Source organism: Argiope bruennichi, chromosome X1 (genome assembly GCF_947563725.1).
Source record: "Argiope bruennichi chromosome X1, qqArgBrue1.1, whole genome shotgun sequence".
NCBI classification, from domain to species: domain Eukaryota; kingdom Metazoa; phylum Arthropoda; class Arachnida; order Araneae; family Araneidae; genus Argiope; species Argiope bruennichi.
The window spans coordinates 109,292,048-109,436,226 of record NC_079162.1 but is presented as its reverse complement, the minus strand read 5'-3'; the positions used below and the strand labels follow the sequence as shown (position 1 = coordinate 109,436,226).

The following is a 144,179-nucleotide window of genomic DNA, read 5'->3' as shown; positions in this document are numbered from 1 at the left end:
ATACTGGAACAGCTGCTTTGAATATTATGGAGAATTAATACTTACAAAATAATACAAAAAATTATATGCAGCACCATCTACTAGTTCTAAAATCTCCTCACCCAGTAAATTTAATTTGTAAGTATTGTAACTTTGCCATAATTCTCAAACATGAAAGAGATGTTCATGAGTATTAATCCTAAAATATTTAAGAATCAAAATGTTACAATGATCAATGATGCAAGCCTTCTTAAGAGAATTGTGTTTTAAATGTGTTCAAAATCATTTCATAGTTTTACAACAAAACTTTTATGCCTAGAAAGAATTTAAAAACAATATTTGGTTTTTAAAGTACATGGAGCCACAGCACATTTAATGCAAGCTATCATCTTTAATAATTAAGTAAAATTTAATTTATTACTTACCACTGCTTAACATTCAAAATGCATCGAAAATTCTTTGAGCAAAATTCCAAAAGCAACACCTGATACAAAAATATATATTTAATTTCATTAGCATCAAGAAACAAAACAATAATGAGAAATATCAAAAGGCCTCCCCAACAGTTATAAATATACAGTATTCTACACAGAGTTAAACAGAATTCCAGTTGATATAAAACTTTCATGCACACAGTATACTTGATGTGCATATAGTTTTCAAGTTATAAAGATTTTTAATGGTGTAAAATGAATTTAAAAAATTAGTAAAGAAAGTCATGGAATGAGTATTATGATGCAATGATAAAAAGAGAAATTAGAATGAAAGCAATCCTTTCACATTCAAAATTTTGGAAATTTTTAAAATGTCTACACAAATCTAATTAAAACAATTTCCACAAAGTAGGCAAATAATACGATGAGACTGGCTATTCAGTTTAAATACACACATTACACTGTGCATTTTCAGGAAGAGGAAACTTCCTGTCGAATGAGTAGCAAAGTCATGACAGTTTTATCATGATAAGACTATTCTTCACAGACCCCACATGGAATCAAATGATCAGTTACAACATCAATTTCTAATATTTTTCCACACATTTTTTCTGACTTATCTAACCTGATGAGAATTTTCCCTCAGACATAAAATCTTTAAAGAGGATACAATCTTCAACCAGTGAAATATAATTAATGAGAAATATCAGTAATAAGCCAGTGAAAGGTTAAACAAAATAAGGCCTGTAATCCTAATTTACACCTTCCTACGGATAATTAATTATACAATGTATTTATTTTCTTTTTTGAAATAAACACCAGATAAAAAAGTTCAATCGGAATTGATTCACTCACTAATACCAGAACTCTTTAAAAACCATATGGAGATTAGAATTAAGTTGCAATATTTTAATTTTCATCTAATAAAGATATATTTTAAACCGTTAAAACACACTAAGTGGATGTTAAATTTAAAAAAGGAAACCATAAGAAATTTTACAATTTAAATATTGTGAGATAGAATAAAATTCAACAATATCGTTTCAATTGAGTGCAAGTAAAATAATTTACATGTTGTATACATAAAATGAGGGAATGAAGAACAATACTTAAGAATTATTAGAAAACGTGGTTAAAATATATTAAGTGTAGTATACACAAAATATGGAGAAATTGAGCACAATAATTTATCAGTATTAGAAAAGAGAAAAAATATGTCTAAAATAACGTAATTAAAAGATAAGAATGATTCAAAAGCAAACTAAAACTTTATATTACATAAACAGAATTGAAAATATATCATTAAGAGAAAAGAAAATTTCCAAATAATCCAAAAGAAATGCTCCAAATAATAAAATTAGTAAACACAACAGTAAAACCTCAGTACTAACTTAAAATTTTAGAACTGATTTCAATTCCTAGCGAAACAAGATTTTCATTATCAACAAAAATGATTTACAAGCTAATAAAAGGAAAGTAACAATATATTGATCAATCCTTGAGAAAATTAAAGAGAATATGCTTTTTCTTAATTTCAAATCGCTTCCTATATAATTTATTTTCAATTTAAGTAGAGAAACACTTAACATTCTTTAATAAAAATTACAGAATTTGAATATAGTTTTAAACATAAAATTATTATTTCACTCTTTTCAATCCATTGTTTTTACTACAGTCCATTTTACTTCTATCCATTGTTTTTACTTGGACTGGTAGCCAAGTCCAAGATAACTTATACAACCAAATAAATCAATTTCAATAAACTGGAAAAATAATAATAATAATATATATCATCAATTTCAGGAAAACTAAATTATGAATTTTACATCCAGAGACACCAGAAGGTGGAATGCACAAGGCTAAATTCATGTTCTAACAGTATCTGTACAGTGAATTTAATTACAAATTGGAATTAGTGTCTTTGAATATTACATGAAAGCATCTATTATTAACCAATAATGAATATATCCAATGATAAATTTGCACAATTATTTTAATTCTGATACCATTCATTCTCAAATTTAAAAAATAATGAAGTTTATAAATATTAGCTCAAATTCAAAGCTGAATTTGAGAATGAGCACTGATGGAAATTTTTTTAAAAGAGAACTCTATTTAAATGTGAAAAGTAGAAATACAATTGCATTCACAAAATATATTAATTGTGTCCAAAAATATTTCATAATATAGCAAAAAGATACATCTAGTAAGATTGTATATTCTATTAATTGGCTTTAAAAGAATAGGAAGGCACAGTACATTTAATAAAAACAACCATTTTTTAAATTTCAAGTAAAATTTATCACTAACCGCTCTTCAATGTTCTAAACATGTCTGAATTTTCTCAAGTCAAATCCAAAAGCACCATCTGAAATAGAAAGATATTATAATATATACAATTACATCAACATGAAATGGCAAAATTATTATGAGAAACATCAAGAGCTACCTTAACAGCTAATGAATAAATTACATTATGATACTTTTATGCAAAGTAAAATAAAACTTTAGCTATTACAATTACATGCACATTGTGTATTTAACATACATATGGAATGTCAGATTATCAAGATTTTCAATGATGTAATAAGAATCCAAACAACTATTAAATAGCCATTCAATGCAAGTTTAATTCAGGTAAAATATAATACGCACAGCACAAAAATATACCTTGCAACTCCAGACAGGGAAAACTTCCTATAAGATGAGCAGCAAAATCAAGACAGTGCAATCACAATAAACCTCTAGTTCACAGGCCCCTTTTGGACAGAAATTATTTGTTAAAATGACACACTTCAGTACTTCCTCAAACTATTTATTTCACTCATCTAAAACTGATCAGATATTTTCTCAGATGAAGAATGTTTAAAAAGAATGCAATTCTCAAATTTCATGACAAATCAGATACTAATTTACTAAAGTGGTGACAAAAGAAGCCTTGTAATAACCATTTACATCTTTATACATTTATTCCACAGCGTATTTATTTATTTTGAAAGCAATACCAGATAAAGTTCAAATTGCATTCAGTCTCATTAAAATAAATACCAGATCTTATATGGCGATCCCAATAAAGAAGCAATATTTTAAGTCGCATCTTCTAAAAATACATTTAAAAGACATTATTGTTATTAGAGTAAAAAAATTATAAATACTACATGCATACGAAATAAGAAAAAAAAAAAAAAAAACTATTCGAGGTAAAAACTAAGGTAAAATATACTTAATGCAATTTACTTGCAAGAATCATTCAAAGGAAAAATAAACTTTATATTATTACCTACACAATACACAAGATATTTGATTAAAAGGGTCAAAGATCTTCAAATCATGCAAAAGAATTATTAGAAATTTATTGAATGACGTTGTTGCACGTTTCTAGCACAATGATATTTATTGTACAAGTATTTTAAAAATTCTGAACTAATTCAAGAAATATTATACTATAAATCAATGAATAGGAGAATAAGATTTTCATTATTATGAAAATATGATTTTACATACTAATGAAAGAAAAATACAGAAAATATATCTTTCTGAACATGGTAAAAAACACTTTGTCATACTTTTTACTCTCTGCCTATAAAAATTTACCTTTCTCTAGAGAAACACATCTAGCATTCTCAATTAAAAAATACTACTTTTTGAAAAAATTTTACGCATGAAATATTGATTTAAATACATATTTTGCATTATGATGATTTACACAATAAATTTTAATTCATGTGGGAATCATTGTTTTTAAACATTACCCAAAAGTATCTATTAATTATCAATAAAGAATATAATATCCAGCAGCATGCAGTAAAAATCTTCTGATGGAAATTATTACAAGCCAGCACTCAGTATTCAAAGTATATCAGCAATTCTTCAAGTACAAAAGCACCACTAGAAATAGAAATATATTTAGTTGCATCAACATCTAAGGACAATAATCACCATAGCAGCTATTAAATGACATTCCAACACTTTTATGCAGGATGGAATAAACCTCTAGCTATTACAATATTTTCATGCACATGATGTGCATATGGCTTTTCAAATTTAAAAATTCCAACAATATAATATATATTATACTAATTTGTAATGAGCCAAATAATTAGTACAATAGAAAATACAATAATTAAAAGCAGGTACAGAATGAAAACAATTGTACAACATTCAAAATTACTCTATATAAGTAAATAAGACTTCTGCTACATAGCAAGTAAATAGTATGGCGCAGCTGTTTAGTCAGGATACATTTCAAATATATGCACCTTGTAATCCCAGGTAGTCAATCTTCTTGCTCCAAGAGCAGGAAAATTGTGGATATCCCATTGTGTGTGTTGTTCATAAAACACATAACATTCTGTGACCTGGTTGATAAATTATGAACTCTTTCTCAATAAAAATCTTTTTTTTTTATATATATAATAAATATTCTGTGCCTCTGCTTCATGAATTTATTGTAAGACGAGATTTCATTTAAAAGTCACTTATGAATCCCATTTTATGTATTGTTTTGTTCTTGAATCTTTTAAAAGCACACTAATACTGCTGTTGTGATCTATAAGCAAAAAGGATATTGCTAGATCCATATTATGCTAATTTTTGTCCCACTTTCCAACAGATTATCCTGTAGTTTAAGCTAGGAGCCCTGTTAAAGATTTCCCCAATACAAGAAAAAGTCTTGATTTTTGAATAACCTAATCAATTTTATTTAAGATTAAAAAGTTATGGCAAATAAAAGTTTAACATAAAGATTCTAAGAAGTATTTTTTTTTTTTTTTTTTTTTTACTAACAGAACACAGATCTTTTGAAATCTCAACATTTCAATTGTGGATGATAAATCAAATATATATAAAAAAAACCAAGCTCTTTTGTTAACTGATATCTATCTGATTTGATTTGTAAAACTGTTGAGAGAGCATACTGATGAAGTGTTTAAATTGCACACTGAAAGTTTAATAAAATGTAATCTGAATCAGGAAATCTTTATTAAATTAATAATCATCTGTATATAACCACTTGTTAAGTGATTTCTAGGATTGTATTTAATTAAAATTTAAAGTAAGAATTTGTCACGGATAATTGTTTAAGCCTAGTATCAACATAAAGATTAAAAGGTTTCTTTATTTTTCCTTTTATGTTAACTTTCAAACCATCCCAAACAAATACTCATCCCAATGATATAACTGAATTATTGGCTATTCAGATAATGTTATACGAATATGACGATAACATAGAATGATGTGGTTTTATTAAATAATGTCTTCTTGCCATATAAATGCTTATTAATATTATTTAAATTCAGGCTATGTTATTCCTTCTTCAAAGCATGAGTGGATGAGGTTACCTGTTATAAGAATTTTAGATGAATTTAAAATGACTTAAGCATACTCAAATGAACACAACGAAATGTACTGAAAATTTTATTAGACAATATTGAATTGCTTGGTAAATATAAAGTTTAATTCCTGATACTTATTCTCACTAAACTAGATCATAGTCTCGTCTGAGAATCAAATTAGTTGTCTAATGCTATAGTCCAATATTTCCTCAATCAATTTATTTCTGTGATATAATCTATTTCTCAGAGAAGAATTTTTAAAAGGGATACAAATTTTAGCAGAAATTAAAACAGTTAAAAATCAGATATTAAGATATTGAAAGATAGAGTGATAGAAGGTTTTATATATTAGATTGAAAGCCATTTTACATTCAAATCATTCCTAAGACATACTCTTCAGTGAAAAAAAATTTTGCATTAAAATAAAGGTGGCCAAATGTTTCAGCAAAAACTAAATACAACCTTCACAAAATGACCACAAATGCCTTGGTCAGATATAAACAGACACTAGATTTGAAATTAAATAAAAGTATCATATGCAAAAGATTTTTTTGCACGGTCTGATAAAACCAGCAGAAAAATAAATATAAAATATACATAAATCTAATTTTAGTATCACATAATAAATAAGACACAATAGCAAGTGTTTCACATTGCAACAAACATTTTACTTATATGAAAAATTGTATAAAATGAACATTAAAAACAAACAGAAAAGTAAAATACTGGTAGACTTAATGCCTTTATATTATATTAAAAATAGAATAAAGGTTTCTATTAGTCATATTTATCATAGATTCGAAGCCTTTTCCTTCTAAAAGAACTCTCAAATTAAGAAGAATTTATTAAAAGGGAAATATAAACAGAATTATAACACAAAATAGCAATCTAAAAGAAAATTATTCAAAGCCCATTTCAAAATATAGAATATGAATAATGAAAACAGAAATGACATGCCAAAACAGGCATTTTTTTAATTTTAAATTTATGCAAATTATTTATCTTGCTTGACTAAAGAGCAAATTTAAAAACTAACTTATCAAAAATATCTTTAAAACTACCAAGGGATACAATATATGGACCTTATTAATGTGATAAAATTATATTTATATATGTATAGTAACATAAATATTCTTGATGTCTATACAGAGTAAGGAAACAAAATGTATATAGTTTTTATCTAGTTTTACTCTTGTGTGTAAATAGTCATTAAGAAATTAATTCAAATATTATAAATATACAGATATATGCAAAATCCAATACCAAAGTCAAAATTTTCTAGTTCCAGGTTTAAAAGAAACCACTTCAGTGAATAAAAAATTTTAATAAAAGACTGAAAATATACCTACATACCATCCAACAGCTACAAAATTTCTGTACTTGCTATGGAAATTGGGAGAAAACTACAAAGTTATGGATATATAATAAAAAATTACAAAGAACTATAAAAGAGTGTTGTAAATATCCAAATCTTCGTTCACAGCAATGCTAATAATGGAAGTAATTTTAGAATAGTTACGTGGGAAAAAAAGGGGTCGGGGGGATTTTGATATGGCATTAACGCAAAATCTTTGCAGACACTGCGCGTAATAAAAATGTATATGGGTCTTTCTTTTGATGTTAAACTGAGCAATAATTATAAAATGCAGAAGTGTTTGCTTTGTAATAGAAAATTTTTTTTAAAAATGTCCAACAAACAGTGTTAATTAGCTTAATGAACAAAATTGTGCTGTGTGATAAAATTATTTCACTTTTATATTTAATCAATAATAAATGTAAGTTAAATAATTTTGTATAGTGCTTGAAAATATTTCTTTCAATTAATAATTAATCTTTGGAAATACCTATTCTCTAACAATTTATTGATACTATGTTATTTGCAATATATTGGTAGGAAGTGCTGCCGATGACAGCACAACTATATTGGAGGGTATGCATATATGTAAAATGCTGTTCTGAAGTCAAAATTTTCTAAATTCAGATGAATTTTTTTTCTGTGCATCAGAGTGGGAAAAGATTTATATTGCATGAACATACAAATGGAAAAGAGATTCACAATAATAAAAATTCATGTGTAATAACATTTTTACTGCATGTTTAGACTCCACATTAAAAGGTTTTTATTAGAAATTGTTTTTGGAGGGTCACAACCAAGAAATTTTTTTTTCACCATGGAACAAAATAAATTTTTAAAAAGTAAATAATGAAAATGAAAGTCAGAATGAACTTAAATATCATATAGAAAATCTTAAAAGAAAAGAAAGTTTTAGAACTTTTTTTTATTTTAGTTAGAAAGTTTAAGTAAATACAGCAAATTGATGGGAACAGTGAGAGAAATATATATATGTATATATATTTCAGGGTAGTAAATAAAATAACAACTCAGTGAATAAAAAAATTTTAAGTTGAACATGGTATTAAATTAAATGTATACAAGATTGTATTTGCATCATTTTCTAAAAAGTTCAATGGTATATGAAATTAAACAGAATTAATTAAAAAGACAGAATGTGCTGAAAAGTGAAGCATAGCTGGGGGAAAAGGGATGGGGGTATGTCCAACTCACCTCCATGAAATAAACTCAAGCCTGATATGACTGGAGAAACAGAAGTAAAATTTAAAAATCAATTAGCAGTGTTACTCCTAGTTGGTATAAAATCAAATGAAAATAAAAACTTATCGAATGAAACATCGTTAATTTCTTAAAAATTGATCAGTCTTTTCGCAAAAATGTCCGTTCTTTTCACTTGTGTTAATATTTCAGTTCACTTCGCTACTACGAAATCTAATACGTGTCGGTTTCACCACTACATATTTATTCGTTAATTTTTACATATGTAAAAAATACACTCATTATATTTTGTTTCTCTTCTATATAAAAAAAAATTGAATGACTTTGAATAAATATTTTGAAACGACATTTAATATGGGATCATTTATTACAATCAAAATTTCTTGTTTGTTCGAAGTTTCAGCATTTCTGAAAATTAACTGGAAACCTCACTGTAAATTGTTAGTGATTGCAAAGAAACGAATAATCTAGAAATGCAAGATGAAAAATCATTCAAAATGTTCTACAAAGCAGATTGTTGAAACTAGAGCTATTATATGTGAAATATAATTACTTCTTTAGTAGCAAGTGCTTATACAGGAAAGATTTCTCAAAATTTTAATTATACTTTTAATTGCAAATCAATCGAAATGTTTATGTTTTTGTTTTGTTTTCTCAATATTTGAGTAGTATATCAATGTCCTTTTTACTTTACCTTTCAATTCAGAAAAATTAATTCTTCAGTGATATCAATTTTATTTTGATATAATTATTTTTTCATTTTGGCATATTTATATAAATATTTTTAATTATATTTTACTATACAATTTTTAAATATTTTATCAGCTGTATTCATATATTTGCGCGTAGCGACAGTTCGATTCGTTGTTTCCATACACGTTATCACTGCTGCATAATTCAGAATAAATTTTAAACAGAAAATAAAGATTAGCGAAGTAAGCCGAAATGCTGTGATGCTTCAAATTTGAGGTTCCAAACTTTCAATTTTTGAGATGATGATGTTTTTCTATAACCGACTTATTTTTTACTTAATTCCTGAACTTAATACAATCATTTTGCGTTTTCACATATCCGGAGTGGTCCATTCCCGTTTTATTCCAATAATTGTAATTCTATTATATTATTATCTATTCTAAAGAGTTTTAATTTAGTGAGCATCAGATGGAGCCCCTATCTAAGTATTTACTTCTCTCTGTAAATATTATAAGCATTGAAAATAATAATAGATCAGAATTTTATAAATGGCAAATAAAATTTTAATTATAATGCAGAATAATTTTTCTTTCAGTCACAGAACCGTTTCATTTACTTCAAGTATTACCAATAAGTTCATTTCGGATTTTCCTTTGTGAAAATTTTTTTCACAATTTCATAAAATTGAAATCGACTGACTCCTTCGATGTCTTTTTGGTACATACACCTAAGAATGATCGATCGTGTATAAATTGTTAAGCATTATGAATAAAATATTTTTTTCAATACATTTTTCAGCATTTCAAGGTAGAAACATCAATACTGAGGAAACTTGAAATTCATTTTGCTTGAATTTGTAATTGCAGTTTTTGATAATTCTATCTTATTTCTGCTATTTTTGATAACGAAGCATTGTTAGTGTTTATCATAAGGTTTCATGGTACATTAATCTGATAATGATTAATTTAATAATAATAAAGTGAAAAGAAAATTTATTTCTTTAATTTGATTATTTTCCACATATTATACAACAAAGAGATCTTATATTCTTTTTTGTTAAATATATTTTGAAAAAAATGTTGCCGTGTAAATATTTCACATACAAAATGGATGTGATTTCATAGATCTTTGTAAATGAAACCATTCATTTCTTCTATATAATTAGAAAGAATCATTAGATGAATGGATTATTCTAAGCATAACTAATTTTATATTCCTTTTATAGGCTTTTGTTATTCTTTAAAAAGTATTTTGAAAAAATATAATTTTTTTTTAAAAAATGTCTGTTTTAAATCTAATTTTTAAAGATCGATGACGTAATATATTTATGCATTGATCTGAAATACGATTCTTTTAAAATTGAATTTCTCCATTTCCTGCCTTGCTTAACATTTACTACTTTTAAGTATCACAAATTAAGCAAAGATAGTGCTTTCCCCTTCAGCAGATTTTCCACCCAGTTAGAATGTTAATTAATTCCCCGCCATCCGGAAGTAGTGTCAAGACACCTGTTGCTTATCGCGTCGTATTTTGTATTTCTTGTTCTGCTACTAAAATATTTGTATCTGCTTTTGAGTGTGTGTGTGTGTGTGTACGTGCGTTTTAAAGAATAAGTAGTACTGATTTGATTTCATAGTGCCAAAAAAATAGTATTATTAGAATATTTTATAACCATTAATGAATTAAATTCTTCATAAATTACTGTACATTTTTATTAATTTTTATTATACCATATTTCTTCATAGCGTTCATTAAAATTTGGCAAATACTACGTTTGCCTCATGTAACCTCCAGAAAAATACGATTTTTACTGTATTAAAATTTTTCATTTTTTTTTTTCCATTAATAGTCTTATTCTACTGCACTATTCTGTAAGTTTGCCATAGAAGGACTTAGGGTTTGAACTTTTTCACAATTTTTCTATGGATAAAAATTACTATTACATTGCCATTAAATGAATGTATAAATTCTTTTGGGTTCATAAAAATTAAGAATAGATTAATTTGATTTTGCAATAAAAAATAACTAAATAAGAATCTTTTATGATGTGCAATTGCATTAAAATCAAATTATAACAAACTTTCCACTATTCACATATTTATTTGCTTTCCTTGCACTTACTTCTTCTATATACAAGAAAAAGTAAAACACATTTACTTCCACGTCGTACAATTTTTATATTTAATTCTTTCTGTGGTTTTAAGAGCCCCCAACTACAATTAATTACTGATGGAAAGATTTCAGGTAAATAATAATTTTAACCTCAAATTTGGAGCAAACATAAAATGATTGCTTGAAACTAACATACAATTGGCCGTTTATGAAATATTTAGTTTCTCGGTTAATAATGGTTTTTAAGAGCTTAAATTTGAGAGTCAACTGGTTACATTAAAATTTTAAGAATGCTAAAATATGAAACAAAAGCTTGCCAAACAGTTAAAAAATATGCAATAATTTAAAAAGATGCTGTTTAATATAAATTACTAGATTAGCCGTCTATAATAACCAGCTGATTCGTCGGGATTAATATTCGGTAATAAAATTTTTAAAAATAATAAAGATTTTTTCTGTTAAATATTTTGTGTAACTTGATTTCTTAATAGCTTCTGCAGCAAAATATTTTTAAACACCAAAAATTAATGTTATTCTGCTCATGTTATCACAAGATCCTTGGATTGTTTCGTTACTGCATTGCGTATCTCCCTAATACTCTGTCAGTTCCCGTAAAATCTGAATTTCTAATTAAAGTGGAAGCAATTAAACTTCAATGAAAACAAAACGTTTTTGCTGAAATCAAGTGTTTTTTTTTTTTTTTTTTCTTTTTAAATAAGAGTATAGGAATCAGAATTGGAATTTCTTAAAGACATTATCATCTCTAGAGGAACGCGAAAAAAATAGAGGCAGAGGAACGCGGAAAAATAGAGGCAGAACAAGCGCGTGAAAAGGAAAGATAGTTTGAATTAGAAAAATTAACTTTAACTAACTAACTTTAGCTAATGAAGAAAGTATGAGAAACGTTCAAGCGACCGGAGTAAATAGTCCTAACGGACCTCCTCCAGAAAATCATGCGGTGTCCATCGAGGAAATAATTAAAAATATCCGCACATTGACAATGCCAATACCAACTAAATCAGAAAATTTCAATTTGTTTTTCAATATTTTTGAACGCGCTTTCAAAACAATACGCGAACGAAAGCGAAATAAAAGATTATGACGAATCAAAAAAATAATGTTAAGAGAATTCCAACCATCTGCTAAAGAATGTTGGGATAACTTTCAAGCCGCCAAAAGATTTAGAGGAGAAAATCACGTGCAATTCGTTTCCAAGATTAAATTTAGAATATTATTTAGCGAATTTAGAATATTATTTAGAACTAAGAAAAGTGAAAGATTTTGCGACTCTGTGAATTAATTACAACTGATAAATTAACCAGCACTCTTGATAAGTACACATCCGAGCACATTTTGATCAAACAAGGCTCAGACTGGTTAAAATCACTGACGTTAGGAAAAGAAATAGACATTTATTTCCGCGCAAGAAACAAAAGTTTGTTTGGGGAAGAGAACAGAAATACACATGACTACAGCTCAAGGTCGCGTGTCAATAATTCCCTTATGTAAACGATGGAAATATTGATAGGAAAACTTGTTTTAAATGTAATTCTACATCGCATTTAATAAAATTCTGTCCTCAAAATGTTTATGCTAGACAACATAACAATCAGGGAAGATCCTATAACTCAAATCCTTTAAAGTCCATGTTTAAATCAAATGAAATTCCACAAGAGTTAATAATCGCTGAGTTGGAATACGCAGATATTATTGTAAACGACGTTCCTATTAAAGCTTTGGTTGATAGTGGAAGCGTATTAATGATTATTAATCCTAATTATGTAAAGAAATTAAATTATGTAGGCCGTAGCACAAAAATTAAATTAGAGAACAGTTCAATTGTCAGTCTTCCGTTAGAAGCAATAGGTATTAGTCATGTTGATAAAAAATCAGAAGGGAAAAGAGTTTTAGCAGCTGAAGATACAAATATTTCTTTTGAATGTATTATACCATCTAATAGCTATTTAGATCTTAAAAATTCTTTTTCCAATAAAAATTCTACAACTGAATGCGTTTCAGAAAATAAATCTGAGCGTGAATCATCAAGTGAAAAAGAATACCAAAGATGCATAATTCCTTCTGTTGATACCGGAAACGAATCGAATAAATTGAAAGAATAAAAAAAACAAAAAACGCATATTTCTTCTCATTCTGCTTGTTGTATAAAAAACGATAATAATTCACCTTCTCTTCTAAAGAAAAATAAAGGCATTATTACTTGTTCGAAAAGGAATGCTGACTCTGAATTTTATTTACAGACTGATGATATATCTTTGAATAAAGATAAATTGGTTGATGTTAATTTAATAAATGATACTTGTTTCGAAAAGAGTTTTTCTGATGTAAATTCTGAATGGTTAGTGAAGGAAGCATGCACAAATGTTTTAAATGTTTATTCTGAAAATGATCTTGATATAGTGTATTTATCTAATAAAAATATGAATACTCTCCAAATAAAATCCGTATTACAGATTTGCAAATGTCTATTATTTTAACTGATGATATCTCTGTGACCTCACCGGTTCGTAGACTTGCTCCCATAGAAAAACAACAAGTTACAAAACAAATTGAGGAATGGCTTGCTCGGAATAATTCTCTAATAATTAAATTAAATAAACACAAAAAATGCGATGAAAAAGTGTTAAAAGCTGTAAATAAAATCAATTTGCGAACGAAAGTCGGATAAAGATGGCATAATCAAATCTTTCAAAATCTATCTGTTGAGTTTTTCCAAAGTGCTGGATCTTTTAAATCAATCTATCTGTTCAGTCATTGGTTCGCTTTAATCTTACTCCGAAACACTCCTAAAATTTCAAACCTCTTCCCTATTCGGATGCAGAGTTATAAAAAAGTGAGAAGCGTCTAAATCAGAGCATGATACCTACAAATTGTAATTGTTTTTCTTGGAAAGAAAAAACTACAACATTCAATTACTTTGATCTCGTCAAAGTAACGAAAATAATAATAATAATATTTTTCCCAATATTGACATTTTGCAGAATAAAAAAGTTTAATTAAACGCAGTACGATCTAATTGAGATTTAAGTATTAAAAAATTATGATCATTAGTAAAAATATTTCATCATTTTAACTAATCTCTTTTAACAGCAAAGCACATTATTCTTCTATTGTTGATAGTCAAGTGTGAAGATCTAGCATTTTTCTGTTTTTTCTAGTTTCGCAGAATTGCAAAGAGTAAACAATGATGAGAATTTTTTATATTTCTAAACACTACTGTTCTTTTCTGTAATATAATTTGTTGTACAAAAATATATTATTACTCTTCAGTCTTGAGAATTTGTGTTAATATTTACTTGTGATTTTAATTTAGAATAGCATTTTCTTATTGCAGAAAAAATAAATTTTCCAGTAAAACAATAAATAACAATTCTATAAGATTTTACAAAAAATTTGAAAAACTATGAAACAAATAATTCTGAAGCCAGAGAAAAAATTTATTATTCTTGTATATTTTACTAGCACGTTTTCATTGGGTTAGTTAAGTTTACTAGTTTTCCGTTCCAGATTAAAGCTCGATTTTTAGGTTTTATGACAGAGAGAAAATTGGACAGCTGATAACACAATGAGCAGAACAGCTGTAAGGGTTCTAAGTACATGACTACCAATATTTCTAATTTAAAAATGCTCTTGTTAGGCAACCATTAAAATAAAACACAATTTACTCTGCAATGCCACTGAGAAATAAAAATTTGATCTGGGATCATATCCCACAAATATTCTTATGATTGCAGTTCTAGTACTAAATTCAGTAGCAGATTTCCAACAAGGTAAGCTAAGCCGATGCCTAGAGCCACCAGGATGAGATAAGGCCACAAATCGGTCAAATTAAAAAAAACTTCATTTTCTAGTTGCATAATTGATAAGTTTGTAAAAAGTACCAATTCTAAAAATTACAAGATGCTAGATAAGTAACACTTTATCATATATCAGTCAGTTTCTTATATGTTTCATTATGTTCACTTATTTAATAGAATGTTTATTGACACTGAAAGTTAGTCTCAATACTGTTGTGCAGAAATGTGAAAGCCAGGAAATCTAGAGTCATAATAAATCAATAAAAAGAAATACATTTCTATTAAGTTAATGAAATAAAAAAAAGTTTAACCTAAACAAAATAAATTGCGTTGAAGTATGAAATTAAATTGACCACTTTATCAGAGAAAACGGTCTCATTCTGTGCACTGCCTTATGCAATTTCCTATGACTGCGAAATACCTAAATCCGCTACTTATTAAAAATCGAGATGGACTAGCTCCCCGTTCTGGTGGAATGATCGAGTTAGCACTGAGAGAGGAATATTATGAAAACAAAATAGTAAAGAGTTTATTTCATATTTTAAAGCAAATTATTTTAATGGAACAAATGATGACTATGTCTCAGGTACCATTTATTCTTTTGTATATTAGTCCACTTGATAATTTTAAATAAAAATGAACATTTTTTTGCAGAAAACTTAACAGTAAACCTTCATTTCCTCTTTCTTTTGTCTACGCATTTCCAGTTTTAATATATAAATATTTGCTTTAAGTAATCTTTCTGGTGTGTTATAAAGCATTTGAAAATATTTGGAAAAGCATTCAATCGGAAATTCTAGAATATATGCAATGGCATTATACGATAAGCGACAAATTTAATAATAGCATTAATAAGTGTCCATTCAAATGTCATTTAAACACATTTTTTTTAAAATGCTTCATTAACTTTCTTTTTTGCATAAAATCTTATAGTCTCCTGGGATCTTACATTTTAGCTTTATTATTATTTTTTTACATTAAGTCATCTAAATTATATTATACGAACATTTTCAATTTAAATGTACAATAATCACAATCAAGATCAATGAATCAAATATATCCGCAAATGGTTTTTAAAAGAGATTCTTAAAAAATTATCAATTTAAGATAAGGCGAACAATAAAATAAAATTATTCTGATTACAATTTTTTATTTAAAACAAAAACTTGAAAAGATGTAAAAAGCCAAAGACAAAATAAAACTGCAAATATCAGAAAGAGTGGTGTGGAAAAAAACATATTCAAGTCTCCACATGTGTTTAGTAATTGCTTATTTAAACGAAAAATATTGATCTTCTTTTTCAGATAGTTGAGTCATAAATGGTAGTAAAGGGCCGAGTGAACTCAGGGAAAGGACGAATAAAGGACGGACCTCCCAAATTCAAAACGTCTGCTCATTTTCTGTAAACCTTTTATCCACGCTCCGATTTCAATCAGCAGGCATTTTGAAACGTTGCGTTGTTTCATATTTAACACACTTCGAAAAAAAAAAAAAAAGAGTGGAAAGTATCCGAAAGAAATTTTATTCGAAATAATACTTTTCTACTCCTTTCACATTTTAAATCTTCAGATCTTAATGAAAAATTGACGATTTGAAGGAAATTTATTTAAAAGAGTTTTTTTTCCCCCCTATATAATTTAAGAAGGCATCAATTCACCAAAAATGAAATTCATTTAATTTAAAAAATAATTTCAGCTTTTCTCCAAAACAATCTTACGTGTAAACAATAATTTAGTGAGGAAATGTTAGTACATATAAGAAAGCTAAGAATTACACACACACACACATATATATATGTTATGATATTTTAAACTCTAATTTCAATTTAATTAATTTCCAAGGTTTTATCTTAATTTAGCCCATAGCAACTTCATTCTAAAATGTTCTCTTATTTCCTGATCCGATTTCACTGTCTCTACTTAATTAATTCAAGAGAAGCTTTGTAAAATTACTGCATTGGCTAAACGCAGACACATTCACACGCTCCGTGCAAAGGCTTAGAAAAACGTCCAATAAGCACATTCTTTTTTAAAAGGTCACTGTGTTTCCCTTACTTGGGATTGACATGCGTCAGAAATCCCTATCAGAATCTTAATAATATATCTAATATATAAAAATCTCGTGTCACGGTGTTTGTGTTTGTACTCCTCCGAAACGGCTCGACCGATTTTTATGAAATTTTTTATGTGTATTTGGTAGGTATGAGAATAGGTCGTAAAGTATATTTCATAACGCTAGGTAATTAGGGTGTCCCTATCCAGAAATTTATTTCTATTTTTTTTGACAATTTTTTTTTATTATTATTTTTTTATTTGACATCAAAAAATACCTATAACCCCAAATTTTCACCCTCCTACCCCCACCCACCCATTTTTTAATCGCGATTTTAGTATTTTTGTATGAACTATATCCAAATAATAAACCCTCGTTAATAAAGCTCAATGTGTTTGTGTGTGTGTTGGCGTTCTACCGACCATACCGTTTTACCTACATCTGCCAAATTTGGCATGTTTATACTTGGAGGCAGGATATGTGCACCTCGGAGCAATTTTTTTAAATTTTTAATGAAAATTTTAATTAATTAAATATCAATCGAAATTTCGGCGTTTTTTTGCTATAAGTTCCGAAAATATTACAGCATAAAATTGATTTTTGCATCAAGTTAAAGTTCAAGAAATTATCTTTTTAATGATACCAATGCTTTAACCTATAAATTAAGTTCTTACTTTTTAACGAATTTTTAAAGATATATTTTAACCATATTTTTCAACACTATATTTCAACACTATAAAATTTAACTTGTAGAGCACGTTACGCGTGCATAGGAAAAATTATCTAATTATTAGCTTTTAGCAACATGTTGCCATCATATTGACAAAAGCTTAAATTAAAAAAAATAAATTGTTATTACAAATTAAACATACAAAAATGTAATTTCCGGCATGTGTCTGTATGAAATGAAATAAATATGAAATAGGATATTTTATAAAAAGAAAATGCAAAATAAAGATTTCTATGACCTTTTACAATACCTACATTATTGATTCCATAAATCAGTTCTACTTAAGGTAAACATGGTTTAATATATATCCTTTCAATTCAATGCCCAACGGCTAATTTGCAAAACCTTTAATAATAGAAATGTATGTAGTAAAATTGTCTAAATGAAGTAAACAATTATATTTTATATAAGTTGAATCTATAAATACTCTAATAAATGACGAATGTTTATCTAGATCCTCTGCTCTGCGAATCATATTTAACAAAATATTCTTGAGATACCAATATTTATAATAAAAGCAGTGGCTTTCCAATCAACTAAATTAGTCTCTAAAACTGGCTTATTTATGAATATTTAAATATCACTATTTAATAAAAATGGGTGATTTTAGACCACTTCATCGACCGTCTCAAAGATGATATCTCAATCAGCGCCCAGGGTTTCTCAAGACTTAACGGCCTAGGATTATGAAAATGTTGATTGTTCTAAACTATTCTATTCAAAAGTTCATAAATTTATCATATCTGACAGCAAGAGATAAATCATTTACTTATTTAAAAGTTGCAGTGTCAAGAATATTTCGAGAATATGATCCCTCAGAATCAAAGGACTGTATAAAATTTAGATTTCATAACTTTTTAAAATATATTTATAGATAAAAACAAAATAAAAAACATATATTTAACGTCATTTAAATCTTTTTGAAAATAAAACTAAAAACTGAATTTTATGATGAATCTTTGTAGAATAATTCTTAAGATACTATATAAATTATGAAAATTATTCTGTAGTGCACGTATGACTTAAATATTGAACGATTCTGCTTTCAGTACTCATACTTAAAAAAAAAATGCGTGGTTTCAGTAAAAAAAATGTTTTTTTTATATTGATTGTAGTTTAATCATTGCTACTTTAATTTTACGGGCGCTGATTGAAAATTAGAGAGAGAGATAGTATATTATGCCTTAAGGTCGTTTTAAAAGTATGAGTGAACTATATGACTATCAAAATTTTAAGCTTAAAATATTTTGACGAAGAAGCAATTGAAAACACATAAAATATTTGTATGTAACTTGAAATTGTAAGGAGCATTAAGAGAGGCGAACCGACTAGTCGCCAAAGGCGGCTAGTTAGAACTATAAAAAAATATTTTTCCTATCAATATCTCATGTTATATATATAAGACGAGGGATAATTTATTTCTCACTTCTTCCCCACTTCTGCTTTTGTGCCGCGCAGTGAGCGGACGTGCCTTGTCCGCGCCTTCTTGTAAATAAATTACTTCTTCCTGGGATGGATTAAAGCGAATTTTAAAATATTAAAGTGTCTTCAATGCTTGTCGCCCCTGCATTCTGCTTCACATAAAATAATGCTTGCATATATACACTTTTTTGATATTTGAGAAAACTTTGAAATTTTTGCACTAAATCACTGAACTTTCTCCAATTGCTCTCAATCAATAACAAATTCTCAGAATGAAATAGCTTTAGCTATAATAGTTAAAGAATTGATTATAGTTAAAGTCTCTAGAATCTATAATGGTTAAAGACTATTGACTTTGGACCAAACAAAATCTATTACCTTTGCTTTATTTTTAGAGTATCCATTATTACTAATCTCATGTTGAGAACATATTAGTCAATTTTTGGGCGAATTTTTTTCCCCTTCCCTTTTTTTAGAAACGCAATTCTCAATAAAAAAAAAAAAAAAAAAATATTCAGAAAATTTAATGTTTGACTCAGTAATTATGTTTCAAGCCTACAGTTTTTTTAATCGGTACGAAATTGTCTTATTTAAAATCATTACATTATAAATTTTATTTTCGGTATGAAATATTTTTAACATTTTTATCGGCTATAAGTTTAGAATATAACATTTCAAAGCATTCCATTTGCACAAAATAATCTCCAAATGTCTTATGAATCTAACTTATCATAAAAAAATTTCCAAGCCATTTTTTTGTTTTTAATCTTTCAAAATTTTTATAAATTAATATGCAAAATCCTAATGCAACTTTTTCCCCGTGCATTATTGTATAAAAGAAATTTCATTTTTTTTTTTTTTTTTTTCATTTCGGATTTTTTACAAACGGTAGGAAGTAATAGAAATAATTCATATGCTTGAAAATTCACATCTCTATTTAAATTTATAAGCGAAACCGAAAATGATAGAACGCGTAAATTTTATTGCAACAACAGTACCTTTACTCATATCACTGGTCCGAGGAAATTTTAGGCTTTCAACAGATGTTCTCTGTAGAATTCTATTAGTCCTTTTATCAGTCATTGATATACTGTTTCATACACTAATTCTGTCGGAACTCAGAAGGATCGAACTCGTTGGAAAACGTTCAATCGATCAGATTTGCCAATAAATAAATAACTCATTATTTTGTACTTTTTATGATAGTTATTAGGAATGATTTAATTTATTTTTTACTTAAGATATAAAAAGATTTTTAGCTTTTTGTAGTAAAAAAAATGGAAAAAAAATCTTTTTTTCCTATTAAATTTTATTATTAATCATTTATTGACCCTGACTAAATCGGATATTTGAGGGGTAGGAATATTTTAGATGATACTCTTTTTTGTTGGTAAGTTAAACTAAATTAAATTATTGATTGATTTATTATTTTTGTTTCAATAGTTTTCAATTTTTTGTAATCCGCACAGGAATAACAAATAGTATAGACAATATTAACGAAATTTAACTCTTCGGATTTTTTAAGTATAAGTCTTTTTAGTATAGTTTACGTGTGTTTCTTTTATTAAAACTTTCTCTGAAAAATATAAAATACAATTTCAATAAAAATAATATGTAGATAATACAATCTAGAATATACATAACTGATAATCGAAAGGCTGGTTGCAACTCTTTTTCAGCGATTTATCTTCTTTTACTTTCAGAAACTGCGATTCGATTTTTTTTTAATCTTTAGTTTAAACTGATTGAGACTCATTACTGGCATTTTCCTGAATTTTTTTTTTTTTTTTTTTTTTTTTTTTTTTTGCAAATTTATGAGATTTTATTTTCGAGTACAATGATTTCAGTTCTTTTTTTATATATTTCTAGAACACTTTGTAGAAGGTGGGGGAAAAGCAGAAGAAATTTTATGTTAAATTGGTAATTTATTTAACTTCATTTAAATAAAAAATATTCTAAAAAAATCAGTTTATTGCAAAAATAAATAAATAAATATTTTTAATGCGAACATTATAATTTTTTCCTTTAAATTCTACAATCCACGAAATTTTAATAAACAAAGCATTTTTTCTTTACCACATTGCCAACCATAATATTGATGATATGTAAACAAAAGTATAGATATATGCCTGATGCCAGCATTTAGATTTTCTGTTATGCATTAAAAAAAATATTTACATTTATATGAATTTCTGTGCATCATCCAACAGGTTTTTTTAATAATTCTTGAAGAGAAATTTATCATTAGCAATTTATTTAAAATATCACTTATTTTTTTAAAAAAAATGGAAAATAAGCCATAAATTTGTTTTTAAAAAAATTCGGCAGTCATGGAAAATAACAAAATAAAAAATAAGCCATAAATCTGTTTTTAAAAAATTGGACAGTCATTCAGAGCAGCGAAATTCTCATGCTAACCAGGCACAGAAAATTTAATTATCAAATTAATATCAAATCGTTTCAATCATGGGAAAATAGTAATTATGGTGTTTATATCCATTTAAGGATATCACATATGAAATTTGTTTGGAGCATTGAATATCTGCAAAAAATTGTTTAAAAAAACAAATAAACATTTTTCTGTGGAGACCTGAGTGCGAAAGAAATCTTGTTTTTCGTACAATAAGAAAGCCGCGCATTACTTCTCGCGATGGTTATTATCTTGCGAACTCTCAGCATGTCATAAATAGATTCGAATTTGGTAGGTTTAACGGAGCACCCGCCTTGCGCAGCAAGGCTATCTCCACGATCCTTGTAATGAAGGCCTGGCGGTGTGGTATGCCCTTAACTTGAATGGTAAATTGAGAGCTGTAGCAGGTAGCTGGTCGGGTAGTTGTTTGCATGGGTCTGGATCGGAGAGTGAGCAGGAGATCTCGGTTGATGTTGTACCCTAGATCGAAAAACAGGGGAGTAGGAGCGGGAGTGGGCCTGGTCAGCCAGTAGGAGATCGTTGTTCCAGCAGGGGGCGGAGTCAGTCTAGTGCGTGGTGAAAAGACCCAGAGAGATGTTATAAGCAGTTGAGTTGTACGTTTTCGAGGCTAGGCTACTGTTCCCGGGTGGCGAATAGGAAACGTTTCTTTGCTGGGTGGGCTGGGTGTGTCATGGGTACTATGTTCAGTAATGTGGGGCTATTGCAGGAGTAGCACATTTCGGGGTCTTTTAATTTTAATATCTGGGGTGTATTTGGTAATCTGGGCTATTGCTTCATTTTCATTAATATCCATACTATTGTAAAATTTAGTTGAAAGTTGTTTGATGGTTTCAGTAAAGGTGGGGTAATTTAGTGCATTGCAGACATCGACGGTTCTCATGAATCGCCTGGCTTTGCAAATTGTTCTTATTACTTGGTTGTGTTGCTGTTGGATTATTTTTAGGTTGGATTTTGCGGCATAACCCCAAACGGGGCATGCATATGTGAGTACTGGACGCAAATAGGCTGTAAAGATAAGCATTTTTGTATCCCTATGCATTTTTGAGTTCCGGCCTATTAAAGGGAAAAATTTACGCGACTGAGCTCGGAACTTGTCCCTGACATAATTAAAGTGTTTTTTCCAGGTTAATTTCCTGTCAAGTATTACTCCTAGATATTTAGCTTCCTGAGACCACGGGACGGGGTTATTTTTAATGGTCAGCTTGGGGAAATCCGGTTGTTTTTGGGATTTGTGAAACATAACCGCCTCCGTTTTGGAGGCATTGATTTCAATTTTCCATTTCTGGAACCAATCCTCCAACTTGTGTAGGTGTCTATTGAGTGCAATGTGCACGTATTTAGGATTTTTGTTCTTGGCCAGTATGGCTGTGTCATCTGCGTACAAGCACAACATCGTGTTGAATTGCTTGGGCATATCGTTAATATAGATTGAGAATAACACAGGTCCCAGTTTTGAGCCCTGCGGTACTCCTGCACTTATGGGTTTTGTATCCGATAGTTCTTGTTTTACTCTGACTTTAAAGGAACGATCGGTGAGGTATGATTCTAATATACGAATCAGATAGCCTGGAATCTGATTCTCAATTAGCTTAAAAATAAGACCATTGATCCACACACGATCGAACGCTTTCTGGATGTCTAGGAAGACAGCTCCTGATTTCTGTTTGTTAGCAAATCCTTCAGTGATGTATTCGGATACTCTGGCGAGTGTCATAAATAGATTCTACTGCCGCTACACTATTTGTGGGAGGTCTGTTCCAGGTACGTCATCAATGTGTAAGGGACTTTCCCTGTGCATGATTGGATTCTTGTTTAAGGAGTGTTTCCATTGGACAGATCGTATCGATTGTTGCTTTCTATCGTGATCCAAGACCTGTAATCGAAATATCACCAGAATGATCAATGATCATGTCAAGGATTTGATTGTGAGTTTTGATGTTGGTTACGTAATAACCGCTCGTAAAATATTCGTCATCCCTAGTACATCAAGGGCCTTTTTACTTTACCTTTCAATTCAGAAAAATTAATTCTTCAGTGATATCAATTTTATTTTCATATAATTATTCTTTAATTTTGGCATATTTATATAAATATTTTGAATTATATTTTATGTTACAATTTTTAATTATTTTATCAGCTGTATTCATATATTGCGCGTAAAAATACATCATTATATTTTGTTTCTCTTCTATATAGAAAAAAAAATGAATGAAGGAGAATAAATATTTTGAAACGACGTTTAATATGGGATCATTTATTACAATCAAAATTTCTTGTTTGTTTGAAGTTTCAGCATTTCTGAAAATTAACTGGAAACCTCACCGTAAATTGTTAGTAGTTGCAAAGAAACGAATAATCCAGAAATGCAAGATGAAAAATCACTCAAAATGTTCTACAAAGCAGATTGTTGAAACTAGAGCTATTATATTTGAAATATAATTACTTCTTTGGTAGCAAGTGCTTATACAGAAAAGATTTCTCAAAATTTTAATTATACTTTTAATTGCAAATCAATCGAAATGTTTATGCTTTTGTTTTGTTTTCTCAATATTTGAGTAGTATATTAAGGGCGTTTTTACTTTACCTTTCAATTCAGAAAAATTAATTCTTCAGTGATATCAATTTTATTTTCATATAATTATTTTTTCATTTTGGCATATTTATATAATTATTTTTAATTATATTTTACTATACAATTTTTAAATATTTTATCAGCTGTATTCATATATTTGCGCGTAGCGACAGTTCGATTCGTTGTTTCCATACACGTTATCACTGCTACATAATTCAGAATAAATTTTAAACAGAAAATAAAGATAAGCGAAGTAAGCCGAAATGCTGTGATGCTTCAAATTTGAGGTTCCAAACTTTTAATTTTTGAGATGATGATGTTTTTCTATAACCGACTTATTTTTTACTTAATTCCTGAACTTAATACAATCATTTTGCGTTTTCACATATCCGGATTGATCCATTCCCGTTTTATTCCAATAATTGTAATTCTATTATTTTATTTTCTGTTCTAAAGAGTTTTAATTTAGTGAGCATCAGATGGAGCCCCTATCAAAGTATTTACTTCTCTCTGTAAATATTATAAGCATTGAAAATAATAATAGATCAGAATTTTATTAATGGCAAATAAAATTTTAATTATAATGCAGAATAATTTTTCTTTCAGTCGCAGAACCGTTTCCTTTGCTTCAAGTATTACATATAAGTTCATTTAGGATTTTCCTTTGTGAAAAATTTATTTCAATTGCAGAGATATTATTAGTTAGGTAATCGAAATTACTTTGTCGTTTCAAAAAAAAAAAAAAAAAAAAAAAAAAAAATTGTTTTCATTTCAGAAAGATGGTTTCTTCAAATTTGAGTTCTTGGAATGCTTTTGAAAGACTATCATTGTATTTATCAGTATGTGGATTTTCAATTTACCAGCACTTTTGATTACAATGCCAAGCGAAAATATTTTGATAGTATAAACAGTTTCTATAATTTTTTATTGATAGTTTAAAGGCATATTATTATTATTGCATTTCTTTTGAAGCTGAATATAGCAAAGTAGGTAGCAGTACCCAGTAGTTGGTAGTAGGTAATAAGATGCCAAACAGACTTCATTATTTAATTTTTAGTATTTGACGCTAATATGCCAAAAGACCACATGAATGAAATTAAGGTTCTGATAATTCTGACAAATGCAGGCTTTGAAACAAACAACCCCTATAACAACAGTCATTTTCTGTGAAAATAATCTGCTTCGGTATGCGTAAATCCACAAGATACCCCGATTTTTTTTTTTCATTTTTACAGTTAATGGCAAGAAATTTGTTTCTGGAAATCGTGAAAATTATTCATATGTATAATATAATATGTTCAGTGGTGTAGCAAAGAGTGGAGATCCCCTGAGCAGAGTGACAATTTTTCATGCCCACCCCATTATTTTTGACATTTCCTATGATTTGCGACCTTCACGTGCATACACCCCTTGCCTTTTCCAAGTTATATCATTGTGCGTATTGTTCAACACTGCATGATATTTCTTGTATAAGAGGGAAAGTAATAAAAGATTGAAAAGATCTTCCTTAAACTCATAGCTCAAAATTTGAATTATGACATCCCTTGAAAGATAGGAAAAAACTATCTATAGTGACAATTGAGTTTATAAATTAAATGAACAGAATAGCTGAGACAATCCCAGTTTTTTAATGTTTATCCTGAATTTCCGTTAATTTGAGATATAATTTATAAAATTCAACTTCTGAAGAATCATTTTCTACGTAATATACTTTTTCAAAGGCATATAATATTGAAAACATAGGTGATATTATTTGGAGCCAATTTAGCCACATCATGCATGGTAACAGAAATATTACTATTATTTGGTGTTTACAACCAGTTCATTGTCTGATTGCAATAAGTTTTAAAAACGGTCTAAAAGCATTCCTGTCAAATGGATGCATTCAATGGTTGCTGTGAGGATGAAAGGTCATGATAATCATACCATTTATCATCATAATAACACAAATAGTTACGTGGTTATCAAAAAGTAACAGTGCAGGTTTTTTTCAAATAAGACACTTAAATTTAAAAAATTTAAGGTTTGTCTTTATTTCCCTTTAAAAAAAAAAAGAGGAAACATAACCTTACATTCCTAATATAGTAACTAAGACAACTTAATATTACTGCAATTGATATTTGTATCATCCCTCCCACCAATCAGATAAACATTCACCTTCACTTTTTTTATTCTTTTTCCCCATTTTGTTAGGAGTCACACACCAAGAAATGATACATCGGTAAATCTTTATTATACAAAAGAGATAATTACAGTCACAAATTTTGAATTATACAGAGATCAAGCTGATATTTTAACTGTACTTTTCTGAGAAATATCTTTTTAGTAATGTCCATTTTTGAGTCAAGGAAGAGTCATTAGCAGTAGAATGCTCTGGACACTGTTTTTAATAAACTTAGTTTTGAAAGAAAGAAAGAATAGAGAAAGAAAATTAAGAATTTTTTTCTTCTACATTACAAATAATATATATAGTTATTTTATTAAAAAAAAAAAAAATTAACTTTTAAATGCCCTTAAGAATACAAATTTAATTTCATCATCTAATATTTACAAGTAAATAAAAATAAAAAATAAAAACATACTAAAAGTGAAAAAAATAATTGTTGTGAAGTAATTGTATTTGAATTCAGAATGAATTAAAGACAACCATCTAAGTGACAAAATAATTTCACATAATATTGTTTTTAAAAAATCATGACTGATTACTTCAATATTTTCACAATCTATAAAACACAGAAACAGAATAAAATAAGGGAAAAATTTAGAAAACCTTTAAATTATTGAAAACATAATAATTTACAAAGTCCCAACATCAAAATGTATTTATTTATTATATAATTTACAACACTCCCAAGTTAAAAAGCCATAATACAAATTCTAGAAATTGCATACTTTTATGAAAACAACATAATATTTTAATAAGCCAAGTTTTTAAGTGCTGAATAATACATGAAACCAAATTTCAAACATTTTTAAATAACTTAAATTAAAAAGATTCTTTGTGGTAAATTGTTTTTTTACTTACATTAAAGGAATTCAAGAAAATCTACTACAGATGTGGAGCAAATAAATAATTGTCTCCACAAATGAGTGGATCATCTTGCAGATAGAATTTAAGCAGGGATTCTAAAAATATTTATTCTTCAGATTCAGTATCCATTAGGAAAAAAGGCTGAGTTGAGAGACCTTTTCTGCATCAAATATATAAGATGCAAATGACAAATATATATTCAGCAAAAGGAGACGAGAAGAATAATCCTGAAACAGAAACTGTTATGAAAGGCAGTTCCACAGCAAAAACTCAAATCCAATCATACAAAAAAACATTACAAGTACAATTTATAAATCTGACGGAGATCTCATACAAATCCTCATAAAATAAGAAATAAAGAATGCAATTATGACATAATACTTAAAAACAAAATATAAAAAACAATATTATAAGAGTATTTTATTCTAGTGTAGAAGCAATCCTACTGTTGACATGATATAGATAAAATAATAATTATGTGTAAATCATGATTTCAGTATTCCTACAATTAAGGAAGACAATTATTCCTACCACTTTTGAGGGTGAATAACTAAATTTTTAAAAATATACACCTTTTAAGACTTCTGCGTAGATATAAGAACAAACACTAATATAAGAGTTTTGTTTATAGAATTATATGTAACAATGAAATTCATTAAGTTGAGCAAGATTTATATAATATAAATACAGCATATTGCCAATTGTCGAATATTTTTCATAAACATAGAAGCAACACTTTTTGATTTTGCAAGTTCCTTATGAAAAGGCACTTTCAATATATTCATAAAATTATCTTGTCATAATACAGTTCTTATATTTATTTATATGTACTAAGAAAAAAATAGTATACTACGAATTCACTAACATATCAATTCCTTGAAAGGAAAAAGAAAGTTAAGGATCTAAGTTAACAAATCTGAAACATAAAAACCTGCATGTTTTATTGATAATACTAAGAAAGATTTCTGTTTCATTTAATATTAAATTCTTACAACAGTTTAGTTTTTTCATCAGTAACACTCAGCAACACATTCAATTTTGTCAGCAAAGTAAAATATTTGGCTCACTCACTTTGCTGACAGAAAGGATTAGTTCCACATTCAGGTTCAAATATTTCCTTTTCTAAGAGAATTTCCTTTATATGTAAAGACACCAAGAAACCAAATTCTAATTTTCTCTGCCTTATGTTACTATCACTTATTTATTTATTCTCTTCCTCCAAAAACAAGTGATATTTTGAATGGGGAAATGTTGAGGACATTTTTTAGTAATGTTGATTGCTATACTTTTACTTTTGAATCCTTTAACTATATACAGTATTCACCTTTATAGTCCACAATAAATGAAGTTCTTATTTTTCCAGGCATATTGTAAAAGAATTTTACAAACTTTCATATAAAAATTACTTGCATTAAAAATACCAAAATAATTTACTAATAATAATGCTCAAATATAATAAATAGCTTGCATTTCATTACAATACATTTAACAAATAATATTGTTATTTAATTTTTAAAAAATACTAAGCACATGTTAAATAAATAGAATAGAAATTATCAAAAATTTCTTAAGATAACTGCTTTAAGATACCTTAGAATAAAATTTCGCAACTTCATTTGAAGTGAGAATAAGTGAAATAATATGTGCATTATACAAAATTAGAAGAACAATTATTAGAAGACACAGGTGAATACATTTAATGCAATTTATTTCTAAGAAAGATCCAAGAAAAACTAAACTTTATATTATATAATCAATATTTAAAATTAGTCATTAAAACAAAATTTTTTTAATCATTGCTCAAAACCATTTGAAATAAATTTATTAAATATTGTAATAAAAAGGGGGAAAAATTTAAGAACATCTCAAAGGTTTAGATTTGATTCCAACAATTATGATAAGATATATCCTTGTGAAGATGATAGAGAGGTTGATCTTCCTTATTATCAACTATCTGAATAAAAAAATTAACAAATAATTTAACTAGAGAAAGACATTAAACATCTTTCACTAAGAAATAACACTTAAAAAAAATTAAGACACATTATCATTTTAATAATTGCGTTTTCATTACGAATATTTGCAAAATGAATACTAACACATATTGAAATAGTTGTTTAAGAAATTTATAGAGAATTAACTAAAAATGATAAATATTATATCTAACTGTGTTTAAAATTTCTTAAGTCTTCTGATGCAGCAGATTTACGTTCATTTGTAACTCACATCATTCATTTGCAAACACAAAAGAGATGTTCATAAGTATTAATTCAATAATCGTCTCTAGGCTAAATATGATATTAATCATTTATGCAAGTTTTCTTAAAAGAATAGTGCTTATATGTTAAAAATATGTGTACAAAAATCGTTTATAATTTTGCAACCAAAAACTATTAGAATTTATAAGAAATATTTGAGTTTGAAAAGAACTTGGAAGAATAGAACATTTAAAACAAGCTCCATCATTTAATACAACAGGTAAAATTTAATTTATTACTTGACACTGCTCAATTTTCAAAATATGTCAAAAATTTCTTGATTCAAGTCCATGAAGTACCATCTGAAATAAAAAAAATTTAATCTGTTTAGTATCATAAACAACAAAAAGACAAAATTATACAGAAAAATGAATGATATATCACCTAAGCAACTATTATGATATTTTAAAATGTGAAATAAAAGCACTACCTGACAAACATTTAATGCACAGAGATGTGAATATGGTTTTCCAGGTTAATAAGACATTCAAAGATGTAATATGAATTAGAATAATTGGTAATGAGTCTTTAATGAGTGATTAGAGTAATAAAAATTAGAATGAAATTAATCCTATTACATTCCAAAAAATAAAGAAAACAAAATAAATATGTCATTGAAAACTATAAAATAATATTAAGTGGATGTTCAATAGAAATAAAAAAAAATAAAATAGAATTTTTAGAAAATATCTATTTTCAGATATTTTATAACAAAATCCAACAATTTCATTTGAAGTGAGAGTAAGTGAAATAATTTATGCAGTATTCAACAAATGAAGGAAAGAAAAAAAAATACTTAATAATTATTATAACATATAGTTAAAGCAAATTTAATACAATCTACTATCAAGAAAAATTTAAATCGCCAAGCAAAACTATTAGAAAAAATTTATTAAATATTGAAGAAAAAATAAAATAATGAGTGAGATTCAACATCACCTCTAAAGTGTGAAATACATTCTACCAATTAAGACATAACATTCCAAAGAATAGCAGATTACAATCTTCATCCTCCCAAGAAATGATTTTACATTCCAACAAAAGAAAAGTGCACAAATATATTTTTACGAACATGGAAAATAAAGAGAAAGCTTTTTCTTATTTTTAAAACTCAGCATATTAAATTTACTTTTAATTTAAATAGAAAAGGAAATTCAGCATTAATAACGTTTATCACTCAATTTATCATTGTATAGTAAATCTTTTCATGCTCTTGTTTTATTTTAACTATTTGAATTTCTTATTTTCATTTTAGTCGTTCTACTGTAAATTAATTTCTGCTTTGCACATTGCACACGTTTTTGTGCACTCCACGGAATTTCTTTCATCTTAAGTCAAAACTTTTCTACGAATACAGCTGAAACCCCCGGGCAAATGGTCAATGAACTGCAATAAACCTCTATAACGTTGGGTGGTAGTTTTTCAAAACAGTTTTCTTTATTATTACAACCAGTAAAAGTTTGGATTACTGTATCCAGCTTTGAGAAGCAGCGGGACTAGTAAACAACAGATGGCGATTATTCTGTAATATTATTGTATATGTGATGATTACACTTTGGAAGCATAAAGTTGGTACTATCATTGCAACTGCGTGATTATACACAGAAGAGATGTTAAGAAGAGGCATCTTCGAAGTACTTAACATCATTAACTCATTTTCTTCTTTCTCGATAAATATGAGAGGATTTTGCTGGAATGTCGTTTTGTGAGCAGGGTAGTTTGATTTTATCAATGTTAATTGCAATTTTCCGCAAGGTACATAATTTTTCTATACTGAGGATTTGATTTTAGAGGATCTTGATGAAAAATTGAATACTATCATGAATGAGTGTAGCAGGGACCTCCGAGACAAAGTAATGATTTAGTTTATTTGAAGATTTAGTTAGTTTAGTCGAAAATTGTATTTCAGTTTTCACAGAAAAGTGAAAAATTCCGAGTATGTGACAATTTGAAAAATATTGCTAAGAAAAAAATAAACAAATCTATAAATACTCAAGTAAATGTGAAGAATGATACCGTATTTAATTTTTAAAATACTAGTACAAAAAATAATTTTATTGGTTTTGATAAATACGACTGATACTTAATGAAAGGAGTTATCCTAATATTTCATAAAATTAACACAGTTGTTTTAAATTAGGAAATGTGTCTTCAGAATTCTCTATTTTATTTAATATATATAGCGCTATATATATATATAGCTATAATGATGTAGTATGCATGTTGCTATGCACACTTGCCATTTAGTTTATAACGTAAGAAGTTATTAAGAGAAAATTCATCATTTTTGCAGTTAAAACTTAAATACATTAAAGCTTATCGATTAAAGTATACCTGCTAAAACTACAATTTAAAACAAGTATTAAGCGATATCTTATGTTATTTCAGCTCTTATTTATGAAATGATTTAGAATTTTAGCATATCGCAGTAAGAAAATCATTTCATTTTTTCACAATGTAGATTTTTTTCCCTCGGAAAAGTCGATTCATTATACTAACAAAAAATTGTAGTTATGCCTATAAAAAAAAACAAAAAAACTTATAATTTCAATTCCAAATATATAAATAACCTAAGAAAATACATTTCAGAAATATTTTGTTCATTTGAACATATAACAAAGTTAAGTACTTTAAAAGATATATATTATTGAATAATTAAACCAAAGGTTACGGATTGGAATTGCGCTGTGCTACAGGATAATATTAATCTGATTCTATTGAAGGTAACATCAGACAACGATGATTTTGTGATAGCAATTACAATATTTCTGTTAAATAGAATCAAAGAGAAAACATTTTGCAATAACAGATTGAAACTGCATCCAAAATAATGATTTGCTGTAGGGTTCCCCCCCCCCCTTAATATGAAAGATTTTCGTTTGGATTTTTCACATTAGGAAACATTAATCCAACTTTCGGAATATGGTATTAAAAGTGCACATTTTTATAACTTTACTATAAAAGATTTAATAGCCACATATTTTTACTTTTCTAGATAAATCCTTCATAAATTAAAATTTCATTTGCGATGTAGTGATTGTATAAAATTCTTACCTAATCCTAAAAGTTAATATTTGAAATAACAAGTTGAGTGGCAAAGGAACCTTCATTTGATATTATAAACAGAAGCTGATATATCTAAATAAAGATACTGTATGTTGATAAAAGTACTTCAATCTTAGAAGAGACAAAAGGAGAGAAAAAACAAATTTGAGTTGCAACAAGTAAAATTCTACCCACACCTAGAGATGCTATTTTCTAGAATTAAATTATTTCCTAGAATTAATTTTTACTTTATAATTCGGACACATTAGTACACGAGTTATTTTCCAGATGTACGGAAATACTGAAAAATTTTGTAAAATGAGTAACTGTATTGTGAGTGCCTTATTTAAAATTCATCCACATTTTTTTTTTTTTTTTTTTTGTTGTTGGATTGAAACTAGCTTAGAGGAAGAATTTTATTTAACTTCAAGAAATAGTTACTTATATTTCTGTTAACTTTGTGTGCATGGTGATTTCAGTAATGCTCTAGACTGGTTTTGGAAAGAACATTCCATATTGTGCCTAAAGGCATTAGTCTTGTTGATCTGAGGATATTTATTGCCATTTGTGTCCAGGATAGGTAGATTGGAGAACATTTCTTCGGGATAAGTTTTCTATTTATTTCGTACAAACATTTAACATTTGGGCAATATCTTTGCCTTTGTCCTTCTCCAACAACTATTATCGTTGTCTTCGATGTCTTTAAAGTTTTGAAGAAATTTATGATGCAACTGAATTCATGGATGGCCTCATCTATGTCCTCGATTGAATTTATTTTGGAGCTCCAGAGATGTTGTATATAAATTTCCAGTAATCCTTTCCGTTCATGAATTTTGATGTTTTTGTGATGGAGGGCAAATTAGTGTTGAGATTGATTTCAAACACCTCTAAATTCTGGTCTCCGGAAAGGTCATTCCATAAAGTAGCACCGTCCAAAAAGAAAATTTTCATTTTCCTAAGCCTCAATACGTTGACAGAAGGTTGGACGACGCCAGAAGAATTAATTTATTATTCACAATATAGTTATGAATAAACTTAGTTTTAATTTGAACATCATATAGAGCCGCCATCATAGTATTAACTTCTTTCTGCAAATATTATCAGCATTGAAAATAATAATAGATCAGAATTTTATAAATGGCAAATAGAATTTTAATTATAATACAGAATAATTTTTCTTTCAGTCGCATATACGTTACATTTGCTTCAATGATATATGTTGGCGCCAATAAGTCAGCAGAACTCTCCGCCTACTAATTTTGTAGCGCCACCAAGTGGTGAAATCATATAACCTTTTGAGTGTATGTGTGAATTCCAAGAGAGAGTGTGTTGGGAGTGTTGAGAATAAAGGAACAGAGATACAGTCCAAGAGTTTGTGTTTCATTTTTATGTGATTGAGTTTTCTAAAAACTGAGCTATTGAAGGCCAAATCATGGTCCGTCGAGCCGGAGACGTCTATGCATCGATTGTATAGTGATTCATTATTTGAAATGTGTGAATTATTAGAGGAGATATCGTCGATGATGACGAAATTGGTGCGAAAATACCAAGAATGAGAATTCTGTTGTGGATAACTGGTCTTAGTGACAGCAGTCCCAGCAAAGAGGTATGGGCAGTATTATCCTTTGAGTTATTAACTAATTGATTTCCCGAGATGAAGTTAATTTTGTTTTTTATGAGTTATAATTAATTTCCCGAGATGAAATTAATTTTGTTTTTGATGAGTTATAATTAATTTCCCGAGACGAAGTTAATTTTTTTTAATGAGTTTAGAATAAAATTGTGATAATATTATTCTCTTGAATTGTTTTGAATTATATATTTAAATTGGCGGGTTTAGCAAAATTAAAGAAAAATGAATTAAAACTCGTTGCCGAGGAGATAGGTTTGGTTGTTGCGGAAGGCATGAAAAAGAATGAAATAAAGCGTTTAATTGAGGAGGGTCATGTGTTCAAAAATGACAACGAAGTTGTTAAAGATGCTGTAGATCGAGTAATAGGGAATAGAAACCAAAAATCCGATCAGGATAGTGAAATAGAACTAGAGCGTCTTAGATAAGAGAGAGCTAAAATAGAATTACAATTAGCGCAATTAAGGGCTAATGAAAATAGTACTCAGACTTCTGTTAATGTAGAGTGTAAAACCGAACCAGAAGAGTCTCTGGATAGCTTATTAAAGTCTGTGAGAATATTGTGTATTAAACCACCGAGCAAAGCTCAGGATTGGGGTTTCTTTTTTACTTCATTAGAGAGAGCACTTAGTACTAAAAAGGTTCCTGAGAATTTTAAAGCAGAGATTTTATTAAATTTATTAGGAGAAAGGGCTTCTAATATCCTAACTTATATTGCTGAGAAAGACTTAAATAATTATGAAGAAATTAAATCAATTGTACTGAGAGAATTCGAGCAAACAGCGCAAGCGGTTTTAGAGAATTTTAGATATGCTTCTAGAGATAACGAAACTCATGTGCAATTCGCGTCACGCTTAATGACGAGTTTTGAATATTATTTAAAATTAAGGGGTGTTACAGATTTTGAGACCCTAAAACAATTGATAATTTCGGATAAATTATTCCAAACGCTGGATAAAGAAACAACAACTCATATTAATATTAGACAAAATCAAAAGTGGTTTACACCTCTCGAGTTAGGAAAAGAATGCGATCTGTATTTTGCTTCCAAAGGTAAAACCATTAATGAGACGAGAAGAGGGCAAAATTATAGTAATAAATTTAAACCAGCATCAAAAGTATTTTTCAATGAGATGAAAAATAAAAATTGCGATTTATGTCTAAAGAGCGAGAATCATCCTTTGTATGCTTGTCCTCAATTTAAGAGACTTTCGGTTCTTGAACGCGTAGAGGTAGTAAAAAATAAAAATGTCTGCTTCAAATGTTTATTGCCTAATTGCAGTGTTAAAAAGTGTTCGTTTAGAAATTGTTTCTGTGGCAAAGCTCACAATAAATGAATACACTTCTCAAAAGAAGCAAAAAATCTTTCGTCTTCGAATATAAAAACCGCTGAAGTCATAAATAATTCGCAATCGGAGGGGAAAAATTCGGAAAAAGGTTAGGTTTCCTCCAGTGAGTGGAATCCTTCTTTCGTTGCAACAAATCTAATCGTAAATAAAAATGTAATTTTGTCTACTGTAAGAAGTTTAATAAAAGATAGATGTTGGCAATGGCAGGAAGTAAGGTGCCTTTTGGATAACGGCTCACAGTGCTGCCTCATGAGTCAGAACTGTATGCAGAGGCTAGAACTCCAAAGTGAAAAAATAAATAAATCTATTTCCTGTATTAATAACGCCACGCTGGTAGTTAATCGTAGAGTTACAGCAAAGCAACTAATAAAAATAAAAGTTTCGAAAGAAATATTTCGATGTTAGTGGAATCAAAAATAACAGATTTAATACCGAATAAGGTGATAGATATGCATGTATATATTCCAGAATCAATTGACCTTGCGGACCCTAATTTTAATATTCCGGGCAAAATAGATATTTTAATTGGCGCTGAATACTTTTATGAAATAATAAAGCCGGGAAAATTAAATGCTAAAAATGAGAATTTGACGTTACAGGACTCTGTATTTGGGTATATTGTAGGAGGTAGCTTTTTGAGTTCAGTTAAATTAAATTCTAACTATTGCGGTTTAATATGTGGAGCAGAAGAATTAAATTCAAACTTGAGAAAATTTTGGGAGATTGAGGAAATGGGTAATGAATTACCTAAAAGTAAAGAGAATGCTATTTGTGAGGAGCATTATGCGCGAACACATAGAAGAAATGAGACAGGAAAATATACTGTGGCGATGCCATTTAAAGAGCACTGGTCGTGTCTAGGGAATTCAAGGGATATTGCTCTAAAACGACTAGAATCGCTGTGGACTCGCCTGTCTAAGAGACCAAAAATATCTGAAACTGTATTCTGATTTTCTGAAGGAGTATGAGGAGTTAGGCCACATGAGCGAGATACAAGATGAAAGTGTTGAACCTGAAGTGACATATTATATGCCTCATCATGGCATCTATAGGCCTCAAAAAACGACAACTAAACTACGTACCGTGTTTAATGCGTCCACCTTGACTAGTAGTGGAAAATCGCTCAACTCAATTCAGTATAACGGCGGAGTGATTCAAGACGATCTATTTACATTGCTAATTAGATTCAGAAAGCATATATTTGCATTTACTGCAGATATTCGTCAGATGTATCGTATGATTAATATAGATGAGAGTCAAGGAAATCTACAAAGAATTTTATGGAAAGGAGCTAATGAGCCCGTTAAAACATATCAGCTAAATACGGTTACCTACGGAACGGTTAGTGCTCCATATCTAGCCATGAGAATACTTAAACAAATTTCCATTGGCGAGGGAAAAAACTTTCCAAGTGCTGCATCAGTCTTGTGTCATGACTTTTATATGGACGACGCTTTAAGTGGAGCGAGTACATTGGAAGAGACAAAAACTTTGCAACATGAACTTGTTGGCATTCTACAAACTGCCCAGATGTCATTACACAAGTGGTGTGGAAATACTTCCGAGCTTATTCCTGCTATGGAGAAAGAGTACGAGTTCGCATCTACGGATGAAATCAAGACTTTAGGGATTGCCTGGAAGGCTAAAACTGACTGTTTTACCTTTAAAGTAGATTTACAGCATAATGCCCATCCTACCAAAAGGTCGGTCTTATCCATTATCGCCCGACTTTTTGATCCACTTGGGCCAGTGATTACGAAGGCAAACAGAGTGGCTATTATTCAAGAATCCACAGAAATGAGTCGGTGGCATCACGTTCCTCCCGAATGAAATCCCGCTGACTTCATTTCAAGGGGACTTGATCCAACGAGAATGCAACAAAGTGACTTATGGTGATTTGGTCAAACCTTTCTCCAAGAACTGGTTGTGAACTTTCCTGGTGATTGCGACGACATCCAAGATCCATTGGACAGTTCTGTGCAGAACAGGGAAGTTTCTTCTGAGAAACTTTATTTAGCAGAACTCAAAAATTCGACTAATTGCTGTTTAATTTCAGCTGTGGACTCATCATTTTTAGATAATATACTTAGTGTGTCAAATAAGTTTTATAAAATAATTAAAATCTTTATTTTCAGATTTATTAATAATTTGAGAAACTCGAGCAAAATGTCAGGTCCTTTAACCACCAAGGAACTGCAGCTGGCCAAATAACTTTAGTCAAACTTGTCCAGGAAGCTGTCTTTAATTGTGAAATAAAAGCCCTCGAAAAAGGTGAAAATGTTAACAAGAGTTGGGTAAATTGCTTGAACCCATTTCTAGACCCAAATGGTGTCTTACGAGTTGGAGGAAGATTAAGTAATTCTGATTTGTCATATGATAAAAAGTTTCCCATATTACTTCCAAAGAATCACAAATTCACTTTGTTAGTTATGCAATAATTTCATCTTAAATATTTACATGTTGGTGCACAAACATTGTTGTATTTGGTAAGACGGGAATATTGGCCATTATCTGGTAGAAATACAGCCAGAAAAATTATTCATGATTGTGTCATTTGTGCTAAAACTAAACCTAGAACTGTAACCCAAATTATGGGAAATCTCCCAACCAATAGAGTTAAACCTAGTTATGATTTTCCTCATGTTGGGATAGACTTTTGTGGACCTTTCTATATTAAATACAAGGGTCAGAGGAAAGGCAATTATCAAAAATGTTATGTGGCTGTTTTCATTTGCTTTGCTACTAAGGCAATCCACTTGGAAATAGTCACTAACTGCAGAGGCAATGATTGCCACTTTAAAGCGCTTTTTTAGCAGAAGAGGTGTTAGTTCCTCTATCTGTTCTGATAATGCAACCAATTTCAAAGGAGCCAATTCAGATTTGAAACGTTTGCAAAATATGATTGGTAGACCCCCAGAGCCACTAGCTAATTACTTAACGACTGAAGAAGTGACATGGACATTTATTCCACCAAGGTCACCTAACTTCAGTGGTTTATAGGAGGCGGGTGTTAAATCTTTCAAACACCATTTAAAGAGAGTCGTTGGTAATGTGCGTTAAACAATGGAACAGTTTTTGATTATTGTTATTCAAATTGAAGGTATTCTAAACAGTCGCCCACTGACACCTTTGTCATCCGATCCAAACAATTTTGAAATTTTGACCCCAGGCCATTTTTTAATCGGCTGTCCCATAAATAGTATTCCTGATCCAGATTATTCAGAGAGAAAAGATAACCTTTCATCTCAGCTCCAAACAATTCGGAAAAAATGGAAATTAGAATACTTAAATAATTTGCAAGCCAGACACAAATGGCAGTTTGAGAAACAAAACATTTTAAAGGATTCTATGGTTCTTTTAAAAGATGATAATCTTCCCCCTTGCCAGTGGACAATGGGAAGAATACAAGATTTAATTTATGGATCAGACGGCAAAGTCATAATATTACTTATAAAAACTCCACAAGGAGTCACGAAAAGAGCAATTTCAAAGATTTGTTTATTACCATGTGAATAAAATCAATGTATATCTAGTGTAATTATTGTACTTAGTATTTAAAATGATATAATGTATATTTAAGTTGCTCATAGTATATATTGAATTATCGCATATATTTTCTTTTCAGAAATGTTTTGTATATAATATTCAAATTTATTTTAAAAGTGTAATATTTTTTGTATCTTGTTCAAGATAATTGTTGAAATTTTGCATTGCCTAATTAAATAATGTGTAAAATTTTTATTTCTGTAATGTTGAGATTTTGAAATGATATTTCAAGGGGGGCGGAATGTTGGCGCCAATAAGTCAGCAGAACTCTCCGCCTACTAACTTTGTAGCGCCACCAAGTGGTGAAATCATATAACCTTTTGAGTGTATGTGTGAATTCCGAGAGAGGGTGTGTTGAGAATAAAGGAACAGAGATACAGTCCAAGAGTTTGTGTTTCATTTTTATGTGAATTTTCTAAAAACTGAGCTATCGAAGGCCAAATCAATATGTATTACAAATATGTTCATTTCTTATTTTCTACATTAAGGGTGCCGTATACACGCCACCTACAATTTTCAAACGTAATGTTATCTTATGGAGAAATATTTTAAGTTTGCTATTGCTGTTTCTTTTTCATGAAGTCAGCTGCAATCGGTAGAAGGAATAAAAACACAGGGTTCTACCAAAGGAATTTTTTCTCAGGCTTCTCAAAGTATTTTTAAATATTTATTAAAAGTCGCAAAACTTCAACTTCGCACATTTAAACAATTCTATAAAAATTTTTTATCGTAAATAAAATAAAAATAGCAAGATAAAAGCATCAGTTTTGGTATCTTCTTTCCGATGCATATTTAAATTTTTTTTAAAAATGTGTAAAAAATAGTATTTTAGACCTAAAATTGGAAAAATAATTTACACTCCCCCCCCCAATGCTCCTTTAACCCCTCCCATTCGCGGAGGAATACATTATAAACCCTCCCTTTACCCACTGATTGATTGTGACGTTTATTATCTGGTCTTGACGTATGCTGAATGTCAGAGAGAAAGGTTTGCAGTCAGTTTACTAATTTCTTTGTTAAATATAGATGACCATATCATATATATTGTGAAATATTGATTCATTTTTTTGTAAAAATTTTCAAATCCTTTTTATTATTTTCATATTTTTTATATATATATTGGGTTGGCAACTAAGTAATTGCGGATTTTTTTTAGAAAATCAAAGACAATTTTTTCATGGAACTAAATAACTTTATTCTGTAATGTATTGCCCATTTTGATCAATGACCTTTTGCCATCTTTCAGGCAGCATCATAATCCCACGTTCATAAAACTTCTGGTTTTTATTAGCAAAAAACTGAATCAGGTACGATTTGACATCATCATCATTATTATTTAAATTTTTACCATTCAAAGAGTTTTGTAAAGGTTGAAACAAAAAGTAATCAGATGGTGCAAGGTCTGGACTATACGGTGGATGTGGCAAAACATCCCAACCAAGCTCCAATAATTTTTGCCGAGTGACCAAAGATGTGTGTGGCCTTGCATTGTCATGATGGAATACAACACCTTTTCGATTTGTCAATTCGGGCCGCTTTTCTTCAACTGCATTGTTTAATTTCGTTAGTTGTTCAATGTAGACATCAGAATTGATCGGTAGAGTTCAAAGTTGGGTGGTAAGAGTTCAAAGTAGACAATTCCTTTGTAATCCCACCAAACTGATAACAAAACCTTCTTTTGATGAATATCAGCTTTTGATGTTGTTTGAGTTGGTTCATCTGGCCTGCTCCACGATCTTTTCCGCTTGATATTGTTGTAAACAATCCAATTTTCATCGCCAGTTATCAGTCGTTTTAAAAATGGATAATTTTCATTACGTTTCTTTAGCAAATCGCAGCTGTTAATGCGTTGCGTTAAATGCGCAATTTATGCAAAATTAAAAATTTTTTACTTTTTTTCTGAGAATTGTGAGTATTATTCATATGTAAAATATGTTCAGTGGTGTAGCAAAGGACGGTGACTCCCGGAGCACAGTGACAATTTTTTGCCCTCCTCATTATTTTTAACTTTAACTAGTAAATAAAATGCATTAATATTCTGCCCAAGGCATCTCCTAAGATTTGCGACCTGGACGTCCCTACACCCTTTGCCTTTCCGAAGTTAAACCATTGCGCATATTGTTCAACACTGCGTGAGATATCTTGTATGAAAGGGAAAATAATAAAAGATTGAAAAAAAATTAATTTCAAAAATATTGAAGATCTTTTTTAAACTCGCAGCCCAAAATTTGAATTATGACATCCTATGAAAGATAGCAAATAACTAGAGTTACAATTGAGCTTATAAATTAAATGAACAGACTTTCCAGAATAGCCGAGACGGTCCCATTTCTTTACTTTTTATCCTGAATTCTTGTTAATTTAAGATATAATTTTAAAAAATTCAACTTCTGAAGAATCATCTTCTACATAATATACTTTTTACAATGCTATCACATACAAGCATTTTTAAAGACAAATGGAAATTTGTGACAATTCAAACCGATAGATGTTTCTACTATAGTTGTTGCATGTGTTGTATTAGAACATGGTGGTTTTTCGTATAAAAAATAGCAAGAATCAGAATGTTCCTGCATTATTAGCCAAAGAATTTTGGTAAAGGAGACTATTATACTTCGACTTTGAAAATTAATTTTTTATTCTCAACATATGTATGTTCTGTTTTGAATGCTGACTTTAACTCTACTCAGTTATGCATTTATTACATATTTTAAAAGACCAGAAAATCGATTTTTATAATTTTCATTATTTTTAGAAAACCTTTCATGATGATCAGTAAGCATAGTTTTGTATCTTTGAACTGAACTTATTATAAAAATAAAGATAAACTAGAAAAGGAAATTTATTCACATAAAATGATATGATTGTTACTTTTGATAAAATCTCAAGTGTTTATGCATAAAAATAAGCTATTTACAAGATTTTGTAGCTTTTTTTAAAAGGCCAGTTCCTTTCAAAATATATTCACAACGCTACTATTTATTAAAGGGAAAAAATATTTACCGAATTTCGTAGTTTAAAAAAACTTCTTTTGGATATTTTTCTATTTTTTTTTGTGTGTGTGTGTGTGTGTAATTTTGTTTTTATAGCTAATTTATTATATGACTGATTTGAATACTTGTAAGGCTATTTTTCAGAACTCTATGTTATAATCTTTGATTTTACTGCTGGTTTTCTCTTATTCTTATTCTTCACTGAGCCTTAGAGAAAAGTCTCCTATTTTCTGGGGATATAACTGTAAAGGACAGTGATATATGTAGACTGACGAAGCTGCAGAGTGTGTAAGATCTGAATCAATGATCGACGTGTCAATTACAAATAAAATCAGATACTCATTATCAGTAAAGTATACTTATATAACATTGAAAACCTCTAACATTAATATTATATGGGGGCAGCTTAGCCACATCATGTATGGTAACATAATTATTACTATTATTTGGTGTTATGCAGTTGTTCATTGTCCAGTTGATTGCAATAAAATTTAAGTGGTCCAAATATATTTCTGTCAAACTAATGCATTCAAAACTTGCCGTGAGCATGGAAGATCATGATAATCATACCATTACTTTTGTCATTGTAATAATAGTAATGGTTACGCGAGTTTCGTGCTTATCAAAGAGGAACATTACAAGTTTTTAAGGGGTTTGTCGGATATGATTGATAAGGAGCTTAAATAACTGAAGAACGGTCTTGTAAAGTAATCTAATAGTCGAAGAATAATTTCGTAAAAGAAGAAACTTAAACAAAAAATAACCTAAAGATTAAATTGTGTAATCGTATATCCGCAAAATCGTATATCAGATTATAGTTTGAAGTATACATACAACTCAGAAATATTTTAATTAATCTTTGACACAAAAATAAACTTCCAATCCAAAGAGAAATGAAAAGAGGAAATTTAGTCCCGGCTTCCAAAAAAATATTTAATTCCTACCATTACGATGGTTACAAATAGAAAAATGCTGTAGGCCTTATAATCAAAGGTCAAATAGAGATGGCGCACCATAAATGCCATCTTCCTTAGATTCTGCGAAAACGTTTTAGGATGACATATCATTAGTTTTTTTTAAATAAGAAATATCGTACTTCCAGCATGTCCAAAGGTAGTACAATACACTTTTACATTTAAACCTCAAACTTTTTTTTTGTTTTTGTTTGGAGTGGAAAAATCAGAATTTGCACGAAATAAAAGTATCAGTACGTCTGTAGTATACATGCACTAATATCATTACTTAATTATATAAAAAGTTGCTTTGAGGTAAAATGTTATGTATGTATGTAATACTTTATGTCTTGTAGTGAAATTAGATAAATATTTTTATTCATCAAAGTAAACATTTTTTTTTCCTTTCAAAATAGCAATAAATTAAGTTAATTAATCGGTGATTAATCTTCGTACTCAGCACAAAAACTTTCCAATTTTGTCACTCGTTGCCATCTCAGACGTAGTGAAAAGTGCAATAGGTATAAAGGAAGAATACTCTCTAATACTAGAAATAAACTATATGAAAGCAAGCAGAACTCAATAAGACTGATTAACTTCAAAACTACATAGAAAATGTGGCTTAAAAATATCTAATATATATATTGTGATGAGAATTATAACAGTATTAAATATCCGATTATTTATAAATATTTACTTATAATGACTATAAATTTTAAAAAAAGTATGAAACAAAGCGCTAGAATAATAGCCCAGAGAAATAATTTAAATTTTCGAAAATAATAAAAGTACGATAAAACAATATATTGGATTACAGAACAATCTTATTTAACAAACTTTAATTGATATATCAGGTAGGACAAGATATTGTAAATATATCTCCATTATAAAATAAAGAATCAATTTATAAAGTATAAGAATAAACATTCATATTATTCATATACAGAATTAGCTTTTCAAGACATAAAATTTCATATTGAAATTTCCGTTTCATTAAAACTACTCAATTCGTTTTCTTTTCACTTTTTTTTTTTAATGAAGAATGAAAGAAGCTGACGTTTTGTAAATCAGCAGTAAAGGTAAAATTTAAAAATCATTAGGTTTTTTTTTTTTTTTTTTTTAACGGAATATGGTAAGCTGTAAAATGCAGACATTGCCACATTTTACTGAAGGGATATTACCACCATTAATTTCTAATTATTCTTATTGAAAAAAATCAGGGACATTATTATTAGATAAAATGAAAATTCCTTTTATTTGGAGTCGTTCTGATTAGTCAGTATGTCAAAGTATACTATTTATAATAACAATAACCCTCATTATTTCTGTGTTTTTAACATTACCTTCGTTTCCTGGCTAATTAAGCGGCTAAATGAATAAGTGATTTAATATACTATGGCACTCAAAAGCATCGATACATATTTAAAAAGTAATATGAACTATCTGCTCATCTACCATGAATAACTAATATTTGAATCTGAGTAAAACGTCGATTTTGACAAATACAAGTATTATGCTCAGAAGAAGCAGAATCAACATTTTCTTCGAGCAACAAAAATAGTTTTGATGATTTCGTTAGGACAAGACGTTTTCCCATTAATAACTAAATTACTTCAACTCAATAAATATTTGGGGAAAAAACCACTGACTCGAGAAATAAAATCAAATTTTGCCAATTCAAAAAAGAAAAAATCTGAGCGGGGGGGGGGGAGAGTCTTTAATCTTGCCACACCAGTGGTTTTTTTAAACGCTTCCGGAAGCTCACCGATTGATTTACTCTTCTGCCCCAGCCTCCACACGTGACCTCCGCTCCACACCACTTCACCAGGAGAAATGGATCTTCAGCTAGCACTCCGCCTTTTCTCTACGAGTTTTCTGCAGCCACCAATAGATGGCGGTGCTCCCACGAACCTCCTTGCCAAGGTACTAGAGCACAGTAATCCTCCGTTCCCATTGATAGCCGTGGATAGCCAGGGAACGATCATACAATACAATGTTAAAAGGCTTAGAAAATTTTTAGTGATAATATTCGCCAGGCCGCTCTAATAGAAGATATTCTTGTGAACATTCTGCGCAAACACAGGGGAAGGGAAATTTCCATCGTGTATTCTGTCAAATGTGATTGGTATTTGAGTTGGGTTTATAATACGTCCATTTTTTTTCAAAAACGTGCTAATCGTTCATAAATTTGATTTAGTATTAATTCACCAAATGTAAATATGATTGAGGAAGGCGAAGATGAACAGAATTCAAATATCACACATTACTGTGATATTTATGAAAAGAGTTAAAAAGCTGTGAACTAATAGGAGCAATGTGATGTGAATAAAAGAAAAATAATAGCTAGAACTTTTATTTTTATATTTCTTCAGACAAACACTTCAAATTAAAATATGATCCAGATTTTTTTTAATTGGTTCATCCTTTAATTAAAAAAATTCATAAATAAAATACATACCAAGAGAAAATATACACATAAAAAAAGCCATTTCAAGTAATATGGCGATTTATAGTTTGCTGAATATAAACCAGCATAATTGCCCAAAATGTTGCAAATTTTAAAAAAATATTTCAAATGTTTTTTCTAAGAAAATTTCGTACTTGCATTTATAGTATTTTAAAACTAATTACTAATATTTTTTTTCTTTCAAATAAGACATTTAAATAAAAAAAAAATTAAGGCTTGCTTTGGTTTTACTTCAACAAAATAGAGGAAACATAACCTTGTTTCTATAACTTATATTCTTAATATAGTAACTAAGACTTTATTAATATTACTGCCATTTTTTTTAAAGTTCCACTGAATCTGAAAGTACTTTTTAAAAAAATCAAAATTCAAACCCAATTTTTAAAAATTCATTTAAAAGATTAGTTGAAAAAATCAAACGTTTTAATTTCGTGTCTGTTGGAAGTGCTTAAGAAACTATTTGTAAAATCTTTGAATTCTTATAGTAAATAGTAAAATTACTAAAATCTTTTGTTAAATTTCTTAAAATCTTCTGTGACATCTTCTATTCCCAAATGCGAAAAAATCTTCTCCATGATAATAATCGTAACTAGAATCAACATTCATACATCTCTAATTCTAATTAAGCAATAGGATGCATGCATATAGTTTTCTCGAGTTAAATACGAGCATGGGCAGAGAAATTCAACACAGAAAAAGAAAATCAATAGATAGGAGAGACAGACAGTGTGGCTGCACAATGAATAGTTCTTAAAAGCCTAAAAATTCATGAATTGAGCTCATCTGAGTGACACATGAGGAGAAGAAAAACAAGCAATTAACCAATTGATTCTTGTATCTCCCTCCAACCAATCAAATAAAAGGTTCGCCTTCACTCTTTTGATTTCTCATTTGATTGTATTTTCGTTTCATTTTGTTAGGAGTAGCTCACCAAAAAATGCTGGTCATATTTCCCTGGATACACACTCACATAATTCCTGAAAATGTAGTATAACAAAATATAATTGCTCAAAATGTTGCAATTGTTTAAAAACATTTAAAGTGTTTTTTCTAAGAAAATTTGTACATAAATGGCAAGCTTCTTTAAGTTTTTGGTTGCATTTAGAGTATTTTAAAACTAATTACTAATATTTTTATTTGAAATAAGACATTTAAATAAAAAATTAAAGTTTGTCTTTGTTTCACTTATAGAGGAAACATAACCATACATCCATAACTTATATTCTTAATATAGAGTAACTAAGACACATTAATTTTACTGTCATTTTTTTAGAAGTTCCACTGAATCTGAATTTAAAAAAAAAAAAAAAAAAAAAAAATCAAAATTCAAACTTTATTTTTAAAGTTTGGATTTTAAATATTTTTTAGCTATAAAACATTTATTAAATATTCATTTAAAAGATTAGTTGAAAAATCAAATGTTTTGATTACGTGTGAGTTGGAAGAGTTTAAGAAACTTTTTGCAAAATCTTTGATTTCTTATAGTAAATAGTAAAATTACTAAAATCTTACGTTAAATTTCTTAAAATCTTCTGTGCCATCTTCTATTCCCAAATGCGAAAAAAATCTTCCCCATGATAATAACCCTAACTGGAATCCCCATTCATATATATGTACTTCTAATTAAGCAATAGGATGCATGTTACTAGTTTTCTCGAGTTAAATCTGAGCATGGGAAAAGAAACTCAAGAAATTTTTTAAAAAAATCAAAAGGTAGGAGAGGCAGACAATATGGCTCAACAATGAATAGTTTTTCAAAGCATAAAAATTCCTGAATTCTTCAGCTGAATGAAACAAGAGAAGAAAAATAAGCAATTAACAACCGATTTTTGTATCCTCCCTAACATCAATCAAATAAAAGGTTCACCTTCACTTTCTTTTATTACTCATTTGATTCTTCCCCCCTCCCCATTTTCTCAGGAGCCGCTCATCAAAAAAATGATACATCGGCAAATCTTTAATATACAAAACAGGTAATTACAATCACAAATTTTGAATAATACAGACATCAAGCCGATTTTTGAACTGTACTTTTTTGAGAAATATCTTTTAAGTAATGTTTATTTTTGAGTCAATGAAGAGTCATTAGTAATAGAATGCTCTGGATATGTTTTTAATAGACATGGCTTTGCATAGCATAGAGAAAGAAAGAGATAATTTTTTTTTCTTCATTACAAAACTAATATATATAAATATTTTATAAAAAGATTAAACTTCAAAAGGCCCTTAGGAATACAAATTCTACTTCATTATTTAAAATTTACAAGTAAATAAATAAAAATAAACATACAAAAAGTGAACAGAATAATTCTTGTAAAGTAATTGTATTTGAATTCAGAATGAATTAAAGACTACCATCTAAAGTGATAAAATAGTTTCAAATAATATTTTTTAAAAGAAAATCATTATTGATTAGTTCAAAATTTTCACAATTTATAAAACACAGAAACAGCATAAAATAAGAAAAAAATTTCTAACCTTAAATTATTGAAAACGTAATAATTTACAAAGTCCCAACATCAAATTGTTGTAAATTATATAATAAATAAATACACTCCTAAATTAAACAGCTGCAATACAAATTCTAGAAATTGCATATTTATATGAATACAACATATATTTCAATAAGTCAAGTTTTTAAGTGCTAAATAAGACATGAAACCAAATTTCAAAATACAAACATTTTTAAATAATTCAAATTAAAAGGTTTTTGTATGGTCAACATTTTTTTTCCTTAAATCAAAGACATTCAAGAAAATCTACTACAGATGTGGAGCAAATAAATAATTGTCACCACAAATGAGTGGATCATCTTGCTGGTAAAAGTTCTGTATCATATTCTGGTTTCATTTCAGTGGGAAAGAGAAAAACGTCCGAAATACACATTCAATTTTTCTGATACCTGTGCCACCGATTAATCGGATGTTAAATTCAGAAGAAAAAAAAAATCTAAATTTAGGCTAAAGATCACCCTTTCGCTGTTAGTGTTTGCCAGAAGAATGCAGTTAATAAAAGAGTATTGTGTGCTTTATAGTATAGTCGGTTTTCATTACTATACTATGAAGTACACAAATCTAATGTGCGAAAATGAAAATCGGAGCGCATGTGACATTCCTGCCCAGCATCTATACATTTTTGCGCGAAGGTGACAAAGTCGCTAACACTGAGCATACGTAAAAGTCTTGTTCGTTTAGACATTATTTTCTTCCATTCACACAGAACACAGTTTCTATATGAATTTCATCCAAAATTTTATAGAAATATACAAATTTGATAAACTGTGTAAAAAGAGAGGAGGGAGAGCATTCTAAATTATATCTTTGTAGCCAAAAGAGATTTTCAACGATCTAGTTCGGAAACAAATAACAGGCAAGGCATATCTCCAATAACGTCTTTTTCGGACTCGAATAGTTAGACAAACCGGAAGATTCGCCAATAATTTCTTCAGGTTTTAAGACGACTGCAACACTTTAATTTTATATATCTGGTATTCGAGCAAACAAAACTTTAAGCTGATTTTATTGAACATAATTAATTAGACCGTCAACCTTAATACAACACAAACACAAAATTATAATTATATATATATGGAAATTATTTTTTTGAAGTTATTTTAAATATTGATAGTTTCATTCAAAACTGATTTTTTTTTTTATTTAAAAAAAAAGTCTGAAATTTAAGCGGCGACGGCGGCTGTTCGAAGAGCTTGGTGACGACAATATCATAATTTTTAGTCTAATCTAAATATTATTTAATAATCAATTTTTTAAAATTTAAACTTAGATTTCAATTAAAAGTTGCATTTTGGTGATAGTAATTTTGAATCAGTCATGCTCTTAGCAATTCGAATTTTTTTTCCGATTTGAACAAAAACGAGTCAACTAGAAATGAAGTGAAGAAAACAATTAAAAGAGGAATGGGAAGAAAACAAAAACACACGATTGAGAGCGAAAATCGAATCCCTCGTGTCAATATTGTTTGCTGGTGCAGTTATCTGAACTTAATATCACCATGTATGAAAATCTAGTAGACATTAGTGCAAAGAAATTGCAGAAATATAAAGATGATAACAAACACAAGGATCGTCGCGATTTACGTAAAAAATACTTTTTGGTAAAATATTTGAAGAAAGCGCTCGCCGAGGCTGAAAAAGAAAGGAAAATGAAAGATGTGGAGAAACCTACGCAGGAGCGGGTCGCAGGACCGGCAACTTCTGAAAATACGCGTAATTCCAAAAGAATAACAGAAGATGAGTTAACCAAACAAGGAGAACTTCAACAGCATCGGGTCGCAAGTAAAGGAAACTACGAGTATGTTCCCAATTGTAAATGGATCCTACAAAGCGACAAGAGAAGTTTACTTTCTTCAACATCGTTAAATTCATTCAATCGCGGCGATTTGGAAGGACAATTTCCTGCAGAAATACCAGAAGAAGATTTCAAGGGACCTCTAGAACGCAGTAATTTGTATGCAAACATTCAGAAAAACGAAACTGACATAAATCAATACATTCAAGAATTTTGCCGTGATCTGGAACAGAGTGGAGAAATACCAGAAGAAGATTTCAAGAGACCTGAAGAAAGCCGTATGTATGGAGACATTCAGAACAACAAAACTGATATAAATCAATACATTGATGAATTTTGCCATGAACTAGAGACCTACAAGAACTGACCTATATTATTCTCTAATAACTGAGTTCACGTGTTGCCCGAGATAAACACACCATCATCATTATTTTTTTTAAATCAAGATATTAATCGTAATTAGTAATCAAGACATTAATCGCGGTGTTTGTAAACCTAACGAATTGTGTTGTTCAAGAATATACACACAAAATTTCTTGAACACACATATGATTTTTATGAAAAATGTGATAAGTCAAATAATTTCATGGATGTCTATAATGCTTTTAATGCATTTTGTTCTGTTAAATTTTTTGTATGTAATATGATAAAGAATCATAAAATGTCATATATTTATAAGCTCAAAATTATATTCCAGAATGTTTACATTTTTTGGATGGCAGCATTGTTTTTTTTTCAAAGTTTATAATATAATATTCAAAATATTTTTACACATCATTGACATTTTTGAAATTGTAATCAATAAATCTAATTTTTTTACTTAATTTGTTTCATTTTTATTAAAAGTTCCACAATACTTACTAAACTACTGCTTAAAATATTATGTTTTATCAAATAATATTAAAGATTTAAAATGTGAAGTTTTCAAATAAAATTATAGAATTATTAAGAATAGAATTATTAAGCAACTGCATGAAAAAACTAAATTTTTTAAATGGATTATTTTTTTAAATATATATTGATAAAAAAAAAATAAAGGAAGAAGATTTCAACATTTATTTTACTTTCAATGGAACTATTTAATTAATAAATAGAGAAATATTAGTAAAGTTAAAATTTCTAAAATATTCAAAAATAGGGACAAAAAAAAAATGCAAACATTCCTAGCAAAAAGAGTAGCTCTTATTTGTTTTAGCCTTAGTAAAAGAAAACATTCTACTGAGTAAGAATTTTTATAACATTAATTGAATTATTGAACTGAAATAAAGTAAATTTTCAAAGAATTATATCATCTAAATTTATAAATGTATATGAATAAAAGAAGTGGATATAAAGCTGCAATTCATTCTCAAGAAAGCATTTTATTTAGGATTGGAGAAAAAAAAAAGTAATCCAAAGAGTACAAAATGAAAATAACAACAAGACAACATTATATAAATATATGAATATATATATATAGAGAGAGAGAGAAGCAGTCTTATTTTCTTTTTCCAATAGTAGAAGAAAATATTTTACTAAGTAAAAATTTTATACATGGCTATTCTGATAAATTTTTGTGGGAGAAAAAAGAATTTAATGAAGATGAAGAAAAGACAGAAGGGGTGCTTAACAACAACTTCCAAGGTATTTTGCCCTAAACATACAATATATTGATCAAGACAGTTTTTGAATCGATGGAATTTTTAAAAAAAATAATTTCATTAATTACAATACGCATATAAATTTCATTTATTACAATACGCAATTGCATAAATAATATTGTTTCTAAAGTGTTCCAAAAAATACATAGTCAAAGAAAGAAGTGCATATAGAGACATATATTGTTCAATATGTAAAACATACAACTGTATTCAGAATTCAAATTCTGTTTAAAGAAATTTGAAGTGGACATATTTTCTGCAGAATAATACAACATTGGCTAGATTAGCATCATTGCTATCCCAAGAGATAACTATAGGGAAACATGTATATTTTCTTAGTGTGCTTGAATATTAAATTTGGCTAGTCACGCCGCATCAGTCGAAATGACAATACCCATGCATAAAAGATTCTTATTAACAGTAAATATTAAAAAAAAAAAAAAAAAAAAGGAATTCTTATTTTTATTTTCAGAATTTGGTACTTAAAGATAAAATATTGTTTGCAAGTATATTACATTCTTTTTAATTTAAATTTCTTCGACAGCAGTAATTCAAAGGTCCTCTAATATATTTGCTACATACTTCAAAGAAAGTGCTTCATGCTTCAAAAAATGAAGTTCCATAGTTGATTTTTCCCTTAGTTCCAAATAGGCTGAATGGAAATTACTATTTGAATAGGCTGAATGAAAAATTACTATTTGAATACTTTATTGTCTTAATGTTTATTAAATTGATTACTTTCATTCCTTAAAAAATGTCATTAATTGGCAAGAAATTTGAAAATAAAAATAGTTTCCATAATATTTAAAAGTATGAATAATACATTAAATATAAGAAAGGAGTTAAATTGGAAAATACCAATATTTTATTCTATTGCAGTGCTTGTTGGAAATGAATCAACATCATCAGATCCAACATCAGCATTGGTTAGTAAAAGTCAGGGGTGTTTGTGGGACCCCAAAAAATCCCCTGAAACTTTTACGGTCTTACTACCGACATTTTGGAGTTTCGAGAAGGGGGGGGGGGAGAAATGAAAAATTACAATTATGAAGTATTGAATAACCTAATTATAAAAGTCCAATGAATTACTTTTTTTGCAAAATTAATAACCATGAATTTTTAAACATATAAACTACTACATTTTATGTAAATATTTTAAATTACCTGAATTAATTCTTTAAAAAAAATTATCTAATTTCTGCTGCTTTTTTTTATTTTCTGATGTTTGTGGGCTTGTCTTTCTTTTGTGGTGAACTTCATAATTGCAGGAAGGTTGACTTTTATTTTCCTCATTTACAGTTGAAGAAATTTCCTCGAGAACTGCACATGCAGAGGTAGAAGCAGTTTGCTTTTCTGCTAATGTAGAACGTTTTTCAGAGACTTTTATAGGTGACTCATCTGAAATACATGTTTTTAAGTCCTCTTGATATGTTTTCCAACTTCTGTTCATATTGAGTAAGAGATCTTTGTGAATTGGATCAGTCATTGGATTTTTTGAGCCATATTTTTCACATGAGGTTTCTTTAGAAGCCATTAAATCATATTTAATAGTCTGCACTGCATCTAGGGAATCAATCTTAAGAGAGGTTCTATAGTCAGTGACAAGTGTATCCATTAAGTTGAATGCACTTTCCACTAATGGGCCATGGAAGCAGCTAAGGCAGGCTTTGACCAATTTAGCCAATGTAGGATACTTATAATCATTTGTGAAATCATTTTTTAAATTAAAAACTTTAGACCAATATTTATCAATTGTACACTTGACTTGATTTCCACTTTCATCAGATGTGTAGAGCATTTCTTTGGTGATATAAATATCATTCTGGTATAACCTTATTTCAGCTTCTACTTTTGACTTTTCATTGTCACTAAAAATATGGGACATAAAAGGTGATAATTTTTCAAAAGCTAATATTGTACTGGTTTTACCTCTTAGCTCTGGATCTAATGCTGTAAAACTAATTAGATATGAATTTTTAAGGGGTAATTTCTGTTTCATATGCTGTGCTGTATTAGTATAAGCTTTCATCAGAGAAATTTGGAATTCTTTTGCTATTGGATGATTTTTTGATAATTTCTTCAGGAGAGTGGAAGCTTCTGCACCAGTAAATATTACTTTGCTAGGTAGATGGAATTCTGGATTTGTGACATCAACCTTTAATAAATCATCATAAGATGTGAACTCTATATTTTCTGGCTTCATAAAAAAAGAGAAAAATTTTGCTATCAATTTATAAATACTGGAATGTATTAAATGAAGCATTGGTTTTTTTTGTTTCAAATAATTTAATATATGTGTTGAATTCTGGTAATACTGCTGAATATACTGCCATATGCAATAAAGTTTTGTTTTGCATAACAAATAACCATTTAGTATTCTTTTTATCCGAGCTAAAGCATCCTTTGTGAGTTGTTGGAAATGCAAGCAAGAATACACCCCTTCAACAATTTTTTTTTGAGCTGCAGAAATATTTCTTTTATTGTATACAGTTTCAACATAAGAAAAATAATCCCCTTTATCAGCTTTATCCAAGTAGTGAAAATAAAATGCAATAAGAGCATCCCACAGATCTTTGATTCTTTCTAAAACACATAAAATGTACACCCACCTATGGTCTGGTCTCTTCAAGGGCTTAAGTTTTTTAATGGCAAGGGATTCACAGATTTTGAAAAAATTCTCTTTTACTGCAGCTTTTCATATCAAAATAGATGTCATCAAACAAATCTTCTAAGTATCTATCAAAACAAGAAGCAAATTTTTTTGCACAGTTATTAGCTGTGTGACATGTGTCACCATCAATATCTAATAAGTGGGGTGCTTTGTTTGATCGTAGTCCGATTTCAATACCCTTTTTTTTTCCACACATGGTGTTACATGAGTCCATTAATACACTAATTAAGTTTGCCCATGGAATATTATTATCTTCAACAGTATTAACAACTGCTTTAAAAACAGCTTCTGAATTGCAAGATTCCATCTTAAGAGATGCAAAATGATGAACTACAACTTCATTTTGATTGTTGTCATAAAACTGCACCAATATTGCCAGTATACTTTCTTGAGCATTGCTAGTACTTTCATCCAAATTTAGAGAAAATGGAGTCTCCTTTAAAGTTTTAATGATATTTTCCTTAATAGTTTTTGCGAGCCCATATTTCATCTTATAACATGCAGCAGTCCTGGACATTTCCAACGAGTTTAGTGCCGTCTGATCGCGCCTCAACTGTTTGCAGAGTTCAATTAAATTGGGAGCTACATTGACAGAAAGAGAATTCTCGGCGATAAACGAAGTTATTAATACCTCTTGGCATGCTTTTCTTGTCACTATATCCAATGGCCGAGCATCAGTCTCCAGTAAGTCATCAGTATTTTTTGAATTAGCATAATTACTTAAAGTCATTGAATGTCTAATGCACTTTGAATATTTTATGTGCGTCACAGTTTTAGAATGATTTGTGAAAGCCTTGAATTCTTCCCTACCATACTTCAGCAGTGAGTTACAAAAAACACAATATGCTTGTCCAGCAACATTTATTTTCTTGCACCATGTGCCGATGGTATCCCCATTACCATCTCTCCGTTCAATCCAATTCCACCTAAATGCATTCCGGACACCTTCTTCTAATTATATAATATCACTATTTATATCGAGAAATTTCATAGTGAAATTCTCTTGCGTACATAAATAAAAAAATATTTCAATAAACGAAACGAAAAATTTACACGTGCATCAATAAATGAAACGAAAATTTTACACAGCGGAGAAAAAAAAGTTGCGAAGCGATCAATGACAAATAGCTAATACGGCGAAAAATCCCCCTTCTCTACTTATTGGCGCCACGCCAGGACAGATAAGACCTTTGAACCCACTTGCCGAAAAGAATCCAGAAGAGAATGTCCGAGAACTAGGGGAATGAGTCATAACTCGCAATAAGGAAAGAACAAAAAAGAAGTTTTTTCCCCCTTTTCACGCATTATCACTGCCTTTGGAGAAAGAAAGGAAAAGTTTTCACCACACACACTGACCTTGCGTTTTCTGCTTTCAAAGCAAACAAAATTACCCAGATCAAAATAAATAATTCATTATTATTCCTTTTGAACGACGATCCCCGGAATTTCCGGGTATCGAAGTTCAAAATCCCCGGAATTCCGGGGTTTCCCCGGAGCACAAACACCCCTGAAAAGTGGTAACAGGAGAATATCTTTCGGTATTGCTGCTAAACGCGTACTCAAATTCGCTGAGCAAGAGAAATTGTTGAAGCATTTTGAGGGCTTTGGTAAGACTTAAAAAAAATCTTTTTGTCATTTTCCAATACAAAAAAAAAAAAAAAAAAAAAAAAAAAATTATAACCATATCTACAATAATACAATGTTCCTTGCACAGAATTCATTTTTCAGAAAAATTATAATTTGGAAATGAAAACACTGATGATCGCATTCAGTCGCAGTATGTTGCAATGTAACAAGATAAACACAATATACCAGCTGATGGAATGTTTAGTTTTATTCCAATGTTTAACCCTTTTTTATTTTCTTTTTTCATTTACTCTGTTTCAGTCACCTCGATCTGTTTCCTCTGCATTTTTTCAGAATTATTGTCACTAATTGAACGAATTATAGTAAATAAATTATTTTCAAGGAAAGATAACATATAAAAAGGAAAGCTCTTTCACCTGAAAGGCATCTAAAGGAAATGCAACAACAATATGTAAAATCATCGTTATGAAGTTATTTCAAAACTTTTCAAAGAAATTTTGAGATATTTGCTCAAAAGAATTGAAGCATTATTGTAAATATAAATTCAGGATTAATCGAGAAATTAAAACACTTGTTCTTGGGAAAATTTTCATGCATCAAAATATCAAAAACTGCATTCCACTTATATCGAAATTCAGATGAAATCCAATGGAAAAAATTAGGAAAATGTAATGTTGAAAAATTACTCCTATTATTAATTTTTTATACATAGGAAGTCTACATACTGATAACTTTGAATGGATTACCTTTACTGGGTGCCTCTTTGGATATTGGCTGTATTTAATATCTGTATACAATCATTGAGATATAATTTCATAATCATGCTGAAGTGAAATTGCTCACATTACAGTGGAGTATAAATGTCTTGCATATATAACAATCAATGTATGCATGAACCTTTCTAATGAAGACCAGTTCAATAATATAACAGCAATCTTAAAAATATATGATTCTTACAATTATCTCCTAATAAACTGCAGAAAAAAAAAGAGCATATTACTAACATTTAAAGTGAGTTTAAATAGCAAAAGTAGTTTTTGGTGATTATTTGGTCAACATGTATAAAAGATAATTTGTTTGGAGGGGGCGGAAATGGGAAGTTAAATAAATATGTGTTGTTTAGAATATAATCATATTATAGAAAATATGGAGAAAAATAGTTTTACAAAACATGCATAGTCCAGGGTTTAAATCTGAATGGCCTATCTTGAAATAGAGAAATGAAGGGAATGAAATATGCTCTCTTTTATAAATACCTGCAGATTAGTTTCTTCAATTATATAGGCTTTTGACTTGCAAATGCTAAGTCCTGCTACACTGCATAATTTGGATGGTTTTAATTTCCTCATAAGCATGATGAGCTCCTAATTTAGATTTCCGGTATGTGCTGCTCATTAGGTGGTTTAAAACATCTCAATAGTAAGTAATTTGCTCCTCATCCATAATAGTATGAACAGAATTTTCTGTGGTAGAACTTCCTAACAAACTCCTAAAAATAATTTCATCAATTTCATTAACATTTTCATTCTAGAAAGTGAAAATGGAAAGTCTGCTGAATAAAAGTGACTTTGTATCTAATTTGATAAAATATGTCAAAAGAAAACAAAAATCCTCATTATTTGGAATAATATCTCATTCAACATGTTTGAGTCAAAAATCAGTCCTTTAGAAACACACGACGTGCTAAATGAATGCAATAATTAGAAATGGCTAAGGTGCCATTTCAAAATCCATTCAAAGCATTCTCCAAGTTATTGGGTATCCCCAAATTTGAAGATTTAGACCGTTAGACAAACATCAATTTAACGGATTTCGTAGGAAACCAGATGCCTAAGATAAAGTTTGGTACGAAATGTCAAATATATTAGGAAAGTAGAGAAATATGGAATTTCCAAGAAATTTGCAGACTTCTACCAAATGTTAAACGAAACTGAAACAGAAAAATTTCTGTCTGGTTATCTGTGTACAAGTGAACCACGATAATTACGAACCGAAAGAGGATAAAATTTAGTACAAAGATGTATTATCTAAAGCGACGATCCGTATCTTTTTGGAACCAAAGAAATCCAGGGGTTGCCCAAATGTCCTTTCCCATACATGGTAACGCAATAGTTGAAAACCATAATGTCTTAAGTAAATTTAATTTGGTATTTGATCCTCTGATTACAATTGTAGTTCTGTATCATATTCTGGTTTTATTTCAGTGGGTAAGAGAAAAACGTCAGAAATACACATACAATTCTAATGTGCGAAAAAGAAAATCGGAGCACATGTGACATTCAGAGCGCTGCCCAGCATCTATACTTTTTTGAGCGAGGGTGATAAAGCCGCTACTACTGAGCATGCGAAAAAGTTTTGTTCGTTTAGACATTGTTTTCTTGTATTCACACAGAACACATTTTGTATTTGTATATTTCTATTAATTTCATCCAAAATTTAATAGAAATATACATATCCGATAACGGTGTAAAAAAAAAAAAAATTGGGGGGAGAGCATTCTAAATTATATCTTTGTAGGCAAAAGAGATTTGCAATAATCTAGTTGGGAAACAAATAACAAGCAGGGCATATCACCAATAACGCGTTTTTCGAACTCGAATAGTTATAAAACCGGAAGATTCGCCAATAATTTCTTCAGGTTTTAAGACGACTGCAACACTTTAATTTTATATATCTGGCATTGGAGAAACAAAACTTTAAGCTGACTTTATTGAACATAATTAATTAGACTGTCAATCTTAATACAACACAAACATAAAATTATAATTATATATATATATATATATATATATATATATATATATATATATATATATATATGGAAATTATTTTTTAAAAGTTTTTTTAAATATTGACAGTTTCATTCAAAACTGATTTTTTTTTTATTTAAAAAAAAAGTCTGAAATTTATGCGGCGACGGCGGCTGTTCGAAGAGCTTGGTGACGACAATATCATAATTTTTAGTCTAATCTAAATATTATTTACTAAGCATTTTTTTAAAATTTAAACTTAGATTTCAATTAAAAATTGCATTTTTGTGATAGTAATTTTGAATCAGTCATTCTCTTAGCAATTCAAAATTTGTTTCCGATTTGAATAAAAACGAGTCAAGCAGAAATGAAGTGAAGACAATTAAAAGAGGGATGTGAAGAAGAAAACAAAAACACACGATTGAGAGCGAAAATTGAATCCATCGTGTCCCTATTGTTTGCTGGTGCAGTTATTTGAACTTAATATCACCATGTATAAAAATCTAGTAGACATCTGTGTAAAGAAAATGCAGAAATATGATGATGATAACAAAATCAGGGATCGTCGCGATTTACGTAAAGAATACTTCTTGGAAAATTGTTTGGAGAAAGCGCTCGTCGAGGCTGAAAAAGAAAGGAAAATGAAAGATGTGCAGAATACTACGCAAGAGCGGGTCGGAGGACCGGCAACTTCTGAAAATGCGCGCAATTTCAAAACAATAACAGAAGATGAGTTAATTAAACAAGGATAACTACAGTAGCATCTTGTCGCAAGTAAAGAAAACTATGAGTATTTTCCCAATTGTGAATGGATCCTACAAAGCGACAAGAGAAGTTTACTTTCTTCAGCATTGTTAAATTCATTCAATCGCGGCGATTTGGAAGGACTATTTCCTGCAGAAATACCAGAAGAATATTTCAAGAGACCAGAAGAAAGCCACATGTATAGAGGCCTTCAAAACAATGAAACTGATAAAAATCAATACACTGTAGAACTCTGCCGCGATCTGGAACCGAATGGAGACCTACAAGAACTGACCTATATTATTCTCTAATGACTGAATTCACGTATTACCTGAGATAAACACACCATCATTATAATTTTTTTAAATCAAGACATTTATCGTAATAAGTAATCAGGTTATTAATCGCGGTATTTATAAACCTAACGAATTGTGTTGTTCAAAAATGTGCACACAAAATTTCTTGAACACACATATGATTTTTATGAAAAATCTGATAAGTCAAATAGTTTCATGGATGTCTATAATGCTTTTAATGCATTTTGTTCTGTTAAATTTTTTGTATGTAATATGATAAAGAATCATAAAATGTCATATATTTATAAGCTCAAAATTATATTCCAGAATGTTTACATTTTTTGGATGGCAGCATTGTTTTTTTTCAAAGTTTATAATATAATATTCAAAATATTTTTACACATCATTGACATTTTTGAAATTGTAATCAATAAATCTAATTTTTTTACTTAATTTGTTTCATTTTTATTAAAAGTTCCACAATACTTACTAAACTACTGCTTAAAATATTATGTTTTATGAAATAATATTAAAGATTTAAAATGTGAAGTTTTCAAATAAAATTATAGAATTATTAAGAATAGAATTATTAAGCAACTGCATGAAAAAACTAATTCTTTTTAAATGATTATTTTTTTAAATATATATTGATAAAAAAAATTAAGGAAGAAGATTTCAACATTTATTTTACTTTCAATGGAACTATTTAATTAATAAACAGAGAAATATTAGTAAAGTTAAAATTTCTTAAACGTTCAAAAAGAGAGACTAAAAAAAAAAAAAAAAAAAAAAAAAAAAAATGCAAACAGTCTACTGAGTAAGAATTTTTATAACATTAATTGAATTATTGATCTGAAATAAAGTAAATTTTGAAAGAATTATTTCATCTAAATTTATAAATGTATTTGAATAAAAGAAGTGGATATAAAGCTGCAATTCATTATCAAGAAAGTATTTTATTTAGGATTGGAGAAAAAAAAATACAATCCAAAGAGTACAAAATGAAAATAACAAGACAACATTATATAAACATATATATATAGAGAGAGAAGCAGTCTTATTTTCTGTTTCCAATAGTAGAAGAAAATATTTTACTAAGAAAAAATTTTATATATGGCTATTCTGATTTATTTTTGTGAGAGAAAAAAGAATTTAATGAAGATGAAGAAAAGACAGAAGGGGTGCTTAGCAACAACTTCCAAGGTATTTTGCCCTAAACATACAATATATTGATCAAGAGAGTTTTTGAATCGATGGAATTTTTAAAAAAAAATAATTATTGCAAATTTCATTCATTACAATAACCAATTGCATAAAGAATATTGTTTCTAAAGTGTTCAAAAAAATACATAGTCAAAGAAAGCAATGTATATGGAGATATATATTGTCCAATCCGTAAAACATACAACTGTATTCAAATTCTGTATTAAAGAAACTTGAAGTGGACTTATTTTCTGCAGAATAATACGACATTGACTAGACTAGCATCATTGCTTTCCCAAGAGAAAATTATAAGGAAATGTATATTTTCTTAGTGTGCTGCATCAGTCGAAATCCATGCATAAAAGATTCTTCATAACAGTAAATACTAAAGCATCCATTGTATTTTGATTCTTACTTTATTTTCAGAATTTGGTACCTAAGGATAAAATATTGTTTCTACGTATAATACATTCTGTTTAATTTAACTTTCTTCAACAGCAGTAAGTCAAAGGTCCTCTAAAATATTTGCTACATACTTTAAAGAAAGTGTTTTATGCTGGAAAAAATGAAGTTCCGTAATTGATTTTTCTCATAGTTCTAGATAGGCTGAATGGAAAATTCTATTTGAATTTTAATCTTTAGTGAATTCCTATATTCTTCCTTAAATAGGAATTCACTAAATATTAAAATGGAAAATTCCTATTTTTTTCCTTAATGTTCAGTGAATTCGTTAATTTGATTCCTTAAAAAATGTTATTAATTGGCAAGAAATTTGAAAATGAAAATAGTTTCAATAATATTTAAAAGTATGAATAATACATTAAATATAAGAAAGAAGTTAAATTGGAAAATATCTATATTTTATTCTATTGCAGTGCTTGTTGGAAATGAATCAACATCATCTGATCCAACATCAGCATTGGTTAGTAACAGTGGTAACAGGAGAATATCTTTCGGTATTGCTGCTAAACGCGTACTCTAATTCGCTGAGCAAGAGAAATTGTTGAAGCATTTTGAGTGCTTTGGTAAGACTTAAAAGACCTCCTTTTGTCATTTTCCAATTTAAAAAAATAAAATTATAACCATATCTACAATAATACAATATTCCTTGCACAGAATTCATTTTTCAAAAAATTATAATTGGGAAATGGAAACACTGATGATCCCATTCAATCGAAGTACGTTGCTATGTTAACTCTTTTTTATTTTCTTTTTTTCATTTACCCTGTTTCAGTCACCTCGATCTGTTTCCCCTGCGTCTTTTCAGAAATATTGTCACTGAATTGAACGATTTATAGTAAATTAATTATTGTCAAGGAAAGATAACATACAAAGAGGAAAGCTCTTTCACCTGAAAGGCATTCAAAGGAAATGCAACAACAATGTGTAAAATCATTGTTATAAAATGATTTTGAAACTTTTCAAAGAAATTTTGTGATATTTGCTCAAAAGAATTGAAGCATTATTGTAAATATAAATTCAGGATTTATCCAGAAATTGAAAAACTTGTTCTTGGGAAAATGGATGCATCAAAATATCAAAAAACGCATTCCACTGATATCGAAATTCAGATGAAATTGCTTACTCTAATGGAAAAAATTAGGAAAATGTAATAATGGAAAAATTAATCCTGTTATTAATATTTTATACATAGAAAGTCTACATACTGATAACTTGGAATGGATTACCTTTAGATTTTACGAAACAAATAGAAGTTCCTAATTTTATGTTTAGAGGCACATACCATAAATTTAAAAGATAAGCTTTAATATATACCAGTTGCTTTTGAGGAATAGATAAATGCCTCACTTGGGATATTGGCTGTATTTAATATCTGTATACAATCATTGAGATATAATTTCATAATCATGGTGAAGTGAAATCGCAGACATTACAGCAGAGTATAAATGTCTTGCATATATAAGGTTCAATGTATGCATGAACCTTTCTAATGAAGACCAGTCCAATAATATAACAGCAATCTTAAAAATATATAATTCTTAGAATTATCTCCTAATAAATGCAGAAAAAAAAAGAGCATATTACTAACATTCAAAGTGAGTTTAAATAGCAAAAGTAGTTTTTGGTGATTATTTGGTCAACATGTATAAAAGATAATTTGTTTGGAGGGGGCGGAAATGGGAAGTTAAATAAATATGTGTTGTTTAGAATATAATCATATTATAGAAAATATGGAGAAAAATAGTTTTACAAAACATGCATAGTCCAGGGTTTAAGTCTGCACAGCATATCTTGAAATAGAGAAATGAAGGGAATGAAATATGCTCTCTTTTATAAATACCTGTAGATTAGTTTCTTCAATCATATAGACCCTTGACTTGCAAATGCTAAGTCTTGCCACACTGCATAATTGGGATGGATTTTATTTGCTCAGAAGCATGATGAGCTCCTAATTTAGATTTTGTGTATGCACTGCTCGTCAGGTGGTTTAAAACATCTCAATAGTAAGTAATTTGATCTCCATCCATTATAGTATGAACAGAATTTTCTGTAGTAGAACTTCCTAACACCTCCTAAAAAATAATTTCATTAATTTTATGAACATTTTCATTGTAGATAGTGAAAATGAAAAGTCTGCTGAACAAAAGCGACTTTGTACCAAATGTGATAAAATATGTCAAGAGAAAACAAAAATCCTGATTATTTGGAATATTATCTCATTCAACATGATTGAGCAAATAAATCAGTCTTTTAGAAGCACACTTGACATGGCAAATGAATGCAGTAAAAATATTAAAGCAATAAAACATGGTGCCTAGAGTAATTTTACCTTTAAAAAAATAAGCACTTTTAGTGAAAAAATAATAACCAACTATAAAGTAATTTTTCTTGCTTTTTTTTTTATTAGAGAACTATAAATTCAATGAAATAAATAACATTATATTAACTAAGTAAATGTCTAATTTTATACAAATATAGACATAAATACTAACAGAATAACTAAATATTTTTCTGCATCATTGAAAATAATTTTTTAAATATAAGATTTGTTTCAAAACTTTTATGAAAAGACTTTCAATGGTAATCTTAAAGGACTCAATTACATAAACATCAGTAGTATTTGAAAGTAAGTTGTACTGCTACTTGATTAAAATTCGATATCCTTGAGAGAAAGATTAAGAATTTTAGTACACAAATCTCCAGTATAAAAATCATACTAATTTTATTAAATATGTAAATAAAAGGTTGTGTCCCTTTCGAGATTTTTCTAAACTCTTTTAATTCGTTAAATTTTCTCACCAATAACTTTTTCCTACTCACTATATCAATTTGATAGTAATGAAGTGTTTCTGGCTTGCCGAAAAAGTACATTCGCTTCAGCAATTTCCATTTATAAGACAATTTTTTTTCGTAAAGAGATTATGAAATTAGTTTATGCCATTGGCAACAATTTTTTTTTTGTCATTTGTTTCCACAAAAATAGGCAATATTTGACAGTTCTGTTGATAATGTGCTGATATTTTTAAATTTTTAAAGTAATATTAACTGAGTGTATTCTGCTATTTTGCATTATACGGTCATAGACTACATATTGTGAAACATAAACTTCCCACTTCAATAATTTAATTAATGCTGAATCCTGTTTCAACAAACGTTTGTTCACGAGAAACAAATGAAATAAATCTCAAAATTTTCATTCTTTTTTTTGGGGGGGGGGGGGGTTAAAAATAAAGGATAAAAATAACTAATAAAATCTCATTTTCCTAATATTAAAATTACTGAAACTGATTAAAGATGACTTGACCGGGAATCTATAAACATGATAATAGCGTCTTTACATACTTTCCGATAAAAGTCCAACACAGAAAGAATTCTGATTTTTCACAACACAACAAACCAACTGAGAGCACCTCTCCAATACTTCCTGTAAATGATATTAACACCCTTCCTTCTGGCACGAACCTTGGGTAAGGCTGTGAAAGCCCCAATAGCAAAGATTTTTATTTTTAGAACCTAATATAGTATAAAACGACAAAAAAAAAAAAAAAAAAAACATCAGTCTGTGAGTCTATTCTGAAATGTTTGGGTGGCCAAATGAATTCAAAATATGCAACACAGCAATGATTCATTGTGTTCACTTTTGGAAGATCACAATGAATGAAATGTGTATTTTTCGGCATACAGTCAAAAAGTATTAAACTTTTGCATCAAAATTAATTTAAGTAACAATATTCAAATAATTCATTAATGATGAGTCATTAAATCATTTTGAAATATAACAAATGCTCCACAAACAAGAAGAAAAACACTAATTCAACATTAGTGGTTTTATTCGAACACATAAATTAACTGTAAGAAGAAAGGACTCTCATCCACCCCCAGTCTAAATAAGAAAAACGAGGTGAAAGAAAAGTATATATTTTCAACATTCTATCAATATTTCAATAAACTGAGGTAAAACCTTTGCCACCGAATCTCTGGATGCAATCAAATCCGTTAAACATTGAAAGCAACAACACTGCAAATAAAATAATGTGTATGATAAGCACATCTAGTGTAGTGATATGTCATATATTTTCCCCCTTCATTAAAAGGCAAATATAAGAACATACATAAAAAATGAGAACTTTTTATCCCATTTATACAGACCATCAATAATAAGCAATTTTTAAAGGCCTTTAATCCCATCCTGTAAAATGTAAGACAAATATAAGTCAACTGTAAAAGAAATAACAATTTTAAAAAAAAGCAAGCCTTAAAAATTAATTATTCTGAATAAATACCAATAAACGAATATATTACAAAATAAAAGCATAGTCAAAAATAATAGGGGGAAAAAAAAATAGGAATTTACCTTTCACATTGCTAAAAGAGTGGGTCATTAAAAAGCATAAATGGTTTAGTATTAAAATAAGAGAAAAACATTAATAAAATAACTAGGAATTAATTCTAAAAACTAAAATTAATTTTAAATAAATAGTAATGAAGAAATGAACGTAATGTGACTGAACAGCTAATGTTTGAAATTTTAAACCAATGGAAAAAAAAAAAAAAAAAAAAAAAAAGAGCATTGAAATTTTTTTCAAGTTAAAAGGAAAAAATTATGATCCTTATTCTCCACATCTATTCACTCCATTTAAGAAACCACAGCAAATTATTAATAGTGTCGTTAGTCCTTCCAGTTATAAAGGAATATGTTCCAAAACTTTATTCGATTACGCCAAGAATTATATAATTCATTATTTCAAAACAAACAAACATTCATTTTATTCTAAATACAAATTATAGCTTAATTATATAAATAGCTCTGCTGAATTCAAGTAAACATTTTTGTATTGCAAATTTTCCAATGCATTATAGGAATTATACCCAATTTACATGTTTCTTTTAAAAGATCACAACAAGTTAATTCACAAAGTTATGTTTTCATGAGTTATGAATTCAAAGAATCATAGATTTAAAATTTTAATAATGGATAATGATTTTTAAGTAATTTAGAATACTTTTAGAAGGCATAGTCATAAACACATTTATTGTGCCCACTTTCGAGTAAGGGTATTCACAGTCATCATAAAAACATATGAATCATATAAGAAGAAATCAAATGCTTTTAAATACTACATTTGTAAGAGGAAGTCTTCAATCCAGATATATATTATCAGCACAGAATAAAAAAATGAAGTTTATATAAGCAACCCTTAAAACTTTATTTTTCAATAAAAGTCTGTATATTAGACATTAATAAAAATAAATTGTTAAAAATTTCATCATATTTAGGTAAAGATTTTTTTACAAGTGCTTTTTTATTTATATCTAAAGTGAAATTACAACAGCATTCGGAGATTATAATAAGCGGAAGCTTTTTTCACAAATCCTTCAGAAAATTGTTATTCCTCTTTCCACAACACTAATTTTGATCCTAGAGCGATTGCATGAACTCCAAAAGTACATAGAATTTTATTTCCAGTTCTGTGATGAGTGATTCGTGTATCGTAGTACTATGTAAAAATGCGAATGTGTATATTGGACGCGATTTTGATAAAAAAATTTTGGTCTAAATTGACCGACGAACAACAGATTTAGTGCTAAGGTGCCATTTCAAAATCCATTCAAAGCATTTTCCAAGTTATTGGGTGTCCCTATATTTGAAGATGTAGACCGTTGGACAATCATCACGTTAACGCATTTGTTAGGAAAAAAGATGCATAAGATAAAGTTGTGTACGAAATGTCACGGAAATAGTCGTTTCAACTTTTTCTTTCTGCTAAACGGAATATAAAAAGAAATAGTATTGCGACCGTGTAAAAATACGAACTACAAATCTCGATGTCTGCCTGAACATATTTCAAAGGCATTTTGAAATATATTAGAAAAGAGGTGAAATATGGAATTAGCAAGAAATTTGCAGACTTCTACCAAATATTAAACGAAACTGAAACAGAAAAATTTCTGTCTGGTTGTCTGTGTACAAGTGAAGCACGATAATTACGAACCAGAAGATGTATCATCTAAAGCGACGATCCGTATCTTTTTGGAACCAAAGCGATCCAGGGGTTGACCAAATGTCCTTTCCCATACATGGTAACGCAATAGTTGAAAACCATAATGGCTTAAGTAAATTAAATTTGTTATTTTATCCTCTGATTACAATTGTAGTTCTGTATCATATTCTGGTTTCATTTCAGTGGGAAAGAGAAAACCGTCCGAAATACACATACAATTCTAATGTGCGAAAATGAAAATCGGAGCACATGCGACATTCAGGGCTCTGCCCAGCATCTATACTTTTTTGAGCGAGGGTGATAAAGCCGCTACTACTGAGCATGCGAAAAAGTTTTGTTCGTTTAGACATTGTTTTCTTGTATTCACACAGAACACATTTTGTATTTGTATATTTCTATTAATTTCATCCAAAATTTAATAGAAATATACATATCCGATAACGGTGTAAAAAAAAAAAAATAGGGGGCAGAGCATTCTAAATTATATCTTTGTAGGCAAAAGAGATTTAAAATAATCTAGTTGGGAAACAAATAACAAGCAGGGCATATCACCAATAACGCGTTTTTCGAACTCGAATAGTTATAAAACCGGAAGATTCGCCAATAATTTCTTCAGGTTTTAAGACGACTGCAACACTTTAATTTTATATATCTGGCATTGGAGAAACAAAACTTTAAGCTGACTTTATTGAACATAATTAATTAGACTGTCAATCTTAATACAACACAAACATAAAATTATAATTATATATATATATATATATATATATATATATATATATATATATATATATATACATATATGGAAATTATTTTTTAAAAGTTTTTTTAAATATTGACAGTTTCATTCAAAACTGATTTTTTTTTTATTTAAAAAAAAAGTCTGAAATTTATGCGGCGACGGCGGCTGTTCGAAGAGCTTGGTGACGACAATATCATAATTTTTAGTCTAATCTAAATATTATTTACTAATCATTTTTTTAAAATTTAAACTTAGATTTCAATTAAAAATTGCATTTTTGTGATAGTAATTTTGAATCAGTCATTCTCTTAGCAATTCAAAATTTGTTTCCGATTTGAATAAAAACGAGTCAAGCAGAAATGAAGTGAAGAAAACAATTAAAAGAGGAATGGGAAGAAAACAAAAACACACGATTGAGAGCGAAAATCGAATCCCTCGTGTCAATATTGTTTGCTGGTGCAGTTATCTGAACTTAATATCACCATGTATAAAAATCTAGTAGACATAAGTGAAAAGAAATTGCAGAAATATGAAGATGATAACAAACACAGGGATCGTCGCGATTTACGTAAAGAATACTTTTTGGAAAATTGTTTGAAGAAAGCGCTCATCGAGGCTGAAAAAGAAAGGAAAATGAATGATGTGGAGAAACCTACGCAGGATCAGGTCGGAGGACCGGCAACTTCTGAAAATGCGCGTAATTCCAAAAGAATAACAGAAGATGAGTTAATCAAACAAGGAGAACTTCAGCAGCATCTTGTCGCAAGTAAAGAAAACCATGAGTATGTTCCCAATTGTGAATGGATCCTACAAAGCGACGAGAAAAGTTTACTTTCTTCAACATCGTTAAACTCATTCAATCGCGGCGATTTGGAAGGACAATTTCCAGCAGAAATACCAGAAGATTTCAAGGGACCTCAAGAACGTAGTAGTTTGTATGCAAACATTCAGAAGAACGAAAATTACTTGAATCAATACATTCAAGAATTTTGCCGTGATCTGCAACAAAGTGGAGAAATACCAGAAGAAGATTTCAAGGGACCTGAAGAAAGCCGCATGTATAGAGGCCTTCAAAACAATGAAACTGATATAAATCAATACACTGTAGAACTCTGCAGTGATCTGGAACAGACTGGAGACCTACAAGAACAGACCTATATTATTCTCTAATGACTGAGTTCAAGTGTTACCTGAGATAAACACAACATTATTATTATTTTTTTTAATCAAGACCTTTATCGTAATTAGTAATCAAGGCATTAATCGCGGTGTTTGTAAACCTAACGAATTTTGTTGTTCAAGAATGTACACACAAAATTTCTTGCACCCAGATGATTTTTATGAAAAATGCAACAAATCAAAGAGTTTCATGGGTGTCTATAATGCTTTTAATGCATTTTGTTCTGTTAATTTTTTTGTATGTAATATGATAAAGAATCATAAAATGTCATAAATTTATAAGCACAAAATTATGCGTACATAAGATATTCATTTATATTCCGGAATGTTTAAATTTTTTGAATAGCAGCAATGTTTTTTTTAAAATTTTTTTTAAGTTTATAATGTAATATTCAAAATATTTTTACACATCATTGACATTTTTGAAATTGTAATCAATAAATTTAATTTTTTTACTTAATTTCTTTCATAATTATTATGTTTTTACTTAATTTCATTCATTTTTATTATAACTTCCACAGTACTTACTAGACTACTGCTTAAAATATTATGTATTTTATCAAAATGATATTAAAGATTTAAAATTTAAAGTTTTCAAATAGAAATGAATAGAATGATTAAGCAACTGCATTAAAAAACTAAATTCTTTAAATGGATTATTTTTTTAAAAATATATATTGATAAAAAAATAGAGGAAGAAGATTTCAACATTTATTTTACTTTCAATGGAACTATTTAATTAATAAATACAGAATTATTAGTAAAGTTAAAATTTCTAAAATGTTCAAAAAGAGGGACAAAAAAAAAAAAAAAAAATGCAAACATTCCAAACAAAAAAAGTAGCTCTTATTTGTTTTAGCCTTAGTAAAAGAAAACATTCTACTGAGTAAGAATTCTTATAACATTAATTGAATTATTGATCTGAAATAAAGTAAATTTTCAAAGAATTATTTCATCTAAATTTATAAATGTATATAAATAAAAGAAGTGGGTATAAAACTGCAATTCATTCTCAAGAAAGTATTTTATTTAGGATTGGAGAAAAAAAAAAGTAATCCAAAGAGTACAAAATGAAAATAACAACAAGACAACATTATATAAATATATGAATATATATATATATAGAGAGAGAAGCAGTCTTATTTTCTTTTTCCAATAGTAGAAGAAAATATTTTGCTAAGAAATTTTTTTTATATATGGCTATTCTGATTAATTTTCGTGAGAGAAAAAAGAATTTAATGAAGATGAAGAAAAGACAGAAGGGGTACTTAGCAACAACTTCCAAGGTATTTTGCCCTAAACATACAATACATTGATCAAGAGAGTTTTTGAATCGATGGAATTTTTTAAAAAAAATAGTTATCGCAAATTTCATTCATCACAATACGCAATTGCATAAAGAATATTGTTTCTAAAGTGTTCAAAAAAATACATTGTAAAAGAAAGCAATGTACATAGAGATATATATTGTCCAATCCGTAAAACATACAACTGAATTCAAATTCTGTATAAAAGAAACTTGAAGTGGAATTTTCTGCAGAATAATAAGACATTGGCTAGACTAGCATCATTGCCATCCCAAGAGATAAATACAGGGAAACATGTATATTTTCTTAGTGTGCTTGAATATTAAATTTGGCTAGTCACGCCGCATCAGTCGAAATGACAATACCCATGCATAAAAGATTCTTATTAATAGTAAATACTAAAAAAAAAAAAAAAAAAAATGGATTCTTATTTTTATTTTCAGAATTTGGTACCTAAGGATAAAATATTATTTCTATGTATAATACATTCTGTTTAATTTAACTTTCTTCGACAGCAGTAATTCAAAGGTCCTCTAAAATATTTGATACATACTTTAAAGAAAGTGTTTTATGCTGGAAAAAATGAAGTTCCGTAATTGATTTTTCTCACAGTTCCAGATAGGCTGAATGGAAAGTTTCTATTTGAATTTTAATGTTTTGTGAATTCTTATTTTTTTCCCTTAATGTTCAGTGAATTAGTTAATTTGATTCCTTAAAAAATGTCATTAATTGGCAAGAAATTTGAAAATAAAAATAGTTTCAATAATATTTAAAAGTATGAATAATAAACTAAATATAAGAAAGAAGTTAAATTGGAAAATATCTATATTTTATTCTATTGCAGTGCTTGGTGGAAATGAATCAACATCATCTGATCCAACATCAGCATTGGTTAGTAAAAGTGGTAACAGGAGAATATCTTTCGGTACTGCTGCTAAACGCGTACGCAAATTCGCAGAGCAAGAGAAATTGTTGAAGCATTTTGAGTGCTTTGGTAAGACTTAAAAGACCTCCTTTTGTTATTTTCCAATTTAAAAAAATAAAATTATAACCATATCTACAATAATACAATATTCCTTGCACAGAATTCATTTTTCAAAAAATTATAATTGGGAAATGGAAACACTGATGATCCCATTCAGTCTAAGTATGTTGCAATGTAACAAGATAAACACAATATACCAGCTGATGGAATGTTTAGTTTTATTCCAATGTTTAACCCTTTTTTATTTTCTTTTTTCATTTACCCTGTTTCAGTCACCTCGATCTGTTTCCCCTGCATCTTTTCAGAAATATTGTCAATGAATTGAACGAATTATAGTAAATAAATTATTTTCAAGGAAAGATAACATATAAAAAGGAAAGCTCTTTTAAGTGAAAGGCATTAAAAGGAAATACAACAACAATGTGGAAAATCATCGTTATGAAATTATTTCAAAACTTTTCAAAGAAATTTTGAGAAATTTGCTCAAAAAAAATCGAAGCATTATTGTAAATATAAATTCAGGATTAATCGAGAAATTAATACACTTGTTCTTGGGAAAATTTTGATGCATCAAAATATCAAAAACTGCATTCCACTTATATCAAAATTCAGATGAAATCCAATGGAAAAAATTAGGAAAATGTAATGTTGAAAAATTACTCCAATTATTAATTTTTTATACATAGGAAGTCTACATACTGATAACTTCGAATGGATTACCTTTACTGGATGCCTCTTTGGATACTGGCTGTATTTAATATCTGTATACAATCATTGAGATATAATTTCATAATCATGCTGAAGTCAAATTGCTGACATTACAGCGGAGTATAAATGTCTTGCATATATAACAATCAATGTATGCATGAACCTTTCTAATGAAGACCAGTTTAATAATATAACAGCAATCTTAAAAATATATAATTCATACATTTATCTCCTAATAAACTACAGAAAAAAAAGAGCATATTACTAACATTTAAAGTGAGTTTAAATAGCAAAAGTAGTTTTTGGTGATTATTTGGTCAACATTTTTTAAAAGATAATTTGTTTGGAGAGGGCAGAAATGGGAAGTTAAATAAATATGCGTTGTTTAGAATATAATCATATTATAGAAAATATGGAGAAAAATAGTTTTACAAAACATGCATAGTCCAGGGTTTAAATCTGAATGGCCTATCTTGAAATAGAGAAATGAAGGGAATGAAATATGCTCTCTTTTATAAATACCTGCAGATTAGTTTCTTCAATTATATAGGCTTTTGACTTGCAAATGCTAAGTCCTGCTACACTGCATAATTTGGATGGTTTTAATTTCCTCATAAGCATGATGAGCTCCTAATTTAGATTTCCGGTATGTGCTGCTCATTAGGTGGTTTAAAACATCTCAATAGTAAGTAATTTGCTCTTCATCCATTATAGTATGAACAGAATTTTCTGTAGTAGAACTTCCTAACAAACTCCTAAAAAATAATTTCATCAATTTTATTAACATTTTCATTCTAGATAGTGAAAATGGAAAGTCTGCTGAACAAAAGTGACTTTGTACCCAATGTGATAAAATATGTCAAGAGAAAACAAAAATCCTCATTATTTGGAATAATATCTCATTCAACATGTTTGAGCCAAAAATCAGTCCTTTAGAAACACATGACATGCCAAATGAATGCAATAAAAATTTTAAAGCGATAAAACATTGTACTTATACTAATTTTATCTTAAAAAAATAAGCACTTCTAGTGAAAAAATGAAAAACAATTATAAAGTAGTTTTTTCTTTCTTTTTTTTATAAGATAACTATGAATTCAATGAAATAAATTACGTTTTATTAACTAAGTAAATGTCTAATTTTATACAAATATAAACATAAATACTACTAGAATAACTAAATATTTTTCTGCAACATTGAAAATAATTTTTTTTAATATAAGTTTTGTTTGAAAAAATTTATTAAAAGACTTTCAATGGATATCTTAAAGGATTCAATTACATAAATGCAGTAGTATTTGAAATTAAGTTGTACTGCTACTTTATTAAAATTCAATATCCTTGAGAGAAAGATTAAGAATTTTAGTACACAAATCTCCAATATAAAAATCATACTAATTTTATTAAATATGTAAATAATAGTTCGTGTCCCTTTCGAGATTTTTCCAAACTCTTTTAACTCGTTAAATTTTCTCACCAATAACTTTTTCCTACTCACTATATCAATTTGATAGTAATGAAGAGTTACTGGCTTGCCGAAACCAGTACATTCGCTTCAACAATTTCCATTTCTAAGACAATTTATTTTTTCGTAAAGAGATTATGAAATTAGTTTATGCCATTGGCAACAATTTGACAGTTTTGTTGATTTGGGGCTGATGTTTCTAAAATTTTAAATTTTTTTGAGTAATATTAACTAAGTATATTCTGCTATTTTGCTTTATATGGTCATAGATTACATATTGTGAAACATAAACTTTCCACTTCAATAATTTAATTAATGCTGAATCATGTTTCAACAGATGTTTGTTCATGAGAAACAATTGAAATAAATCACAAAATTTTCAATTTTTTTTTTTCGTTTTAAAAATAAAGGATAAAAATAACTAATAAAATCTCATTTTCCATATATTAAAATTACTGAAATCAATTACAGATTAGTTGGCCGAGAATCTATAAACTCCATGATAATAGAGTCTTTATATACTTTCCGATAAAAGTCCAATACAGAATGAATTCTGATTTTTCACAACACAACAAACCAGCTGAGAGCATCCCTCCAATACTTCCTATAAAAGATATTAACACCCTTCCTTCTCGCATGAACCTTGAGTAAGGCTGTGAAAGCCACAAGAGCAAGGATTTTTATTTTTAGAACCTAATATAGTATAAGACGACGAAAAAAAAAAAAAAAAACCAGTCTGTGAGTCTATTCTGAAATGTTTGGGTGGCCAAATGAATTCAAAATATGCAACAGAGCAATGATTCATTGTGTTCACTTTTGGAAGATCACAATGAATGAAATGTGTATTTTTCAGCATACAGTCCAAAAGTATTAAACTTTTGCATCAAAATTAATTTAAGTAACAATATTCAAATAATTCATTAATGATGAGTCATTAAATCATTTTGAAATATAACAAATGCTCCACAAACAAGAAGAAAAACACTAATTCAACATTAGTGGTTTTATTCGAACACATAAATTAACTGTAAGAAAAAAGGACTCTCATCCACCCCCAGTCTAAAGAAGGAAAACGAGGTGAAAGAAAAGTATATATTTTCAACATTCTATCAATATTTCAATAAACTGAGGTAAAACCTTTGCCACCGAATCTCTGGATTCAATCAAATCCGTTAAACATTGAAAGCAACAACACTGCAAATAAAATAATGTGTATGATATGCACATCTAGTGTAGTGTTATGTCATATATTTTCCCCCTTCATTAAAAGGCAAATATAAGAACATACATAAAAAATGAAAACTTTTTATCCCATTTATACAGACCATCAATAATAAGCAATTTTTAAAGGCCTTTAATCCCATCCTGTAAAATGTAAGACAAATATAATCAACTGTAAAAGAAATAACAATTTTAAAAAAAAGCAAGCCTTAAAAATTAATTATTCTGAATAAATACCAATACACGAATATATTACAAAATAAAAGCCTAGTCAAAAATAATAGGGGGGAAAAAAAATAAGAATTTACCTTTCACATTGCTAAAAGAATGGGTCATTAAAAAGCGTAAAGAGTTTAATATTAAAATAAGAGAAAAACATTAATAAAAAAGCTAGGAATTAATTCTAAAAACTAAAATTAATTTTAAATAAATAGTAATGAACGTAATGTGACTGAAGAGCTAATGTTTCTAATTTTAAACCAATGAAAAAAAAAAAAAAAGAGCACTGATATTTTTTTCAAGTTAAAAGGAAAAAAATGTGATCCTTATTCTCCACATCTATTTCACTCCATTTAAGAAACCACAGCAAATTATTAATAGTGTCGTTAATCCTTCAAGCTATAAAGGAATATGTTCCAAATCTTTATTCGATTGTGCCAAGAAATATATAATTCATTATCTCAAAACAAACAAACATTCATTTTATTCTAAATACAAATTATAGTTTACTTATACAAATAGCTTTACTGAATTCAAGTAAACAATTTTCTATTGAAAATTTTCCAATGCACTATAGGAATTATACCCAATTTACATATTTCTTTTAAAAGATCACAACAAGTTAATTCACAAAGTTATGTTTTCATGAGTTATGAATTCAAAGAATCATAGATTTAAAATTTTAATAATGGATAATGATTTTTAAGTAATTTAGAATACTTTTAGAAGGCATAGTCATAAACACATTTATTGTGCCCACTTTCGAGTAAGGGTATTCACAGTCATCATAAAAACATATGAATCATATAAGAAGAAATCAAATGCTTTTAAATACTACATTTGTAGGAGGCAGTCTTCAATCTAGATATATATTATCAGAACAGAATAAAAAAAAATGAAGTTTATATAAGCAACCCTTAAAACTTTATTTTTCAATAAAAGTCTGTATATCCGACATTAATAAAAATAAATTGTTAAAAATTTCATATATTTAGGTAAAGATTTTTTTACAAGTGCTTTTTTATTTATATCTCCAGTGAAATTACAACAGCATTCGGAGATTATAATAAGCGGAAGCTTTTTTCACAAATCCTTCAGAAAATTGTTATTCCTCTTTCCACAACACTAATTTTGATCCTAGAGCGATTGCATGAACTCCAAAAGTACATAGAATTTTATTTCCAGTTCTGTGATGAGTGATTCGTGTATCGTAGTACTATGTAAAAATGCGAATGTGTATATTGGACGCGATTTTGATAAAAAAATTTTGGTCTAAATTGACCGACGAACAACAGATTTAGTGCTAAGGTGCCATTTCAAAATCCATTCAAAGCATTTTCCAAGTTATTGGGTGTCCCTATATTTGAAGATGTAGACCGTTGGACAATCATCACGTTAACGCATTTGTTAGGAAAAAAGATGCATAAGATAAAGTTGTGTACGAAATGTCACGGAAATAGTCGTTTCAACTTTTTCTTTCTGCTAAACGGAATATAAAAAGAAATAGTATTGCGACCGTGTAAAAATACGAACTACAAATCTCGATGTCTGCCTGAACATATTTCAAAGGCATTTTGAAATATATTAGAAAAGAGGTGAAATATGGAATTAGCAAGAAATTTGCAGACTTCTACCAAATATTAAACGAAACTGAAACAGAAAAATTTCTGTCTCGTTGTCTGTGTACAAGTGAAGCACGATAATTACGAACCAGAAGATGTATCATCTAAAGCGACGATCCGTATCTTTTTGGAACCAAAGCGATCCAGGGGTTGACCAAATGTCCTTTCCCATACATGGTAACGCAATAGTTGAAAACCATAATGGCTTAAGTAAATTAAATTTGGTATTTGATCCTCTGATTACAATTGTAGTTCTGTATCATATTCTGGTTTCATTTCAGTGGGAAAGAGAAAAACGTCCGAAATACACATACAATTCTAATGTGCGAAAAAGAAAATCGGAGCACATGTGACATTCAGAGCGCTGCCCAGCATCTATACTTTTTTGAGCGAGGGTGATAAAGCCGCTACTACTGAGCATATCTTGTATTCACACGGAACACTTTTTCTATTTGTATATTTCTATTAATTTCATCCAAAATTTAATAGAAATACACAAATTCGGTAACGGTATAAAAAGAGAGAGGGGAGAGCATTTTAAATTATATTTTTGTAGCCAAAAGAAATTTTCAATAATCTAGTTGGGAAACAAATAACAGGCAGGGCATATCACCAATAACGCGTTTTTCGAACTCGAATAGTTATAAAACCGGAAGATTCGCCAATAATTTCTTCAGGTTTTAAGACGACTGCAACACTTTAATTTTATATATCTGGCATTGGAGAAACAAAACTTTAAGCTCACTTTATTGAACATAATTAATAAAACCGTCAGTCTTAACACAACACAAACACAAAATTATAATTATAAATATAGAAATTATTTTTTTAAAGTTATTTTAAATATTGACAGTTTCATTCAAAACTGACTTTTTTTTATTAAAAAAAAGTCTGAAATTTATGCGGCGACGGCGGCTGTTCGAAGAGCTTGGTGACGACCATATCATAATTTTTTGTCTAATCTAAATATTATTTAATAATCATTTTTTTTTAAATTTAAACTTAGATTTCAATTAAAAATTGCATTTTTGTGATAGTAATTTTGAATCAGTCATTCTCTTAGCAATTCAAAATTTGTTTCCGATTTGAATAAAAACGAGTCAACCAGAAATGAAGTGAAGACAATTAAAAGAGAGATGTGAAGAAGAAAACAAAAACACACGATTGAGAGCGAAAATTGAATCCATCGTGTCACTATTGTTTGCTGGTGCAGTTATTTGAACTTAATATCACCATGTATAAAAATCTAGTAGACATCTGTGTAAAGAAACTGCAGAAATATGATGATGATAACAAAATCATTGATCGTCGCGATTTACGTAAAGAATACTTCTTGGAAAATTGTTTGGAGAAAGCGCTCGTCGAGGCTGAAAAAGAAAGGAAAATGAAAGATGTGGAGAAACCTACGCAGGAGCGGGTCGGAGGACCGGCAACTTCTGAAAATGCGGGTAATTCCAAAACAATAACAGAAAGTGAGTTAATTAAACAAGGATAACTTCAGTAGCATCTTATCGCAAGTAAAGAAAACTATGAGTATGTTCCCAATTGTAAATGGATCCTACAAAGCGACAAGAGAAGTTTACTTTCTTCAACATTGTTAAATTCATTCAATCGCGGCGTTTTGGAAGGACTATTTCCTGCAGAAATACCAGAAGAAAATTTCAAGAGACCTGAAGAAAGCCGCATATATAGAGGCCTTCAAAACAATGAATCTGATAAAAATCAATACACTGTAGTACTCTGCCGTGATCTGGAACCGACTGAAGACCTACAAGAACTGACCTATATTATTCTCTAATGACTGAATTCACGTGTTACCTGAGATAAACACACCATCATTATTATTTTTTTAAATCAAGACATTTATCGTAATTAGTAATCATGACATTAATCGCAGTGTTTGTAAACCTAACGAATTGTGTTGTTAAAAAATGTGCACACAAAATTTCTTGAACACACATATGATTTTTATGAAAAATCTGATAAGTCAAATAGTTTCATGGATGTCTATAATGCTTTTAATGCATTTTGTTCTGTTAAATTTTTTGTATGTAATAAGATAAAGAATCATAAAATGTCATATATTTACAAGCACAAAATTATGCCTACATAAGATATTCATTTATATTCCAGAATGTTTACATTTTTTGGATGGCAGCATTGTTTTTGTTTTTTTTTAAGTTTATAATATAATATTCAAAATATTTTTACACATCAATGACATTTTTGAAATTGTAATCAATAAATCTAATGTTTTTACTTAATTTGTTTTATTTTTATTAAAAGTTCCACAATACTTAATAAACTACTGCTTAAAATATTATGTTTTATCAAATAATATTAAAGATTTAAAATGTAAAGTTTTCAAATAGAAATGAATAGAATTATTAAGCAACTGCATGAAAAAACTAATTCTTTTTAAATGATTATTTTTTAAAATATATATTGATAAAAAAAATTAAGGAAGAAGATTTCAACATTTATTTTACTTTCAATGGAACTATTTAATTAATAAATACAGAATTATTAGTAAAGTTAAAATTTCTAAAATGTTCAAAAAGAGGGACAAAAAAAAAATGCAAACATTCTACCCAGTAAGAATTTTTATAACATTAATTGAATTATTGATCTGAAATAAAGTAAATTTCGAAAGAATTATTTCAACTAAATTTATAAATGTATATGAATAAAAGAAGTGGATATTAAACTGCAATTCATTCTCAAGAAAGTATTTTATTTAGGATTGGAGAAAAAAAAAAGTAATCCAAAGACTACAAAATGAAAATAACAACAAGACAACATTATATAAATATATGAATATATATATATAGAGAGAGAGAAGCAGTCTTATTTTCTTTTTCCAATTGTAGAAGAAAATATTTTGCTAAGAAAATTTTTTTATATATGGCTATTCTGATTAATTTTCGTGAGAGAAAAAAGAATTTAATGAAGATGAAGAAAAGACAGAAGGGGTACTTAGCAACAACTTCCAAGGTATTTTGCCCTAAACATACAATACATTGATCAAGAGAGTTTTTGAATCGATGGAATTTTTTTAAAAAAATAGTTATCGCAAATTTCATTCATCACAATACGCAATTGCATAAAGAATATTGTTTCTAAAGTGTTCAAAAAAATACATTGTAAAAGAAAGCAATGTATATAGAGATATATATTGTCCAATCCGTAAAACATACAACTGAATTCAAATTCTGTATAAAAGAAACTTGAAGTGGACTTATTTTCTGCAGAATAATATGACATTGACTAGACTAGCATCATTGCTTTCCCAAGAGAAAATTATAAGGAAATGTGTATTTTCTTAGTGTGCTGCATCAGTCGAAATCCATGCATAAAAGATTCTTCATAACAGTAAATACTAAAGCAACCATTGTATTTGGAGTCTTACTTTATTTTTAGAATTTGGTACCTAAGGATAAAATATTGTTCTGTTAATACATTCTGTTTAATTTAACTTTCTTCAACAGCAGTAAGTCAAAGGTCCTCTAAAATATTTGCTACATATTTTAAAGAAAGTGTTTTATGCTTTAAAAAATGAAGTTCTGTAATTGATTTTTCTCATAGTTCTAGATAGGCTGAATGGAAAGTTTCTATTTGAATTTTAATGTTTAGTGAATTCCTATATTCTTCCTTAAATAGGAATTCACTAAATATTAAAATGGAAAATTCCTATTTTTTTTTCCTTAATGTTTAGTGAATTGGTTAATTTGATTCCTTAAAAAATGTTATTAATTGGCAAGAAATTTGAAAATAAAAATAGTTTCAATAATATTTAAAAGTATGAATAATAAACTAAATATAAGAAAGGAGTTAAATTGGAAAATATCTATATTTTATTCTATTGCAGTGCTTGTTGCAAATGAATCAACATCATCTGATCCAACATCTGCATTGGTTAGTAAAAGTGGTAACAGGAGAATATCTTTCAGTATTTCTACTAAACGCGGACTCAAATTCGCTGAGCAAGAGAAATTGTTGAAGCATTTAGAGTCCTTTGGTAAGACTTAAAAGACCTCCTTTTGTCATTTTCCAATACAAAAAAATAAAATTAAATCCATATCTACAATAATACAATATTCCTTGCACAGAATTCATTTTTCAAAAAATTATAATTGGGAAATGGTAACACTGATGATCTCATTCAGTCGAAGTATGTTGCAATGTAACAAGATAAACACAATATACCAGCTGATGGAATGCTTAGTTTTATTCCAATGTTTAACCTTTTTTATTTTCTTTTTTCATTTGCTGTGTTTTAGTCACCTCGATCTGTTTTCCCCTGCATTTTACAGAATTATTGTCACAGAATTGAACGATTTATAGTAAATAAAATATTGTCAAGGAAATATAACATATAAAGAGGAAAGCTCTTTCACCTGAAAGGCATTCAAAGGAAATGCAACAATAATGTGTAAAATCATTGTTTTAAAATTATTTCGAAACTTTTCGAAGAAATTTTGTGATATTCACTTAAAAGAATTGAAGCATTATTGTAAATATAAATTCAGGATTAATCGAGAAATTGAAAAACTTGCTCTTGGGAAAATTAATGCATCAAAATATCAATAAACGCATTCCATTAATTATATCATAAAATCAAAATATCAAAAAACGCATATCGAAATTCAGATGAAATTGCTTACTCCAATGGAAAAAATTAGGAAAATGGAAAAATGGAAAAATTAATCTTATTATTAATTTTTTATACATAGAAAGTCTACATACTGATAACTTGGAATGGATTACCTTTTGAGTTTACGAAACAAATAGAAGTTCCTAATTTTATGTTTAGAGGCACATACCATAAATTTAAAAGATAAGCTTTAATATATACCAGTTGCTTTTGAGGAATAGATAGATGCCTAACTTTGGATATTTTCTGTATTTAATATCTGTATACAATCATTGAGATATAATTTCATAATCATGGTGAAGTGAAATTGCTGACATTACAGCAGAGTATAAATGTCTTGCATATATAACAATCAATGTATGCATGAACCTTTTAATGAAGACCAGTCCAATAATATAACAGCAATCTTAAAAATATATAATTCTTACATTTATTTCCTAATAAATGCAGAAAAAAAAAAAGCATATTATTAACATTTAAAGTGAGTTTAAATAGCAAAAGTAGTTTTTGATGATTATTTGGTCAACATGTATAAAAGATAATTTGTTTGGAGGGGGTGGAAATGGGAAGTTAAATAAATATGCGTTGTTTAGAATAAAATCATATTACTTACATAGAAAATATGGAGAAAAATAGTTTTACAAAACATGCATAGTCCAGGGTTTAAGTCTGCATGACATATCTTGAAATAGAGAAATGAAGGGAATGAAATATGCTCTCTTTTATAAATACCTGTAGATTAATTTCTTCAATCATATAGATCTTTGACTTGCAAATGCTAAGTCTTACCAGACTGCATAACTGGGATGGATTTTATATGCTGAGCTCCTAATTTAGATTTCGTGTATGCACTGCTCGTCAGGTGGTTTGAAACATCTCAATAGTAAGTAATTTGCTCTTCATCCATTATAGTATGAACAGAATTTTCTGTAGTAGAACTTCCTAACACCTCCTAAAAAATAATTTCATTAATTTTATTAACATTTTCATTCTAGAAAGTGAAAATGAAAAGTCTGCTGAACAAAAGCGACTTTGTACCCAATGTGATAAAATATGTCAAGAGAAAACAAAAATCCTCATTATTTGGAATAATATCTCATTCAACATGATTGAGCCAAAAATTAGTCTTTTAGAAACACACCTGACATGCCAAATAAATGCAGTAAAAATATGAAAGCGATAAAACATGGTGCCTAGAGTAATTTTATCTTTAAAAAAATAAGCACTTTTAGTGACAAAATAATAACCAACTATAAAGTAATTTTTTCTTTCTTTTTATTAGAGAACTATGAATTCAATGAAATAAATTATGTTTTATTAACTAAGTAAATGTCAAATTTTATACAAAAATAAACATGAATACTATTGGAATAAGTAAATATTTTTTTGCTACATTGAAAATAATTTTTTTAATATACGTTTTGTTTCAAAACTTTTATGAAAAGACTTTCAATGGTAATCTTAAAGCACTCAATTACATAAACATCAGTAGTATTTGAAAGTAAGTTGTACTGCTACTTGATTAAAATTCAATATCCTTGAGAGAAAGATTAAGAATTTTAGTACACAAATCTCCAATATAAAAATCATACTAATTTTATTAAATATGTAAATAAAAAGTTGTGTCCCTTTCGAGATTTTTCTAAACTCTTAATTCGTTAAATTTTCTCACCAATAACTTTTTCCTACTCACTATATCAATTTGATAGTAATGAAGAGTTTCTGGCTTGCCGAACAAGTACATTCGCTTCAGCAATTTCCATTTGTAAGACATTTTTTTTTTCGTAAAGAGATCATGAAATTAGATTATGCCATTGGCAGCAATTTCTTTTGTCATTTGTTTCCACAAAAATAGGCAATATTTTGACAGTTTTGTTGATTTTGGACTGATGTTTCTAAAATTTTAAATTTTTTTGAGTAATATTAATTGAGTGTATTCTGCTATTTTGCTTTATATGGCCATAGACTACATATTGTGAAACATAATATTTCACATTCAAAAATTTAATTAATGCTGAATCATTTTTCAATAGATGTTTGTTCATGGGAAAAAACTGAAATGACTCAAAATTTTTAATATTTTTTTTTTTTTTTTTACTTTTGGTTTTAAAAATAAAGGATAAAAATAATTAATAAAGTCTCATTTCCCTGATATTAAAATTTCTGAAATCGAGTAAAGATGACTTGAAAAAAGATTGAGTAATGATCTATAAACTCCATGATAATAATGTCTCTTTATCCTTTCCAACGAAATTACAATATAGAATGTGTTCCATTTTGCCACACATTTTTTTCTTACAAATTCAAAATTGAGTGGAGATATTTAAAATTATGTATTGCAATTTTTTGTTTTTGTTTTTAAGTTTCTGATAATTATGCTTGAAAAGCATACAGCTATGTGAGATACTGCTTTTGTAAGACATGTAAGACATGCATTAATTTGTTTCTCCTTCGACCTGCACTCTCTCATAAATTATGTTCTATTAGAAAAATTACATTAGCATTTCCTGAAAAAAAAATATTTTTTTTTTTTGAATTGCAATTTTTTTTAAAATTTTTTTTGAAAAGAGTGAGAGAGAGAGAGAGAGAAAAAAAAAAAAAAAAAGAAAAAAAGTATAGTATAATTTTACAGATAATAGATGCATATAAATTCAAAAGTAGATCTTCACTCTAATAGATTTGGGAAAGAAAAAAAAGGGTTTTTAAAGCTCTGCTACACATATGAGACCAGCTGAAAATGTCTTTCCAATACTTAATTCAATAATCCCTAAGAAAGATATTAGCACCCCTTCTGGCATGAAAATTAGGAAAAATTCATCATGGCTCTGAAAGCCAAGTGTACATGGATTTTTATTTTTAGAAACCCAACGTAGTAAAAAAAACTGTGAGATACTCTGAAATTTTTGATTGGCCAAATGAATCCAAAATTTGTAATACAGCTACAATTTTAGAAATTACTTACCAAATTTCATTAATCTAAGTTGTGGCATTTTTCTGTTACAGTATTTACATGTATGCAAACATAAAGGCAGACACATAGTTAATTCGCTGACAGATCAGTTTCAAAATTGTGACATGGATGCATATTATAGATGCAAAAACTGCCAATCAAATTTTAACGATGTAACACTGCTTTACAATTTGAAATTATTGTGTTTATTTATACTGGAATAAACAGACAAACACTTCAGAGAAATGGATTTTATTTAAAATTTGATGAAAATCTGCTAATTTTGTGCAAAATTGTAGCTTGATGCTTTTATGTATTATCTTGTTCACAAACACACATAATTCCAAAAACGTTTTATTCGGAGATTTGAATCAAAAAGATTAGGAAAAATCGAGTTTGAGTTTTCACTTTGAATAGTTTGTATAAGAAAAAGTAAAAATGGAATTTTGTTAGCATTAATTTATCTTAGGTATCTTTTGGCAGAAGTAACAAAAGACCTATAAGTCATTTTGGAGTATTAAACATTTTGCTTTACTTTCATTTTTGGAAGTTTTTAATCATTTGTTGTGTTTACTTTTGGAAGTTCACAATGAATGAAATGCATATTTTTTGGCATTTAGTTAAAAAGTTCTAAACTTTTACATCAAAATTAATTTAAGTAAAAGCATTTTAATAATTCACAAATGACAAGTCACTAAATCATTTTGAAATATAACAAATGCTAAACAAACACGTTATCACAAGCAGAAAAACAGCAATTCATTGTCCAAAACCAACATTAGGGATTTTATTCGAAAACATAAAATTTATAAGAAAAGATTCTCTCCCCCCGCAGTATAAATAAGGAAATGGAGGTGAAAGAAAAGTCAAATACATAAAAAGTACATGTTTTCAACATTCCATCAATATTTCAATAAATTGAGATAAAACCCTAGCCACTGAACCTCGGGATTCATATAAATCCGTTAGACATTAAAAGCAACAACACCGTAAATAAAATACTGTGTATAATCGGCCCATTTAGTATAGTGAAATGTCACTCCCCTGCTTTATCAAAAGGCAAATATAAAATACAAAGGAATCATAGGGGAAAAAAAAATGTCTCAATTATATGTACTTATTTCATTCTGATGAATGTGGTTTTTGGCTAAGGCTGAATTGCTCCCTGGTAGTCTGTAAATATGGTTTGAGGAGCGGCCATAAAAGGTTTATCCAAAGTTTTACGGAAAAATTTTTGGAGCCATAGTGCTTCCTTCATAGCATTACACAATGATAGGTATTCTGCCTCTAATGTAGATAGAGCTGTTCTTTGCTTCTTGCTGTTCCATGAGATTGCACCTCCTGCAAATATTGAGATGTAGCCACAGAATAATCAACAATCAATTTTGCCCTAGCCCAATCTGAATTGTAGAATATTTCTATATTTCTTTCCTGTCTTGTAGAAGGTTGGTTTGACATCTTTGGTTTGTGCAACATAATGAAGTTTCAGTTGTGCAACAGCCCAACGTTCTTTACTAACGTGGTTGAATTCAGTCATATAGGTAGTAGCAAAGCCAAGTCAAGCCTTATTTTCTAAATACAGAAGTCCTCCTACAACTTGACAATCCTTAAATGCTTTTTCAGTATTTAACTTGTTGCCTTTCAATGCTGGCATGTATCTCATCCCTGGATCCAAAGGGGTTGATGCTCCTTTACAATTAACATGCCAATTGATTGCAACAGGTCTGTAATATATATATGCACTCTAGTCGAGAGTCATTAATCCCTTGATGGACAATGACCATCTCTCTCCATTTTGATTGACAATAAATTGTGTAGCTCTCCCAAGTCTTCTATTAGTCTTCTGTGTCAGCTTTCCATTTCTATTTCTATGTTCTCTTCCAATCTGGAATCTTCATCTGCTGCAACTTCATTTTCCTCATATTGAGATTCCTGGCGGTCTTCAACACCATGGAGAGGCAGTGTAACTGCACTTTCGGTCAAGAATGGTTTTCTTAAACACATCTCGATAGCAAATTACCTTCCCCTTTTCTTTAACATAAAAGTGATATCTCTTGTCTCCATCATATCCAACAAGTTGCCTTTTTGTCCATCTTCTTTCTTTTAAAATTAGAATATGTGCATAGCAAACAGACCCTATGATGCATATCTGTTTTATTCTGGGTTCCTTACCTATCCATAATTCATTGGGGCTTAAACTTTGAAGACTTACCAGTTCTGTTTAAAACATACACAGAAGTACTTAAAAATTCTGCCCATAAATATTTCAGAAATTCTATTTCTTCATTTGAGTACTTTTAAGTCTGTGCCATTTCAACAACTGTTCAGTTGTCACTTTCAAAATTACTATTCTGTTCAGGAGAATATGGAGCTGCAAGCCTCTGAGATATTCCTTGATTCTTGAGAATTGTCGGGTTACTTAGTTAAATTCTCTGCCATTGTCACTGGCAATTTCCTTCATATTATGTCCCATATTCTTGACATGGATAAAGAAATTTAGAAGCTCTTTGCTTTGAGTTTCTTTCATTGTTATCTTGAGTCTCTTTCATTTTCTAAGAGTTTTTACAAGCTGTTTGTCTTGGTGTCTCCATCCTACATGATAAAGCTGAAGGATATCACTAACAGCAATGTCTGTGTTGATTTTCTGGTATTAATATCTTCATATCAGCCTTAAGAGACTACCACCAGCATCCATGCTCCATGTAAAATTGTTTCTCCATTTTTTTTTTTTAAAGATAACAGTCCTTGTAAGTGGGCTCAAATTTACTATTGTGATTTTTATCTTAAGTTGCAAATATGGAATTTTTTTTCCCCGACTGCAAACATATAGCAAACATTTTCATAAACTTTGAATTACTTTTCATTTTTTACTAATGTCACAATATTCATGGTACTTTTATCAATGGCTGGTAGAGACATTATATTAACTACGGCTATGCTATTGATAAACTCAAATTTTCAAAAACAGCAAAGTTGTGACTGTTATTTTTGTGACTCAAAACATGTTACTGCTATTTTTGGTGACATGTTTTGAGGCACCATCGCCAATGAACAGACACTTGATATTATCTCAGCAATAAGTCTGCCCTCATCTAAAGCTAAAAGTATCAAATTTGTAGATACATGATTTGTTCTTTCTTTTATGGAGTTCGATATACCCTATCTTGGAAGTTTCCCATCAACAATCCACTTCCCGCATGTTTTGACTGTATGTCCTCTCTGAAGACAGTAATTGCACCTTGTTCTTTGCAACTTCTGATTTTGAATTTGCAACTTCATTTCTCTTTTATGAGTACAGAGTTTTATTAGTCAGTTTATCTTAAGTTCTTTTTTCTTTGCTTAAAAGATACTGACGTGACTTAAACGAAAGGCAGCTTGGAGAAAGAATATCCAAGATTTTGCATATTTGCTGTCCTCTCTCTTATTTTCTAGCCCTTCATTCAGATCATTCCACAAATTTTTGAACTTTGATAAATGAGCTGCCATGTCCTCATTTTCCCATCCAGATTTAAAAACTGCAAGCAGATATTAGACAACTGGTTGTTGGATGAATCTTTGAAAATCTTGTGCTGCTCTAATCTGTCCTCTGAAACATTGTCATATCTCATGACCTTTCGCAGTTTCTTCAGTCATAGAATTTGTAAGAACCATCATGATGCAATTATTAGCTTTGTCATACCTTTTACAATCATCTTGGCATTTCTTTTAAGCTGTCTCATTTGAATTCATATTTGGCTCCTCTGGTTTTTGGATTTTTCCTTCCCGACTTCCAAAGCATCTATATAGTAATTAAGGATGAATTTAATTCTATATTTACAAATCAACCAGTCACTTTTTCCTTGCAATGCCTTAATTTGGACCTTTTCTTGGTCCATTTTTTTTAATAACTGTAAGATTTCTAATAGATATGATAATCCTATATCCTAATTCTCTGATCGTTAGGCCTAACTAATGACAAACGTATCATTGCTCATATTCATTTTAAATGCTAAAAAAAAACTGGGCCGATAACTTGATAGCATCAGGGGTGTTTGTGGGACCCCAAAAAATCCCCTGAAACTTTTACGGACTTACTACCGGCATTTTGGAGTTTCGAGAAGGGGGGAGGGGAGAAATGAAAAATTACAATTATGAAGTATTGAATGACCTAATTATAAAAGTTCAATGAATTACTTTTTTTGCAAAATTAATAACCATAAACTTTCAAACATATAAACTACTACATTTTATGCGAATATTTTAAATTACATGAATTAATTCTTTTAAAAAAAATTATCTAATTTCTGCTGCTTTTTTTTATTTTCTGATGTTTGTGGGCTTGTCTTTCTTTTGTGGTGAACTTCATAATTGCAGGAAGGTTGACTTTTATTTTCCTCATTTACAGTTGAAGAAATTTCCTCGAGAACTGCACATGCAGAGGTAGAAGCAGTTTGCTTTTCTGCTAATGTAGAAGGTTTTTCGGAGACTTTTATAGGTGACTCATCTGAAATGCATGTTTTTAAGTCCTCTTGATATGTTTTCCAACTTCTGTTCATATTCAGTAAGAGATCTTTGCAAATTGGATCAGTCATTGGATTTTTTGAGCCATATTTTTCACATGAGGTTTCTTTAGAAGCCATTAAATCATATTTAATAGTCTGCACTGCATCTAGGGAATAAATCTTAAGAGAGGTTCTATAGTCAGTGACAAGTGTGTCCATTAAGTTAAATGCACTTTCCACTAATGGGCCATGGAAGCAGCTAAGGCAGGCTTTGACCAATTTAGCCAATGTAGGATACTTATAATCATTTGTGAAATCATCTTTTAAATTAAAAACTTAAGACCAATATTTATCAATTGTACACTTGACTTGATTTCCACTTTCATCAGATGTGTAGAGCATTTCTTTGGTGATATCAATATCACTCTGGTGTAACCTTATTTCAGCTTCTACTTTTGACTTTTCATTATCACTAAAAATATGGGACATAAAAGATGATAATTTTTAAAAAGCTAATATTGTACTGGTTTTACCTCTTAGCTCTGGATCTAATGCTGTAAAACTAATTAGATATGAATTTTTAAGGGGTAATTTCTGTTTCATATGCTGAAATTTCAAAGTGAAATTCTCTTGCGTACATAAATAAAAAAATATTTCAATAAGCGAAACGAAAAATTTACACGTGCATCAATAAATGAAACGAAAATTTTACACAGCGGAGAAAAAAAAGTTGCGAAGCGATCAATGACAAATAGCAAATACGGCGAAAAATCCCCCTTCTCTACTTATTGGCGCCACGCCAGGAGAGATAAGACCTTTGAACCCAGAGTCACGTTATCGCACATCTAGTCGAACGAAGTCTCTCCCTTTTTTTTTTTTTTGCCGCGCCTACTTGCCGAAAAGAATCCAGAAGAGAATGTCCGAGAACCGGGGGAATGAGTCATAACGCGCAATAAGGAAAGAACAAAAAAGAAGTTTTTTTCCCCCTTTTCACGCATTATCACTGCCTTTGGAGAAAGAAAGGAAAAGTTTTCACCACACACACTGACCTTGCGTTTTTCTGCTTTGAAAGCAAACAAAATTACCCAGATCAAAATAAATAATTCATTATTATTCCTACTTCCTTTTGAAAGACGATCCCCGGAATTTCTAGGTATCGAAGTTCAAAATCCCCGGAATTCCGGGGTTTCCCCGGAGCACAAACACCCCTGTAGCATTTATTAAGTAAAATCAATGAAGCTTAAAAAGATATACATAATATTGCACTTAATGAAGGAAAAATGATAACTTTTATACCTTACGTTTGGAAAGAAAAAGTAATGGATGAATAAAAAACGAATAAAAATAAATATATGATACCAACAACAAAAAAGAAAATTAACTGTTGCCACACAAAAATGATACATAAAATTTACAAATGAAAAATATAATCACAAATTTGTAATTACAAAAAGAGAGATAGAATGAATTGCTAATTTTGATAATAATCAAAATATAAAACACTTCACTTTTAGAATAAATTTCCCTGCGTTTTCCCAATTTCTCGGAATTCTCTGACCATTCACAGTTTTCTCTGATTCCCAGTCAGCTAGTCACCCGGTCACTTTGGGGTTTTGTAAAGGGGAATTATGTTTCAACCAAAGGTAATAGGTGAACAGAGTTAGTATATTTTAGACCTTCAAAGGAATATCATATGATTGGCTGATAAGAAACCAACATGAAATATCTTTACAATAAATGGAAAAAATAATCAGCCAACAATAAAAAGATTAAAAACAGCAATTTCAGTTTTAAAAAAATTTGATACACGAAAAGAAATAGAAATGAAGAAGTTTGACTTGTTTGTCTAGTGGATTCAATAAACATTTATGACAAGATTTTAATAAAAATAGAGGAGAGAAAACAAGGATTAATGAATAATGTTTTAGTATAAAGAACCTGAAACAAAAAATGAAATAGCTACATTGATAGATTTAAAAGTTATATCTAAAAAGGTTATTTTGATAAGCTTACTAAATTAGAGAAAGCACCTATAAATGTAGATGACAAGCTAGCCCATGTTTTAGTAGACTAGGGTATCAAAGGGAATTATATCAAGGTATTCCAGAATGTTTTTCATATTTCAACAAAATTTCATAAAATTGTGTTTACCTCCTTTAGCACAGTTGTCCAATTACTTATTGGTTGATAGTGATATATTTGATGGAGTAAATAATTTGGAAAGTTCACAATTAAAAATCTAATTGCGAAATTCAAATATCTTTAAATAAGATCTGTAGAGATACGGAAAAGTCTCATTGTTATAGTGTAGCCATTGCTTATAGCAAGGAAATAAAACATCATATTTCAAAATTAACAGATTTAAAGTTAATAGAGTAATTTGGTTATGATGAAATCACTCAAATAATTTGTAATTTGTGAATCAAAAACATGTGAAACAAAAAAAATTGTAATTTGTGAGTGAATAGTATGGATGTGCATTGATTTTCAAGCATTACAAAGGTACTTGTTTCTCCTATGAAAGATACTGAATTTTATTACTGGTCAAGATTCGGATTTTTTAAAAAGTTAATTAAACACAAATTATACTGATGCAGCCAGTGGACCTGTAACCATATTTACTAATCATAATGGAAATTATGTCTTTATATCTCACAGAAGCATTTGGTACTTCTTCAGTAAGAAATGAAACTCAAATTCCATTCTGAATATGCTCAATCCTACATAGATGAGATAATTTTTTTCCCCCTATGAAATCTTTGCTCACCCACTTACGGTTAATTTTGACAGAGATAAAATGGAGTGTTCTGTAATGCCTGAAAAATGTGTTTTTGCTGCTGAGAAGGAAAAAAAAAAAAAAAAAAAAAGAGAGAGAGAGAAAAAGTACAGAAAACATGGACCAGATAAAGAAAAAAAATCTTGGTGATATAAAGGTTACCCAGACCTGCTGCAAAGAAGATTTGATTAATATTAAGTTTAATAGGCTTTAACAAAACTCGTATTCCAATTTAAATGAAAATTTCAACTCCACTATGATTTAACTAAAAAAAATAAATAAACCAATATATTCCCTGGAGATAAGTAGAGCGAGATTCATTTGACAAACTAAAGGAAATTTTATATGAAGTAACTGATTTAACCATTCCTGATGTCAATCAGCCTTTTCAAATTGCATAATAAATCAGATTCGGTAGGAAATCCATTAGGGAAATTGTATATTCAAATAAGATTTTGAAGAGAATTATAAGCCAATTTCTTTGCTAGTCAGAAGAGAAGATCAACTCAAAAGAATTACACTAGTATTGAAAAGGAAGCATGGGTGGTGTTATTTGATTTGAACAAATTTGATAAATAGATCTGTAAAGCCAGAATCGAAATTGTTTCAGATCATAATCTTTTGAAATTCTTGAATAAAGCCACACAAAAAACTCTTAAACTAACCCATTGGGCTCTCGCATTTCAAAAATAGAATAATTGCATTATGCATAAGCCAGGTTTGCAACACAGAGCTGCTGATGCAATTAAAAGTTTTACACAGATTTTTTTATATCTTATATTAATGCTCGTGTTAATATAGTCTATGCTTTTCTTTTACAATATTTGAACATTCACTTATTTTGTGAGCAATGAAACATGTGTGATCACTGAATTTATTTTGCAGTTTAATGTCTATTTAAATACCGAGCTTCAAAATTCACTGAACTATAAGACAATTTATTTCTTTATTGTATTTTGTAAAATTTTAATACAATATCTCCTATAACTAGGATATTAAGCATTTGTATATGCTTGATCATGCAATGTTAAAATACAAAGTAATTTATAGTATGTACTGTTGTTTCATTTATATATCTATAGTAAAATCAGCCAGAAGGAACTAATTTTACTTTTAGCAACACTTGGATCTAATGATCTTTCCGAGAACCTTGCACTAAAATTAATTACAAAATAAAGGAGGGATGCTAATATGGGAGAAGCAAAGAAATGACACAGAGGGAGAGAGCTGCAAGGTACAAAAATTAGATAATCTAGTGTTGCTTATGAATTTACTTTTTGTGACCCGTTCACTTAATATGCAAAATAAATAATCAAAATAAATAAATTATCGGCATTCTTTATATTTGATCACAATTCCCAAATTTATAATAATATAATAAGCAAGAGAACTGACTAATTTTTTCTGGCTGACTTTTGCTGACTAATTAACAATATGCCATCAAGACTTACTTTTCTTATAAAGTTTTATGTATAAAACTATTAATTTTACAAATACAAATTATAATGAAAAAAATTACTTTTATAATAACTTTTTTTATTTACAAACTCTAAGTATTAATAACTTGAAATAAATTCTTTTTACACTTTATCACATATAAATAGAAGTACTACATTCTATTCTTTGCTCTGCATTTGAAAATAGAAAAACTACTATATTTTTAAATAATGTTGCACTTGATGCTCTCTATATGTTCTAAATATGTATTAAAGAAAAATGAACACATTTTTTTATGTTATACAATTTTTCAGTTCTTAGATCCAACAAACTAAGAAATTTTCGTGAACTCCATTTAAAATTATAATATCTAATTAATTTCTACTCCATGGTAAACAATATCTTTAGCCCTGCAGTTGGGAACACATATGGAAAGAATGCATAGAGTTTCAACTCTAGAATAAATTATATAACTGGCATTGAGAAGAACATGGAGTTTCTCGATTGACCCTACAGTTGAAACAGATTATTATTGAGTTTTATTAATTACTAATTGCTTTTGGTGACCAACTGTTTCAGTGAACTAAACGATTACTAAAAATTTCAATTAAATATTTCTGTTTCAGATACATTTTAGTAGCTTCATCAGCAATTATTATTAAACAAATTTTGGTAGATATCTAACTCGTACTATTTCAGATACCTCATACTGTTTTGTTCTATAAAATAGTATGCATTTCTCTAATTTTTTTTTATCATCCACAGCTTTACAGTCCAATTATACTAGGAAGAAGAACAGCAGTATTTAAAAATAGATGCACCTTTTATGTTAAAAAGTAATTTTAAAAAATAATAAAATTACAAAAATTTTATCAAAAGAATGTCTTGCGTTATAACTTATAGAAAATTGACACTTAGACAAATTTTCATATCTTGATCATGAATAATGGGAAAAAAACAGGATAAAATACCAACAGATCAATGAAAACATTCTGAGTTTCATTTTAACAATATAACATATTATAAAATATGATTATATTAAATTTTGTAAGATATCGAGAGGAGGGTGCTATTATTAATTTTTATTTATTTATTTTTTAATTTTAAGATAATGCAAAAATAATTTTTGTGCTCAAATATTTATGAATGATGAGAAAAAATGCCAAAATTTCACATAATATTAATTAAATTCTATTAAAAAATTTAAAAAATAATTTTAAGTTGCACACTTTTATTTTTAAAAGCAAAATAGGTCCCTAACTGAATTGTTCTCAAAGTACGCCTACAGAGCACTAACACATATATTCCTTTTTATAATTAGTAAAAATTATTTAGTGAAAGCAAGGTCAATAAGAAATTGCATAATTTTAAAATTGAATAATATTTTGCTTAGTGTTAAAAAAATGCATTCTGTTTTGCTATTACCTCAAGAAAAGTTGCTTGAATCTTGACTCATGCTAGCCATAAGCTTGCAGATACAAAGTCCTGTTCCATTGCATAATTTGGATTCCTAAGTAGAATGACACTGCACTCCTAAAATCATTTTAGATGAGCAAACTAACTTTTAGTTTTATGTATGTAGTGCTTTCCAGATGAATTCAAAGAATTCCTTTTCTTTTTTTAATGTTTGCTCTTCATCCATTGCAGAGAGAACAGAATTGTACATAGTAAAATTTTCAGGAAATCCTAAAGGATAATTTGATTTATTTTATTAACATTTTCATTTTAAATAACTAAAATCACATATTCATAAAATCATTAATAAAAGTTTATTGCCACAGATAAAGATACGACTTTATCATTAATCAAATAAAATATGTAAGAAAGGCACGAAAATTGAAAACTTTTATTAAATAAAATAAAGCTTTATACAATTAGTTCCAAGTTAAAAAATTGCCTTATGACAAGATATATTTAACATATATATAACAACAGATATGACAAAAAATTTTAAACGGTCAAAATATAACAGAAAATTCAATCAAAATAAAAAAATTTTAATTAAGAAACAGGAAACAGTAAATACATATCAAAATGATGTGCAAAGCTATGAAATAAAAAGGAAGAATGAAAGTGAAATGCACATGGTTAAACAGGGAAATTGGTTTAATGTTATAACAAAAAAAAAAACATTAATAGAAAAAAATGCATTTAATTTTAAAAACTGATTAAAAATATTCATATAATAATTATTTAAACAGAATTGGCTTCACTCAGAAATTAATTTTTAAAACATTAAGATGATGTAAAAAAATTTATGTACAACATATATTTTACAAAATTATAGAAGAAAAACAATCTTTTAACATCTACATTTCTTTTAAGAGAGTATAGCAAATTATTAATACAGCAATAAATCCTTACAGATACTAAGTAACATAGTTCAAAAACTTCATATGATTATGCTGAGGAATGTAGAATTGTCCCTCAATTCTTAAACGTGGCATCTCGGATTGCTAAGGATGGCTTTCGGTCACCCCTATTCTATTTTTACCTCAATTGAATGGATTGACTCTGTAGCTTCACTACATGTGCACTTTTTCAAACAGTTTCAGTGGATATTTTTTTTAATATTTCAGCTATTTCTTTGTACAACTTCGGTAAGATCGCACCTCCCTTTAAGTGTTCCAATATTATACAAGGCTTATCAGATGGCCCTAAAACTTGGTCCTCGAAATATCATCCAATTTACTGATCCTCATTATGAAGCAGAGCTCCAGAGACTTTAAAATAAAGCAGAAAGTGATTTTAGTGATGAGGATAATTGAACAGAAGATTTTTTCGATGAAATTTTTCATTTGACTGATTCTAATATCCTTGTTCAAACAGAATTAATTTTTTAATGATAATGTATTATGAAAAATTTCTAAAATATATTAATATGCCAAGAAAAATATCTACAGAATTTATAAGCTGATAGTTATACTGGTAAACAAAATTCAGTGGCACGACAGTCCATGTGGGCCAAGGCTTGCAGTGCCCATATCTGTTTTTTTCACCGAGGGTCATGGGGTGCAAGGCATATGTACCAGTTAGGTAGTCAGCCTAACCAAAACCCCCAGTGTTTAGTTCCCTCAGTTTATCAACCCACTGAAGGGATGAAAGGCTGAATTTATACTAGTACTTAACCTATATGTTTAAATTTCCCTTGAATAACCTGCTATGAATGCTTACAAGTAGAAATGATATCAATAACAAAAAATTCCAATTTTATTCATAGTCATTTTTTTCCATATATTTGTTGAATTTTCCATTATATTGTTTTCTATATACCTTTGTATACTGAAAAAATAAATATGATTTAAAAATTATAATGTAATTTTTTTTTCAAAAATATTATTTGTTGTAACATGCAATTTGAGAAGAAAATGTATACTCAAATGCAATTGCTTTTTTTAATAATATATTTTGAAAATTTTTTCAACATATTTATATATTAAGAAAAATATCTACAGAATATATTAGCTGATTATCCTACTAATACTTTCATTAGAAAATTTAATTTGAGTGTAAAAAAGTTAGGTCTCGTAAAGATTAAGGTGCAATATACATTCAGTTTTTACTTATACAGATTACAGTTTATTCAAATGAACAATAGAGTTAAATCAAAGAAAAAGTTTTTTTTCTTGCAAGAATTTTTGAATCTGGTAAAGGAATTGTGATAATGCTTCTTTTTACATGCTGCAGAAATCTCATTAATTTACCAAAGTTATGTTTAAGAGAGAATTAAAATAAAAATAACTTATATGTTTAAAATTGTAATGCTAGTTAATATAAATGATCTTTGTATTTATGAAATATACAACTTTTTTGAAAATTTATTTTTCATATAATAAGATGCAATGAAATAACCAAAATTTCTAGGTGAATATTAGTTAAACAAAGACAGGAATTTTGCATCTTTTTTTTATTAGTTTTTACAATTATACTGAAACAATTTGGTTAGTTGCAGCTAAAAATGTACAATTGATAATAGATTAATTAAAATAATTTGGAATAACTTTAGATTATTAAATATAATTTTTCACCATTACACTTAGGCTTTTTACAGTAGTTCTAAAACTTTATATAAGCAAGTCAAAAGAAGTTTTTACATAACACATTTGTCAGTGAAAAGAATGCATTTGGATAAAAAAAATAATAAAATTAGCATAATCCAGTGAGCAACTATCAAGAAGTTTTGATTGTTTAATTATTAATTAAAATTTATATTTATGACAAAATGCATATATATTTATTTCTCTCTCTCTCCATATATATATATATCAAATAAATGTATGTATGAAAGAATAAATATGCATACTTTTATGTCATACAGTTTTCTAGAGATCCAAATCATTCATAGGTTTTAATACTCTAAATGTGGATGCCTATATAAAATTATCCCATTTCTATGATAAGCAATAATTTTACTTCTGCAGTTGACTGCACATATGGTAAGACTGCCTGATTTTCCACTCAAGAGTACTTATGTAATTGAACAATGGTATTTCTGATGGAATGGGAAAATGGTGTTGACATCACAACATTAAGGGAGTGCTTTTGAACTTTTTTTATTATTTTTACAAAAGCAAGGTGAACTGGAAATTAACCTTTTTTTATGTTGAATGGCAAATCACTTTCAGCAAGAATAATGAAGATGTGCTTTCCTTTATTATTACCTGTAAGGTTAGTTGCTTGAATCTCGAATTATTTGCTGATGCAGCCTTACTCCATTGCATAATTTAGATGGATTTAAATTCCTAAGTAGCATGATGAACAAACTAACTTTTTGATTCCATGTATGCAGTCTTCTAAATAATTCATCAAATGAAATAAAATCTTACTCAATGAGTGTAAGCTTAAAAGAGTCACTGAAAAACACACATGTCAAAAGAATGCAATAACCAGTTTAAAATGTCAAAATATAAAGTAAAATTATGTCAGAGTAAAATAAATTACAATTTTAAAGAAATAATAAAAATCTTCAAAATAATTAATTTTAACATCAATAAAAGAATGCAAGTAATTAAATAGTGAAATGAATTAAGATATTACTGAAAAAAAGGGGGCATTATTAGAAAATCGCTTGAACAATATTGAAAAAAAATTGACTAACCCATAACTGGAGACGGGAGTCAAAATGACTCTGCATTTTTCATTAGCACTGGTAAAAGTGAATTTTAGTATGCCTCTTACTGCGCCAACAATGCCAAGTCGCCAATGAAGATGGCGGACAAAAGAAACAAAAAGCGGCGCCTCAATCTCAGGAGACACCCGTGGACAAGTTGAACCTGATTGGTTTGTCAGATCAGTGAATTGAAAACCGCCAAATGCGTTTCCCGCCAATTTTACAGTGACCAATTTTTATCTGCGAAGCGATAAGCATTGTTTCTTATTGCAAGGATAAGCAATAAGCATGGAATTTAAGTTTACACTATGCGGCGCTGATTTTTATAAAAAACGCAATTTACAAGTCCATTTATCATGCATTTATGGAGAAAAAAGTGATAACAAAAATTTTGAAAGTGATTCTGTATGTGTACATTGCGAAAAACATTTCGAATCTAAAAAAGGTTTATCGACACACGTGCGGAAAATTCATCAAGTTGTAAGGGCAAATATTATGCGCCAGGAAGAAAAATGTGACAAAGTCTCCCAACGTTATGTGATTTTCGAGCGCATTTATGCACTTTTCATGAATTGAAAGGTATTGGAAATTGCGGAAAGCTGAAATTCGAGAAATACTCGTGTAAGTACTTGTATCGGTTTAGCTTGATACGTTTCCTTCGACATGTTTAACTATTGATTTGTCTTTTTAATGAAGAATTTTGTGCAAAATCTACCAGCCTAATAATGTTAGATTATTCTTTGGCCTTGCTGCTAGAATGTTTTTTTTATCCGGTTCTTAAAAGTATGGTTAAAAAAACAATTATATTTTTATTTTACTGCTTAAATTTAGTGTTATAGCATTAAAAAGAATCTCTCATGGAAGCATATTTTTTTTTCTCTTTATGTTAAACCAAAATAGAAAGCAGCTCAAAGTCATTGAGAGAGGAAGGACAGAATTTGTTATAAAAAAGACTGAAATAATTTCAATGTTACAAATAATCTACAAAAAGAATTGTAAAATTATTTATTAAGAAGTTTAGAGTTTATAATAATGATTGCATTAAAAATTATCTTGTTAAAAGGAAAAGTTTGACTATTGTAAATATATACTGTATATTTATTGTAAATGTATGCTATGTATTTATCCTTATGCACAATTTATACAAATCTAATATTTAAAGATATACATTTTTTGTAGATTTCTAACAGTGGCTGGCAGAGGAAGAAAATAATTCCAATGTTAAATTTTTTTGTAAACTCGAAAAATAAAAAAAAAAACAATGTTAATACATCTTTCAGGTGTAATTGCAGTGGTTCCTACAAGCCAAAAGTTGAATCATGTTAAAGGCAACTAAAGGCCCAAGGAACTATGAAGATGGGATTTCACTGTACAGCTGTAATTTTTGTGAAAGATTTTGATTCTCATGTTGAAGTTTCCTTTTACAAGGAACATTATAAACATGACAAGTCATTATGTCATGTGCCTTTGCCTGAAGTGGAGAAAGAGTTAATAGCAGGTAAAGTTATTTTTAGAATAACATTTAACAAATAAAATAATATTGCTGCGAATAAAAAGAATGCATTTTTTTTTAAACCTTTATACTGCAATTTTTAGTAGTATCATAGAATTTAGGGTTGAGAATAAGAATCTACTCTTAGTTATGGATTGAGGGATTTGCAAGTAGTCTATTTTAAATATGGTTTAATAAATATGTCCTTTAGGGAACAAACCATTAAATCTGCTTTTAGATATATTAAAATTTAATTGATAATTCTTTAATCTTTTTAACTCTAATGGGTATTTACATTCCAGAGATTAGACTGCCTTCCCTATTGTGTAAATAAATTCTACTTATACATGGGTTATTATAGAATAACACAGCTTCTTTGTTGTTCTTACGCTTGTATTCACCAAACTAGATGGTGAATATGGTTATTAATCTCTAAAATGTTGCTAAAATTTTTATGCCTAAAGGCTTTTTTTTAAAATACATTTCAGGTAAACTTCTTCAAGGTGTTGCTGAAAAAAATATCTTGCAATATCTACCAAGAAAGATCAGCAAAATATCAAGAGAGATTTCGGAATTATGCTTCCTAGTAAATGATCTGTTATTCAAGATGACGAGATGAGTATCTGTGCTTGAGTCCATAAGATGAAGAGTGAGAAGGATAATCTTGTTCTCTTCTATAAAAGACAGGATGAGGCTCACCCTACAATTCAAAATAAAGAATTTATGTTAGTTCTCATGACTCATTTTCTGAAATCTATATTTTATCGTTTAGGAGCAGATGGAATCTGTGTTGACTCTACTCGCAGTATTTCAAATTACAACTTTGAATTGGTTACTGTGCTTGTGATTGATGAATACGAGGAAGGTATTCCTGTTGCCTTTTATATTTCATCTTTAGTAAACACTATTATTTTAACCCACTTTTTTCAATGTATTAAGAGAACAATGTCTTCCAGCATCATTCCAAAATTTTTTATGAGTGATGATGCTGTTATGTTTAAAAATGCTTGGGTTAGTGTGTTTGGTCCATGTGATCATTATTTATTATGTGCTTGGCATGTAGATCGAGCATGGAGGAAAAAATTAAATTCTGTAAAAAAGGAAATACAGGAAGATACATAAAACTTTAAAGACTCTAATGTATGAATTGGATGAAAATAATTTTAAAAATATGCTTAGCAGCTTTTGTGAGATGCTTAATAAAGATATCAATACAAAAGAATTCTATGAGTATTTTTTTAATAATTATGCAAGATGTGGGCATATTGTTTTAGAAAAGGAGCTGAAATAAATACCAATATGCATATTGAAAATTTTCATAGAAGTTTAAAACATATTTATTTAGAAGGGAAAAGTACAAAAAGAGTCAATAAAGTTATTTTTGAATTAATTAGATTAGTAAATGATAAATTTTTTTATTATTACATTAAAACTCAAAAGGGTAAAATCACTAAAAAGGTAACTTAAAATTTTAAAAGGCACAGGGTTGGCAAAAATTTGCAAGCAACTTTTGAGCAAATTAAAGAAAATAAGTGGAAAGTTACTTAAGGTAAAAATGTATATAATGTAATAAAAGTTCATTCTTGCAATGACACTTATATAATTGCTTGCAGAAATTATATTTTATGTATGAAATCATATAGTTATCATGATTACATGATCTCTAATTTTTTATGTAAGCATATACATTACATTTCAATAAATTCTAGCCAAAACAATAATTTTTGCAGTCCACTAAATAGAAACAGTTCCACTATTTCTATTATAAATTCTGAACCTAAAATGATTGCAGAAGTAGGCCCTAGTCAGTTAGAATGTAATAAGGTTACAATGGGTATACTTTATAATAAATTGAATTCTTTAACAACAATGGATGATGCTGTGTCACATCAAATAAAAAATCACTTAATAGCAACTAAAGATTTATTAGGAGTTAATTCTAAACATTCCTTTCCTTGTCATCCTAAAGTTGTTTCTGAACCATCAAATAAGATTCTTAAGCAAAAACAATTTTATTCGACAAAGAAGCCTTATTTAAATAAAAGGATTAAACTTTCCAAACCTAACTCTGCTGAAATTGAAATATAAAAAAAATATATTCTCTTAAAAAAAGAAATGTTGCACTCTAGTAACACTGATCCTGATCAATATTATTACAAATAAGCAAATGTTATTCTTTTGTATCAATATGTCTCCATGTTAATTCTTAGTTTCATGACAAGTTTGGTCTGCTTTCTTACAGTCTTATACATAAATAATCGTATTCTAATGTTTTCTGTATTTTCACATGTTTATTATTGCATGTGTATTGCCCTATTAGATGTATTAGTGATTGTTAATTTTTGTACATTCCTTTTTAAATTTTATCTATATTGTCTAATAAAATTAATATATTTTAAGTAATATTGTGTATGTATGTTTAACTTACTCCATTGTAAAATGTATGTGGGTTATATTATTCAAAATTTAATTTGCATCTAATTTCTTTACTTTGTATTTTTGTAACATAACCTCCATCTTTTTTTTTATTTGCACCCTTCAATTGAAAAAAAAAATTGTTTATTTGAAATTAAATTGTTTTCTTTGCAATGATACCTGTTTTCATTCCTTACATTTTAGATTTTACATATATACATGTATGTAATTAATTCTTAATGTAGTTATCCAAGTTACAATCCTAATTTCAAGTAAAACAATCACCTCCCCATTCTTCAACCCAGATCTCAAATGGTTTAAATAAATAATAATCTATTAAAAATATAATGTTCATAAAAATAAGAATGAAAGTAAAAAATATATAGTTTTTTCATAAGAATAAAAGTAAGAAAATACAGAACATGAGAAAAATATTCTATAAATACATATATTTTTATTTCTTTCAACAATTAAGTGTATTAGATAAGAGTATGAAATTCAATCATGAGCTCTAAAATTCATATTGAACTGAACGCATATTAATTTTTAAAAGTTGTAATCTTAACTTTTAAAAAAAATCAAAATATAAAAAGGATTTGAGATGGAGCTTCTTCTCCCCTTGGAATATTTGTATTCTTTAATACTATCGGCATCAAAATTTGCATTTTTGGAAATTGCAACCTTAAATAATTTGAATGTATTCATTTATCTTATTGATGTTTCAAACAAATTTTCTTTAAACAAGAAGCCTTTGAAGGAAAAGGAATCTATTGCTTCTATGTAACAATTTTTTTTATTTGAAATTATTGATTGTGCTTAATAGTTATTTAATGCTGTCAGATTTTATAAATGCAAAAACACATTCACTTTTTGTCCTTGAAACAAAACATTTCTTTCTGTAAGTGCTTCAAAAAAATTCTAGCATTAAAAATTCTTTAAAAATCCTGTTTATATGCAACTTTCAGGAGAAGGTAATAATAAAAATGTACATTTTTTCCAAAAAGAAAAATCAAACTAAAATATAACAAAAAATTTCAAAGGAGACATAATTATCATAACTGGTCAGATATTTTACTATGATCCACTGCCTTCTTTAAATGTTTTCTACTGGATCATTTATTTTTTATCTTTAGTTCTCTTCGCTGACAAATGAAAAATTCTCCTGAATCAATATTATCATTCATATATATTGCATGAGCCATTCATGTCATTTTATTCATTTTAATATAGTTGAAGTTGAAATGTGAACACTCTTAAATTGTATCAATTCCTTTATATATATATATTATTTCTATTTATATCATTAAGAACAGTTCGTAATATTTTCTTTTCAAATCTAGAAATAAGAGTTTCTTCCTTTGAAGTTATTGCCTTAAGTTCCGAACACATATATAAAATGAGAGTTTTGTACATCTGATTATTTCATTTTTATTGAAAGACAACATTTATAAACCTTTTTAATTATATAAAGCTTTATTTGATGAAATGAAAAGGTTTTGCAAGTTTTTCAAATCTATGAAAATCATTCTCAATAAAGAGAACAGTAATTCTATTTTTTTCATAAAAAATGCATATAATTTGTTTTTTTTATGCTTTAATACTTAGCCGATTTAATGTATGGCTATCTTAAGGACAGGGAATGTCTGAAGGCAATAAGAGTTTTAGTTACAATGTCAGTGCCCTCAATATATATGAAGAGTCAAAGGAAACAGCATTTTTAAATTTGAAAGTATTGTCTATTATGCTCTTGTAATTCACAATCTTTTATACATTTACTTATGTTTATTTATTAAGATATTGAAAGAAAAATTGTCCACTATACTCCAAACTTGAGTGAACCCTTATGGTAATAAAATGTAACTAGTTATGTTACTGATTTCTTTCTAAATTTAATAACAGCAAATGATGTCCATTGCTTTAAATTTTACATCGACAATCATCAACAATGTTCCTTCTATTACTACAAATTATACCTGTTATGTAACAATGTTCTTTCTCAATTAAATTTTTAAAGAGTTAAAATTGCTCAAATAACAATTTTCGGGCAAATTTTTTTATTTAGGAAAGATCTGATTGCACCTTCTGTAAGAAAAAAAATTATTCAGAAATCTTCACTACTTAAATTTAATACAATTTAGGTAAATTTTCTTATACTTTCATAATTAATATTTTATTTAAAGTGTTAGTTTCACTAACTGCCATTGCATTACATGGTTTATTTTTGGAAAATAAAAACTATTGTACTTTAAACTGAGAATTAATATTTTAAAATAAAATTCAATTTTTACTTTTCACTTTTACTACTTCAATTGCTTCTTTATTTCAAGCTGAAATAAAGTTAGAAACTATAGTCAACACACAACAAAAAAAGAAATTCATACATCTTTAGTATTGTTAGTTTTAAATGACATATATCACTTTTTGAGTGTAAGGAATTCTTGATTTGAATATAAAGATTCAAGAAAAGTTTCAGTTAACATATACAATTAATTTATTTCATATAATACTTTCGAAAAAATATGCATGTATACTTGGAAATAAACTTAGAAACATGTAGCAGACCCTGATTTCTTCTGTATCGGCTTTCTTATAAAACAGATGTGAGTGTAAAATTTAAATCAACTGAATTACAAAACAATATACTACAGTATCGATATCTATTCCCGAATTAATTTCGCCAAAGTACGGATCTAATTGCCAAAGGGAAGGATAAATAGCCAGCAGAAGATTTCCCATGACGTATAGTTTGAAGTCATGTGATCGAAAGAAACAATCAGGTTCGACTTCTGCACGGGTGTCTCCTGAGATTGCACAAATACTTCTGCGGAACAATTACGGTTACCATTTCCCACCATATAGTTAGGACATTTTAATGTTTATAAGTAATGTTTTTTTTTCTCCAGACAGTCCGATGTGAACACGAACAGGCACTGGACAGAATTTTTTAACTCAAAAAAAAAAAAAAAAAACATCCTATGGCTTCACTAGCAGCGGGAACCTAGTAGCTTTGCTACCACATTCAACATAAGGACTCTGTGGATAATAGGAACGCTACATAACTAAAAGAAAAGAAAGAACGGAGGAAAAGCAATCGAAACATTCTCCATACAAAATTTCAAACAAACATCCTTTTCTAAACTCATCAACTCGTAATATATATATATATATCATATTTCACTACCCTTCATCTATTCTGCTGGTTCGAAATACTTTCTTCCATTCCATTTACCCGACATCCATTCTTGCACAATTGCCGACAAAACAAATTATGAAGGGAACCAACTAGAAGAATTACTAGAATTGCAAAAAATTTCATTGTAACTGACTTGTAAAGTACGAATTCAGACGATTTTTTAAATCGCATACTGACAAAAATTGCAAAAGAATAAATATTTTTTGTTCGTATTCACATTAATTATAAGATTACTTTCATTATTTAATAAACTTTTAATTATAATAAAGAACAAAATTAAAATCTGTAATCGATATTTTTTTAATTTAACATTTTTCATAACATAGTTGTAGTTCATGTACAGGAAGGAATGAGGTTTGTTTTCCGGCGTATGCTCCTAACGGATTCTTAGCTTGTGCCGGGTTAACAAAAATCAAAACTCGAATATCACAAAATAGTTCATGTACAACTCAATCATTGCAAAATGTAGTAAACAATACAGCGTTAGGGTTGCTAGAAGAGCGTTCCGATGGGTTGCCATATTGGCGACAAACTCGGGGTACACTATGCTTCACTTCATCCGATAATATCAAATCTACATCAACTGAAATGAATACATGAAATTTGGTATTTAATTCTTCTTTTTATTATTTATGATATAATTAATTAATTAAAAATAATATTTAGATTATTGATGGGGTAAAATACAGAGAAGTTTAATGGAATTACGTTGCACGTGCCTTAACTATTGGGACTGATTTTTTAAATAAATTTACTGAAAGAAAAAATTTCAAGAAATTTCACGCGTATAGCATCGTAGCTATCTGAGGAAAAAATAATAATTTTGATAAATTCAATCCACCAGATTGGTCACAGAGTTAATTAATTCTCAGATTTTTGACTGAGGGAAAATTAATGTAGACGTTGTCTATCGCAGATCTCAGTCTCTTCCTCGAGCTGGATACTGCTGGATCATATGCAGGTAGGTTCAGTAACTTGTTACGAATCTGGGGTAGTTTTTCGAAGAATTTGATTGATTTTCTTCTAATAAAGTAAGAAACAGGTTCAATTTTGAGATCGTCATGTAAAATGTTTCTCCTGATATACCAGGGGTCGTCTACAATCTTCATCAGGTGCCTATTTTGGAAAACTTGTAACCTCTTAATGTTAATGGCGGAAGTCGCCCCCCAAATTTGGGATCCATACATTAAAATTGGTCTTAAAATAGCTTTGTAGAGCAGAAGCTTGAGCCTAATCGATAGCTTGCTTCTAGGAGAAATTAAGCTGTTGAGTTTAATACTCATTCTTGTAGCTTTGGTGAGGGCTGCTTTAATATGACTATTAAAGCTTAATTTGGCTTCTAAAATTAACCCTATGTATTTATATTCATTTACGAAGGGGACGGGTTGGCCGAAAATTTGGATAGGGGCAATACAATTTTTAAATAAAGGTATCTGTCTGAATTGCCAAGTCAGTTTCTGACTAAATATCACAATATTTTTTTTATTATTTCCTTTGAAAGACCAATTATTTACGTTTCCAAATCTGTGTTTGTTTTGTTTCTACGATTATTATAACAGAAAATGTAGATGTTTCTTTAAATCAACATTAACGAAAAGGAAACCGGAAGTAGCATGGATATTACCGGAAGTCAGTTTTTTGCGCTTTAATATCATTAATATTCACTGATTAAAATTCACTAAAGCTTCAGCTGTCGAATTTGAATATGTAGGGCATGTTCAAAAGCGAGTGGTTACTCAATTGGGAGCTTTAAAAAAATCTATTAAAGGTCTTGGGGGTAAAGGAAAGCTTACAGATAATGTCCTAAATAAATTACAAAACTATTATGGCGTTGCAATAGCATCCAATGTTGGTAATTTATTGCAGATTCAAAGTGCAACACTTGCTGCATTTGCTCATGTTTGTTCCAGTAATAAAAAGCCAATGCATGGACAACGCCCAAAAGGAAAGGATTCTTGGTGCAAATACCAACGTGCACTTTCAGAAGCCAGAAATACAATAAACACTCAAGTATAGGATTCCCAAAAAAAGATTATGAATATTATTAAGCTTACTCATATTAAATTATGTGACCAAAATCTTCTGAAAAAATGCCTTCATGGGAAAACACAAAATGGTAATGAAAGTCTGAATAATCTATTATGGACAATTATTTTCAAATATAAGTTTGTTGAGTTGAAAACTTTGCGTTTAGGGACTAATATAGCTGTGTTATTATTCAATGATAGTTTTTTCTGGCATAATTGAAATTTTTAATGAATTTGGTATTATTCTAAGTCCATGCTAACATAATACAGTAGCTTCGACAACGAGCGAATTGTTGCTGCAAAAAGACTTCTTTGCCTGTTACAAAATTGTCCAGAAAAATAAGATGGACTATTAACAAGAAAAAAAAAATTAATAAAACAGATAATAAGTAAGTCGTTTGCTGCAAAAGTGGTGAATTTTAAGTGTTTGAAATGAAATATTATTTTAGATGTATATTAATAAAAACTTTAAATTTATTTTTTTAAGAATGCGTTTTTTGTCAAAATTTTACTTCGCAAAACATAGTTTCACAAAAACTTATGGATATATTTTCTTGAAATTTTGTATATATATTACCACAAGTATTATGGAGGCAATGAACGTAGGATTTAGGTCTAATGTAAATAGTTTTTTATTTTTAGCAATTTATTGCCAGTAGTATCTGTGATTTTTACATATTTTCGAATATTTTTACCATAAAAATGCTCGAAGACCCATAACTTTTTTTCATTTGTATATTTTTCTTAGCTTTCAGTTCATTCCCTTTATAAGTACAATAACTATGTTGTGTAGAAAAATAATTTAAATTGGAGAATTTGAACTTAGTATAGAATATTTTGCGTTTTGCTGTAATTTCATCGAATTTTACCTAAAACACCTCAATTTAATTAATTAAATTATTTTCAAATTTTTCTAATTAATGTTATTCATTGTTTTGAGTCCTAATCATCAATAAAATCTACTAAAATTGATAATCAAAGGATTTTTTTAAAAATGTGTCTCCGAAACCAGACAGATACCTAAAAGGGAGAGGGATGTGCATTTTGCATGATGTTTGTAGTATTGAATGAAATGAATTGAAAAATATATTCCTCCTTAAGTCAAATGTATTTACAATACAATGAAAACATTTCATTTCTATATTTCACGTTTTATCGCTCACTTTTCATTAGGTTTTAAAGATAAATAATTAATACACATATTATAATATGTGGTAGATATAAAATAAGAATATAATATGGGAAAAAATAATTATTATCACTAATATAATATTCTTTTAAAGCTCTTATGTCGTATAGAATCTTTTAAACTTGAAAATAGAATAAAAATAGTTTAAACAAATACTAATACTAAATAATAACCTTAGATATTTATTTTTTATTTAAAAAGTGAAAAACACCGACTTGATACATTCACGGATTTATGAGGGATATCCAATAATATGCATCTTATAAAATACAAGTAATTCTATGATATACGATGTCCTATTTGTATAAGGTGTTCAGCTCATATTTTCCATAAAACATTAAAGGTCACTTGATATAACTACAATAAACGTTAATCACCCCAATTTATCAAAACTAAATGAAAAAGCAAAATTCAGTTCTATGTACTGCCTTTTATATAAATTCATTCCCACATTCCATTTATTGGCAAAATAAATAAAATGCACTAAATTCATTTGCAGAGGAGTTGTATTGGGGGAAGGATGAGATTATCCCCCTTCCATAAATAATTACTGTATATAGGAATTTCGAGCAGTCTTTATTTAATAACGCAAGCTCTGGGTATGCCTTTTTTTTTTTTTTAATCTTAAACGCTTTCGCTTTCCATCTTCATATCTAAAATTATTTCATGGTCCATATATATTTTTATAATTCATTAACTGTATGCCTCTACTTTAAATTTACGTCGTTTGAATTTAACTTCATTTCCATGAAAAATGAGTATGTATTCATAAAAAATTTTGAAAACCTGATTCTCATCTTTGTAAGTTGTACACTCTGATTGATTCAATGCATAAAATATTGATCCACCGCCCCCTTCCCTCTACATATAAAAAAATATTAATTTTCACTTCTCTCAAATCTTATTCTTAACCCCCTCAAACCAATTAAAAATTTTTCGCACGCTTATGATATGACGTTTGAAACAACTGCATGCTTCTAACTTTGCCGCTCGTGCAGTTCCGGCTTTCTCTCCGTCCTCACCTACGGTTATAATGGACTGTTCTTGACGTCATTGCGGCAAAAATCTGCAGTATTGATTAATCTCTTTTGTATCTGTCAGTGAGTCTTGAATTTTTGAGCTGATGATACGCTAATCTTAAACATGATGATGCGCTATTGTTTTCTTCGTATTTTCAATTCATTCTTTATTTTCTCTTCATATTTCATTTTCACATCTTCTCTACATATTTTCTCATCATTCTGCATTCGGACAATCAATACCTCTAAAGCGGTAAGTACCCCCAATTTTTTTAGTGTATGATATTGGTTAGCCGAGGCCATTTATTTTATTTGTAATTTTTAATAATTTAGTGTTACAAATGCTAGGAATTTAAATTATTCAATTTCGTTTTTATCAAAATATCATTTATGCATATTCTAGAATCATTTGTATGACAAGTTTCATTTACATATATATCCCATGGCTAACATATTAATTTTGAATGTTTTAGTTATATGATTACATGGCTACTATTATATGATCAAATTTATGTAAGAACCTAAAGTTTTCTTATAATTTTCAATAACCTAGTAAAAATTATCTTCTTTGAAACAAACCCAGATTCATTGTGAAAGTTTTGGTATGATATTATGAAGCTGTTTGTTGTGCTTGTGTTTTCAAGTTTTATATAAAAAATATTTTTTTTTTCCTTCTGCAGGTTGTTTTTGTATAATGTAATACTTGCGCAAGAACTTAATCCATTTTTTCGTGAAACGAAATAAATCATGCTCTTTTAAAAAGTACTGTTTCAAGTAGAGAATGTTACTGAAAGAATTTGAAACCGTTAATTGTGTATAGTATTATTGTACCTATACTGTCGATGCACGGTCCCAATATCCAAAGTATGTTTTTGAATTTCATGATTCTAGATTCAATGATCTACACTGTCAGTATACTCAAAAACCCACAGATGTTTTCCTTTATTAATCATTTGTATCCACTGGGGTACAAAATCTTTAACTTCTGTGATTCACTAAGAATAATACCCAATTCCAATTTTTTTTTATATTGATTCAAGCATGAAAGTAATTTGGTTTTCAACTTCTGGAATTGAAAAAATATGCCAAAGTAAATTTTTATCAATTTATAAAGGTTGCAAAGTTTGCTTTTTAGTATTTATTTTGTAAAAGTGGCTGCAATCAAAGTATTAAAAAAAAGATCTAATGAATTCTTGATTTTATATACTATTGCAGAGAATCAAATGTAATTTTATTATTTATTAAAGTGTAATATAGTGCCTTATCCAATCTCAAGGTTAAAATTTTTGCTTGTGGTATTTTTGTCTTAAAGGGAAGCTTTTGTAATGGAAATTTAATCGAAATGGATACATTTAAGACAAGTGTACATAAAAGCCTAAAGGTTTGCACTGGCTTGAAAATGGAGAAGAATGTACAGGTTATTCGTTAATTCCTAATTTGGAAATTTGATAACTAAAACTTTAAAAGTAATAAGTCAACTTTCACATGCAGATTAAAAACAACATAGGAAGTTAAATTTTGCACAAAAAGTATTGGAAGCTGAAACAATCTTAATACCAATAAAATTCTTTCTGGTTATATATGTATATGAACATGTCTCGCATCTCCTTTGAAACAACTGTATCAAAATCAGCCAAATTGTGCACTTTTATTATATAAGACATGAAAAAGTATTCATTTGTCAACATCTTATCAACTTTTCAAAGTATTCATTTGTAAAATATTCATTTGATTCATTATTCATTTATTAAATATTCTTTTGATTAGAAAGTAACAAGTTATTTTTTTATACTGTATCTACCAGTATTTTATTTATTTATTTCAGTATGCATGTTGATATTACTGTTATTTGTCTTAAAGAAGTGGTTTACCATCATTTAAAAGCTAGCTTAAGTAAATTGCTTAAATGGAGACAACTTTTATACTATTTTTATATTTGTGAACAAAATTTGTAGAGCTAATATAAGACATGATTAACTTACAATAAAAATTAGTCCTTAAATTTTTTTTAAATTCGTGATTCAATTGATATTTATCCTTAATTAAAAGTAGACAATAAGAATTTTAGACAATAAATGGTATATTGTCTAAAATTCTTTTGTATTCTCTTGTTTATTTTACTCAAGATTTTTATATTGAAAATATTATCCAAGAAAAGATTTATATCCTAATGACATACGGAAGATCAGCAGATTGAATTGAAACTGTTGACGATGAGTCTAACGACCCTCATGTGATTAATTAGTTAGTTTCTGCAAGTACCATACTATATTTTTCATTCCTGTGTATGCATTTTGATTACTGGGACATTAATAAAATTTTGAATATTATGTTTTTTGTGTATTTTTGATATATCATATCTTTCTAAGTTTATAAATGAAAATTGGTTACATTCCATCATAAGTCTTAGCTTCAAAGGCCTACATACATTTCAAAAATTTCATGCATGAGAAAGTAAAAATTGGAAAGCCATTGATGGATGGTCCAAATTTGATAATATACAGTTTTGATGCTATATCCATGTACTGATATTTATCGATTTAGTTTTATTCTGTATTTATTTCTGTTATGTATTCAGACAGACAACTTCCTCTCAAATGACTCAAAATTTGTTAGAAATCTAGAAATTTGAAAAGATTATATACCAAATTTCATAAGCTTAGTTTAAAGCGTTTTTTGATTTATCATATTCAAATGGACAGACATAATTTCAAAAATGTGCTTTTCTTACTCATGGAATTGTGTAACATAAAAATTCGTCAAGTTCTCTGGTTCGAATTATTTGATGACTGCACAATTTCCTCTTTCACTTTTTCTGAGATCTTAATTAATATTTCTTGATATTTTAAAATGGTAGGTTTTTATCTTTTATCATCAATTTCAGTACTTGAATCTGGTACACTCTGAGCTCCTTCAGATGCAGTTAGTAGAGAAGCTGAAGCTGAAACGAAGGAAAATTTGAATAAAACACAAAATTTATAAATAAAAACACCATCTTGCTGTTTTTGGATATTTAAATATTTAGATAAAAGCAAGAAGACATAAAAGAAGTCTTTCCTTTACAGGCTGATTTATTAATTAATCATTTTTACAGGACTTCATCATAAATAAATTATTTAACTTTTTTGACCAAGAAATCTACGATTGATTGTTAAAATTCGGTATAATGTCTACAAAATCAAGTCTTGGCTTCTTGTATGTAATTGCTTGCTTGATAATAACATATTATCTGATATAATTTTTTTTCCACATAGATCGTTAAGTAATATTATTTGTATTGTCGAATTGCACTGTTATTCTCTAATAATGCTTTATTAAATTGACAACCGAGGCTGTAAGGCATTTACCATGGCATATTTTGGTAACTGAAAATGTATCCGATAATAAGAGTTGTGAAGATAAAAAGGGGAAATCCGTGATTGTTTAATGCTTCTCCCGCACCCAAACACTGAATGGACTTCCAAAATAAAAGCATCGGGACTACATGTTTTAGTTTTCCTCCGTCTCAGATCGCAACTCAAAGCTCGTTTTTTGGTGTAGCTATAGAAAAGCTATCAACTATAATTATTTGCCCATGATATTGAATTATTTTTGGATGTAAAAGTATTGCTAATATATGAAAAACTAATACTTTGGTGATTGAAATTCAATAACTGTGAACTCTTGTGAGATTTATCGGTATAATTTCAAAATTTTAATGAAATAAAATTTTGTTTAAGTAGGGAAGATTGGAAGCTTTTATTATTACTAAAGGGTGTCCCAAAATTAATGCATAATTTGAATTTGCTACTATTAGTGCAGTAAAGTGTTGGCAACCCAATTAAAAACCGTTTGACAGCTGATAGGTTTAGTAAAAATGGAACGTTACCCAATAGAACAACATATTAACGCAAAATTTGAATTAAATAAAAAACACAGTTTTTTTTCCTTGAAATTGTTGTATTTTTATTGAATCGTAAAGATAAGGTTATGTATGGAATAACACAAAGGGCAATTGCCCCCCATAATGATGCTGGCACATACACACTCGTTACTCGAAATTTTCCATGGCGGTTTTGCATAAATGTAGCTGAATTTTGTTGATGCAGCGTTGAATTGAATCCTTCATGCTTGTGGGCTTGTTGGTATAGATTTTTGATTTCAAATTACCCCTTAAAAAGAAATCCAATGGTATTAAATCACATGATCTAGTGGGTCAATTCTCAAATTTTTGAATTGTGGCCGCCAGAATTTTCATTATTTTTGAAATATTATTCAAAAATGAATACACGTTCTAGCGTGTAAGGCTCCATTTTTACTAAAACTGTCATCTGCCAAATGGTTTCCTTAATAATGTCGCTAACACTTTAATGCATGATTGATGGCAAATACAAATCTTGTGTTAATTTTGGGACATCTTTTAGTAGTAAAAATTACTTTAGTTGTAATTATTAGTATAAAATAGCTTTGACTCGAGTGTTTTATTATGTATAACTTGACTGATTTTTCGTAAAAGAATGTATAAATAGCCGAAGTAAATGAGTTACAATTTTCATTATATATTTTTTCCTTACATCTTCCCGAATTGGAGGTTATTTCTAATATTTTCTTATCAGCATATTTTTTAAAATTTTGTGTTTGTTATTGCATTATTTTCTTTTAGTGGGTCACTACTTCATTTTAGTGATTAGTTTGAATTTGAGTGTTCTTGAACATATTAAGTATAGAGAAAATACATTTGTAATGAATCAAAATTTCTAATGTTATTGTGGAGTTGCATCTCAGTAACTATTTGCGAAGAAAAAATAGCATTTCTTCAGCCCTCTGCCAATATACACGATATTTTTCTACTGTAACTTTCTTTATTAAATCTGTGACATCAGACGTGAGATAGTGTTAAAAGGACAATAGCCTCTCTAGAAGGGTACATCATCTAGTTAAAAATATTAATTTAAATTATTTTTATTAACTCTTGATTACTTGTTTTATAAAAAATAAAACTTGTGTAACTGCTGTGGTTGTATTATAGCTATTATTTTCATTGCAAGGACATAGAGTGAAGTTCCCGCTGTATCCACAAGATTCTTAATCTCAATTTATTCTATTTATGTACTTGATGACTTTCTTATTAAATGCCAAGTTAGATGCAACAAATGTAGCTTCATTCAGGGGGTGAAAGGAAGTGGAGGTGGAGCAGCCACACTTCTCATCCTTGCGGAAATGCTTTTTATCTGGAAAATCGTGATGCATCTGAACACCAGAAAAGTGTATAACAATTGAATGCTAATGATAAAATTAACATTTGAGTATCTCTCTATTAAAATTGCCGAGAGAAGAGCCAAGGCATGCTATAAAGGCAGAAAATGTGTCTTTAGCAGGAATTATCAAAATTTTGATTTTAAAGTAAACAAGAATTTGATGTTTTTGCCTTGGTAATTTTTTAAATATTAGAGATGAAATAATTTTCACACTAACAGAAAATACAAAGTTTAGTTATATTAACGTCTCGTTGTAAAGCAACACTAGGGCTATTTTAAGACGGACCTCGTAATTTTGAACCGTGATCAGATGACGAAGATGGCACCTGAGCTCGCACCATATTTTCAATATTATATATTAAAAGAAACCTAACGATGAATGTGATTCTACTAATGAACCTTATATGTATTATGAGTATATTTTATTTATTTGAAACGAGAAACGTCTTAAACGTTTTTTCGTAATTTTGATTTTTTGCATAATCTACTACAATTATCTGATGCATCAGTTCTATGAAAATTTTAGTTGTATTCTCAAATTATTATTAATTTTATTGATGCTTTGTGAAGTCATAACAGCATATTTTGAAATATAATATGCCTTACGAATTTTACTTCATTGAAAGTAAAAAAGTAGGAGTGGTCCCAGCCCCCATGGAACTTCCTTGCATACTCTAATAAAGATGTTATTCTCTAAATCGCTAACATATATATGTGTGTGTGTGTGTGTGTGTGTGTGTGTGTGTGTGTGTGTGTGTGTGTGTGTGTGTGTGTGTGTGTGTGTGTGTGTATCGCTGCAGATTAGCTACCTAATCTGCACATTAACTAGGGTTATCTATGTGGAAGCGAATGTGTCCATCCTCTGAAAGAACTCACGGAACGGTGTTTAAGGTTAAATATAGGTTCTATTGTACATATTTACTGTTTTGGTACTTATTACAGTGTGGGCACCTTATCGTGCTATCACGGTTCACAGCCATTCAACCCGAACGGTTCAGCACCCGCTTTCTCGTCCTATTCAATATTCACTAGAGTTATAGTCTGTGTATTTTCTATAGGCGGTTCAAGGTCACATTTTCTACCTCCTTATTTGTTGTCTGGTAGCAATGCGGTTAAAAATGTGACCTTGAACCGCCTATAGAAAATACACAGACTATAGCGTTCTCCCAGGCGCCGCCTGCGCCATCTCGTGGAGACTGTTACAACCGCTTCTACAGCTCGGCCATCATTCGTGACCACCGGCCTCGGTGGTCCACAGAGACATCACCATACATGGAATACAAGAATTCTGAAAAAGAGAGAAAAAACACAAAACAGTACTTTGCACAGTATAAGTTATATACAGTTTCTAGTTTACAGTTTTGAAAATGCAGCCGACAGATTATCTTTAGGAGTTACTACCCCATGTCTTTATGTGATCAGATGCCATTGAATTGAGATTTGGACGCTCATGGTTTAGAACTTTGCGAACATCATAACGATCATGGGTTTTGACAGCTACCATTTCATAAGGACCGTAGAATTTGGCTCTCAGTTTGAGACCAGTTCCATACTGTGTCCTCTGAATAGCCACCAGGTCACCTTTTTTGTATAGGTGAGGCTTTTTTTCTTTTCTTATTATACACCCTTTTATTCTCTTCTTGGATCTGCCGGATGTTGTCCTTCGCTTCATCTCGAAGCAGTTCACGACAGTTCATGAAGTTGTTGGTGTACTCCTCTTCCAGTATTTCGAGGATTCGTTGCTCATTCTTGGTCTTCATTTCCACATCAGTCCGCACCTTGAACGGAAAAAATTTTTTGCTTTTAGAAGTCGTAGACTTCATGCTCTTTTGCACATATAGCACAAATTCATGGTGATACTTTTTCGTTAAATTGAAACGTTGATATAACTGAACTCATTGATGATAATCTGAAATTATTTCCCAGGTGAACGTCAAAAATATTAAGAACAACTTAATTGATTTACTAATAATTTAACAATAATAATTGTCAAAGTAGTAAACATTTGTCTAATTTGATCTCCAAGATAGAAGAATCTAATGATGTAAAATCTTGCCTAAAAAGTGTTATGGAAAAAAAATTTGTTTCTTTTTTTTTTCCATGCCCCATGAACCATGAAAAAAAAGCAAAAGAAGTGATTGGAATGAATTTATTACCAAAAATAAAAAAGGACAAACACGATTACTTTTCGACATATTCGTGCTGAAGATTCAAGCATTTGTTATAATGGTGGATTACATTTTCCATTCCTTTTTCGATTAATGTTGCCACCCTGCGCCATATGAGGAGAGCCTTAGCGTTTGTCTGAAGCTTCTCAATAGGCTAAAAACTTTGATTTCCTTACCAATTCTTCATTACAAGGAAGTAATGAAAATCTAAGCTACTTTTTCAAAGGAAGGTAATGAGGACGCAAGTCGGTTGCAAAGAAAGATCTGCTTCTAGGATTTAATCGAGTGATTCGACAGAAAGAAAAAAAATGGATGTTCCTAGAATTCCAGGAAAAAAGCTGAGAGATCTGCATGCTAAATTTGTGATTTTGGGCGTTTGAATGTTGAGATACCCCTGCTCCATACACTTTTCTTAAAAGAAAACTCAGAATATCCAGATTGATGAAAAGTTCGAAAGAAATATCAAGACATGTTTCACATCACTGGAGGCAACGTTCTATGATGAGAGGATCAGAAACTTGAGCCACCAAAGCGACAAATGTCTGGATTTTCAAAATTCATAAGGCCAAAATATCAAAAAGTAGTTATAATTGTATATAACTTTTGATAATTCCTTTTGTTCTTTATTATTTTCTTTTTAAATGGAAATCAGAACTTAGAAAAAAAAAAAAAAACTTATACATTTAAAACAAGGTTGATTAATTTGAAAATTTAGCCCCCGAATTTATTTCGTTTCTTTTCTAACTACACTGTAATATGCTGTTTCTGGAAGTTTGAGAATTTAACTATCATTATAGCTCTTTATAGTCGCAATCACTTGTCATTGCTTTTTCTTAATTTAAATCACGTGAATATTACAAATCGGTTGTGATTTGACCTGATTTGCCTGGGAAATGTTAATATACCTAATATTACTATTATAGTAGTTATTGTTTCACTCATGACTGAAAACTGGTAGCTCAGATGTGAGACGTTGTTTGCTAACCATTATGCGTACGGGCGTTTTTAACATTTCACATTCATAGTTTTCAACTTTCAGTCGCAAGTGACTTTTCACCTGTATTTCAGCTACTTTATACTTATAGATCGAAATTAAATTGTTAAAACTAATATAGAAAATTTATTTTAGCAAAAAAGAATGTATCATTGTTTTTTTAAATTATAAAATGACCACTTTATCAAAGTAATAAAAAATAAAGTTTTAATTGGAATAATTATCATGCTATATAAATATTAGATTGGAAGAGGCTATCAAGATGATGTATCGCATTAGAAAATCTTATTGTAATCTGTTGAGTCGTGTGTTCAAGAATGCTGAATTTTCTTTTCTGCTTTGTCCTGAAATTTTAATTATTTAGAGCTTCAACAACAAAAAACATGAAAAGCTTCTATTCCAAGTATAGATTGATATAGAAATCTATTTATATATTTTCTGAATGCATTTTGAAATGGTTGTGTTTTTGATTAATATATTAATAATAACAAAAATAATATTATTAATATATTATACAGTTGCTGATATAATTTTTTGTAATATTCTTTTAAAGGTGTCTTTTTATTGCTCCTGTGAGTAAAACAAAAATGGCTGCAGACAGAATGTCACATTACACATCGGTTTTATTAAAATCTCCATTCCTCTTAATAATATATATATATATTTTTGGTTTGATTCCGATGTTTATGGTAATGTTAAGATCGTAAATGCTGTATGTATTCCTTTCAAAATTCCTTATGCTAATAATATGTTGAAATAATTATCGTATTTTTGATGTGGTAAAATATTATTGTCCTAAAAAAATATTTGGAATTATTTTTTTATTTTTAGAAATTATTTTTTGGCAATTTCTCTGAGATAATTTTATGAATTCTTCAAGTTGAAATGATTATAATATGAATCAGAAGAACAAAATCATATATATTTTCGACTTTAAATTGAGCAATCTAGGTAAAATATATAAATGCTGTAAAATACGTATAAAGTAAAAGACTTTTAAAATTTAATCATTGTGCTTTATTAAATCTTAACTTTCCGTTAAATCCATCCATTTATTCATATAAAGTGCTTGAATTATTAAAAAAAAAAAAATCCTTCAATCATTGGATAGTAGTGATATTTTTATAGTACTAATTTGATTTTTTTTTTTATTTCAGATGATGCTCGGAAATCAACAAAGTAAGTTTTATTGATATATTTAATTTAAAAATGTAATTTTTCCTGTGCATACATAAATTTTTAATTTATAAAATGATACATTTCTAGATTTGCTTAATGCAATGGTCTTAAATTTAAAGAAATTAAAATGAATTATATAATAAATTGAAATATATAAAATATATGTTATTGAATTATAAATATATAAAATATAAATATAAAAAATTGAAATAACTTTTTATTCAAGCTACAGTAATATTTTAAGAAATTACATATGCATATTGTTCAGAAAGAATTTCTACACTTCAATTACATTGCCATAAATTCCATATCCAAACCCTGCAATTCTATTAATTTATAGCATGAGTTTCTCCCTCCGAATCCAGGGCCGATATTTTATCTGTTAGACCGATTACTCGCAATAGAATCCGCCTCTAAATACTCCCACATCAGAATACATTCTACTCTCTGCTTGGTTCAGTGGAAGAATTAGAATAGATAGGGTAAGAAACATGGTACGTGATCTGGAAGACCAGAGCTCACAATTTGAAGAACCTTATTTTTGCTTCTTAGCTCAAAATTCTTTGAATCTTTTTTTGGGGTAATGTAAAGAAAGGATCGCCCATTTATTTGGCGCTACCTCTAAGATTCATAAGCGCGCCAGTTGTGGTATCCGAGTTCCGCAGAGTTATCATTTCATTAATTTTAGTTACAGATGCTTTCAAACATGTCTATGCTGTATTTCCTATTGAAGGTGCCTAATTATGATTTTATTATTTTCTTTTCTTTTAGGAGATGACCCCGAGGCGATATCTAGAGCCTCTTGTATGGAAGGAAAGTACAGACCCGGTACCCTCGTGTGGGCGAAAGTCTTCGGATATCCATAGTAATTTATATTTTCTTTTTCCAAAATAAATTTATAAAAAAGACTGACATATTGCGGATAGCACGAGTTTGTATGTGCTACTTGAAGAAGGGGGAATATGAATCTTTGAATTGGGTTGGGTTTCATTAGTCCCAATTTTTCATTCATTTTGGACAATTAAAATAAATATAAGTATTACCCTTTTCTGAATCCTGTATTTAATTCTATAAAGTCGGCCTTATGTTAAGACGATTAAAGCAATAATCACTCAGTAATCTTTAAAATATTGTTCTTTAAGAGTTGTCGGAAAAATCCTTTATTTAAAATCATTTCTCACTTTTCAAAAATCTTGCTAATACGAACAATGTGCAATCATTTCCAAAAAGTGATATTTGAAAAATTTCTGGTAAAAATTGATATTCTTGCAGAAAAGGATAGTGATTTTTTTAGGTTACTGATGAGCTAACTGAATTTAAAAATACATTTCTAGGCTCTGCGGATTATCTTAAAAGTATCCGCTCCATATATAATTTCTAGGGGAAAAATCTCTTGCTTCCCACAATGCTCTTTTAAAGTCTTATCTCTCCTTCCCCGCCAAAAATGTATTATTACTTGCGATTTTTCACTTTCTAAATGACAGTGAAACTTTTTATAAAATCATCAGGAATCTTTGCATAATATTATCCTGAATCTTTTCTGTACTTCCAGGACTTTTCTCTTGATACTACTTTAGCAAGGGGAAAAAATCGAGTTTGGGGATATTAATCACAAAAAGAATTTAATGGCATTGTTTAAAAATATTCTTAAAACAATAATTAATATTTCTTCCTGTTAGACATCATTTTTGTTTTTTAAAGAACAAGAGAATTCATTTATAAAAAGAATACACTCCTGCTCAAAAAATAAGGAATATATATAAAACTTGGAATAAAACAAAAACTATTTAATAGCTATGCGTGAAAGCTGTACTCGAGGTAAGTGTGGCATTACTGGACAACATATCAAACAATGAGACTTAGCGATACAAAAATGTATATATTACAGCTCCAATTTGTAGGCAGAATGTTCAATGAGAACGCAGCGCTAATAACGAAAATGATACTTTAGATGAAGTGCATCCTTGACAATGGCGACGCTTGTTGGAGCTTATGGAGGGTGCCTGGCTGCACACTGCTGCCTGCAATCCATCTTCTCAACGTATTACACACATACTCTATGAAAGTCGGCTGCGGTGATCCAGCAGCCCACGCCATTTATGGAATGGTTTCACTCTAAATAATTCCGCATCAGTCGTGGTTCTATGCAGGCGAACGTTATCGTCCATAAATATCGCGTCAGTATCTATTGCAGCTATAAAAAGGCGCACAGGAGGTTGTAGGATTTCTTCGCAGTATCGGACAGCTGTGACGGAACCCCCAAAGAATCGACAATGTTTGGAGTTCGATAGCGTATCCCTATCTCCCGCCATATACTGTCTGTCCACGTCAAGAACACTGCTATAAAAAAAAAAAAAAAAATACAGACAATCGTCTATGTTTACGGCGGGCGTTATAGAAACAGGTTTCGGTAGGGACGATCCATTTTGAATGGGTGGAATCGGACAGAAGTTTGGGGGGTATTCTTTTTCTTGGCTTAAATGTGAAGCGATAAAAGAAAACCTGTTGCTCATTCGTCTTCTCGCTTTAGTCGCAGTTGTACGTATCTTTATATTCGCTTAGCTTACTTCTTTTATATTTTTTTAATCTTTTCTTTGGTTAATATTAACTGAATTTCATTATTTAATATTTTTTTTTGTCTCTTAAATTGAGAGAAAGAAAACCGTTGTTTTAACCTTTTGCTCTTAGTGTTAAATATTAATTATGAGAAATTGTATTTATAGTTTTAAAAGAAAAAAGAATTACTTTGAAATTAAAAATAGTGATTCTATTATGCTATATGAAAATATTTAGAGATTAAAACGATTCAATTTCTTTTCTGGAATTGAATGAGTATATGCAATTGTTAAGAAGTAATTCTATTAAATTTTTATTACGAAATATTATTCAACTATATAATGGTATGAAAAAATATTATATTATAGGTAGCGCATTACTTTTTTAAAAAATAAAATGAAGAAAAATAGTCATTTATTCAGGCTTGTTTTCTCGCCTCCCTGTTGTTTCAATAGCTTTCCTTCTAAACTATGATTCCAAGAATCTAAAATTGTATGCACATTAATGTGAGTTAGAAGGATTAAAGTATTTAACGAGATTCCTTTCTACTCAGGTGCACTGATTGTGATAATAAAATGGTAGCAGATAAGTATTCTCAAACGGCGTTGATGGGCTTCGAATAGAAATGTGAAGAATTTTCAACCCCGAAATGATAAAATACATGCAGGAATTTGGATCATTTATTGCTTCGAGCTCATGACTACTGATATACATTCAAAGGAAAGGCTCATTTATCACTCTATGTTTTGAATTGACAGTTCGTGAGAAAAATTTTCTTTGAAATAATTGTATTTTTTTTTCAAGCAGGTGGGAATGAATAAATGATAATCTGGAATACAAAAACAAACGTTTACCGCGTTTTTCGTAGAAAAATGTAAAGCGATGTTGGGCTTATTTAGTTGAGTTCCTTTAAGTCCCGGACATCTGGCACGTGCATGAATGAACACTTGAATTATCTTCAAATTCAGAATACTTTTGCATCTAAACTTTGCGAAATTAATTATGCTGTAAAAAGCTTGTGCATATTGAAAATAAGTTACAAATCAAAGTTTGATTTTTAAAAATCTGAAAATTGATAGTATGGTAATCATTAGTTTTGTGTTTCGGGAAATAGTATATACATCAGAAAAATAAATAAATATAAATTTGGAAAGGTGTCAAGCATATTTAACAATGAACATTATAACAGAATAAAAGCAACCTTTTATAAAAATTATGAAATAATTACGATTACTTATGTTATAGTTTTTATGTTAAATTAGATTACCTCGCGTTTGCTGCGGAGAATTTGATAATAACTTATATAAATTTAAAACAAATGAAATGAAGACGATTAATGTTTTTCATGCATGATTTTACTTCTTAATTATCTTTTATCTTCTTGTGCAATCGTTAGACATATAAATAATTATTCAGTTTTTCTATTCGATTTGTTTTGTTCTTCGTATACATATGACAGGAATATCAGATATTTTCAATATTCCGAGTATGCAAATGATTTTCAGCTTAGTGAATTATTTTTAAAATTTGTTTTCAAGAATTAAATGCAATAATACAAAATATAGCCAATTTGGCGCTAAACGTGGCAACGTAAGAAACTTGAATTAATTTCTACCTCTGTGAAATGAACTTTTCCTACAGTAACCTGTTTCTATAACGCCCGCCGTAAACATAGACGATTGTCTAGCAGTGTTCTTGTCGTGGACAGACAGTACTTGTCCTTTGTGAATTGTTTCGGATGTTAAATCGAGGTTCATCCTTAAAGAGTACGTGGGCGCAATGCAACCGCGCTCTGAAGACAAAGGCATACAAACGGCAGGTCGCCGTGCTAACTGTCCGCCTTCATGCAGTTTGAGCGATACAATTTGGCGGAACATAGTCTTTCCTGCTGCAGCTGGGAACTGCGATGCCAGCTGTTACTCTGTTAGTAACATTCGGCGTCAGGTACATTGCAATAGGTCATCTTCTGGTGTTTTGATCTCTTTGATAATGGTTCCACAGACTATGGATTTCACAACGAGGCACAGTCAGTTCTCTTGCAATAGCAGATTGTCTTGCACCGGCTTGTAACATACTGCCCGCCCTCCAATGCATCTAATCTTGCAAATTGTTCTTCTACTGATGTTTTCCACTTTAACTACTTTTACTATCTCTGATTTCGAGGAATTATCGCTGATTACGAACTGAAGCATACATCCAGTAAACCCCTTTTTTAAGGTGTTACGGTGTGATTGTGGAATTGCGTTTTATGCTAATTTTGGTTACCTATTTCCATTCGGCGATGCAACTTCTGTCTCATATGTAATTTGTGTGTTTTAATTCACCGATTTGCATGTATATCTCGTTTGTTGTTTCTTTTTTGAGCAGGTGTGTATATTGTTTGCTTCAACATTTTAAAACTTCCGCATGATTTCGCATACGAGAAGGAGATTAAATTGGATTTCATGAAATCCTACTAGAATCTGCTTCTGTATGGGTTATGGTTACGGTGTTATACTTACTAATTAAATGACATCGTTAGAATTTCTCTTTTTATGCTTTTATTATTTGTAAGGTGAAGAGTAAAATGAAAATTTGACGATAGTATAGACTTTTGGTACAGCCACTAAGAATTTATCATAAAGCCTCTATCTTTCATTGTGAAACAAATTAGTTGTTGAAAATCTGAGAGCTTTGATGAATATACTTTAAATTTTACAGTTGGCCCGCAGTGATCGAGGGTGATCCTGATGAAGGCACCTACAGCAAAGACCTCACAACATCACCGGTATGTTCATTAAAAAATCTTGGATTTCGATAAGATAATCCTTCTATCAGTTTTAGAATATATTTTTTGTTTGCATTAAAATGGATAATATTCTAGATGTAGAATCATCTGAAACTAAATTCCAGGAATCCATATATTTTTTTTTATCTTGTGTGCTTATACTGTTGAATGTATTAGTTGAATATATTATTAGACGGAATCATAAAAGAGATCAAATCATAACCAACTAAATTTGTTAGTATAAGAAAAAGGAAATTTAGGGTGGTGATTGAACCGAAAATTAGGGATATCAGGGAAAAGTTGGAAATTTTATTGATCTGGGAAAAGTCAGACATTTTTCAGGTATATTAAATTGGGCAGTTAACGTTTGAAAATACACCCAGAAAACATGCTGACGAGAACACTTCTCGCCAAATTGTGTGCGATCGTCGATATCGCACTATATCTTCCTATATATCAAAAACAATATGAGCAATTCAGAGATCAATATGAAGCGTATAAAGAAAAAGGGGGGGGGGGACTACAACCGGCTACTCCAACTCTCCCTACGCCAAACAGAAAAATATGAATTACCGGATCCCCGCAACAGCAACACTGGCAGGAACTATGGTTGAGTCCTCATCATAGATTTTTAAATACTTCTTGAATGATGTATAGAAATTCATCCGAATTAGAATACTTTTTAAAAACATGTAAAAGAAAATTTAAATATTGGCATAAAATATGTAACAGTGATTTTTATACATCATCAGTACTATGGTTGGCAGTGTGGTGATAAACGAAACACTTTTCTTTATAATATAATTTCGTTTTCAATGTAATGTAGATTACTCCTTAGCGGAAAAAAATTATAATATTCGCATTAAAATGATTTATTTTAACTGATTCTTGTCTTTTTTTTTATAAATTATTTTTTTCTTTAAGACATTTTTAATTCTAATGCGAAAAAAAGCCACTTTTAAATAAAGTTTTTAATTATTTTTATTTTTTGTTTATTTATCTTATGCTAAAAATTATTTTAGAGGTACATAAAAAAGAAAGGAAATTATTGGTTTTGTAGACTCGAAAATATAATAATTCATACATTTTCTATAAATTTTATTTTAAAAAAATGCCGCTTATCTAAAAAGTTTATCTAAAAAAAATAACATATAAACGAAATTTTTGAAAATAAAGGAAATGGTGAAAAAGGTTTGTATCCTGTCTTTTGACTGTCAGTTAACTATATCCCCATGGGAAATGTCTACATGTTACTTTTATTGTAACTTTATTTTATTTTTTCAGAGAAAGTTTTAATGAGACAAACAAACATCGCTTATATTAAAAAGATCATAAAATCTCATTAAAGATTTATTTGTAAAATGAAAGTGTCTTCAGTTTATAAGTGTTAAATTTTAAAATAAATACTACATTTTTTTTAAAAAAATTCTATTGTAATTTTCTTAGCTGTATTTCATACAAATTTTTTTTACAAATTGGTATCTTGTATAAGTCAGGCATAGCAAATTGCGGTGTTTGTGGCCCTTAGAACTATATCATTTTAGAAGTTAAAAGAACTTAAAACTTATATATAGTTAATATATTATTTTGATAATATAAATAATAATTATATGTAAGAACCTTAATATTTTCATATTTATAAATAAACTTACTTATCTATTTATATAATTTTCGAAAAAATCTGTCTTTTGTTGCTTAACGGTTCAAATATACAATTTAAAAATAAAAAGTCATTATAACGGCATTAGTAAAAATGCTACTATTTATGCCTTGCTCATTCATTAAGTCAAGCTGAGTCTATTATACAGCTAGCATAGTACATAAAATTAGTTTTCATTAATTTAACATATAAGATAAAAATTCCCAAGTTATATATTACTGATGTCAATCGCAATATTAAAACACATTAAAAAAATCGCTAATTTATATAAAGTGTGATTGACTTAATTTATTTATTTGTGCTAAAGTTTTAATTCAGATATTTTCTTCAAATCATTTATTTATTAGAGTAAAGCTTTTTCAAAAAATATTAAAAAAAAAAAAAAATGTTATTTTTTAAAAAATTTTCTTTAGTTCTATATTTTACCAATACATGGCGTCAAAAAAGTATATGCCAATAGAAATCATGTCATAAGCAATTAGAAATTATCTTCATGGGATATTGATATTGTTCAATGCGAAGTCACTGAAGTCGAGAAATCACTACCAATGACCAATCAATGACTTTACACTTGGAAACACTATCTGTGAATAATCCCAATTACCATGAAATTCGGTTTCGAATGATTTCAAAGATTCTGTAATTCTAAGAATAGCTGGTACGTTCACTTTTCAAACCACTCGCATATTTCTTCCTTATCCGTTATAACTTCAATTAAAGGAAAGGGAAATTATGGCTCAACTTCTGTTTTTGGCGTTCCCTGTCCTCATGCAGGGGACACCCTTTCTTTTCCTTCTTCAAACTCCTTCTTTTGGAAGTGTCAATCTGATTTCTGTCAGCAGATGTTCTCTGTGGGGATTTGAATTCTCTGACAATGATTGATGGCTCCGTTGATTAATTCTGTGGGAGCTCAGAAAGATTGAACTGAGGAAACTTTAAGCTGACCAGATAAAACATTTTCCAGAAAAAGAATGCCATTAAATAACACTATTTTTTAATGCGTTTATATATGCGTTGCGATTGATATCATGAACATTTTAATTCATTTTAAGCATAAGATATATATAAAACCTTCTGTCTGTTTTAGTAAATGATTAAAGAAAACTTTTTATACTTATCATTTATTGATATAAATAAAATGAGGATAGGAATCGGAAGGATAGTATAGGAGGATAGGAATCTTAGATGGTATACCTTTTCTGTCTATAAATTAAACCAAATTATATTATCAGCTGATTTAATTTTGTTCGAATAGCTTCCAATTTCGTATTTAACTCATCAGATTTATTAAAGTTTTCTTAATGCTCTGCAAAAACCAAACTTCGGAATTGTTTAACTTATATATTAAACTAGTGTAAACTAATTTTATGTACTATGCGAGTTATGTAGGGGTATCTTATAGACTCAGCTTTGTTTTTACACTTAAAGAATAAGCAAGCCATAGAGAATATCATTTTTACTAATATCTTTATAACGTTATTTTTATTTATAAATTGTATATTTGAACATTTAAGCAACAGGAGACAGAAAATCCGCACGTGATAATTGTAAGCGGCGTTATATATATATATATATATATATATATATATATATATATATATATATATATATATATATATATATATATATATATAAATGATATTTAAGTATTACCGTTTGCCAATAATGAAGAATTACAGAAACTATGTAAGAGAGTGATCTGCAGTTAATTATTGGCAAAAAACTAATGCACAAATATCTGAAAAAAAAGTAAAATCAAAATTTGACGTACTTATAAAATTATGGTGATAAAAGCAGATCAAATTTCATATATTTACTGTGTTTGTAGGTATATACTGTGTTTTTGAGTTGTGTTGACTTTCATGTCAGCGAAAGTATACACTGAAAAACAGCTACAGATAATCTTTTGGCGGATAGGATTCCAAACTTGAAGTGGATCTAAATGCGATATCAAACCCATGTACTAAATTTTAACTATCCCTTTCTTTTGTAATTATCGTGTTCACACGTAATCGGATTGATAACTTCCTATGATTGGATTTCAGTTAATATATATATATATATGTGTGTGTGTGTGTGTGTGTGTGTGTATATATATCTATCTATCTATATATATATATAATATTTAATATACTAGCCGCCTTTGGCGACCAGCAGGTTCGCCAATCTTAATGCTTCTTTAAAATTTTAATAATTAAATATTTTATATAATTCCTACTTTAATAGCTTCTTCATTAAAATATTTTAAAACTTCAAATTTCAATTCACTCATAATATTATAAAGGCCTTCAGTCATAACGTAATCTGTATCTCTCTAATTTTCTGTCAGCTCCCGTAGAATTTATGCTTTAAATTAAAGTGGAAATGATTAATCTGCAATTAATCTAATAATATTTTTTACTGAAACAAAGCATTTTTTTAATAATATGATTACTGAAAACTGAGTCACTGAGCATTTAAACCTTATGGGCACTAAAGAATATCTTTCTTAATTTATGTAATATCTCAAGAATTTGTCAACATAATTTTTTCAGATTCATCATGATCAGGTCTATTACAATTAACAATGTTTAATTTTAAATGCATCAAACACTAAGAAAATAAACAGAATCGTTTAAAATAATCGGTCGAAAACAGTTAAAAAAATTACTTAAAAAACGATGAACTTAAACTAACATAAATACAATTTAATTACAAAAGCATACAACTAACCTAAAAATAATTTAAATCTAGTGCGCTTCCGTTGAAAATAGATGCAAATATTTAGAACACAATGCGCATGCGTGAATTTTCAACGCCAGTTACGGTAACGCAAATGCGTGAATTTTTCTACGCCAGTTGGGGTAACGCTATGCAGATTAGAAATTTTTAATTTCCTTTATTCTCTTTTATTTTAATTCAAAAGTACTTCAGAATGAATCTGAAAGATCGATTCATTAACAACGTTTAATTAAAAATGCATCAAGCATTAAGAAAATAAACAGAATCGTTTGAAATAATCGGCCGAAAAATGTTAAGCCTAAGCCTCATGAGCGTGGGAAAAAAATGCTGAAGCCTTGCTCATTTGGAGGTGGGAAAATGAAAAGGTTTTTTGGCGGGAAAGTTAGTTTTTAATTAATAATTAAAATTCTAATTAAAATTTCAAAAAAAGGGACCCCAGGTACACATTTCCGACCTCCAAGATATACACGTACCAAATTTGGTAGCTGTAGGTCAAATGGTCTTTTCTGTAGAGCGCCAACACACACTCACTCATCGAGCTTTATATAAGTATAGATAGATATAGTGCATTCAAATATGTAATGTCATATATGTTTTTTTTATTACAATGCAAAATATAATTTTATTTTTTTGTTTCATAGCCTTTAACCCAACAACCTAAATTTAATGTGCTGTATTTAGCACCATATGCTAAAGGAAGTGAAGAACCACTATATTACAGGGCCCGAATCATGCAAATACAGTCTACTAAAGTTTCTGTAAGCATATTTCTACTCAAACATTTTTCCTTTTTATAATGCTATTAAATGTTTTGAAATTCACGATTTTTTAAAATCCTTTTTATAGGTTTTTTATGTGGATTTTGGCAATGTGGAATGTATTGATATTTCTGAGTTATGACCGATTCCGAAAACATCACCCGATGTACTGAATACAGAATGTTTGGTGTGTAAGAAATATATATTTATATTTAATACTAGCCGCCTTTGGCGACCAGCCGGTTCGCCAATCTTAATGTTCATTAAAATTTTAATAATTAAATATTTTATGCAATTCCTACTTTAATAGCTCTTTCATCAAAATATTTTAAAACAACAAATTTTGATAGTCATATAATTCATTCATAATATTATAAAGGCCTTCAGTCATAACGTAATATGTATCTCTCTAATTTTCTGTTAGTTCCCGCAGAATCTATGCCTTAAATTAAAGTGGAAAGGATAAATCTGCAATTAATATAATAATATTTTTACTGAAGCAAAGTATTTTTTATAATTTGATTACTGAAAACAGAGTCACTGAGCGTTTAAACTTTATGGGCGCTAAAGAATATCTTTCATAATTTATGTAATATCTCAAGAATTTGTCAACAAAATTTTCTCAGATTCATCATGAGCAGATCGATTCATTAAGAATGTTTAATTTTAAATGCATCAAACACTAAGAAAGCTAAACGAATCATTTAAAATAATCGGTTGAGAACAGGTTAAAAAAATCTATTTAAAAAACGTACTTAAAACTATAAGCATGTACAAAAAATATATAACTACCTTAAATACAATTTAATTACAAAAGCATACAACTAACCTAAAAATAATCCGTTGATAATAGATGTCCACAACCAGAACACAATGCGCATGCGTGAATTTTCATCGCCAGTTACGGTAACGCAAATGCGTGAATTTTTCTACGCCAGTTGGGGTAACGCTATGCAGATTAGAAATTTTTAATTTCCTTTATTCTGTTTTATTTTAATTCAAAAGTACTTCAGAATGAATCTGAAAGATCGATTAATTACCCATATTTAATTTTAAATGCATCAAACATCGAGAAAATAAACAGAATCGTTTGAAATAATCTGGCAAAAATTTTTAACCCTAACCTCATTAGCGTGCGAAAAAAACTGAAGCCTCACTCATTTGGCGGTGGGGAAAATGAAAAGGTTTTTTGGCGGGAAAGTTAGTTTTTAATTAATAATTAAAATTCCAACTAAAAATTCAAAAAAAGGGACCCCAGGTGCACATTCCCGACCTCCAAGGTATACATGTACCAAATTTGGTAGCTGTAGGTCAAACGGTGTGGTCTGTACAGCGCCAACACACACACACATTGAGCTTTATATAAGTATAGATATAAATAGGGTATGGAACTCTGAAAGTCATACATCAAACATGAACATCATCCGCCAAGCTCAAAACTTTTTTTCTATTCTTCTGACAGACCAACGGATAGCCCTACAGACAGCCAGATATATTTCCATATATGTGTTAGAATAACTCCAGACTATTTGAAACCTGGACCGACAAAATATTTAATAAGAATTATTTTCATGATTACAGTATTTTCTCTTTAAAAGAAAATAAGAGTGATTTTTTTCTAATTTTAGTTGGAATTTTAAACGTTTGCTGCTTTCAAACAACGTATCCAATTTTAGCGTTTAAAGTATTATAAGATAGAAGCTCTCATGCCTGTTGTTTTCAATAGGATACATTAATAAAAAAATTGTAAAGACAATTTACAACATAATACGACTGCTGATGAAAAATAATTTTAAAAATAAATTGATTATTTTTTTCATTCACAACACGTTAGTGTTTTGTTTGTACGATAAATAATACTAGCTTCCATTTTGATGTGTTGATTTTAAAATTATTTGAAAAACAAGATATTTAGGTCTATATTACGATATTCTCAGATTTTTCTCAATTTAAACCTAATGTTGCAAATTAGCAACAAGGTTTCCTTCGCCAGAAACTATGCTCAAAAACAAAATAGGGCGTTTCAAAAATTTTGCTTTTTCAAGAAATTTATTATTATAGATAGTATGGGCCCTTGATAAGAATTTTTTAAAATTCTCTATGAATATCGAAGTAAAGCCCTATAAAATGAATAGGTTAACTCTTTAAATTCTGAAAATATTGAAATAGTGTATTGTCGTTGAGAATTCGTAAGTGTACGAAACCTCAAAGCATCAAGAAACAAATCAGATGATTTTTTACGAAAAATTATCACCACAAGCGTAAAATAATTTTACCTGTGTGAATATTTTGTATAAAAAGGCTCTATGCTGTTTTGTTCTTAACATTTGCATACGCATCACCTTTCTACTGAATTGTGTGTTCATTGTACTGATCACAATAACCCATTTGCTTCAATTTCATGGCTAGCTGCTTAAAATTTACTTTGTTACTTAAGTTTTGCACACCAGTGTGTTTAGCCTTATTCTGTATTTATCTGGTTAAAATTATTTTATTCTGCCTTTATTGGGTTATCATTATTTTATTCTGCATTTATCGGGTTAACATTATTTTATTCTGTATTTATCAGGTTAACATTATTTTATTGTATTTATCGGGTTATTCGGACTGCTTGACTGACAACTTCCTCTCAAATGACTTCTTTCGAAATTTGTTAGATATCTAGAAATTTGAAAAGATAAAAATTTGAAAAGATCATATACCAAATTTCATATGCTTAGTTCAAAGTGTTTTGGATTTATCATATTCAAATGGACAGACATAATTCCAAAAAGGTGCTTTTCTTACCCATGGAAATGTGTAAGATGAAATTTGTCAAATGGGGTCAATTCACGGTCACGTGTCATGTACCAAACAAACCGCTTCTGTTCAATTTTCAATCGTTCTGCGCATGTCGTGATGTCTGTCGATAACGTTGATGAAACCATCGTTTTGTAAATATTACGCTAGCCGATCAATTATGAAAAACTTCTGATTTTTTAAAAAGAAGATATTATTTTGAATTATTTAATCCAAATTTTCGTAGTTATATAATTTTATTTTTTATATTAAAATTTTAATTAGTATTTTCAATGAAATTATTGTTTTTGCATAATTAATTACCATCGCTTTTTAATTCGTTTGGGGCCACTTTATTTTTTCCTTTCCATATCCCTTCCTTTTTTATCCAAAGGATACATTTTGACAAACGACTATGGCAGTGTTTTTGAAAAATTACATATGTTCGTTTTTACATATTATTTAAATATTATTGAATGTTGAATCTTATGAATATAGTTCTTTTAAAAAATAATTATTACTCTTAGATAAGTTAATATTTTAAAGCTTACTAATTAAATTATTACATTTTTTTTCTTATGTAATTATTTTTATTAATATTGAGACTTTGATGTTTTATGTTTGCTCAGAGGAAAGAACATGAAACTCAAATTAGTATATACTGAATAAATTATGTTTACAATTTCAAATTATAAAATATAAAAGGCATAGATACCTTTTTTTAAATCTATGCAACTTAATGAATCAGTTATTTCATTTTAATTTATAGAAATCATTAAAGGAAAACAAACTGTATCAAATTTTCATAATTTTTATTTACACATTACAAAAAAAATATAGATAAAATATATATGATAATTATTTGGAAAAATAGGATCAAATGGATGTTTTAATACACTCACTAATTCAAAAAAACTATTTACTATTTATCAACATCTATTTTTCTAGACACTTAGAAATAATATAAACACAGTATTACAAGAATGTCAATGTAAAGGATAAAATCAGTTTTATTCAACAGAAACATCCTAGATATTAAACAACATTTTTTTTATCACCAATATACTTTTAAAGCAGAACATTTACGAATTTTTTTAATGCTAAAGTTACATTGATAAAACTTACATTGAATGAATATCATAAAATAAAACAAAAACATATAATACAGTAAATTTAATAAACAAGAATAAGGTCATGATAAACATATATATATATATAGAGAGAGAGAGAATTAAAATAGGATATAAAGAGTAGTTGAAAGAAACACTTTTATGCTTTTACAGAATTTTATAATTCAAGATTGATATGTTAAAGAAATAGAAAAAAAAAAAGAAAAAAAAGAGTCCAATATTTTTTGGAATGAATTTCTTTCTTTCTTACAGAATCCTAAAGTTCTTGTAGCTCATTTTGCAAATTGCTGATCCTGTCGATTATTTCAGAAAAAGTAATAGTCTGGGAAGAAGCAGAGTACATTTCACTGAAATCAGAATTCATATAATTTTGCTTAGTAATCAATTCTCTTGCATTTATATACTTAACTAAATGAAATGTGTTTTCAAAACTTAAATATATATATATATTTCCTATATATAGCATTCAATTTATCAAATTAAGAGCACTTTTAATAAAATACATCAATTATATATATATATATTATAACAGTCAATAAGAAAATTGGATTTTTAGTAGTTAGTAAAGGATTCACTTACTAAATAAATCTTTAAGAAATTTATTCACTTCCACCTAAGTTTAGCATTATAGCAGTTGTTATTTTTGCAACAGGAATTTGTTTACTTACATTAATTAAATTTAGATAAAATTTTGTAGAAAAATGCAATGTAATATTCATGTAAACATTTTAAAATCTTCTATGCATATTCAAAATTATCAGAAATTTCATCAAATGTGAATAAAGTAAATTATAAATGCACTCATATTTTTGTTTGATTGTTTTTGATGGCAAATCGCTTACCGATTTCTTTTTCTTCGAATAGTTTTTCTACCAAATTACCGGAACAGCTATATTTAATAAATGGACACACACTGAATGAATTCTTCAAAATGATCGGAGCATATCACCGACTTCGAAGGCTTAAAAAAAATCTATACCAAAGCTATCAACCCAAGTCAGGATTGTTGAAAGGAAAATAAGAAAACATTTTATCATGACAGTCACTCTTGTGTTTCGCATTGAAGCATCCATCAGCACACCAGTATTTCTTCTGTTAACACATAATAAGAGGAAAGAAAATGACTCAAAAATTATAACTTCAAATGTAAACAAAAAAATCCGCTTCATACTCGGTGGAGAACGTTAATGGCAGACTAATCGACGAAAGCGATGCGGATGAAACTTAAATGCCATGCGCGAATAGCTCATGACATGTGACTTTTACGTCACATGAATTGACCCCATTCTCTTGTTCGAATTATTTGATGACTGCACAATTTCCTCTCTGACGTCTTCTGAGATCTTAATTAATATTTCTTGATATTTTAAGATGGTACTTTTTAATCTTTTATCATCAACTTAAATAATTACATTTTTTAACTTGAATTTGGTACATTCTGAGCTCCTGAAGAGGTAGCAGAGAAACTGAAAGTGAAATGAAGGAAAATTGAATAAAATCCAAAATTTATAAATAAAACCATCTTGCTGTTTTTGGATCTTTGACTGTTAGATAAAAGAAGAAGACACAAAGGAAGCCTTTCTTTTACAGATTGATTCATTTAGTAATCATTTAACATTTTTGACCAAGAAATCTAGGATAGGTGTTCAAAATTCGGTATTGTGCCTACAAAATCACGTCTTGTCACCTTGTACGTAATTGCTTGCTTTCATAATAAGGTGCCATCTGATATCATACGATTTTTTTTTTTTTTTTTTTTTTTTGTACATAGATCGGAGAGTAATGATATTTCTGTTGTTAAACCGCACCATTATTCTGTAATGACTGGAATATTAAATTAGTAATTAAGGCCGCAATATATTTAATGTGACATATTTATGTAACTGAAAGGATATCCTATTATAAGAGTTGTGAAGATAATAGGGGAACACCGTGATCGTTTAATACTTCTCAGCTACCCAAACACTGAATGGACATCCAAAATAAAAACGTCGGAATTACATATTTTAATTTGCCTCTGTCACAGATCAGAGCTGGGAGCTTGCTTCTTGGTGCAGCTATAGAAAGGCTATCAACCATAATTATTTTGCCCATGATATCAGATTGTTTTTGGATATGAAAGTACTGTTAATATATGAAAACTAATACTTTGGTAATTGAAATTCAATTACTTTGAACTCTTGTGAGATTAATCAATATAATTACAAAATTTTAATGAAATAAAATTATGTTGAAGTAGGGAAGACTCGAAGCTTTTATTATTAATAAAAGGTGTCCTAAAATTAACATACGATTTGAATTTGCCACCATTCGTGCAGTAAAGTGTTGGCAACCCTATTAAAAATCCATGCGATCGCTGTTTGTTTAGGATGAGTAAAAATGGAGAATTACGCAATGGAACAACATATTAATGCACAATTTGAATTAAATAAAACAACAGGTTTTTTTCTCTAAATTGTTATATTTTTATTGAATCGTAAAAAACACTGGATAGGGTTATGTATGGAATAACACATAAGGGAAATGGTCTCAATGGTTTAGCTGACACATACGCCCTCTTTTGTCGAAATTTTCCATGACCATTTTGTATAAATGTGGCTTAATTCCGTTGATGCAGTGTTGAATTTTCTCTTTCATCCAGAAATCCAATTGTGTTAAATCACACGATCTAGGTGGCCAATTCTCAAATTTTCGTTCTATGGCTTCCGGACATTTCATTATTTTTGAAATATTGTTCAACATTGCAAACACGTTGTTCTAGCGTGTAACGCTCCATTTTTACTAAACCTAAAACTATCAGCCTCCAAATGGTTCTTTTTAATAGTGTCCCCAACACTTTGCTGCACGAATGATGACAAATTCGATTGCTTCAGTCATTGAATTGGTTCCATAGGTTTAATTAGTTTTATCATGATTATTTGGTTAAAAACAAAGCTTGCTATCTTTTTTATTTTAAAATTTTCTGTAAATTGCGTAAGTATTTAATTTTTTTAAAAAAAGTTCATTATTACTTAATAATTTTGCATTTTAAAAGCAATTCCATTCCTTGTCTTTTAATTAGATCTGTTTTAAGACATACAAACAGAAAGCAATATTTTCGATATTATATATAGTATATATTTTTAAAAACCTAACAATGAATTTGATTCTACTAACGAACCTTATATGTGTTAAAAGTAGATTTAATTCATTACTCAAAATTATTCAGTTGAAAAATGTTGAGAGGAATTTGCAGCTAAATAATTTACAGTATTGGAATAAAGGCCAAACTTTAGGGGAGATTATGGAAAAGGAACTGGGTCAATGTGTAATGATGAGAACGGGTGTAAGACTTCTGAAGTAATGAGTGAATGTCTATTGAAAATCAGAAATTCCTTTGCTGGGATTACGAGACGAATGAAAAGAGATTGAACTTTTCTTCATGCACTAATCTGGATTAAGCGATTTGTCACCGAAGTCAGTAATCTTTAAAAAATATTCACTCATTCAAATCACTCATTTTTTTTAAAGTTGTGTCATGGTTTTAAACTACATCTTAACAAAGACGAGGCACATGTGTATCGATTGCCGAGTTAAAATTAGTTTCACTGTTCTGCAACTGGAAGGAAAAAAAAATATTATGCTCTCCATCTCTTTATTCTCAATACCCCCCAATTAGTGTTCATGTTAAAGCTACATTATTACATATTTAAACGAATACACAAAATAAAAAATACTCAGCCTTGCTGCGCATTGAAGAATTCATGAATTGATTTTTTTAAAAAGATAATGGGACACTTATGGTAGCTATTCAGTAAAATGGAGTTGAGTTTTCTCATAAACTTTCTAACTTGGATACTATTTACTTGTTTTTCTCCACTGAATTTTATCATACAATCTCATTAGTTATTATGATTATATGAACAAAAAATTTTACCTTTTCAGATGGAGCAATGAAAGAAAACTCGATATGCCAACTACTTGAAAGAAATGACGGTAAGGTGATTTCTAGTCCCTCACCCTCCCTCCTTTTTTTTTTTTTTTTTTTTTTTTTTTTTCATTTTGGAAGAATTTGAATCAAAACGAGAAACGTCTTAAAGGTTTTTTTTTTTTTTTTTTTTTTTTTTGTAATTTTGATTTAGTGCATCATCAGCTACAATTTTCTGATGCATCTGTTCTATAAAAAATATGAGCCGTATTCTCAAATTAGAATTTAAACTATTTTATTGATACTTTGTGAAGTCATAACAGCATATTTTGAAATATAATATGCCTTACGAATTTTACTTCATTGAAAGTAAACAAATGGGAGTGGTCCCCCCCCCCATGGAACTTCCTTGCATACTTTCTAATAATGATGTTATGCTGAAGTGCAGATATCAGTTAATCTGTAGATTAGCTAGCTAATCTCCTCGTTAACTAGGGTTATCCGTTAAAATGCGAAAAATTGTTTCATTTCTCAAAATACCGAGGTAATTCACGAATTACCTAGATAATCTGCACATTACCTACTTGGCACTCGTTAAAGTGGAAATAAGATCTTTGATGGAACAATGACAATGTTTCTGTAAGCTTAAATTCAATGTTTATTTATGTTTTGATATCTAAAAAATCAAGTTAAGACAGGCGAACGATCAACAGATTAGTTGAAAGAATCAATCAATCAATTGAAAAACTTCCATACAAAGAATCGAAAGGTTTAAAATATTATTACAGTTAAGGAAATTGACATTATGTTATTTTTATATTTTTTGACATCTTAGGAATCCCGTTTATACAATGGAGCAAATAACAACGTTGATTCACATTGATAGAATCAACTATCAATCAATTGAAAATCTCTAATACAAAGAGTCAAACGATTTAACGTTTTATTACAATTAAGGAAGTGACTTTCCGAATCATATGATTATATTATACGATTACTTATTAGAGCAATCTAAAAATTGGTGACAATTTGAGTCATGTAGCAGTTGGATTTTTCGACAAGTACACCTATTTGTGGTACATTTAGATTTGGAGGCATATTTTTTTGAAACTCTGTTCAGAGAAATTAAATGAAAGAAACAATTTTTTGAACTAAATTATACGGAAGCCACTAATGTGCACATTACCTAGTTAAAAGGCAAAAAAAAAAAAAAAAAAAAAAAAAAAAAAAACCTCAAGTAGAGAAAATTAGTTAATTTGCAGATTAGCTAGGTGATCTGCACATTACTGACTTTTGAGCTTTAACGATAACATATATATATAGTCTGTCAAAAGGGTATTGGGACACACTATAAGTTCACAGATTTTTATCATAATATTTTGCTTAAATATACAAAGGAAACCAAAACAAAGAAGTAAATACGAAGGGTGATCCAAAAAAAGTTTACAAACAGCAGTATTTGGAAAGTGGAAATTGTGTCTAAAAAGTCTAAAAAGGTGGTAATAAATTCAATTCTATTGGTGTGCTATATATTTGTTGAATTTCTCTTTTCAAAAGTGTCCCAATACTTTTTTGACTCCTATTTGCCTTTGAATTATATTTGAAAAGCTAGATCAAACTAATTCTAAAATACCAATAAAAATTTTCTTACAAACTGTACATCAAATTTTAAAATATTGCTTGATTTATTTTATTTTTATTTTGATGTGATAAATAGTTTCATAAACGTATAAAAACGTATTTAAAGAGTAACCCTCTTTTGAGGGAGAAATATTATTTACTTATATTTAGATCACATTGAATACACAGAATTAATGAATCTCTTCTTTTGTTTGGAAATATAAAGGTGCCAAGTTCATGTATGATCCTGAGTAGTGAGTGAAGTGAACTGGCAAGGCAATGTAAAACTAGGAATGGTATTGTAGAGGAGGATTGGTTGTAAAAATAATCCATCTTTTCATTACCATTTCGAAGTTTTTCATAATACCTACAATCATCAGGAGGAATTATTTTCATCTGCATCTACAGTTCATTAGCTAATTCTTCAACTTTCAGAAATACATGTTAATTGTTTGTTATGTTAAAGTACTGCTGTTTTCATTCAAGTAATTTTTCATTTTATTATAAAATCCTGTACTGTATTGACGTCAATTCTGACGTATATAAAATTATGAAAAGAATTAGTATAATTATTGAAGAATTATTATAAATAGTATTGATGCTTTATGTAATTTTGTATTTATAAGCATTTATAAAAGTAGAAAGAACCAGTGTTTTCATTAAATATTGGAAGTGGCAGGTGAAATTATTTCTGTTTTATGCCTACTTTTTTTTTTCTTTCTTTCTAGAGAAAATGATTTTTTTTTTATACAGAATAAAACTCTGAAAGTGTTAATCGGAAATAAAAAGGATTCTTTTCATTTGAGAATTGAATAAATTAGTCATATTAAATTGAAACTAATCATTTATATTCAAGAAGTTCTGCTGAGTTTTTGTTTTTAGAAGAAAAAGTACAAATGCATATTGAGTTGCTGTGAAACTTTATTTTTTCTTGTATATGTGTTTTTTTCAGTTTGATTTTCTAACGTTTTGAAAAGAAGAATTTTATTTCTTTGTAATTAAAAAATATTCTACTGTTGTATTTTATTGCATAAATATAGTGTTTTAAATATTTCTATTTCTGCATGGTATTATTATCACATCTATAATTTTAGTTCAAAGAAATATGAAATTTAATTGAAATCTTATTTAAATAAAGGGAAATTTCATTACTTTCTTATAATAAAATTTGAGATTGCATTCTTATTTTGTTGCAGTAAATTAGAAGTTATGACTATTTTATTGATATTCAGTGATAGCTTGTATTTAAATTTTGTCTTGTCAACTAGTGAATGCATATATACATATTCCTTGATTCTATAAAATGTTTGGCATCATTTCCTTCTTGCAATTGATTCGCAATTAGAAATGAAAATGTTTTTAAGTGTAATACATTTGTATATTAGAAGTAAATATAGAGCAAATATATATATATTTGCTTATCAATTATAACTTTGCAATTGACTGCACCGTAAAAGAACTCTTATAATAATTTAAAGGCATTTGGTGCCTCAAGATAAGAACTCATTTATACTCCCTCTCTTGTTCTACTTTGATTCATTTAGACCATGGCCTTCCTGGCTCAAAGCAAAATTGATGATCTAAAGGCTCTAGATCTCGGAATTGAAGTGACAATCGATATGATGTTTTTAAACATCAAAGACATCATCACTAAAAGTACGTCATATAATACTAACTTCTATAAAACACGTTTTCTTTTATACAAAAGAAAGTAGAGGAGGAAAAAGCTGCCGAAATTGAAAGCGTCGAAAAAGACCCTGTTTTTTATTTCGAAAAAATTGAAGATTCAGCTTGAATTGTAAAAAATTTCTGAAAAGGAGACAGTTCAGGAAACTAACCAACCTAGAATGGATATTACAAAAGTTGTCCCAATATCTAACCCAAAAGAAGATGAAATAGGACTATTTGAAAATAAACTAAAATTCTTAAGCATTCCAGAATCAGAATAGATTCCTTATTTGATAAGCTCATTGCCTAATGAGAAAACACTACTTATTCCGAGAGAAGATGGGGAAAATTCGCAAGATTACCGTAAAGTTAAAGAAATGCTTCTTAAGCGATACAGATTAACGGCGAATCGTTTCAGACAGTTATTTTCGCAACACAAGAAAAGCCCAGATAGAACTTGGAGAGATTTTTACTTTGAAATAGCATCATATTTTGAAGGCTTGGTCACAGAGCTTAACAATAAAGATTTTGAACAGTTTCAAAGTCTAATTATTAGCGATTAAATAAATAAATAAAAAAAACCATCTGATCTTAAGGAACATTTTATTGATTCATGGCCAGAATGGAATCAGTCTTTAGAATTGGCAGAGAAATTAGATTCCTACGAAAATAACCGTCAGGGTTCTAAAAAAACACTCAAATCCAAATAAAAAACAGAATTTTAGAAGGGATTTCGCAACAACAGAGAGGTCTAATTCCACTGCAACAGCAAGAAATGTATTCTCCATGAAGATAAACTCTACCCCTGAAAGAAGAGCTATCCAATGTTATGGATGTGGAACACCAAGATATATACAATCTAAATGTCCTACCTGCTCAGTATCTAAAGGAGGTCTATAAACAGCATCAATTTATTTACATTTGAATCTCCTAAGAGTTTAATTGTTTTCAAAATTTGTGGAGTGGGATCTGCTGTATGTGCTGCTACCCGTGCATCTCACTCTATTGCTGGAGAAAAGGTATTCCATATGCTTCAAAGAAAAAAAAAAAAAAATAATCCAAGACTATTTTTTTGATATTTGCTGATGGAACACAGAGTAACGTAGCTGCCTTGACTACGGTGTAAATCTTGAGGTCGAAGGTAAAGTGATACCAACAGAACTAATTGTTTTACCGGAAGCAAAGGGAAACAGAACTCTTTTAGGTACAGATTTTCTCCAATCTGCTGGAATTATTATCGATGTTCCCAATGGTAAACGGCATTTCTCTGAAAAATCTCAGATTCAGTACTCTTTCAACAATGTACCTTCCAATAATGATAATTACTTAGTTGCTAACTCAATAGAAAAGATTGCAGAAACGTCCAGTTCTATTCCTAAAACGTCATCTACCCTAAATCTTCGAAGTGGCGAGGATAAGCATCTAACTAAAGAACAATGTAATCAATTAAATAGCTTACTACAAGAGTTCAAGAGTTGCTTCGAATCAGGGGGAGAACCAACACCTTTTCGAACCACCTTATCGAATGAATCCTTCAAAAAAGGAATTGCTAAAAAAAGAATTGGACACTCGTTTGGCTGATGGCATAATTGAAGAATGTAAATCCCCATATGCCAGCCCTGTTGTATTGGTGCCTAAACCTAATGGTAGCATGAGACTTTGTGTCGACTTTCGCAAACTTAACGCTACTACTGTTGCAGAGACGTATCCCTTACCTCGCATGGACGATTTGCTCACAGAAGCTAAGTCAACAGCCTATATGTCAACCATAGATCTCAAATCAGGATATCATCAGATAAAAGTACATGAAGCTGATCAAGATAAAACAGCTTTCAGTTGCCCATTTGGAACGTACAGATATTTGCGCATGCCTTTTGGACTACGAAATGCACCCGCAATTTTTTCAACGCCTGATTGACAAATTTATAGCAGGCCTAAAGAATGTTTTTGCTCTATCTTATTTAGACGACATTATTATTTTATCAGAGACTTTTGATAAACATCTAAGTGATTTACAAGCTGTTTATGAAAGACTTTGTTTAAACTCCATGCTAACAGAGAAAAATGCCATTTTGCTTGTAACCGTGTAAAATATTTAGGTCACTGGATAACCTAAAATGGAATAGAAATTGATTAGGAGAGATTATCCGCTATTCAAAAAATTCCTGTGTCAACTAATGTGAAAGAAATTCAGTCCTTCTTGCAAACTTGCTCATGGTTTAGAAGATACGTTCGAAATTTCGCGAATATTGCAAGGCCTCTTAGTAATCTTACTAAAAAGAAGGTCCTGAACAAGAAGAAGCATTTGAAACATTGAAGAAAAGATTAATAACACCTCCAGTGTTAAAACAACCAAATGGATCAGAGCCATTTCGTATCCGAACAGGTGCAAACAGTTATGCTCTTGGAGCCGTCCTTACCCAAGGAGAAGGTCCAGAGGAGCATGTTATTGAATATGCCAGTCGTCTGCTTATCCCAGCGGAACAGAATTACTCAACTACAGAAAGAGGAGCTCTAGCAGTAGTTTGGGCTCTTGAGAAATTTCGAGGTTATGTCGAAAACCAAGAAATTATAATAGCATCTGACCACCAACCTTTGAAATGGCTTATGAGCATCAAGTCGCCATCAGGTCGTTTGGCAAGATGGGCTCTTCAGATCCAATCTTTTAATCCCAAAATCGAGTATACACCTGGTAAGTCCAATGTCCTTGCAGACATGTTGTCTAGGCCTACCAATTTAAATGAAGATGTCGCTTGTGGCGTATTTGCTATATCTGCTGATTTTCCAGTGAGAAGGCCTAGAGACATTCGAGAAGAACAATTGAAGGACGAAGAACCAAAAAAGATAATTGACTGTTTTGAAAACAGTTCAAAAGATGAGATTTTGCAAACTGGACAATCCGAGGTTTTTTAATGAATCAAGGTATTCTGTATCGTTACTCACCCGAAGTAGAAACAGAAGACGCACAACTGGTAGTTCCTATCCAGGAAAGAGAAAGGGTGTTGCAAGAATACCATGATGTTCCAACATCTGGACACTATGGAGCTGAAGTAACTTACAATAAAGTTGCCTGCAGGTACTATTTTCCAGGAATGCGGAAATATATTATGGAATATGTCGAAAATTGCCCGGACTGTAATCGTTATAAACCGAGTAATCAAAAGCCAACAGGTCTTCTGAGAACTCCAGTCTATGCACAGCGATTTGAAACTCTCGCTATCGATTTGTTTGGACCTCTTCCAGAGACCTCATTTGGTAAGAAGTGGATTTTTCTCGTAGAAGATACCAGTACAAAATGTATGGAATTATTTGCCCTTAAAGAAGCAAAATCTATAAATTACGCCAAATCTTTAGTCGAAGAAGGCTTATTAAGATATGGACTACTCCCACGTAGACTCATCAGTGATAATTGTTCACAATTTGTCAGTGCTGTATTGCAACAAACTTTCGATTTTCTTGGCATTAAGCAAGACCTTATTCCTGTGTACCATCCCAATCTAACCCATCCAAACGTAAAAATAGAGATTTCAAATCCGACTCGCCATACTAGTCAGAGATGAACACGACACTTGGGATGAAAAACTACCAACGATTCGCTTCGCACTAAACACTGCAAAGTGTGAAACCACAAATCACACAGCAACTTATTTGCAATTTGGTAGAGAATTAAGAACAACAGATGGTGTCACACACGACTTAAAAACACTGACAATGATAACTTCGTAACTGAGATAACCCCATATCTCAAGCGGTTTTCTCGATTGAC

General features: G+C 29.1%; 1 protein-coding gene and 1 long non-coding RNA gene across 5 annotated transcripts; one reads left to right on the top strand and one right to left on the bottom strand.

The window, feature by feature from the left end:
- Window positions 1-45,992: 45,992 nt before the first annotated feature.
- Window positions 45,993-98,007, bottom strand: LOC129959093 (uncharacterized). 3 transcript variants are annotated; one of them, XR_008783395.1, is made up of 7 exons: window positions 97,924-97,971; window positions 97,487-97,618; window positions 94,251-94,511; window positions 81,914-82,133; window positions 72,523-72,755; window positions 62,918-63,149; window positions 45,993-46,394 (listed from the first exon to the last, which is right to left on the bottom strand). It is a non-coding gene; the product is annotated as an uncharacterized LOC129959093 (long non-coding RNA). The 3 variants fall into 3 exon arrangements; XR_008783394.1 differs by lacking the exons at window positions 45,993-46,394; window positions 62,918-63,149 and adding an exon at window positions 56,885-57,111; XR_008783396.1 differs by lacking the exons at window positions 45,993-46,394; window positions 62,918-63,149; window positions 97,487-97,618 and adding an exon at window positions 56,885-57,111 and having other exon boundaries at window positions 97,924-98,007.
- An 11,379-nt stretch (window positions 98,008-109,386) lies between these two features.
- On the top strand, window positions 109,387-133,513 carry LOC129958059 (uncharacterized). Of its 2 annotated transcripts, none has more exons than XM_056070224.1 (7): window positions 109,387-109,523; window positions 118,827-118,848; window positions 119,620-119,713; window positions 124,105-124,171; window positions 129,194-129,310; window positions 129,399-129,501; window positions 133,471-133,513. In XM_056070224.1, the coding sequence occupies exons 1-6, from the start codon at window positions 109,395-109,397 to the stop codon at window positions 129,450-129,452; spliced, it is 483 nt and encodes a 160-aa protein (XP_055926199.1). In that variant the 5' UTR covers window positions 109,387-109,394; the 3' UTR covers window positions 129,453-129,501; window positions 133,471-133,513. The 2 variants fall into 2 exon arrangements, with proteins under 2 accessions (XP_055926199.1, XP_055926198.1); XM_056070223.1 differs by having other exon boundaries at window positions 129,399-129,497; window positions 133,471-133,510.
- The last annotated feature ends 10,666 nt before the right edge of the window (window positions 133,514-144,179 follow it).

Bases quoted from the DNA above. Each gene is read 5' to 3' on its own strand.
- LOC129958059 (XM_056070224.1), top strand. From the start codon at position 109,395: ATGATGATGCGCTATTGTTTTCTTCGTATTTTCAATTCATTCTTTATT. The intron at 109,524-118,826 runs GTAAGTACCCCC...TTTTTATTTCAG, and splicing joins CAATCAATACCTCTAAAGCG to ATGATGCTCGGAAATCAACA. The intron at 124,172-129,193 runs GTATGTTCATTA...TTTGTTTCATAG, and splicing joins AAGACCTCACAACATCACCG to CCTTTAACCCAACAACCTAA.